Source organism: Vidua chalybeata, chromosome 3 (assembly GCF_026979565.1).
Source record: "Vidua chalybeata isolate OUT-0048 chromosome 3, bVidCha1 merged haplotype, whole genome shotgun sequence".
NCBI lineage: Eukaryota > Metazoa > Chordata > Aves > Passeriformes > Viduidae > Vidua > Vidua chalybeata.
Genome location: NC_071532.1, coordinates 81,586,524 through 81,730,702, shown reverse-complemented (window position 1 = coordinate 81,730,702; position 144,179 = coordinate 81,586,524). Strand labels below are relative to the sequence as shown.

General features: G+C 37.0%; 2 protein-coding genes and 1 long non-coding RNA gene across 4 annotated transcripts; 1 reads left to right on the top strand and 2 right to left on the bottom strand.

The window, feature by feature from the left end:
• Positions 1-26,773: 26,773 nt before the first annotated feature.
• LOC128785795 (uncharacterized) lies at positions 26,774-37,892 on the bottom strand. Its single transcript, XR_008430037.1, has 3 exons — positions 37,844-37,892; positions 28,686-28,765; positions 26,774-26,920 (listed from the first exon to the last, which is right to left on the bottom strand). It is a non-coding gene; the product is annotated as an uncharacterized LOC128785795 (long non-coding RNA).
• A 404-nt stretch (positions 37,893-38,296) lies between these two features.
• On the top strand, positions 38,297-107,870 carry MEI4 (meiotic double-stranded break formation protein 4). Of its 2 annotated transcripts, XM_053938605.1 has the most exons (5): positions 38,297-38,377; positions 47,303-47,551; positions 58,739-59,298; positions 69,925-70,056; positions 107,117-107,870. In XM_053938605.1, exons 1-5 carry the CDS (start codon positions 38,326-38,328, stop codon positions 107,366-107,368), a joined length of 1,245 nt encoding a protein of 414 aa, XP_053794580.1. In that variant the 5' UTR covers positions 38,297-38,325; the 3' UTR covers positions 107,369-107,870. The 2 variants fall into 2 exon arrangements, with proteins under 2 accessions (XP_053794580.1, XP_053794581.1); XM_053938606.1 differs by lacking the exon at positions 69,925-70,056.
• A 19,702-nt stretch (positions 107,871-127,572) lies between these two features.
• LOC128786338 (uncharacterized) lies at positions 127,573-131,391 on the bottom strand. Its single transcript, XM_053939547.1, has 2 exons — positions 128,566-131,391; positions 127,573-128,300 (listed from the first exon to the last, which is right to left on the bottom strand). Exons 1-2 carry the CDS (start codon positions 130,866-130,868, stop codon positions 128,276-128,278), a joined length of 2,328 nt encoding a protein of 775 aa, XP_053795522.1. The 5' UTR covers positions 130,869-131,391; the 3' UTR covers positions 127,573-128,275.
• Between the last annotated feature and the right edge of the window lie 12,788 nt (positions 131,392-144,179).

Sequence of the window (144,179 nt, the reverse complement as noted above, 5' to 3'; positions counted from 1 at the left end):
GCTGTGATTAGTAATTTACAGCTGCATCCAGAGTTCTTGTTGCATTGATTTTCTTATTGCTACCTGACTACACTGCCTATTTCCCCATATTGGTCCTAGTTTGGCCTGGGTTTTCTTGACCTATCTAATTTTGCTATCTTGTTGTTTATCACCCACCCCCCCCCCCCAAGACCTGCTACACACAGACAACCATAAAAACTTTATGGATATATTTGTTGTATCTCAGCAGTCACCTTTTCTAGACAGTTTTCAGTGCATATCAACAAACTGCCTCTCGCCTTGATCCTTCTAAATTTCATTATCAATGTGAGGAATATTATGAAAGACAATTTCAACATCTAAATAAATAACGTCAATTATTTTCCTTCTCTTATAAATATTTTCCTGGCTTTTTGAAAGACTGTAAAATATGTAAGAGGATCACCCTTCTAGCATAACTGCCCTTACTGAGCCATGTGGCCATGAAGGTTCAAAGGACATATATTATCTCCATAACCAATTCACAAAGTACAAATTCATAGAATCATAGAAAGACTTCACTTGGAAGGAACCTTAAAAATCATGTAGGTCCAACCCCCCACTAGATCAGGTGAAATTATTCTAACAGAAATATGTATTTATGAGGCACTAACATTGCATTTGAATAAGAATAAATGCTTTTGAAAATTTAATGCTTTTGGTTTATTTCTCATTAGAAAGCAGCATAAAATATAGGCATTGTGGAAACTTACTGCATTCAGTGGATAAGTTTCCTCTCTGCAAGCCGTTTGTGCAGTCATTAAAAGGGATGCCACATGGTGTTGTATTGATCTTTTAGAACACGGTAGCCATACAGGGGAACTCAGTACTACTAATGCTTTCAGTTACAGCAACCTTTTAAGAGAAATACTTTTAACATTTAGCCAAGATTTTCTTTGGGACCCCTCAGTTGTGACATGGGCCTTTTATTTTTCTTCACTTACTGAAGAACATGTTAAAGCACACTGGCATGTATAAAATGCTTGACTCTCTGCTTTAGTGTTGATTTAGAAAAAGTTTCATTAATGACTATAAACCATCAGTTTGAACAGTCTTAAAGACTGGCAGAATGGCTTGTCAGACTAAAGAAAAATCAAATTGCTAAGTAGGAAATTAAAACATTAGATCACACTTTGCCTACAGTTTGCCTCTATAATAATAGGCCATTTTTATAAGGGGAAACAAATGCTCATATTCTTTGTTTTAACTGGTCAAGACGTGTCACCCCAATATGCTGATCTCTACAGATCCCTGCTGTGTTCTTGTCCAATTAAAATTTTTCCATGTTTTGAATTGCCAGAACATCTTATTACAAAGAGCTCTACTCCATCTCATTCTAAGCAATGAATAATTTTTCTGCACATGGTTTCCTTTTCTTTCAAATGGGACAAGCTTTCCTAAGCTTTGGAAAAGTCCTGGAGGACCCAAAGTGAAGCACAATCTTTGAGAGGATGATTCAACCCATCTTGAGATAAGCATGAAGACAGATAATGTGCATTGCTTTTGGAAAGCACCTCTCTCCTCACTGACTGTGGAAAGTAAACAAAACTTTAGAGATTGTGCAGTGCTGCACAGATATGTCAGCTTGGTCTTAAAACCAGAAGCATAATGGCCATTCCACCCTCATGGGACAGTCATTCTGAAAATGCACCAATGTGTCTGACCACAGGATCTCAGTTTGCACCTCTCCTTGACATTGCTATTCGGAACAGCCTGGAGAATTTTCTGTGGCAATACACTGCAAAGGCTCAGGAGGATGTCAGATGCAGATGGCAAATCCAGGCTCAGAAGCAGCCAGGAATGTGACTGTATTTTGTCTTTGACACTACCCACAGAAACATGAGGGTGTCATATAAAGGCTGAGATGATAAGGTAATGCTAGAAAGCCTAAAGAAAACCTTCTGACTTTATTAAAATGAAATCAAAGAGAGAATAAAATTTCTCTAGCAATTTAAGGATTTTGAGGTTTTAACTGATTATAAAGACATTTTTAAAATGTGTGGCTTCGTTTCCCTCTTTTATTATTGAAATCCTTTCTATTACAAAGTGTAGATTTTCTTTGTGTATATAGAATGACAATTTAAATCAACTTCCATTTTTCATTCTAACAGAGAAAACCAGATTTGCACGGTGGAACAACACTAGAAGAAAAATCTAGTAAAGAATATGACTTTTACTAAGCTAAAACTGCTACTTATTTATTAATTCTATTGTCATAATGGATTTCTTGACAGAATTAGGTGCAACAAAAGTGGAAGCTCCTCTAATCTATCTCCATGTGCTATTTTACTCAATCACAACATGCTTGCCTGGAGCACAGGTTAGCTGTTCGCTCAAGCTGATCATAGATACTGGATTTATTCTAAACATGACTAATTCTTTTAACCAGATGGCTGTACAGATAGCTCTTTCTCAATTATTTTTTTTTTTTTTCAGTATTTGTTTCCTAGGTCTCTTGTTTATATTTATTATGGGATTTTATCACCATATGTTCATTTTTTATATCTTTTAATTACTTAGACTTGGCACACAACATTTTTTTTTTAATGACTTCACAAAACAGTGAAATAACCAAATTGTTACAATTCATGGTCATTTTCATACTCTAATGTCTTTTTTCATAATCTCTTTTAAAGTAATTCTGATACCTTATTCAACTAATGCAGCATCCTCTGAGAAATTCCAGAGATATTCTCAGAAAACACAAAAGGTTTGTCCATTCACTGAGCAAAATATTAATGAGATTGAGTTCTCCATCTATCACATTCCTGATTTTATGTATGCAAATCTCATCATCAGATGGCAAAAGTAAGTGATCTTGTCCCCATGCAGAAATAATTTTCCTTTATAATGGAAATATGTGCGAATGAACACTAGATTTTGCAAATAATTTTTGGTGACTGCATAAATATGTTCCCAGTTTGGAACTCTATTTTCAACTCAGATATTTAATTTTATTTATGTGAATGATATCACAGAAACTTTTTTTTTTTTTTTAATTTAAACACACTGCATGCAGAATGTCTCACTAAGGATGTCTATACACAATAGTAACGGCTCTAGTCTGTGCTCTGAACAAGAGTTACAAATAATTGCTGAGTTAATCTACAATAGAAAGAAAATATTTTTAACATATGTAACCAGTTTTTTCAGGAAAAAAAATGCAGCTTTTATTGTAATTGACTATTTGTAGTTAAGTGGCCTGAACTGAACCTAGATGTTATTGATCCAAGATATCTTCCTGGATGTTGCAAGTCTTTACTGCAGGGAGACCTCTTTGTGTCTGAGCCTTTAGTTGAGTGCCTCCTTCCATGAACAGAATATTGGTGCTCATCAATGCTGTCATCACCTCCAAGCTGCCAGTATGAACATCTGATGCATCTACATTATTTTTCTTGGTTCAGGCAATTTTCTTTGGGCTGTTTTGAATAAAATTAAAATTTCTTCCCCTTTGGAGTGGAAAGCTCTTAAACCTTTCTCTTAATTTTTTGCTATAAAAAGTAGTACCCATCAAAAAGTCAAAAGGTATTGTGCTCATGTAAAAGATGTTCAATATTAAACACAGCTTAAATAAAGTCTTCAGATTTCTAAAAGACTTTATCTGAAGAGCTTCTTAGAGGGAAAAACACTTGTATGCATTAAAAACTAATTAATATTGGAATGGAGTCACAAAGAGGAAACAAAATTTCTCTCTTATAGTAAAAAAAAAAGATACTTTTCTACTCATTAAATCAGAAAGCTGTCATCTTCCCAAGCAGTATAGTTGTGTGGTCCAAACACCAGATTCTAAAACTAAATAGAAACAGATTGTGGGGCACATTCTGGACAGCTTGTTCTCAGATAACCTGTAATGTGATGTACCTTTCAACTGAATGGTGGACTCAGGTTGTCCCTCCAGAGGCTTGGAAGATGGTCACTGGCCCCAGGGCAAGGGAAAAAGTACCTCTGGGTGACAGAGACATGGCAAAAAGGGAGGAACTGTAGCCCACAGAGATAGTATTGGAATGAGTAGAGAGACCTGGGTCACCCATAGCCCAAGCCCTGCTGTGGCAGACAGAAAGGCTTTAGGGATGAGAATGAGTTGGCTGTAACTCAAACCATACTGGGATTGCAGCAGCCAAGCAGAGAAACAAGAATTTGCCTGTGAGTATATGATAGATGGAACAGATTTGCTTATACAGAATTTTATTTCTGTTCTGTCTTATTTAATTATTCTTAGTATTCTCTCTTTAAAAGGCTTCTTATTTTAGTTTATATTTTAATAAAATCTGGCTTTGAGTTGAAAGAGCTTTTTGGTCTTCTGGTCTCCATGATGAGGCAGGGATCTCAGAGACATGCATCTCAGAGATTCACCTGTCTCTCCTCTCACTCCACTGCACACGCATCCTTTGCTTAACAGTGTGCAGCATTTGAATTTATCATAATTGACTGCAAATTAGTACTTACATCCTGTGAAAATGCCAAGGTTTCAAAATTTGTGCTGTTAGGCAGAAGAAACATTGACACTTTTTTTACACAGCTTGTCATTCTTTTTGTATTGTCATTCTAAGCTAAACAACAATTCTTGACATTTTCATGTACGGGGTTCACTGTGAGTTTAAGTGAAGCCTTTAGTTTCATCTTCCTCTAATTTACTCTGGATTTTGGCGGCTGCACTGACTCCTGAAGAGCTGGTCTTTGTGCCACTTTAACTCAACTCTAAGTTTTTTAAGTGAAATTTAACTGTCTCAGTGTTGTGTAATGCTGCCCCATAGTAATTATTTAATCACCCAGTGGTAAGCTGAAATATTTCAACATCTGCTTTTGGGTTTGAGTTTGTCTTTTCATTGGGTCTTAGTTTTGAAAAACTCCCAATAAAGTCTATATGTCATTTAAAAAAATATTTAGCTTAGTTTAAGAAATTCCAAATGAAGAAATTCCTCAAATTATTTAATAGTTATTATATTTCTTTAATCCTGACACTATGGAGCACTCTTGTTAGGATTTATTTATGTTTTCTCCCAATAGGTTGCTTTTCTAATTTGGATTTAGTCTTAGATCATCCAGGAACTTGGGAAAAATCTCCAAACATTCTAAGTGATTTTTGCTTACAGAAATACTCCCCTCCCTTCTCTCTCTCTCTCGACCCCTCCTTCCCCCATCCCGGACAGCTGTAATATTATTGAGTTTGTAAAGTATTTTGTTACAAACATGGGAATGTTATTAGGTAACTTATGAAGTCCATGCATTTCAAAATCTACACTATTAGCTTCAGTAGTCTTCTCAAACCAGAGATCTACTTCAATTTCTGGAAAAACTGTGCTGGTTTTGGACTCTGACCCCCTGCTTCTCTGTTGGAGTTCTCCCACCTTATCTCCTCCTTCACAGCATTTCCTCTCTTCTCCACTAGGTTTGTGTGGTTGTTTCCACTTCCTCCACAAGTACCACAAATATGAATTCTTGAGGACTGGGCAGGGTCATCCAGAAAGGCTCCTTGTGGGAAAGGCACAGATAATTGTGGGTCATCACATTTTGTTACTTGTTTGTTTATTTATTTGTAGGTTGAGATCCTGATCATGTAGTTTGAATTGATTCAAAGTGAGCTAAAGGTCAAACTCATTTTGGCCAGGCAGTTGAGATGATTTGTAATTCATGTTTCTCCAGTTTTAGGCAGGGTCAAAGACTTAAGGGAGAAATGACTGGAATGTTAACAGGTTCCTAACCTAAAGTACATGAGAATATCTTTACCATCCATTCTTTTTTGTTCCCCCTTCCCTTCCCTTCCCTTCCCTTCCCTTCCCTTCCCTTCCCTTCCCTTCCCTTCCCTTCCCTTCCCTTCCCTTCCCTTCCCTTCCCTTCCCTTCCCTTCCCTTCCCTTCCCTTCCCTTCCCTTCCCTTCCCTTCCCTTCCCTTCCCTTCCCTTCCCTTCCCTTCCCTTCCCTCCCCTCCCCTTCCCCCTCCCCCTCCCCCTCCCCTTCCCCCTCCCCCTCCCCCTCCCCCTCCCCCTCCCCCTCCCCCTCCCCTCCCCCTCCCCCTCCCCCTCCCCCTCCCCCTTCCCCCTCCCCCTCCCCCTCCCCCTCCCCCTCCCCCTCCCCCTTCCCCTTTGCCTTCCCCTTCCATGATATAAAATTGAATATAAAACTATTTTTTTTTGAACTTCTGCTACCAAGGTCTCATACTGAAAAATGTTCAATATTTCTATGGGGAAGAAATAGTATTTTTCACAATGTGCCAGTCTGGAAAATATCCTAATGCATGAAGTGCCTTTATGTGGACAGACACTTCAATTGAAATAATATCTATTTGCATTATGACTGGTTGAAGTAACTGGATTACTTGTCTAGTAGTCTAATTTGAAACCCCAGAGGTAACCACTGAAATCCACAGGAAACAAAGCTTAATTTGTCTATGTGACCTTGTGCATTGATCTAGATTAGTTGTTTGATGGTTTCCAAAACCCTAATCAGTTTAACAGCCACCCTGTAATAAGCTCCCAGTAAACAATTCTTCTTCCTCCATCTACCTATTTTTATTTTGAAGACAACAAAAATTGGGGAGATACATAATGAAAGCTAAAAAATAGTGAATCAAATATACAACTAGATAGGAAATAGCAAACTGTCACACTACCCAGACCCCTTATTCTATTTTGATTGCAACTCCTAACTGCTACATACATCTAATTTAAATGCAGAATAACACTGCAGAGCTATACTATGTATTGCTAGTTTAGAACTGTTTTCACAGTTTTAAATGAAGATTTCTTCATATTTCTTATTCCAAAGAAATAGATCTGTTCTCTTGCAAATAAGTTTGGTTTGGTTGTTTTTATGTTCTTTGCCTGATCGAATGCTAAGAATTTTAATGTACTTAATCTTCACTTGATTTATTCATCTGCTTGATTGGTTAAACAGTGATTACACATGCAGATCTTCCTAGGATGTGCTTTCTCTTCTTTTCTTTTTGAGCTTGAAGTCCTGTGTGCTGAATACTTATCAGTAGTCATCTTGGTTATGTCTGTATTCAATTACAGGACTTTGTATTTCACTTCCCTATATGAGTTAGGTGATTCCATCCAGAAGGTTATTTGACTTGTCCATTATCATGCAAAACAGTGTTTCCAAATAATTTTCTTCATTTCTTATCTATAATTTGCTTTCTCATGGCCCTTTCTGGCTGCTTCAAAATTTTCTTATTCGAATTCCCATGGTCTGACTCTTCCTTCAGCATTAAGAACAGAACAACCTGGACAATATTACTAAGTATTTTGAAGTTCCTGGAATTGTAGTTCCTGGTTTTCTTTCCCCCGCAAGCCTGACTTTCCTATACCTCCCCGTGTCATTACTTCAGCAAACTTGTCTTTGGATATTTTTCAGAGCCAGCATCCTGTGAGTAATATGGGGTTTTGTGGTTCTTTAATGCCATTTCTCTTATCCTGTTTCTTATCCTATTTCTGCACCCTGGAAGACTTCCAGTACAGCTCTGCCTCTAGCAATGCAGTTGTCAAGATGTTTAAAGAGCAGAGAAGTTACTTTTTAGCTCTTTACACTTTTAAATGAGGCTATCTTTCTTGTACTTTTTTGTAGAATTTTTGAAATACAAGGAAACTTTCCAGCATCTGGAAATCATTACACAAAGGGGTAAATGCTGCAGCAGCCTCTGCACCATGAGTAGGTTGTCTGTATGCCAGTGAAAGGTCTGGGGACACAAAAATGCTAACTGCTTGACATAAATCTCTGTGCTTCAGGAGCTATAATATTAGAAGTTCTTGAACTCCCAGACCTTCTGATAGCAGCAAATAAAGATTTTGGCACTACTTCTAATATCCAACCGTGAGAAGGGGTAATTCTCAGGAGTGCAAAGGAAAATATATGCATATGGGTGGGACCGGTATGTTTAGTGGTATAGAACCATTGTGTCTACTGAGCACCTGAGTATGCCTCACAGAACTGCAGCTGGACAAAATCCCCAGGGAGGACAGGGCAGTGGGGTCTGACCATCGCATTTGACAACCTCAGCAACTGCAACTTAACCGTTTCATGGTAGAAGTCACCCTGAAATGGGCATGAGAGGGTTGAGCCGAAAATCCAGGCTTTCTGCAATATGCAGGTAGCAACTAGAATTTGCATGAAAGGGCAAGGAGCGGACTTTATAGAGAGACATTGTATTTGGGAAGTGAGCTTTAGGAACCTCTGGCACAAACCACCACAGATGCTCCAGAGAACATCTGCTGTTCTACCCAGAGAGGGAGCTCTTGGGGTTACTGCTGGCTGGTAACAGGCCTAGCACTGTAAATTTTCTTGCTCCATAAGATTTTTGCATTCTTTCAGAGGAAAAGAAACATATTTATGGACCACTGTAAACATACATCTGATTCAACCAGATTTACCTGTGAACAGAGAAAAGGAGACAACAAAGACAGTTAATAAGGTGTGTCATACCGACTAACTATACAAGGTGTGTCATACTGACTAACTACAAAAGGGAAAGCAGTATCTTTTGGATGTTAGACCTTCTACATAGTTTTTCACATCTGCAACACTTGGGACCTGTGCAGAACAGGATTTGCTTTCAGACCTCATGGCCATGATCACCCATTGTCTTTCATTTCTTGTATCCTCCTTCATTCTTGGAAATGTGCCTAAAATACTGCTGATCAGTCTGGATCTTTTTTAATCAACTGATTCTTTCCTGTGCAACAACCAGAAGCATATTGAAAATACAGTCATTAATGGGTAATAGGTTTGTGCTCTCCAGGAAAGACAAGATTAAAGTGTGGGACTGACAATCATTGTGGTAATAACCAACAGTGAAATAAAGATTATATGGATGAAAACAGAAAGGATTTTGGTCAGTTGTATTGTGGAAGGATTGCAAAAGCGATTTCACTGAGGAAATCTCTGAAATACTGCACAGGCAGGTGAATAGATACCTCTATATTTCCAGTAAATTCTTATCACTGTGATTACTATTTTTCTGGTGTTTACTGGAGGACATGTATAAATAATAATGATAAAGCTCAGTTATTACAACATAGCCACATGTAGACAAATAAAAGACAATGGAATGCCAACCATAGGTGGGATAGAGGTTTTTGCACCCTGATGAGTTGAGTTGATGATTGAGTTAATAGAAATGGGACAACATTCTGTGGAGTAGTATCTAGAGTTTCTGCATCAAATCAAGTCACCTTTTGGAACAATACAAAAAAAAAAAAAAAAAAGTCTGGTAGAGATCCTGATGTGATGCAGCCATATGAAAACATCTTCTCGTGAATAGAAATGTAATAAACAGTATTCAAGCAAGAGTTTACCTGGAGTATAGTGTACAATTACAGCTGCTCACACAAGAAAAAAAAACATGCTGAAAAGCAGAGAAAGTCATCTAAGATGCTTAGAGGGAAGAAAGTTTTCACATGATCAGAGGCTTAATCATACCTCTCCTATGAAGACAGGCTTAGAGAGCTGGGGTTGTTCAGCCTGGAAAAAAATAAAGCTCTCAGAAAATCTTATTCCAGCCTTTCAATACATAGAGGAGTGGTTCATAAGAAAGAAGAGAGAGACTTTTTACCAGAGTCAGTTGTTGGGGAACATGAAACAAGAAGGCCTTATAGGTACAATTGCCTAGCGGGGGATTGGGAAAGTGCAGAGAATGCGAGCCAGATTGAGATGAAAACGAGCTTTGAGATGACAGACCTTGGTTGCTAAGTAGCTGGTGGGCAGTGGTGTAGCTGGTGGAAGATAACTCCCTTTTTTGGCCCACAGACAAAGCAAAGGGTCAGATAAAGTGTTCTGTTTCATTCCTCAAAAATGTAGAGTTTATCTTGCACTTGTAACCTTCCCCTGAAGTAAGATGTATCTGTAATCCCATTGGCCCAAAGTCCTTTTCTGCACCCACCTTCAAGCCCCCTCGATAAGGTGTACCCGAGTAGCCGGGGCTGCCATCATCATTATCATCATCATCATCATCATCATCATCATCATCATCATCATCATCATCATCATCATCATCATCATCTTCTTCTTCTTCTTCTTCTTCTTCTTCTTCTTCTTCTTCTTCTTCTCCATCTTCTCCATCTTCTTCTTCTTCCTCTCCATCTTCTTCTTCTTTCTCTTTTGCCTCCCTCTGTCTCTGCTCTCTTGGACCCTCCCTTGGAACTCTCTCGCTATCTCAGCTTGCCCCCACTCCTTGGGGCCTGCTTTGGGCTGTGCCTGGCAGCTCCGAGCAGGGCCCCACAATAAACCAGATATCCTAAGACCGGGCTCTAGAGATCTCTCGTCTCCGTCTGTCCTGACCGTCCTGGACCAGCGCTTGCCACAGTCAGTAGCAATAGGACAAGAGGGAATGGGTTTAAACTAGAAGAGGAGAGATTTAGTTTAAATGTTAGGGAAGATGGTTTTTACTGTGAGGGTGGTGAGGCACTGGCACAGGTTGCCCAGAGAAGTTGTGGATGTGCCTTCCATGGAAGTATTCAAAGCCAAGTTGGATGCAGCTTAAAGCAATCTGATGTTGTAAAAGACATCCCTGCCTATGGCAGGGCGGTTGGACTAGATGACCTTTAAAGCCCCTTTCCAACACAAACCATTCTGTGGTTCCATCTTTCAAAAGGAACTTGGCTTTCACTGCCTAACAAAATGTTGCATGTCTATAATATTGCATGTTAATACACCAGAGAAAATTTGAACCAATAGCCACTGCTGGCACAAGAACAAATGGGTATAATCTGGCTATTTATAAATTTATCCTGAAAAGAAGGTTTCTAAGCATCAGAGCAACAACATTTTGGAACAGCTTTTCTAGTTGCAGCACAAAATTTAATGTGGTTAAACAGCACAATCACAACCTGGATTAAATTATCTGATTGACCAACTAAGCAGAACTATGCTCTCCTATGGCCTTTATTATTAGAGGGAAACATAATACAAGGTTTTGGGCAATAGATGTATAGCTCCTATATCCTAGGGTTCAGTTCTGAGTTCAGTTCTGCGTTCAAAACACATTTGCTACTGCTGACTTTTTGCACTTCACTTAATGCTTAGTTTCTATGTCTGTTGTGCATTAACAACACTTGTGAACTTGATTATGCTTTGGCTTTACTAATGTTTAGGTACTTAATAACATTTCCATCATTAAATATGTACTAAATATTTTGGTAGAAATTTTTTGAAAAATATTTTTTCAGTAGGTTATATCTTTCCAATATATTGTTGGAATACAACAACAATAACAACAATCTTGTTGTTATAGTATTACATTTCAGCTTGGCACGCTGATGTGTAATGTCCATTCCCCTCTCCTGTTAGGGTTTTATTGGTTGCTATAGTTACTGACCATTGCTCCATTCATGTCATTTATAGAGGCTAAATTCTTAGTGACCCTAAATCTGTTATCATACACACCTTGTTGTTTCTATATTGTGAGATGTCAAGGCACCCAACATGTTATGAGGAAGACTTCCAAAGAAATTAGTAGAGCTTGTCTGCATGACAGTCTGGATTCACAGGGCTGAATCCCTCCATGCATTGCCATATTTTTACATCCACCTTAAGAGTAAATCAGCCAGGTCTTGTACATGCTGTAACACAGTCTATCTTGATATTTATTATTTAATCTATTAAAACATTTGGCTGTCTCCGCACACAGTTGGGGGACCAATTAAAAGTCCACAAAAACTGTACAAAGTTTCTCATGTAATTAGATGTTTCAGGGCATGCTATTAAGGGCCATCTGTTCTCCTGGATGACTGAGTATGACTGAGAAATAAGATGTTTCCTTCTGTGCTTGAGGTTCCGTCTGTCTTGATTCTATATTTGATTAACTCTGTATGGGGGTGGGGACTGAATTTATTTATAATGGTCTTAATCAGTATAGCAGATTAAGTATGATTAGGGTAGGATATTGAACTGTTTTGCATTTGAGATACCCTTTGTTGTTTCAGTGCATATAACTCTCTTGAACATTTTCCTAGGAGAATCTCCACTGCTTTTCTGTTGTTTATATTTCCCCACCTGTTTTTTTCTTTTGCTATCAGTGATCCAATTTTGCCATAGAATAAATGGTTACAACTAGAGAAAAATCATACCATTTTATGCAATTTGAATTTGGCTAGTAAAGCCAAACAGATCTGAGCAGTGCAGCAAAACATATGCTGTAAACTTATGAGAACTGGCTTGCTTTCCCCTCGGTAACATCTGTGCAGGCTCACCAAAGGTAACGTAGAACATGCCAGACTGCCACAAAACGTGGAGATACCCAAATTAACTTTTAATTTAGGTATTTCTGCTGTTCTGCCAGCTGTGATGTGCCAATACCCTTAAGAGCAGATTTCAGTCACTTTTTATCAGTGCAGCTGGCTGCCTACACTTTTCCCTCTAAGTGCCTCTAAATCCTAACAGAGCAATGATATGCAGCAATACTTTTGTTTGACAATTCTAACAACAAGTGATGGCTTTAGCTAGTTTTGCATTAGCACACACCCATTTAAAACTTAAATCTGGCTCTAAATAGTGCTTCCACTTCTTTGTATAAATTTATGCAAATAAGATCAAAGGTCTCTTATGCTCTGCATATAGCAAAGTATTTACAAATCTGTGCCAAGCCAAGACATCTGGTCATTGTGTTTTGGTTATAGCAATGCGGGTTTTTCTATCTACCGTGCTTTCTTTGACATTTCACCCACTCTACAACTATACTTTACAGTACAGCTATATCAATATTCAAACAACACGCTCACTTACTCACTTAAATGCAATATTGTTTGAAAAATTAAACAAGAAATAACAGTTTATGACACCCTGTTGCACACTTAGCACTGCTAATGTCACTGCCCTAGCATCACTCTTAGGCATATAAACCCTGGCAGTTTCCAGGCTTCTGGTTGATTTTAGGAATGGTTATCATAAACAGTTTAAAACTAGTATTTGATGATAATTGTAGGCACTTAGAATAGAAACGTATCACCAAAATTTAGATACAAAGAGTTAGTTATCAAGGAGTGAGTTGCCTTTCACTCCCTTTAGTGTCAGCAAATAATACCAAGGAATTTCCAATTTGAATTTCCAATTTGTAGTAATTTTTTGTGTAATTGGGTACCTCATTTGGAGTGAGGTATATCACCTAGGAGCCCACCTTCCTCATCTCTATGAAGAGCTACATCTTAACTTCTCTTTTAATTCCTTGAAGTTAACTTCACTGCTCCCCCATGTTTCCTTGGCCTGCAATGTGATCAACTCAGTATTTTTCAGCAATTAGTATTTGACTCTAGAGACTACTTTGTTTTCTCTCTTGAGGAGAAAGTGCATGGATCATTCTACATAGAAAATATAAGTGCAGCTATCGTGACCATGCAGCTACAGCTGTTAATGATGCACACCATAGTGAATGTGATTCATACAGTCATCTGGTATTTATTATCCACTGTGAAGGAGATGTGGACTTTTTTGTGTAATCAGAAAGAGAATATAAATTCCATTTTAAAGAATTTTCCTGAAATGAAAAGCCTAATTTCTCTTATTATTATTCAAAGTGAGTAAAGTTGTTTAAAGAACACCACAAAAGCCATTAAAACTTTGACAGATGTTCTGGTGAAATGTGAAACTGGTTTTTTTTTTTTTTTACCTTCAGGAATAACATTATTTCATTATTGTGATAATTCTATGATCAGAAAACTGGAAAAAATAACTCTGATGGATTTTCTTTTTTCCTGGAATGTTTCTTTCATAAGAGAATGGCACGAGAAATCTGGAAGCATCAAGATTTGGCAAGTAATTAAATGATTCAGAAAGAGGAATTTTAATCCTTATAGGAGCTCTACTTAAAGTGTCATCTCACAAATGTGTTTTCATCTTGGGAATGGTCATGTTGGCTGTCTGCTCCCTTGACAATAATAATGTGCATCTGTTCTCACAGTTTTCATAAAATGGAGGATAGTATAAATCACTGCAGATTATATAATTACTGCCTAGTAAAAACACTGGGTTTATAGATTTTTTTATATAGTTTTCTATGTATTTTAATATGTGTATTGCTCATGTGCTACAGTAATGGATTTGCTTTCTCAAAATTCAATAATAATCAGAAATCCTTAACATGTTCCTTATCATTTTTCTCTGTTTTCATTATAAGAATACATGTTATGTTACAGAGAACTAAAAGAAAGGTATGCACATGAAAGTCAAGGTTTGGAAAGTATATATATATGTAATTTTCCTGCTACACTACGAGCAGGATGGAAAAAGGTGAGTTTTCTGGCCCTCTTGGCTTTCTGAGCCCTGGCAAAAGTATCTAGATTTCTCAGGCTCCTCCCCTGTCTCAGCAAAAAACATGGGAAATGTTTTCTTATAATTGAGACAGTAAAGCCTCTGCTATTCAGTGGTATAATTTTCCATTACAATACTTCACCTATAGACACAGCAGATAATTTTTCTCTCAGGATCTAAATTAATTACAGGTTTTTATCCTATGTAAAAATGCCTTTGTGATAATCTGTTGTTTTGCATGCTAGAGAGGACATCACAGGAGATCACTACAGCCTGATCTGGCTGCAAGAACCTGTGAAAAGTTCAGAGCCGTTACCAGTGACAATCCTGTTTATGGGGGAATTGCAGGTGAAGTCATTTGTCCCCCAGTGATCCTTGAAGCTTGTGTCCCATCAGCCTCATCCTGTGGAGCCCCAAAGAGCCTGGTGCATTTCTCCATGAGGATGAAGCCCCAGTGGCACAAAAGGGGTGCTCCTTTGAGGAGCAGTTGTCAAAAGATACCTGGGGAGCTTCTGCATCAGTGGGGTTAGTAGCTTTTGGGGGTTTAAAGCTTGTTTTTGTTGAAGAACAAATGAGAATGGATATGTGAAAGCTCTCCTGTTGGGCAGAATAATATAGACTCTGTGTTCAAGCTGTATTTTAATTAAGGGTATCAAAAATAGAGTGTCATACAGACTGAATGCTAGGGATGATTTAACAGGCAGAAAGAATGACGAGTGAGAGCTTAGCAAACTAATATAGGCTTGGAAAACAAGATTTGATAACCTTTTAATCACTGACTTTCTCAGTATGTAGAGGAAGATCACTTATTTTCGCAATGCTTCAGTTTTTTTTCTGTATGGTGGGGATAATGAAACTGCTTCAAATAAGCCTTTTAGGCAGAAATGTTAAATATTGGCAATTGCTTACAGCTTTGATAGAAGAATCACACTGGCTATTTACTTTGGGCAAGTAAATGCTATGTGTAGATACAGAATTTCAAAGTATAATAGGTCATGAAACCATGATATGGTAAGGCATTCTTCTTGGACTTGTGAACTAAAAAAGCCAACTGGACATGAAAGGGCATTTGACAATCTTCAGAGGAGAGAACAAGTTAGCACCTTTAAATCTGAAATTATAGATAAACATTTTCCTTCCTTAAACCCCCTGTAGTTCCAATTAGGGATTCTACTTCTCAATTGCCTCCCAAAGTGTGGCACAATGCTGCTATGCATTATTGAACATGCTGCTGTGCCTTACTTGACCCTAGAGGTGATTGCTTTTGGCACTGGATGAAACAAGTCAGTGAAGTGCTTGAGTACTTCACTGAGAGATTGTGACTAACTTAATTAGAGAATGCTCAAGAAGTGTTGTGAGATACTTGGATTGCATGCATTATGTAAGGCCAAATTAATTATGAGCATCAATACAATCTTGATCTAAAGAGTAATTTGAATAAGGGATGAAATAATAACAAGATCCTTTTGAGTTCCATACAGCATGCTTTGCTTTTCCATATAAGATGTCTCCCACATCATTTAAAATGTTTTTGTGGAGCAGAGCAAGGCAGTGCCACTCAGAAGTGCCAGGAAAATGCACTGCCAGATGAGTCATTGCTGAACTCCAGCACTTGTTTCTTTGTTCACCTTTCAAGCACAAGACAACCTGTTCCCTACCACAGAGTTGCCTGCAGGTGCCTTGATGGAACATGCAATGAGGAGCCTGCCAGACAAGGAGGGGGTTGTTTGATTTTTTCCTGAAATTTGAGGAATTATCTTCATTTCATGTGAACACTTGGGGTGATGTGGCACAACCATCCTTGTCCTTGGGCGAAATCCTGGCATTTGTGAAGTCAAAGATATCAAAGAAATCTTCCCTTTTCTCTTTCAGTGGAACCAGGATTTCCACCACATAGATATTTCAATGCCATGTTCTTTCAGGTAAGGAAATAGTGAAGTGCTGGATATGACATGAATCTCTGAAGCCATGTAGTCAATTTCCCTACCAAACTAGAAGAATCAGACTGAATGTAACTGACTGATCTCCAAATCTGTCTTGGAAGTTGGATGGCCAGCATGGGTTTCCACTGCAGCTTTTTGCATGGTAAGCTTTTTACTTTTTGTGAATACCTAGAAAGTTTGGTAGCAGGTTTACTTTAATGAAATCTGAACACAAGGAGATCAGATTTCTAAGTCTAAACTTTGTATATTTCTAGGTTAGATTCTTTTGGTTAAATACACATATCCACAGTGTATTTAAGATATCTATTCTAGGATGAATTGAGTTATTCCCTAGATCTGCATTGTCTCTTAGGAGTAACTGACTACAATTAGTCACATGAATATCATACTTTTATACTTATTCTTTGTAAGTACTCTAGGGTTTTAATGAAATGGGACTGGAATACTAAATTATTTAGTGTTACTGAGCCAGTTACCACAGAAACATGAGCAGAGAATTGTATTTTAACTTTACAAGCAGGGTATCTCTGCAAAATTTTCCCTTTGATTTCTACCAAATAAAATATTTCAGTTGAATAACCATTTTCTTTTCATGTATTGAACAAACATCTCTAACAAATACTCCTCACACAAGCTGCACTTATAAGACCAGAATTCCACAGGCAAATTTCCTCTGAATGTAAAACCTGGGGTGACTGTCTAAAGCCAAGCATATAAATGGTTTCCTGAACATTTAGTTCTAGTCCATTTATTTTTGTTTACTTCTGTGCTTCATTATAATGAGACACACGTTTTTGTGTATCGAGGACTATAATTACTCGTGTCCATAGAGCAGCTCAGCAGAGAGTATAATTATTGCTCACATGTCAGCTCAAGGCAAGAATTAGACTCAAAAGTCTGACACGGTCATTACTCCTACATTTTAATTTGTTCACCTCCTGGTAGCACCTAACAGATCACCTATGCCTGTCCTAATTTTTCAATAGAAAGAGATTAAACTCCTGCCTCTGTATCCTTTTTGTGAGGGAGATAGTCATACCTGAGAATGAAGCTGGCTATACTTACAAAGACACAGAGCTGGTTCCGGGACAGGAGCACAGGGCAGCACTGCGCAGCACAGGGCAGCTGGCCACGTGGGCAGCACTGCCAACATCACAAACATGTCTGAGGCTGCAGAGATGTGACAGATGGTCCTGGGTGCACAGGGCTGGAGGACGTTCTCTTTCTTTGGAAAAATCAAGCAAGGTCTTGGGGCAAGCTAGGCATTTGCCACAGCTGGAGAGATTTATTCAGTCTAGAAGTGACATAGCCATTGCTCATGAGCTACGTGTACCAAAAACTAGTTTGATGTGGCTGCCAAAGACCTCTTCAAGACAGGGGCTACAGCAGGGATGAACAGAGAGCCTGCACTGTATGGTCTCTGTAGGCACTACTCATGCTCATCTACCTCCAAGGGCAACTTGCTCCAGAATTCAAAAGCACTTTTAGCACAGGAGGACACTGGGCAGTCACTTACTCAGCTGAGGAATGGGAGTAGAGAAGGGCTGCTGCCTAGCACAGGTGCCCATCCACTGCTGTTACACTGGCCTGTGCACTGCTGACTGATTTCTTCTGTTTTCTGTCTGGGGCACCATTAAATTTCCTGAGAACTCTCACAGTTCAGTACAACAAAAACCTTCAGGCTTTAACGCAGTGTATTGAGTTTGTGGTTTGTGCTATTATGTTGGGCAAAACAAAACAAGTTATAAAGCCACAAAAAACTTCAAACATCCCTCCTTTGCCTATTACCAGTGAATCCTGGGTCTCTAAATAATTTAAAAATGTCTGGTACCTAGGCTTTTTGGCTGGCTTTCTCTGAGTTTGTGTGAAGACTTTCCTCCACAGCAGGGAGCCTTGACCATCTCAGTGCTATATTGCAGGGCATGTATGCATACTTCCCATTGTTTTTGGGAACCACAGACAGAGCTACAATGCTACAGTTGTGCAAGATTTCTCCATAAGGCCCTGGTAAAGGTACATGAGCCTACATAAAGATGACTACCCTGCTCTCCATCCTATGACTGAATGAATAAAGCAACCATATTTTTCCTCTATATTCAGACAACTAATCACAAAACAGTAATATTTTTTCAGAAAATTGTCTCCATTACAGCAATGTTGGAAATGGTAGGATGAGAGTGAGTCAGTTGCAAAAATTAAAAATTCTGTTTTAATATCTTTTAGTAATAAATGTTCACAAACAAGCAGAAATTAAGTTTATTCTCTATATTTTAAATTAATTTTTACTCTTCAGTTTATAAGACTCATGTCTCACTATATGATTTTAAGTGGTTTCACAAAATTGTTTCAAAAGAAATGATTCTGTAGAGTTTGCACATATTTGATATATATCTTTGAAATTATTTGTTCTTGTGCATGTTTTTAGTTACAGAATAAAGACTGCTTAAAGTTTTATTGAGAAAATTCAAGTAATTTCCTTATAACTAAATGAAAAGTACATCATTAAAAGATCTAAAGGCAAGAAAAAATCCTTTTATGAGAGCACAACTCTTGAATAATTACTTCAGCTCTGGCAGTGAACACTTCGTTATTTAATGAAATCTTAGTATGCAGTACTTTATCCCAAATGTGTCACGAATTTTCAGTGAGAGAAAATGAACTTTGGTCCTAATGTGTACTCTGGGAGTGAGAGGCACATGGCAAATATTATAGCAGGTCACTTTGAATGTTATTTGCTCAGGTATCGGTAGTATCTGGGGTATCAATAATAGCAATTTCAGATTCCCTGTCAGGCCACGCAGGAAAAATGCGTCATTGTCCTTTCTTTCCTCACCCAGCGGCTGTGGATCTCTCATGATGATACACAATCCAGGTCTCCCCCCAGCATCCCTCACTGTGACTCAGTTGCAGCTCTTCACCCACCTGTGATGTTCACCCGAGCCCTTCTGTGCCCATTCTGTGCGGTGCTCAGAGGTACCACCATGCTGCTGGCCATGCCTGAACCCCAGAGTGCAGCGCAGTGTCTGCACTGGGGCTGCAATTCCTCTCACCTAACCTCAGCTTTCTGAAGGTTAGAAATATAGATCCTACTCTATTCCCTTCCCAACTAATGGAAGGAGACAGGAACAGCTGGCCAAGTTTTCTCTGGGTGGACCTCACCGCTCTCCAGAGATGTCTGTCCTGCACCTACAGGGACATCAGCTGGCTAACGCTAACTGCATGTGGCATTGCCTGGTCTCAAGAGTTTGCAGAGACACAGCTTGACCTTAACGTGCACCAAAATGATTTTAGCATTAACGGAACCATTTTTGGCAAGCACGTTGCTCTACATAAGGAAAGATCTGCACATGGTCCTCCCAGTACTTAGGCCTAATATTTCAAATGTTGCAGATTATAAGATGCAAGAGCAATACAAATAGTTTTCTCAGTGATGAAGAAACATCATTAGAAGCTAGTGAAATACTTTTCTAAACCATTTAAAACCATTTTGCCAATAGGTCAGGTGCAAACTAAGTTAACTCAAAAGGACTACAAATGTTGATTTTTGAAAATTAATAACATAAATAAAACAATACTAAGATTACCTGAGCAAAATTACAGTTTGGAACCAAGAAATGTAGAAGAAAATTATGTATATTTCTCAAAGATAATTGGTGGAAGTATATTTATGTCTCTAAGTACAAAGGGGAAATTGAAAATCACATTATTTATATCTCAGTACTTTTAAAGTAAAATTACATATATAATTCCAATGAGTATAAGTTCAATTAAAAGCCATATAGCATAGAAGATCTGTGCTCTCATTATGTGAAGTGCTTCCTAATAAGTAAGTGAACCACTGAACAAATTCTTCTTATTCATAACCTGCACAGAAGAAGACAGGGGTAATCAGTGGGACAAAAAAAATATGTCAGTGTCCAATATGAAGTTCTTGTTTAGTGCCAAATTAAACTTTATCAGTTTTTGTCTGTCAGTATTCTTTGATTTTTTTTATGTTAAAGATATATTTGAATAGAAAGCCATTTGTAAATATGAAATAATCTAAAATTTGATTAAATACATTTATCAGGAGGCAATTTTAAAAACCTTGCAGTTTATTGAATAGATTTTAAGCTCTTTTTGGAGAAAAAAGTTACTTGCTTTCTTTCTAGCACTACCAGTTACTTTTTTACAAATACACCTTCTGTACCTTATTTTTTCATGATGGAGCTGTTTTGACTAGTGTCACAATTTTAAAAGTCAGTGAAAAATCTGTTTCACTGAAGTGGAAGCCATGATTAGGCATTGCTTTTTCTTCTTAAACCTGAAACAGGTATAAAAGATTGTCTCTTAGAACATTTAGATGAACCCTTTTTTTCCTGTTCATGAGCAAAGAATTTAGGAGTGAAGGAAAAAAAAAAAGGCTTTCTCTGTGACAGAAGATAAAGGCAGGGGGAAAAAAACCAAGAAAAAACAATAAAAAAGCCTCACCATTTCTCCTTAAAATCATTAGGAGACCAACTCTCCCTCTCACTTTGTGTTTTGTGGATGGAGAGGCTTGAGCCGATTGATGACAGAGTTGGGTTAGCATAGGGACCATTTACTGAAGAGAGGAAAAATAGCTCTTCAGTCAAATACTTCCATATCTTTTGCTTTTTCCGGTGGCTCCTCCGTACTGTTTTCTGAAACAACATGACTATGTTGATTACTGGTGCAAGAAGATTATTACTGTAAAAATGTTCAACTGACAAAGATTTCAGAGTGTGTATTATCAATTTGTATGAGTCAGACCTTTGTTGGCAAAATCTCAATGGAATTGCAAAATACAGTTTTCCAGCTCAGCAGACTTGTACCAGACATGCACAACTCTACGCAGAATGCCAGTTCCAGGCATCAGAGTAAAGGTTTTCAGCATGATACAAAACAAACAAACAAACAAAACCCCCCCCAAAAAAACCAAAAAAAACCAACCAAACAAAAAAACCAACAACCCCCCCCAAAAAGAAACCAAAAAAAAAAAAACCCCAACAATTGTGTTCATCTCAGAAGATGCAAAACAAATGTCTGAATGTGAATGTACACACACACACACACACACACACACACACACACCCTTATCTACACACATGCTCTAGCACATATGTGCAACATCAGTCAGGCTCCTAATATCCACACCCAAAACTGCAAAGAGGAACTGTTTAACACAAGACTATACAAATGCCTATACTGAACTGAAAAGGTGGGGAGATATTTTTTAAACTGTTCCTCTTACTGTCACCACTGATATAACTGACAGAGCTGTCCTATCTATCATCAATTAATTTTTTAATTGCTGTAGGTGAAAGCTAGATTTAAACAAAAGCTTTGGAGGCCTGAAGTTTCATATAATACTTCAGTAAACAGGCAGTTTTGTCAGTTTGGATTTCATTCACTTGTGAGGAAAGTATCAAAGAATCTGGAGGTCTTATTTGGGCTGTTTACAAAAATTTAGAGATCAATGGTAAAAATCAAATTATAAAAGTATTACTGATTGATTTAAAAAATTAGAATTAGTGAAGAAATTTAAATTTAAATGTCCAAAACTTCCAAAATTTTTAGAAGACTGGATTTCTTCTAAAAGCCTTTTTTTTCTCAATTTAGCAGTGCTCAATAAAATTGAAAAGCTATTAAGCTAAGTGAATAAACTATCAGAAGCTATCCACTTTTTGGTGAGTCAGCATATCCAGTTGTAACAACAGCCCTGGTGTCAGATTAGGAAAACTCATCAGTCTAGATAGGATCTTAGAGGAGATATTTCAATGTCAAAATAACAAATGGTTTCTATGCAGCTTTAAATTTTTATTTTGCTTCCTTAAACTATATAAGGAAATGAAATTTTATTCTCTCATATACCAAGAAGGAACTAGGCAAGTTTAGCAACAATATTCTGGATAGATGATTACACATAATATACTGAGTATTGCAATAGGATGTGACATGCTGCACATTGCAAATGACAGAAATCATTAAATGTTTCAATGTTGAAGGCCTTAAAGTAATTTATGCTGATTAGTCCACAAGTCAATGTTTCAAGATTAATCTTATACTTCTATGGGTTGTTGAACAATGTCAGTGGTCAGTTCCCTTCTTTTCCCTCTTCTTTATTTTGTGGATGTCATTAGCAATATTGCTTAATGCTGTATTGAACCTCCATTTGCCTGTTTACTCACTATGCAGATATATTTCTGTTCCCTATAGCCAAGTACCCACAGAATAATATGAATCCTATTAATTTAAAAATGTAGTGTCATTATGAATACTTGCTTAAGCACACAAAAATTGCTTGGGTTCAGAGGCCAGTTAATAAGGAGTCAAGCCAATCTCTGGTGCTATTGTCAAAGTCTCCTTATTTTTTTACTTAGGTTTGTACGTATACAGAATCATATGATTGCATTATTCAAAAGAATACTGGGATCACATTCATAATTTCTGTTGGTTTGGTAACAGTATACACTCCACTTTACCATCTTAAAAAATTAAGAAAAGAGAATTGTGGGTTTTGTTCATCACTGTTCAGCATACAAAATGTTACTCCAACCTATTTGAAGTTCTACCTGAAAATTTTAGCACTGAGTGATTATTGAAATACACACAGAACAGAAAGGAGAATTGTATAAGCTCAATTAAAATGGAAACACAAATGTCAAGCACAAAAAAAATCCCACAAATTGTCAATTATTCCTTTAACATCATCCTGTTCTATTCGGCAGCTGTGAAAGTAAATTACCTCCTTGTTGGAGGAAATACCAAGCCAAATACTATTGCTCTACCCTCTGATTTTAAAGAAGATGCACAATGTCAAAATGTTTTATTCCCAAAATGTAGCTGACATTTTATTTTTCATCATGCCTGTTTGTATGTATTACAAGATTTATGCTGATGAAATGAATGGAAAAAATGAGGACAGTAGAAATAAAAATTGAAGTCAAGGCAAAAATAAACTATCTATAGTTTATTCATTATTATAGTATATCAGCATCTCTCTGTAAAAATACCAAATATCCCTGGCACTGGGATAATTAGCTGCTTTTTGTGACAAAGGATATATAGGAGGCACTACCTCACCACAAACTGTATGGACTTTCATTGGGCTTTCATTCCAGCCTTCTCAGGTCCATGCAGCCCAAAGTCCACCTGGAGAGAAGTTCCAGTTCCAGCTGCAAATCCACATCTCTGTCCCCTGACCTGGTCACTCTTGTCACAGGAAATCTTCAAGGTCAGCATGAAGTAACTTGTGCTTTTTTAGAGAGGTAGGACAGGAACAGTAAGTCCTACCTGGGGCTGGTGCAAGCAGATGTTCGTCTCATTTTTTTTGTATCATGATTTCCTTTTGCCATCCATTCATTCAAATAATGTAATTAGACTAATACTAAATATGAAACCACTTCACATTACATCCATGAGCAGTGTTATTGTAGTGTAAATTCCTGCCAGTGAATGGAGGATGGATAAACAGAGATATTTTTCTCCTGTGTCTTTGTCTTATTAATAATACCAATGAGCAACATCAGTTGTCTTCTTAGGCAGGTTGAGGAACAGTTGAGGAACAGAGTTGAGGAATACAAGCAACTGTGGCTGTTCATTATCTCATTTACCCAAATAGTCTTTGCTAAATAGGCACATATTCTTGTATCCTCACTGCACAGAAAAGACAAGATTGATGGAGATCAAAAAAACCAAAGACAAACCTAGAGGGACTGCAGGTATTTATTTAATCACAGGACCATTTATCTGATTTTTGTAAGGTATTTGCTCACTTGAATTGAAACCATTCACAATAAGGAATAAGCAATTCACTGAAATTTGAGAATCAGACATCAAAACAAGTCTGTTTTATCTGCTGAAGTAAACTGAAAAGAAAATGTCACAGTGTCTGGCACAGTCAAAGGCAGAAATCCTTCCTCTTCATTACCTTCCCCCAGATGCTTACACCTTGTCTCCAGGAATACATCATGTGAGAAAGAAACTTGTCAATTATCAAAACTTTTAACTCTAAGACTGCGATTAGACAGAAAATAGAAATATGTTTCAAAATTAATGTAGTAAAGAACTATGGCAGTAATAAAAGAAGCCTTATGCTTCATTTCAATATTTCTTCATTTTAGCTATTGGTTTGCAATATCAGCATCCCATTAGAGTCTAAGCTACAAAGACTTCAGGATAATAGATCTTCCTTCAGGCAGCAGCGTTTGAAAGGAAAAGGACAATTTAATATTCTAAAATCAGTGGAACTGTGTGGGCAGTAAGGAAGAGGGGCTTATCTGTAGATTTACTGTGAGACAATTATGCTCCTGCAAGCTCTAAATCCCTCTCCTACTCACAATTAAAGGCATAGATAACTTCCTAATGTACAGCAGCTGACAGATCAGATGATGGAAAGCCAATATCTATCACTCTCTGTTTACTTCTTACTTTGTATGGGGAAAATCAGCCATATGCAGAATCCATTTGGGATAAAAAGAGCTTGGGTAGCAGTGCGTAGTAGGAAACAGTTTCATCCATCAACTCTCCCCAGAAAGACAGGACTGGATGTTTCATTTGCAGGGTAGAGGAGCAGATACCAAAGGAGGAAGCAATCAGTACAATAACAAAGGGAAAACTCTCAAGCAGAATTTGAAGCTCCTAAATGACTTCCTGAAAGGGTCTTGCACAGCTCCTTATTGGTTCTTTTGTTTGTCCTCAGAAAGGCAATTGCCAGAAACTTGATTTCAATTTGAAAGCTTTCATTTATAAAGAATGTAGTACCAAAGGAACTGATGTGGCATATTAACTGGTACAGTGAATCAAATCTTGAAGACTTTTTTCAGAGTTTGTCTTTTACAGCCTATAAAAAACTCTAAACCAAACCTGGCAGAATCTTTAGCACTTCAGGAACCCCAGAATTTGGCTCCAGAGTTTACCTTTGAAGCTCAAACTTTTAAACAGTTTGTACGTCTAAATTCAGTTTATGTCACTAGTAAAATTAATCCAATCCACCAACAAAGCTTACATTTAATGCATACTACTGTTCTCTTATGTCAGAGAAAGCTATGAAAGTGATCCTGCTGAATCCAAAGCATCCTATGACTCTCCTAAAGCTCTTTGGAGGCAGAGAGACTTGCCCACTGCAGGGGGAGGGATTTACTGCCTGCAAACTCAACATCTATGATACTTGGATTGTCAGCTTAAGTACTTTAAAACTTTCTTCTGTGTCCTTATTTTTCCCATTAATCTCTTATGCAATATAAAAAGAAGATTGACAAAATAAATTGTGCAAGTAGGAATCCAAATGAGTAATTTGGCTTGCCTCCAAACTATCAGTAAAAACATTCCCATTTTCACATTACTTTTCAAATTTCTGTATTCTTCCTTCTCCCCTTCTTTTAAATTCACAGGAGATTCCTGGCTGATCCTTACTTGTCATAAAGATTTTGCAAGGAATTTATGAAGGGGGATTTAATTAAGATGGCTAGTAATAGCTCACTTTTGTTAACTCAAGCACAGCATCACCAGCTGGGCAAGGGAGGGCTCTGGGGCAGCCTCACCTCGAGTGCTGGGGGCAGCTTTGGGCACCACAATGTAAGAGAGACATTGAACTGTTAGAGAGTGACCAAAGAGGGCAACAGGGATGGTGAAGGGCCTTGAGGGGAAGCTGTGTGAGGAGCAGCTGAGGGCACTGGGTCTGTTCAGCCTGGAGGAGACTGAGGGGAGACCTCACTGCAGTTACAGCTTCCTCGTGAGGGGAAGAGGAGGGGCAGACACTTTTTATTCACTGACCCATAGCTGAAGTGACTGGAAATAACCCTCCCAGAAAATGGTATCAAAAAAGCAGATTCAGCTGTTTTTCATCCAACTGGCTGTTTACATTTAAGTCTTTGCAGTAATCTTTTTATTTTTTAAAAGAAAGGATGCTTGCTTTGATCTTACAAATGCGTATCACTATTTTTTAATCAGTTCAATTGTATGTGAGTAGCATGTTTTTGGGCTTAAACATATTGCGCAGAGACTTGGCATAAAGGAAAACAATGAAAGGAATTGTAACAATTCTTGTTTCCAGTTCCTATAGAAGAAGTTTCTACAGTTACTTCTATACAGTTTCAGAGTCTTGATGGTAATTTCAGTTGTTATTATTAGTGACTATTTAAACAAGAAAACACTTTTTTATGAGGCCTTGGGGGCTTATTTTAATATTAGACATCAGAAGACAATGACCTGTTTCAACAGAATAAAAAACATACTTTAAAATGAGATGCTACTGTATTGGGTGTGTCTGAGACAGGGCTAGCTTTCCCCACTGCAGCCCTCATAGTGCTGTGCACTGTAGGGGATCTAGAGAGGTGTTGATAACACAGCACCGGTGTTGTCCCTCTAAGACTCCCTTACTGCACCCAATAGATTGAGGGTGGGCAAGGTCTTGGGAGGGGACATATCCAGGACAGCTAACCCAAAGTAGCCAAAGGGATATCCATACCATAGGACATCTGCTCAGCAAAAAGGCTGAAAGAAGGAGGGAGGGAACTTCATTAGTACAGCATTTGCAAAGCAACTGCTATTCATACTAAAGCCCTACCTGTGAAGTGGTTGGATATCACCAGCTGATGGGAAGTACAGAAGAAATCTTTTGGTCTTCCTTCGCATCCATGTACAACCTTTGGTTTTGCTTTATTAAAGTGCCTTTACCTTGAATCATGAGTTTTCCTGCTTCTTATTTTCTCCACCTGCATCCTGCCAAGGAGGGAAGAAAATAGGGTGTCTTGGAAGGCACTGGCACCCAGCCCAGGTCAACCATCACAACTATCAAATATTTTTAGCATCTTTCACAATCAAAGGTGCATTTACCCTTATAATTTCTGTCACATGTTTTTTGGCAGTATTTATAACTAAGACATTAAAGAACTCGCTACCAAAAGCATGAGTTCTTACTTTATTTTTCTTTCTTTGAAATATTCAGCAGATTGTTCTATGTGCTAATCATCCTGCAAGAAAATTTAGCTTCTAGGTAATCCCAGAAATCAAGAATCAAACTAGGGGAAAATAATGAACAGGATGTGAAAATTTCCAATGCACAGATTTACCCTGTAGGTTTTGTGGAGGCTCAAAACTATTTTATAATCTTATTGTTTCTTTGTTTTAAAATGAAAATACAAACACATTCTTTATATTTTTTTCATTTTAGTTTGAACTGTTTTAGTCACCTAGCAATCCAATGTTCATGATTTTCTGATATTAATAACTCAATATTTCCTTTAAATTATTTCCTTTGAAATCTCACTGTCTAAGCCCTTATAAAAGTCCAATTTGAGTGGCATTTGTAGTGAAGGACTTGTCAGTTTTTTAATTATAAAGTTTTATTTTCAAGAAAATTTACATAATCTTTTATTTCGTTCAGAGAAAATCAAATTATTTTTTTAGAGTTTCCCATATTTGGCAGGATTTTGCAAGGTTTCTGTGAGCTACTTAGATATTTCACAGGGGCTTTCTTAGCCTTGTGGTGCGAACTAACTGCATTAAAGTCATGCAACTGTAATTTAAGCATAGAAAATCTGTATGGGATGACATTTGACACAGTACTCAATAGCAATTCTTTCAATTACAAATGGTGTAGTATCTTGTGAGTTCTGTTAGAAAAATATAAATCTCCTGGAAACATGCAAAGAATTTAGGTTTGAGGAATAGTGATTTGGACACATGTAAAAACCTACTCAATTTATAACCAATTTATCTAAGCACACAGTTTTCAAAACTGAATTAACATCTCTGATGCATAAATATACATATTTTTGGAAAATATAAATAGTGATATTGTATATGGCTGCAGCCTGACTTACAGCTGTCATTTCACCAAAGAAGGAGAAAAAAAAAATTGCATAATTTCAACCAATCAAAATAAGTCCTCTATCAAAAAAGTGAAGTAAGGCTCTGTAAAATTTAGTTGATGAGCTTTGAGGGTAATAAAAATGGAAAGCAGCCACTTTTGAGAAAGGCAAATTAACAAAAACCAACTCCTCTTTGATGTCTCCAAATTCTTTGTTGCTTCAAATTCTCTGTCAGCCCTATTGAACTCCTCTCTTTTTCTTTATTGAAGACAGTTTCATCTTACTATCTTTCTTACTCTTACAATCTAAATTTAAAAGGGTTTGGTATTTTCTGCTAATGGAGTGTCCAATGGCTATCAGGTGACTTATCTCCTGTGGACAATTAGCTGAAATCATCTTGACTATGATCAGTAACACTTGGAAGGAGATATGGTTAAAAAACATTACTTATATTAGTAAAGACTATGTGTATAAACTGCATTTTTCTTTGAACATAACCGACAAGAAAACCTAGTGGATGATCTTGGAAACAAATATTACCACACGGAAGAAGGCTAAATAAATGAACACCTATGAAAGCAACTAGCAATTTAAAAAAATTGGCAAAACTTAAGACCAAGTAAGTTGCTAATCAGTATTTTTCTTAATCACATGGGTAAAACAGGGTAACTGACCTCATTAGATAGGGTGCTAGTAGAGAAGCTGGAGACAAAAGTTTAGTTCCCTCACTCTGTGGTTGATCTCCTGTCTCACTCTGTTCAATAAAATTGAAGCAATGGCACATGCTTACCAAAAAGATACAAGCAAAACAGAAGGATCATAGAATCATAAGATTGTAGAATAGTTTGGATAGGAAGGGGCCTTAAAGATCATCTAGTTCCAATCCCCCAACCGCATCCAGGCACAGCAGGGAGGTTGGAACTCACTAGACCAGGTTGCTCAGAGCCCCATCCAACTTGACTTTGATGGAGCATCTTCAACTTCACTGGGCAACCTGTACCAGTGCCTCACCACCCTCACAGTAAAGAACTTCCTCCTGATATCTAATCTAAACCTACTGTCTTTTAGTTTGAATCCATTCCCCCTTGTCCAATTAACACATGCTGTTATAAGAAGTCCCTCTCTGTCTTTCTTGTAGGCTCTCTTTGAGTACTGGAAGGCTGCAATTAGGTCGCCTCAAAGTGTTCACTTTTCCAGGCTGAATAAACCCAATTCTTTCAGCCTTTCCTCATGGGAGAGGTGCTCCATCCCTCTAATCATCTTTAGAGGCGGCTTCCTCTGGACTTGCTTCAATAGGTCCATGTATTTCTTATGCTGAGGACCCCAGAGCTGGATGCAGTACAGGAAAAAAATACTGACCAGGAATGAAGGATGATCATTACAGCAGCAATGAAGAGCTCAACAGTGTCTACAAGCTGAAACAGCACACAATGGAGAAAATACATGCCAGCAAATAAACTCTAAAAAACATTCTAACAGGCCTTTCCCACTGCACTATATGAGAGACAAAATTGGGATAGATAGACCCTTGGTCTCACTTACTGAGATGTTCATTATGTTTCCAATGTGTGCTTCCCTCCTTGGTGTTACTTGCTACTTGACTTACTAGTTAGAGAGACCCAGGTGAAACATATTGATTGACAGTCTAAGGAATGATCTGTGGGACATTGGGACCATCTCTTTGGCTCCGTATTGACTTTAAACGGAACGAACTCTCAGAGCATTCAGGCAGTCTATCTAATCCGCTTTCCACAAATAAAATGTAAGTAGCAAGGACAAGTTCATCTTCATGAATATTGGCAGAACAACTTTTAGCCCTGAAAACAAGTGTAGAAGTAATTCCTTATGAGGAAGAGAGGGTTTCTTAGCACATGAAGAAATGCCAGCGGCAGCACAGGTTTCTTCAAATTTTGACAGTACTTCAAAAACTCTGGACAGTCTGAAGCATTTAAAAGCTGAAGCATTTTAAATGAAGACATTTAATAGCAAGGAATAGTGTTCTGAGGTCTACATAGATGAATATTTCAAATGAGGAAACAAAGAGGAAAACATTTTTTTTTAATGGAATCTCACCTGCAATGGCCACAATTCTGGTTGAGAAGGTATTTAATTTCTATTATGACACACAGAGGTTTAAGAACATGATCTGTTGTGCTAATATTGTTCATGTTTGTTCATTACCCAACTATAAATTATTATCAAAGTGTAGTAAAAATCCAGTCTGGCTAGTTCTGAGGTATGGAATACAAACAAACAGATTTCTGAATACTTTGAAAAATGTTTAGGTTGCCCTTTTACACTCTAACTCATGTAGCTTTTATCTTGACATATATCTGCCTTTGGTATGTTTGAAGGAATCTGGTTTTGAAATAATCAAGTCATGCATCTTAAAACTGCCTGCCCTGGTCACAAATGTGCCACATTGCATACTTATTTGACATACATTTTCTCTTGAGAGAATGATATTCATATGTGCATGGCTCTCAATGTATTCCTGCACATTATCTGTGTGTCAGATATGGGAATAAAGCATAAATAAAATATTAGAGTAGAAGAAGAAATAAAAATTATGCAATTGGAAAACAACTCCTCTCCAAATACAAGATGCATGGGAATGCAAGAGGATCATCTCCATAAATACATTTCTTCATCCAATTTCACCTTACGTTCTCACAGATCAGTCTGGAGCAAAACTTCTGATTAAACTTCAATTTAATTTTCTTACAGACCTTAAGGAAATTATATATAAAGCACATATATCAAGTATCACATGTACTCCACAGAACTCGTATTTCTTTATTCTCAGATATGAATTATCCAAGTAGCCTACATAAGAATTTCACTCTGCTGCTTTCATTGTTTCCTAAATCCTTGAGACAAGAAGTTATAGAGTCAATCAAGCTTAGAGAGCAAATGAATGTCACAGCTGAAATGAAGAACTGTGCATATATTTTACATAACTGAAAGATCAGTGAATTATTTTAACAAAAGTCTAGAATTTCGTTAGAACTAAACTCAATAGAACTTAGTTAGAATTGAATTTAGTTCATTTTATAAACTACACTTATACAGTAGTTTCTATGGATTTAAATGAAGTGTCCTTCCCTTTAAAAGGGGTTTTATGTTGTTGTAAGTCATGACAGCTATGTCTAGTCCCAAAATTACACATGTAATAAAATTTAGGTTTACTTTTATTGCAGCCAATTCCTTTTAATTGCTTGTTTTCCTCATAATTATATGGCTTAGCAATCCTGGTTTTGGTTTGGTTTTGTGGGGTTTTTGGGGGGAGGGGGGATGTTTGTTTGTTTTTTTTTTTTAATACTTTTTTTTTATGTTTTCTACTCATTCAGCAGAAACATGATTAAATACACTACAGATATTTTAGCAGATGGGTGATTACCTCTTAAAACCTCCTATGGAATGGCTATTTGTAGCAACTTATGGGCACATGCAATTTTCTCCCCTTAAAATATGCACAGCCCAATCTTTCTAGTTCTAATGTGCAACCTGAGTCCCACATATGGACTTTCAGATTTCTGGACAGCTGCATGAGGACATAACTGGTACAGACTGATTTGAATTTTAAATTGTATCACTTGAGTCACATCATGCAACTTTTAAATGGCATCTTCATTTGTACCTACTGGTGCATTTGTATATCACCACTATTTTATATCGAGCATGGGAACCATGGTAATGTGACCCTCTCATGCTGCAAGCAGATGCTCTTCTTCTCTGAAGCAACAGCCCAGCGGCTGGGAGAAAGGATTTATGTCAGTCCGTGGCCCTTCCCTGATAAATGCCTGGAGCCATGGAGCACAGGTTAAGAGTTTCGAAGCAGATACAATATTGATTACAGCTACCTCGATCTGTTAGAATTATCTACAGCCCTTCAGCTGTAAAGTTGAGTAACCACTGACCCAGGATATGTGTAGGGATTTTTCTGAGGGAAGGAAAGTTTCATGTAAAGGAAATCTTAGGAAGCCTGTTGTTACAGTTGAAACATATTCATCAGATAAATAAAAATACTTTCTTTGCCTCTTAACCACAACCTGGCTACCTTGTCACTTCTGTACCTATCTATCCATCTGTCTAAAAGCATGTATGTTTATATATATTTGTACATGGATATATCTATCAATGACCTATTCTATTTATACAGCACTTACATCAGAAATTCCTTTTACTAGTCTAAAATATTTAAGTTTTTCTGAAGAGTGTTTTTTCCTTCTCCAATCTTCTTTACACAGTTGCCAGATACAAGGAATTCTGGGCTTCAAGAATCTACATTTTTAAAATTAACCTGAAGCCTACATTTTGCACTTGGAAAAATGAATGAATTAATGGTTTAAGCTTGTTAAATTCAGTTGGACCTATTTACAATTAGAACAAACGGACAAAACTCATTTTAAGTGAATGAAATGGTAACAATTTGCATGGCTGAGCAGATGGCACTCCCTCTCTTCGCCTACAAGAGCAGTACAACATGGTCGTTTTGAAGAAACACATTAACATAACTTTGAATACTAAACTGGACTGCTCAGTCTATAAGAATAGATTTATTACGCACTACTTATGTGTGCACCTAGCCTAACATGCCAGCGCATGACCATGACAGTGCCACAATATGGCACAGGTCCTTAAAACAGCTTCCATGTTGCTATGCAGTGCAAAGATTGTGGATTTTTTTAGTAGGGGACTTCTCAGCACTGCAGCTGAGGGAGTTTCATCCTGGGAGGGATGAAACTGGCAAAGGCAGGTGCCATGGGGGAGATTCTTGCATTAATCAAAAGTCTTACCTGTGTGTAAGACTGCCAGACCATATGCTTGCTATTTCCTCCAGTGTAGATCAGACGTATGTCCATATATAGCTAACAACCTCTAAAAACTCTCCTGTGGTTTTACATCTGGAATACTAAAATTATTACAAAATATAGATAATAGCTACGTTAACCAGTTTCTGTCCAATAACTCAGTAGGTCAGAGGGCTGGCACACACAAAGGCCTTTCACTTTGGTGTCGAAAGTGTTAAAGCCCACCTCTTTCACCTTACAACCCAATTCACCAGGTTACAATCTGTCTTCGGGTGGTCAGGTAGAATGTCAGAGCAGAATACTGAGTTTGGTTTGGTTTGGTTTGGTTTGAAAGAACTTCTAGAAGGCATCTAGTCAATCCTATGTCCCACTTAACTAAGACTATCACTAAGACAATACTGCTATTACAGTTCTTCCATCGAAGGAATGACTCTTTGGATGAGACAGCACAGGATCATAGAATCATTTGGAATCATTGGAAAAGATCTCTAAGATCATTGAGTCCAACCATTCACCCAACACTGCCAAGCCCAACACTAAACCATGTCTTGAAGTACCACATTTGCATGTCATATGGAATCATATATAACCCCTCAAATGAAGGTAATTTGATTTCTTATCTGAAAGCAGGGCAAAATTCAGTTGTCTCTAACGAAAAATAAATGCTATCTGGACCAGGGAATCAAAATCGGAGACCTCATCTTCCTGCCTGCTAATTACTCTTTCACCATATTAACTATTTAATTTCACCCAAAGCAGAGCATTTTTGGCAAAAGGTATTGAGATAAATCTCTTCCATAACGCCACCGTGATTGCTGGGTGCAACGCTCCTTTGGGAAAAAAGGTGCAAACTACCTGAAGAAAAATATTTACTCTGTATCCTTTAAGCTCTAAGCTGGTTACACAGGCAAGGTGCTAGAAGCAATAGCACAACCACTGTGTCTTAAGTGGGCACCTGGCTTTTCTAGTGTGTGAAGTGTGATTAAGTCAGTACGCTCCAGGAAATGAAACTCACTTCATCAAAACTTATGCCTGATCCAGCTGAGTCAACAGAAAAAAATGGACATTGTAACCCATGATTCAGCTGACACCTCATGCTTGCACAGAGGAATACTTATCAAAATGTCTCAGGATTCAATTACAATAATGTGGATATTTTAATGCATTTAATTTTCTATATTATGAGGCAGTTAGCAAGGACTGCTCATATGTTGTTTGGTTAAAGTTCTGTGTATAGAAGTGTAACCAGTATGTTTTATATCCTAGGACAGCTATATCATAGCAATTACTCGTTTACCTCTGCCTTTTTAAGAACTTCATGAAGAAAACCTTGTGGAACTACAATAAAAAGTACTAAATTAAATGAAAACTCTTTATATGTTTTTCCTTCTCAGACATCTCTTGATGTATACAAGGAAGGTCTCACAACACTGTTTTGTTACCCTTAGATAAATGATGAAATTTAAATGCAGAAAATTATCTGCTATATTGTCACATTAATTTTTAAGTATCATTCTGACTACTTGCTAACATGCTTTTATTGTTTTTAACACCTAGTGGAGTGAGAATCTTTCAGTACTGATTCCCAGAAAGTGAAATTCTTTGAGATAAAGGTTTTATTTTTTTCTCAGGATATACTGTATAGAAAGGAATGGAATCTGTTGTCATTAATTTTATGTAAGTGATGACAAAGCACTATAAAGTATTTATTCATAAGTGGTATGATGCTTATTAGTGGTAACAAGTTTTTTAGTTTCCTTGTTCTTCTTGTATCATGTCTAACTTTTTATATTGTTTTTATAGAACAAGGTTTTCATTGCGTCAGACTCTGAAATGTGATCCTTTTTTTTCCTGATGATAATGCTTTGTTTCTGAACAGAAAAAAAGATGTCATTGCATAACTCACTGAACATCCTGGATCAGATGATTTGTTTAGAATTGCAGATGATGCTCAAAGGGACTGCTTGAGCCATATTGGTCCCATCAGAATTACATAGAAAATAGAGCCATCAAAAACACATTATAATCTGTTTTGAAAACAGCTTGATGCTGAGTAATGAAGAGTCATGCTGCCAATTTTTTTTATTTTTAATTAAATATAGCACTGAAAAACTGGAAAAAAAGGGTCAGATGAGAAGATTTTGATGCTTTTGCTCATGATTTTCACATGCTTTTTAAAAACACTGTATCTCTTGCCCCATCTAAGTTAAACACAATTGCAGCAATGATAGTTAAGACAGCATGTTTCATATGTTTTCAGACACTTCTAGTTCTCAGGCAAGAAGACATGCATTAAAATATAAAGATGTCTTATAAATTCTAACAGCCTGTAGTTCTCCAAATGAAAATATATTCTTCCATGCTCAAATTGTTGCTGATACTGTAACCATCCACTAAGAGCAGGGCATGCCTGTTTGACAGAAATGTAATCCACTTACTTTTAAAACTGATTGAAGCCTGTATTGTGTGGCTTTGCTCTTAGTCGACCACTCAGTTGTTTGAAATCATTCAGCATGTGGATTGGTTAAATACTGAGAACTCGTGACCTCTAGTGTGATTAAACACCTCACTGCTTTTATGTTTAATTAACAACAAAAGCAGCTAATTATTTTGTATGACCTTTTGGCACAAAGATATCCTTTGACTGTTCTTGAGACCAAAAGAAATATTCATAAAAAGATCAAAATAATTTATTGCAACTAGTAAAATCATCTTTTTTCACAAACTACAAACTGCTTATTTCAAACTGAAGCTTCATTTCACTGTTTTCTCACTTGAGGTTACGTAAGTGCTAATCATCCCATGTCTGGATAGCTTATTTTTAATTTATTTGATATAACATGAATTTGCACCATACACCAATGCATGTGCACACAGACATTGTTCATTTATAAAAAAGTATGTTAGATTATGCTGCCTGGATGTCACAAAGAAACTCTTCACTGAAAAGTTGGTCAGGCATTGGAATGGGCTGCCTAGGGAAGTGGTGGAGTCACTGTCCCTAGAGGTGTTCAAGAAATAACTGGATGTGGCACTTAGTGCCATGGTCTAATTAACAAGGTGCTGGTTGGTCAAAGATTGGACTTGATGATCTTGAAGGTCTTTTCCAACCTTAATGATTCTATGATTCTATGTAATTACTGGGAATACTCACTGAATAAAGTTAATGTAAGTTCTACACATTATTTTTGAAAAGTGTTCTTCAGTAGAACAGGAACACACATCTCAGTGATTCTGCAGTTGATTTTACCTAAATTTTGCTGCTTTCAGATGAAATATGAATAAAAAAGTTTGTTAGAGGTGCTCTGTTAATGGTGGGGGTACACCAGCTTTCTTCCACCTTGAAGATATTGGGATGCTTCAACTTATTTTAAAAGCAAACCTAAAAACTGTAGTAAGTTGTACTTTGGTTGGTATTCTCAAAGTGGTGCACAGTAACTTTGCAAGTTACTTAAACTTGCAAGTTTAAGAAACATTCCTTCTAACTACTACTAGCTCCAAATTAAAAAGATATAAAAATGGGAACTGTGCATCTGAAACTGAATTTATACAGCTCTTCTCTTTTTTTTAATGTAGTTTAAGTACAAAACAATAAAGTGAAAAACATCTCTCCAGGCAGCTGCCTAACGGTTGAAGGCCTCAGTAGTTTTAGGCGCCTCTCAATAAGTCTATAATTGCAAGCAGAACTGGTACTCTCAGAAAAAGCAAAGCCACTTTCTTTTCCAGAACAGTAATAATGTTGCCCCTGCCTAATTCTACTTTTTAGATTCAGCTCTCTGCATACAGGTGACAGGCTTGCAGGTAAAAGCACTGATGTCTCTGAATCTTTTATTTCAGTCTTAGCTGAAAAGATTAAATGAAAACATGGATGTTCCAATATACATAATGAGTGTCCAGTTTGCAAAGCATCTGCATTACTTACGTGCACAAAAGATGCACAGAAAATGACAGGGTAGCTGCTGCTATGACAGTTATAGAAGATTGGAGAATAGTTTGTTTTTTTTTTCTCCTTGAGTTTCACTGAGAAATAAGTAGTGCTCTCAGAATAAAAATGCTCTCTAACTTATTCCATCTAATTCATTTTTATCATTTGAAGACTAAAATGAAAGTTCCAGTGTGTTAACAGTTTTCTGTAGTTCAGAAGGCAAATCTTTCAAAACAAAAACCAAAAAAACAACAACAAAAAAAAAAACCCAACCCCCCCCAAAAAAAAGAATATGTGTAGTAGCTCAGAAATTTTCCACTATGTATACTGATCTTCAAAAAAAAGTTTTTTGAAGAGCATTATCAAAATAATGCTGCTTAGATTATCCAAGAAATGGGGATGAGGGTTATAAAAGCGTATTTTGTCACATCTGAATACTTCTGTGTTCAGAAAGATTGACCACCCTCTACTTAAAAACCGGATGTATTGTGATAAGCCTAACTGCACCTAATGCATCTGACTTCATTACGCATTTTTATCTCTCCTGTCCCCCCTCCTCAGACTTCTCAACCAAGTTAAAATTTCTTCAGGCTGTCAAGCATTAGAACAGGCTGCCCAAGGAAGTGGTGGAGTCACCATCCCAGAAAGTATTTACAAGACGTGTAGATGTGGCACTGAACGACATGACTGAGTGGTGGACTTGGAAGTGCTGAGTTAATGGTCGGAATCAATGATCTTAAAGGTCTTTTCCAGCCAAAATTATTCTGATTCTATGCCTCTATATACTCCATTTCTGGCCAAGAAGGCTTATCACAGCCTTTTCAGCACAGTTGTGTAGAGAATGTAATTTTTCATATAAGGATAATTTATTAACTGGTGAGCTTGGCTCACGGAGTTTCCACTAAAAGGCAGATTCTATTTCCAATGCACTGTTAAAAGAAGTTTCATGATCCCATTTCCTCTTAAGATATTGTACTGGTTTTGGCTGGGATAGAGTTAATTTTCTGCACAGTGGCTAGTATGGGGCTATGTTTTAGGTAAGAAAAGTTTAAAGAGGCATAAGTTAAACAGCAAAACACTTTGAGAGACCTACATGGAATTCATAGCAATAGGAAGTGTAAAAGCGTGGGCGGTGGTTTCGGGTGACCCAGGTGATGGTGAGCTCTGCCACCCGGACCCTGAGCTCAGCGTGCGGCCGGACTCCAGGGCTGAGACAGGCAGGCCACGCTCCCTAAAAACCTGCCCACAGCTCCGCTCCCTTCCTTCTCTGGCAGGGGCCTTCAGATGTCTCCTGCGGGGTTCCACGGCTTCCCCCTTCCAGCACCTTCCCGACTGAGACGGCCTTTGCAGCCAGCCGGCCTTCGCGCTTCCCTCTCATCCAGCCGCGGCAGCGGGAAGCGAGGCCCGCGCGTCCGCGGGCTCTGCCTACTCCCTTAGGGAACAGCCGTGTTCGGTCCAGATCAACACGAGTGGGAGCGCAGGGCCCGCAGCGAGGAGCTGCCCCCACTGCGCCGCGGGGCCGGGGCTGTGCCCGACCGCAGCGGGGGCGGAGGGGTCGCGTTCCGGCCCCGGGCCATGGAGCCACGGGCCGTGGAGCTGGGGCGCGGCCCCCGCGGCGCTGCTGCAGGTGGGTCGGGGCGCGCGGCCGGCAGGGCTTCCGGGGAGGCTCTGAGGGAGGCTGCGAGGGGGCTCCGAGAGGGGAGCACGGCCCGGGAAATGCCGCCAGCCCGCGGCGTCAGTGGCCTTTGGGGACATCCCTCATGTGCAAAGGCTTCCTCGGACAGCCCCCTGGTTCTCCTGGTTCCCCTGGGACAACCACCTAGTTCCCCTGGGACACCTGCCTTGTCTCCGTGGGGAGGCCTTATGTGGGCAGCCTCAGGTTATCAGAGTGGTTTCCTGAGGAAGCGTTGAATTTATGAGGAAATGGGAGCCTTCTCATGAAAGTTCCACTGCTTTGGTTATTAATAATAATGAATCGGTTATTAATTACTTGGCTCTATTAGTTACAAATCTGAAGTTTTTTCCTGTCCATTTCACCTAAGTCACAAAGAAAAACACTGTTGTGAAGTTTTGTTGGATGGATGCTGAGATTCAATTGATGTTATTAGTGCTCTCGTTAAAAAAAAAGGTTGTGTGAATATGTAGATATAATAGAGTATCAAAGAATTATTAAAGTTACCAATATTTTTACCTGATTATTTCCAATGTCAGTGAATTGAAATGATAGCTTCTGATCACTCTGACCTTAGGAATTCAGAAATCATATGGCTTGAAACTTGCATTTCTCTCATTGACTGACAGAAGAAAGTAATGATTAATTTTGTATTAATCGTTGAATGGCCTGGAGTTCTCGGTCCTTAAAGATCATCTAGTTCCAACCCTCCTGCCATGGACAAGGACAGCTTCCACTAGACCAGGTTGCTCAAAAGTTCATCCATCCTGGTCTTGAACAGTTCCAGGGATGGAATTTAACCCCAGCTGGCAACTAAATACCACACAGCCTTTTGTTCAGTCCCCCCACCCCAGCAGTGATAATCATAGAGAAAAGGTGAACCTAATGGGTTGAGATAAAAATAATCTAATAATTGAAATAAAAATATTATAATTCTGATACTAAGAATGTTAATAACATGAGTAATAATAAGAATTGTCAAAAGGAAAGGAAGAGAGAGTAAAAGAACCCAAGAGAATCAAGTGATGAACATGGTTGCTCAGCTCCTGATAACCAACGCGCAGCCCATTTCTGAACAGAGGTCCCAGTATTCCTTTGGCCAGGCTGGGTCACCTGTCCTGGCCTTGCTCACCTCCCAGCTTCCAGTGCAGCTCCTCAGTAGCAGGGCACGAGATATTATAAAGTCTTTGACTTAGGGTAAACACTACATAGCATCATCAAAACTTCAGTATGTTGTTAACATCATTCTCAAACTAAATCCAAAACCCACAGCTTTGTACCAGCTGCTAAGAAGAAAATGTCCCAGCTAAAACCAAGACTTGCGTCCACAGCTTCTCCAGGCAATCTGTTCCAATGTCTCATCACCCACACAGTAAAGAATTTCTTCCTCATATCTAATCTAAATCTGCCCTCTTTTTTAAACTCATTTCCCCTTGTCTTGCCCTTGTAAGAGTCCCTCTCCAGCTTTCTTGTAATACCCTTTAGGTGCTGAGAGGAACCCTGGAGCATTCTCTTCTCCAGGCTTAGCAACCTCAAATCTCTCAACCTGTTCAGAGGAGAGAGGTGCTCTAGCTTTCTGATCATCTTTGGGGCTTAGATGTTGTCTTAATTTGAATAAACTAATAATTGAGCCAAATTAATGTGTAAAAAAGTACTTGTCTATGGACTTGGCTGTGAATCCTTGGCAAGTCTCTTCAGTGGTTTGCTATCTTTTACAACTTCCAGTGCTTCATAAGTTAATATTTAGACACTACATATTTAAATGTGGTTATAATTACGTCAGTGTCTATAGTACATGTAGGGATTCATTCTTTATCACATGATGTATGCTTTTTAGAGTACTGGATTCCTAGCAGTAGTCCCTCTTTTCCTTGTCCTCTATTACAGACATTTCCTTCTGAACAATCTCATCTTTCTTTCTGCCCATATTAAATTCTGTAAGAAACCCAAACCCAAGGTTTTTAAAATACAGTGGGTGCATTCTGGAAGGCTACCTGAATGAATCAGTATCACTGAAAGATATAGATCTTGTAGATTTAAAAACTTGTGGAAACTGAACTGTTCAGGTAAAGGCTGAAAGTGTGAAACTGAAATTATGGTGATATTTTAGTCACTATATTTTAACATGGGAAGAGGAGATATGCAAAAGAGTCTTCATATAAAACTCCAAACTCTTGATGATTGCCTTTTTTTGAACTCTGCTTTGAAATTCTGCATTCAAAAGCTAATACAGTCACTGCAATAGGTAAAACTGGGGAGATAAGGGCTGCTTTCTTTTTGTAACTTGGTGGTGTATAAAGGCTGGGATTGTTTTCCACAGTCTCTAATGCCAATGGTAAATTTATTCTTCATGTAATTATTGTTAGCATATGTGAAACTTTGTAAAAGAATAAAGGTTTGAATTGCATGGTTTCATAAATTTCGTCTCATAAAGCTATAATGAAAAGTACATCCTCAGTTCCCAAACCAAATGGATTTACACCCAGCTGATTAAGTGAGCACAGTTCTGTTTTGGTAGCGGAAGAAATCTGTGCTGACATAAGAATAGATAAATTTACACCACTGAGTTATACTTTAATTTCTGAACAGCAGGTTTTATAGAATAAATTCCCTCTTCTGGAAACATATTTGTGTCTTTAGTAGTCAGAATAGTAAAGAGAAAGATGGTAATGGTACTGTGTGCCAGATTCACTATATATTGTTGTGAGTGACACATAAAAATTTTTTCTTCTCCTGTTGGAGGAGAAAAAGGAGTGCAAAAGGAAGAACTCTCAGCTTGTAGGGAGAACATATGCACAATTTTAAACTACCATAAAACTCAGGCATAAATTACTATTTTCAAATGATCTTGCTGAAGAGTGAGGCCAAGAAACTTCGAGGAGCCAAACCAATTTTTTATGCTCATATAATTCCAGGCATACTTGATGTTTCTTATGTCTTTAATTTGCACCTGTCTGCTATTTTATGCATTGTAATATGTTCACAAAGTTATTCTCACAAACATTTTTCCATTACTTCTGGGTTTTTTTCTAGAAAGCCTTTTTTTTTTATTTATTTCTCCCCCAGAGGTATCAAAAAGATCTAGACTTACAAACTTCTTTTAAGAGGTGATGCTCTCAGCCTTGCAAAATTTCTCTTATTAGTTAGGTACCTTAAATAGGTATTTGAAGGTCTTTGCTTTAGCTGCCTGTGGTGCATCAGCTCATCTCAGTGCAGTTGGCTGTCCACAAGATATATGTGTGCATCTCATGTAGTCATCTTAACACTCCTTGTAGTCCGTGGGGGGAAACAAATGTTTCTGGGTCATGACTTTACCATAAAATGTACAAATGACTTGGTTTATTTTTAACATTAGAAATCTCTGTTTCTGCCCATTGATAATAAAAGAAGTCCAGACAGCTAGCTCAGTTGTAGCCATCTAAACTGTAGGTTTCTGTAGTTAAGAGGAGATAAATCCTACGTCAGAAATGTTACTGAAATCCTGAGGGATTATGCTTGCTTATGTTCTTAAATTCTCTGAAATGGTTATAATTGGGGAACATTAGTAAGTTCTAAAATGTTTTTTTCAACTCATTCATGTTATTTGGATTTGGAGAATTTATAAAATTTGATTTTAGAAGCTAAAATTATTTAGAAATTAGAGTTTGAAGGAATAAATAATGCTACATTTGAGTTTCCTTGTGCTTTTGACGTAAAGTATTTTAAATATTTATTATTTTCAGTATTGTTTTACCATTTTGAGTTCATTTGCTGGAGTTATTGTTAGGCTTGTTGTAGGAAAAGCAAGTTCTTCCCTCACTGAGTATGTCCACATTACATATCTTCGGGTGTTTGAGCACAGGTTGTTTAAAGATGACACCATGGAGTAGCCTTGGTTTAATACACATTTTTACAATAAAAGCTGAGTAATTGGAGGCATACTTCAGTTGATCTTGATTGTGTATCTGTCGCATTATCATTGTTTATAATATACACAAATGACATTTTGTTAGGCATACCAATTAAATCAAGTTTACTTTATTGTTGCTTAATGTTGTGGCCATATGTCTCTTGAGTTCAGCCCAGTTCCACTACAGCAATTGCAGCATTTTGTGCTCCATCATAATGAGTCAATATCTTGGTTTCTATTGTATAAAGCAAATGAGGTTGCAAAGATGTGGGTAATTTTTTCACCTTTATTTGCACTGTGTAATTGACAGACTAGTTAAAGTAAAAATCATGGCAACAAAACAGTTTTTCCTTGAATGTTTGTACCTTTAAGGACAGACCATACTCTTAAATTTTGAAGGAAAAGCATTTTTTTGTATATTTAGGGCTGTCTGAAGATTCTTAGCTCTGTAGTAGTGGTGAATGGTGATTTGTTTCTGTCCTGACAGATCCTCTTATTTTTAAATAAAAATTTCACATGTGGAGAAAACCGAGCCCTGGAATGGCCTGTAAGTTAAATGAATTACAGTCTGTTTTGTATCTTATGCTATGAATTTTTGAAATTATTTTTTAAATTCATATGATAGTGGTCTAGTAAATAACAAATGAGTGTCCTTATGAAATCAATAAGGTTTTGTCTATGACATTTGCAGCAGTTTCCTCCATTATTAGCCATGAGTTTCTTGGCCAAACTTGGAAATCACACCTAAGGTCTGAGTATTACTGCAGTGTTGAATTATTCCAAGTGATTTTGGTTTTGGGTTTGGGTTTTTGGGTTTGGTTTGAGGTACCCTGTAATTTTAAATCATACCGTAACTTAGCTACCTCCCCCCCATTTCTCTATGATTTACCTGTTTCCATGATCAGTGAGAAAACTGTATGTACCACTCAGAAGAGTAAATATATAAAGTTCATCTCCTTTACTTATAAACATTCCTTAAAGACTTCTTAAAACCTCTAGAGCTGAGAATTCACCTTCTGTAAATGTCTGATTCTTTGAGTCATTAACTCTTAACATTTCAATCTCTCCATATGAGCTGCTGCATCAAATGCACCTGCAAAACTGCACTGGCAGAATGGTGGATTAGGGTAGTGCTTATGGATCAGATTTATCCTGGTTCTTCCTGTTACCCTGTTTCCTGCTTATATCAAAGGTCTTCAGTGGATCTTGCACCACATCTCAGTTCCCCTTGATTATGTTACACCAAGCTGTACGGGACAGTTCATCACTTCTTTTGTAATTATTTCAGCAGGTGAATAATTGCTCAGCAGCCTTCCATGGCCAGGATCTCATCAGGTCTGTACTCTCAGTACCCTCTCTCTGCATGAGAGCTGGAAGCATGGAATGTCATTCTTGTGTTGGAAATCTGTAGACTTAGCCCTGTTCAACACTGTTGTTAACCCATCATGTCCTCTGGGTGCTCTTCCAATATCAGTTTGTGGATTGAGGTGTTTGCATAGGGAACCTGTCACCAGGTGGTATCTGTTGTTAGGGTGCTGAGCCCTGCTTCCAGCAGAGTTTGCAAGGGATTACTGGTTCTCTCCTTAACACTAAGTAATCACAGGAATGGAGCTTTGGATAATTCTTGAACCTTTCTCTTTCTCTTTATGTCAGACATATTTTGGCATTAGCAGCTAGAATTAGAATGGTGACTCCTTTTTGCTCTTGGTTGGGTACTATTCTCAATCAAGGAAAATTTTTGGTTTGGTTCTAAAACTTTTTTCTGCCCAACCAGTGGTGTAATTTCTGTGCTGATAGCAAAAATATTATTCATAAAACTCTGTAGCTGCCAATATGCTTTCAGTGGAATATATTTGGTGGTTCAGCACTTCCTGAGACCAACAGATTGCTGTGCAATTTTTACTAATGCACAGTTGGCCAGCATCACCATATTTCTAATAGTGTCATCCGGTGTGTTTTTTTCTAGAAGACTTACATAGTAATTTCTGAGAGAGCAGTTGTCCCTTTAGGGGGATGGTGAAAAGCCTCAATCAGCTCTTAGAACTTCTGCTTTTTTGATACATAGACTTCTCTTTTCCTAATCAGAAAAGAAATAAAGAGAGATGGTGATAGTGTCAGTAAGAAAAAGCAGGTGAAAGAGCTGTTTATTCTCCATAAAATCTTTAAGAAATCCATTCTTTCTGGAAATGCATCCAGGAATCCAGTGATTTTTTTCCTCCAGAATAAGAATATCTCCCTAAACTCATTCAGTGTAAGGCACTCCTACTGTAGAAGTGAGTCTGTATAAAATGTTAAAGAGGAAAAGGCATCCCTCAAACTCCAAATTGCATTAATTCATTTATTAAATATATGTCTTAAGTGTCAAGCTGGAATGCTATTTAAGATTCTCAAAACAAAATGAGGTAATGATTTATGTGGTTTAAGTGACTTACTAGGGATACATCTACTTTAGAAAATAGCATTTTGGAATGTTGCAGTTGAAAGATCCTTTTACTTGTCTCCATTGTACTGTTACCTTGTGCACTAAGGTTTTTGTTATGCTTGAAACACAATAGTCCCTTTCAAAATAAAATGAAAAAGTGACTCTCCTTATTTTGGTAATGGTTGGTCAAAAAATGATACCAAAGTAGCATTTCATACTGGTAGCATAGTGGTAATATGTCAGTGGTCAGACAGCAAACTCTGTATTTTCTTTGTAATAGTATGTCCTGTAAGGAGAAATAGAATACAATGAATAAGGTGTTGTTGGTGACTCTGATGATAAAAGGAAATGCTGGCATAAATACCACTCCCTGGCCCATACTGGAATGTTGGTCGTTTTGCAACTTCTATGAATATAGTTTAAAGGAAAATACTAAAACTGACAAAGGATGTTATGAAGCAGATAGTAAATATGTGTTTGTCCTTAAAAGGAAGATGAATCAGAAAGCTTTGGCAGAGTGGTCTCTAGAGGTACCACAATGTTAAACAAACAGTGTAAGACATTTTTCTGCCTGCCCTAATTTATCGTTCTGCTCTGTGCAGAGACTTTGTAAGAATGGAGCTTGACAGACCCTGTTTGAGTAATATCTGGGTGAAATTTCTATTGATGAGATAATCTGGAAAGCACCTTTCATATTCAAAGCCAAATATTTTGGATACCTTACTGTTACTAGTTAATCTTCTTTCAGTGTGGTCCCACATATTTCATGTTATTCCCAGCTTTGAAGGCAGTTCAATTATTTGCATGCTTTGTATTTGTAAACATTTCCTTTGATGTTTAAGGCAAGCAAGAGTCTTACACCAGTTAGCCATCCCACAGAGGTGCTAATCCTTTGAGATTGAGAGAAACAACTTCTGCTCTTCACTGAAATTCTAGATATGAATTGAAAAGTTGTGTGAGATAGATTTTCTTTATCAGAAATTTTGCAAAAGTACCATTTAATGTATAAATGCTTTAAGTAAAGGATATATATAGTTCAGTTTCTAAAGGCTTACTGTTTAATTAATTTAAGAATGCACTGGTGGCTTAGATTAGGTGATTTTGCCCTGACACATGACAGAAATTGAGTGTTTCAAGTGGAGAAGAGTAGCTTAAAATATAACTGTGGGTAAATAGATCCCAAGGAATTTTTGCACTCTTGTCCTTCTAGATCCCAAGGAATTTTTGCACTCTTGTCCTTTGTGCTCTGTTCTACATAAAGTGTTAACTGGCTGCTGTGTTTGAATTGACAGAGTGCAAGGAGTGCACAGGGATTGTTTGTGTTTTTCAGAAGTATTTGAAAGATGAAAGAAATACATAAAAACCAGTGCCTTCTGTAAGTGTCCCTGATGGATAAATGAATATATGATGATTTATGACTTACTATCTAATGTCAAGTAGAGCCAGAGGAAGAAATCAGCTTAGTGATAGCAGATGATCTGGTGAAAGGATGACCTAAAATACGTTTTTCAAACCTGTGTTGTGACTATTTCAGAGATGCTCAACACAACTTATTAGTGCTTAACCTGCAGCTTTGATGGATAACAAGAAAAAAACAACATTGTGAAAAAATTGTAGATGTCAAGCTCAGGGCAAAAGTGTAGAAAGTGATTTTTTTTTTCTTAAATTACTATTTTGGGAGTGATATTTTTTCAGGAAAAGAATACATCAAACAACTGAATGAAAATGGTGTGGAATTAGGAAAAAAATGTAACTTTGCTAATTAGATAGACTGGTTAATATTAGTTGGGTTTAATTTAATTTTTCCTTCTCTGCTCCTAGGCCCTGTGCTGTTGCACATGATGTAATCATCTATTTTAATAGATTTTATTTCTCTGACTCTTTTAATGCCTTTTGCCCCATTCTCACTGTTTGTAACAAAGTTTATAAAACTGTCTTCTTCACTTACCTTGCTAGCCACTTGCATCCCTTTGATGCTGTCTGCTTAGCTTTCTGCAGGCTTGAGGCTTAATATAGACTTAAAACTACAAGGGCATCAAAACCAGGTGTCCAAAACCAGACACAACCTCAAAGTTTTATCTTTTGAGCACTGAGACCTTATGGTATCAAGAAATTATATGCATTGTATTTAAGTATAAATAACTCGAAATTAATTATTGTTATGGGTTCTTCTGTCATGTCAGAATTCTTTTGAGGGGGAGAGAGTGTCAGGGTGGGTTTTTTGAGGTTAGTATTTTTACTTTCTTCACCCTTGCTTTAGTGGAGATTACATTTGCATTAAAAATTTTGCTAGGATAAGGCTATTTGAAGTGCTTACTATTTCCACAGTTATTCTCAGACACTGGCTGAATTTTATTTTTATAGCTGAGTGCAGCTCATGTATGTTCTGTTCTCACATTGTGCACAGATGCTTGTATTTCTGTTCTTGATGATTTAGGAATGCACTAGAAATTAAAGAATTGGTCTCACTGTTGAACAGTCTTCAAAGCCAAGAAAATATTTTGTGTCATTTCCTTATGGAATCATAGTGAAGTAACCTTTTTGTTTTCTGTTTTTTCTAATGCAATAGAAATCAAAGGCGGAAGAGAAAAACAGATTTCATATTTGAAAATATCAAAACTAGCATTGGCTTTTGCAATTATCCACTCAAAACCACCAGGGAAGAGTTCCAAAGAATACACAGAGGACCTTGCCAGAACTGTATCTGAACAAGATTTAGGATGGAAATGGAGAGTGCAAGTGCTGGAAGCTGAAGTTCTTCGATTACGACAGGAACTTCTTTTAAACAGGATCTCTCCAAGATTCTGCTTGGAAAATAGTAAGTTCCTCAAATAATTTCTGTCTATGTTGCAATAGCAAGGACCCAAACAGCTTTCATGTTGTCTGTACCATTTCTTGTACCTAGATGTGAAAGCCTTCAATGTACAGTTTTTTGTTTTCCCAGAGTTCTGAGGTAGTGGAACACTTAATTCATTTGTAATGGGATTGTGCTTGAGAATTTGATGCTTATGCAGAATTTATATATTTAACCTCAGAATCAATGTACACATTGATTATACATATTAAACAAAATAATTGCAGACAAAACGTGTCAATACACAATGTTACTCTATAACCTTGGAAATACTAGTTTGTAAGAACTAGTTTGCATTTACAGTTGGAACATGTCTTAAAGACATATTGTATATTAAAAAATATGCATATTTTTTAACCACCCTACAGATTTTAAAATCAGAATTTAAGCCTAATGTGTTGGAAGCACTAATCCGTAATATGTGTAACAGGAAGGTAGGGTAGGCAAAGGACTGTACATCTGTAGTTTCTGAGAGTGTATTGAGACAGTGGATGCTGTGAATGTTTTTTATGACATATAATAAAATATTGTGAGTCTTATACTATTAGATTCAGGAAAGCTTTTAGTCAAAGTAGAGTAAAAAAAAAAAAAGATAGTCTCAAACAGCACTGTTTCTCTGACTTGTGCATGTGTAGTAAGTCATGCTCAGTTTAAGATATCAGTGGCACTGTGTGAGCTTGGAAATCAGGCAGTGGAGGATTTCTCTAGTCTCTGGGGAGATACTTTCCTGGAAGATGTGGTCAAAATACTGTGGGCTGAAGGAGAGAATCTAAAATGATCTCTAAAATCAAGATGTATAGCTAATTGCTTTATGACTTGAGATTTTTAGAAGGTTCCCTGGTGGAAAACTTGATGAGGCTTTACCACACTGCTTTTGTACTGAAACAGCGTCTTTATTGCCATGCCTAAAGATTTCTAATTTGTAATGTTGACTGATGGGGAGAGCATTAGACTTCAGCTAGAAGCTCTAATGGTTTATGTATTTAATTAGTATAATAGACCTTTCTCTACAGAGAAGTGATTTAATGACTATTCTTGCTTTTTTATTGTCTGTGTGTCTTATTTTCTGCAACCTATAGCAAGCATGATATTTAAGACTAAAAGTAACTTTTCAGATTCAGTTTCCAACAGTTTTGAAGAACTGGCTGCATACTATCAGGAGAATTTTATAAACATCTAATGTCTGGAGAGGATATTCTAATTTTACATTAAGCAGAACACAGAAAACACTACCAATTAGCAAAATATAGCAAACAAGATCAATTCACTTGCAACTTCTATATTCTAAGTCTAATTTTTGAAAGATTGTCTAAACTCTAAATTTTAATTGTGAGATAGGCAGAGAAAACTGTCCCTGGCAGATAACACCTCTTGCAAAGGATGTTAATTTTCATTACCCTAGTCACACTGAAGTTTGTTCACAGACTTAAAATGTGATAATATTTTCTAATTTTAGAAAATTAGAAAATATTCTAATTTTTCTGCTGAGTGTGCATTCATGATTACAGTTCCACTGGAGACAAATGCTCATTCTTGCTTTGAGTAAAGAAAGGTTGTTGCTGGTACCTGATAGAATATCTGTTGGTGAGATCTATGCACTCCTTGGGATAGCAAGTTGATGATGTATGTTAGTAGTAGAGCATCTGTGGTTGACATGAATGGGAAGATGGTTGTAGAAGCAAGGCCTACCTGAAATAGGAGCCACTACACCACTGACATCTTCTGCCCCAAGATAAAAAAAAAAACACCTTTCTTGTGTGTTGTGTGCCAGTTTTGAGATTTTTCAAGCCCATGGAGAATAGAAGCTAAAGGGTGGCTATTGCTGAGATACAAAGGCACACGGAGCTTGAATCTAAGTAAGGAGAAAAAGTGGTAATAAGTGCTGTTTTATCCTTTCAAGTGAAACTACTATAGATCCATCAAGCCATCATTAGGATTTCCCAGGTTTACCACCTAATATCATACCAGAGGTATGCTCTTTAGGGCTGAGGATGATTACTAGGATTGCTCTTAGCACCAAGTAATCTGCAGATATGGATCCTTTTCCTCCTCCACTCATTTCTACAGCCTCATTTCTAGAGTTGGTGTTCTGCTTAAAATAATGTAGCCTCATAAAAATATTTCAAACCCCCAGCCTTTCGATGGCTTTCTTCTGTTTTGATTAACAACTTTAGATACAGGAATATTTGGGTTTCACAAAATCCACCACCAGAAAATCTCATGCAGTAAGAATAAGATTGCATTTGTTCCTGCTGGTGCCTCTTGAGAACTCAAGAGTTTGAGTTCTCCAGATAAGATTCACTTTGCAGTTGTATATTCTGTGCTTTGCATCCTGAATGTGAGAGCTTTCCTCTCCCACATGCTGTTTGTAATAATAGTAGGAGCTCTTTCAGAGACTTCAGGAATGATTAGAAACTGCCCATGGAGTTTTATTTCCTTGATGTGAGAAATTTGTGAGCTCTTTGAAGCTGTGGTACCTGTTTTCCCCCTCCACATACAGTTGAACACAGTACGGACGTGCAAATACATGAAGCATAAAGAACAGAGAATCCATTTTTAAAAGAAATGATGCCTAAATTTCTTTGTTCCACCTGAATAGTTCTTTGTCCTCAGAGACACTAAAAAAGTTGTGGGTTCCTAACTTAGGGGGAGAAGTATGCTTTGCTGCAGGTAAACTACTTGGTGGTATGAGTTCTTACAAATGAATGTGTTTTTTATGAAAGTGCAGTGGTTAATATTCACTGACTGTGCTGTGTCTGGAAGGTCCTTATTTGACTTACTGTTCAGTTGTCTTTCTGAATATAAGGACTCTGTTCCTTGGTGGTGCTTTTGGCTGTATGTCCATAATATGTGGAGGAGGAGAAGCAAACCTTTTTGCAATTATCTGTTATTTTTCACCTTGATGGTATTGTCCTGACAACTAAGTCCATGGGTAGAAAAAAAAAAGTCAAATCTCATGTTAAATCAAAATTTCATGCCTTTCTTTGATTCAGATTAAAATTTCACAGAAAGGAGGATAGAAACTTCTTGGTGTAATTTCAAGAATAAGCATTTAAAGTATTTGAGCATTCTGTTGTCACTTTGCTTTGGAGCAACAAGAAAAGAGAAAAGTTCTTACAAAGCATTGATGAATTGATAGATTCATTGATTGAAGCACCTGTCCTCCAAGACAAATTCCTTCACTCTTATCAGTTCATAAAATCAGTGATCATATTGTTTCTTGGCAGGCTGTGTTAAAGAGCTCTGAAAAGCCTGCAGCTGTTACTCCAGCCCAGGAAGGCATAAATGCAGTATTCTACCCTTTTTTTGCCAAGTGTGTATTTTAGGAATGACAATTTGGAGGATAGGTGTTTATTACCTTGGTTGCTTCCAGCTGATACTCTTGAAGGTTCTAGATAGATTATCCAGGCTTTATGTTTAGCAAAACTTGTCTCAAGTATCTGTTCCCTCTTCCTTAGCTTCACCTTCAAACTTGGTTCAAGTTCCTCCCTTCTTATGCAGTGGGTAGGAATTTACTGAACTGCTTGCTCCTCTAATTAAAATAAAAACCAGATTCTCTTTATCCTGTACCTTTTTAGAATTACGTTACTTTTCCTTTTATAGGTCATTTACAGTGCAATGTCTTCTGCCATGCCCTGGAGTTCCCTCCTGTTTTTAGCCTCCACAGTAGCACATGTGCCAGCCACCCTACCACAGTGTGTCTGTGTGTTTAGGGAAATGCTGACCTCTGAGTCACAATGTGATTAACCTGAGTGTCTCATTTTTAACTTTATCCTGGGTCTGTGTTTCACCTTTCAGGATACTGTCCTCTAAATTGTATTCTGTGTCAAAGAAGCAACTTGTATCTCTTTTGGGAATAATACCCAGAGAAAACAAGAATTTTTTATCTCCTGCTTCACTCCTTAACTTGGTGTTTCTTGAGGCATTTAGTTGTACGTGTGGAAAAAAGGGAGCAACTTCCTTTGTAGATTAGTATGAATGAAGACACTTCAGTCTCATTTATTCTCACTGGGAGCTTTATAGAACTGGAACTAGCCAGTTCAACAGCTGAAGTAAAACTGATTATAAACATTACACAGCTACAGTTTACCAGCAGCCTTGCTTTGGGCCACAGAATTCAACTTCCTCTTCCCTTTCCACTTCCCTGTAAGTCATGGCTTGGGAATTTCTTGCTCAAAAGGGAGAGACAGAAACTCTGGGTGCTCATCGTACACCCCAGGATTTCCCTGGTAGGCAGAGACAGGATATCAGGTACGTCCTGCTTTGATTATAGCTGGAAAAATGATGGCCAGTCAAAATATTTTCTGAATAATTGTATTTCAAACTTCTGAAAGGGCAAAGCTCTCCATCATGACTTAAGTAATATAGCTTGTGATGTTTCCTCTGCCTCCTTATATTAAAAAGCGTGGTGGGAAAACATAATTGATAATAGATTTTTTTAAGCTCATTTTCAAAGAGAAACCAATCAGATGAATTCAGAAAGGTCAGGCCAAAACCTGAAGATTTCCTCAGTGAATATGTTATCTGCAGCCTCATAAAAGAGTCTTCCTTGTTAGTGGGGTTAACAGCAGTCCACATCTGACTGAATAATAATCATACAAACACATTAGTCTATTAGGGGAAATTATTTCCCTCCCCAGAAGCTAGATGATATAGTGTGAAATGTTTACATATGTTGTAAATAGCACTTAGCAACAATCCTAGTTCATATGACATGAAACTAAGGTAGAGGACTACAGACTAGAATTTCTAAGTTATCATGGTATGTTTAAGGAAAGGCTATTTTTTCAGGTTGGTGTGTTCAAATGAGCTGCTGTTACAGATTGCTGTGTCCTGTCATCACTTTCCTCCACTGGTATTTGGAAGGAATATAAAAGCATGACAATTGCAGAGGAACTGTCAGCCTCTGAGGGGTATCTTTCAATTCTTGCTTTTTCTAAGGTCAGAGGATTCTCCATTGGGCAGCAGTCAGCTCTTAATTTGATGTTGCCATGGAAGACAGTTCTGATTATTTTTTCAAGTGCTTAGGAATCTGATGTTTCTTCATAAAGACATTCTACCTCCCTACTTCTTGCTTCCCCATCCTCCCAAATAAAAATAGGTGTCTTTCTCTCCATTCAGATCCGTAAGGGCAACCCAGTGTGTCATCTCAACATTTTTTCTCTAAGACTTAGGGGTGTCAGACACATAATACTTCAGAAATGTAATTTGACATCTTAAGTGTACTGGTGTACTCCCGTGCATCTGCCAGTGGTAATAATGCAAGTAGGCAGCATGGCAAGGAATGTCTCACAACCAAAGAAGTATTTTATGTTTTTATGAGGAGAACAGAGAAATGAGAGCAGATCTGTGAGATGGCAAAAATGAAGTTAAATTGTGTTTAGTACAGATTTATAGGAATATGGCTCTTGGAATATGATGATGATATAAATCTGTTCTCCATAATTGTATTGACACAATGGGGAACTTTATGAAAGCTGAGGCCTTTTCAGGATAATTAAATAAGTTAATTTGCAATCTGTAAAAAGCACCAGCTGGAGTGTAATGATTCATTGAAATCTCAGAGAGCTGCTCCTCCCATGGATAACAGGTCTGTTTTGATTGTGGAAACTTTCTCCCTTGGAAAACAGGTGCTGCCTGTCTTATCTGATGGCATTGCTACAGCTGTTCTAAGCACATACTTGGGGCAAAAGGACCCAAGAAACATCCTTTACTTTCCAGATTTCTGTGTAAGGAACCCATTCAGAGGCAAAAGCAACCCAATTTTTCCAGCAAGAGATAGGGTTTGTTATTATTTTATTAATTTCTTATAAAATATGTAGTGATTATTAGGAATAAGATTCATAAAAGCAAGTGGGATTCATAGTTTAGTGTAGATTAATTTATTTTCTTCTGGGTAACAGAATGATAGTTCTGGGGAAAACTGAATGTATATGGTAAAAACAGGTTAAGAAGTGGCAATTAGGATCCTTTTGTCTTTAAGTCTACTGTGGGAAGCTAAGAATCAGTCAATTCAATTTTTTTTCCTGGAAATACAGAATCACAGAATGGTGGAGGTTGGAAGGGACTACTGAAGACCCATCTTGTCCAAGCCTCTTGTCAAGCATGGTCATCTAGAACCAGTTGTGCAGGACTGTGTCCAGACATTTTCTAAGTATCTCTGAGAATGGAGGTTTCACAACCCTTTTGGACAACCTTATCCCAACTGAAATTTATAATCTAGTTCCTCAAGATCTTTGTTTGCGTCCTTCTGGATATATAGACAGAAAAGCCAAGTATTTATACCATGTTGTATTCAAGAAAAGTGATGTTAGGAAGGTACACTTTAACTGACTTCTTAATGAGTCCACCTCACTTTAGCCTTCATCTCACTAAGTTGAATCCAGATCATTGCAGTCTTCATTGGCTGCTATTTCCTGTCTCTTAGCAAAGCTCAGTTTGTTTCATAATGCAGAGCATTTTTAATAAGACATAATGCTTACAGTTTTGCACTACCAGTTCAGTCAGGTTGTCTTTAGAGATAACATTTATTCATTTAGTATTTTGAAATATCCCCTATCTGGTTTAGAACTTAAATTTCAGTCACATCATTGAGATGGTCAATATTGTAAAGCTTGTCAGATCTTTTGTTGTCAAAGCTTCTTGGTGAGCATTAACCAATCCAAATCTTTATGTTTGTCACCTGATTATGTATCCTTTCATATCTTTACTGCAAGTTTGCTTTGTTTGACTGGAACTGCAGAAGATTTGTGCTGTCATCTATAGAGATCCCTTAAAAATGAATGTTTGTATCCTCAAAATCCTTCTCTGTTCTTACTGTGAATTCTAAACATTTCGGTGCTTTATGTAAGCAAAATCCCTAACAAGTTGAAGTATATGCTTCTAAGCCTTTAGAGAAGCACTTAAATCCTAGCATTGAACAATTTGAGAATTTTACATACTCAGTCCTATATTCATTTCTGTGAAATTATCCCTAAATTGGATAAAATATGTCAGCATGCACCTTTAGCATTAAAAAGCATAAAAAAGCACCTTGCATTCAAACAAAGGACCTTTCTTTTCCAAGCCACTTACAAAAAAAAAACCCATGGAAATGCAGAAGCAAAGTGTGGGATACAAGGCTTCTTATTTGGAGAATTCTAATAATATTCTAATAATATTTTGGAATTATTATTATGGAATAATAACAATAGAAGTTTGGCTTGGTTCCAGGTCTGGACAACAGTGGGGTAAACACATAAGTGTTCATGAAGAGGGAAGAGTTGTTTTTTCCTCAACCAGTCAGTTTGGTTAGTAATGAAAACAGCAGCATAGAGGCAGAGTTACACATGAAAGAAAGGCAAAGAAAATGTATGAGTTTTTAAATAAGAGAATAAACTTGATTTATTGTTCATGGAAAGTGCACTTCAAACAAACCAATCAATGAAAATTAAATGAAGAATAACAGCCCTGAAAAATGTAGACCTGGACATAATTTCACTTATGCTTTCATTTCCTTTTAGAGGTTATTGACGGAACACCTACTTGGAAAGCGGAATGCTATGAATGTCTCATTTTTAGTTGTCTCTTGTTTTTTCTTTTAGAAGTGGAACTGAGAGTATCAACTGTACCTGAGTTTTAAGAGAACTTTACGTGTCTGATGTCAGTGGTTTTGATTTTCAAGTGATAATCCATGTGTCTGCCCATGAAATGAGAGAATATAAACAATGTTTAGTGCTTGAAACTGAAATAATTTTTTCTTTGCAGAATTCAGATCATGTCTTCATTTTCCTTCTTACCTCTGCCACCTTCAAGCCTGTTTTCTGTTCTGCAGTCCCTGTTGGTGGTGAAACTGCAGGTAGATTAAGTTTTTCAAAAGACTTGAAGATCATTTTACCATTTCACAGCAGTTTCATCAGTTGAGGACCCTTCTTCCAGTTTTTAAATGTAGAACTATATGTAGCATTTGGCCTTTCTTATTCAAAAGTTCTCCAGTCTGAGGTAGCCACCAGCAGAGTTTCTTAAGAAAGCATCTTCCACCACGCCAGCTCCTACTACACAGAGCTCATACAAGCTGCCTCTTCTGCTCTGCACTGGGTAGTGCGAGAACGAATGTGGGAGATGGGACTGTCCTTGGTGTTTCCTAGAGCTTTGCTTCCTTAGGACTAGCTGAAGGCTCCCTATTCTCTAATCATGGGCCTGGTTGGCGTCTCACTGCTCAGATGAAAGCCTCTTTTGTGGTCCCACAGCAATATGTAAGTTCTGAGTTCTAGTGCCTGCACACCTTGCTGACACACTGTGCCGTGTGTAAGTCACTCCCTCATCCCTGGAGTGGCTTCTGATTTTCAGTCCATACTCTTTCTGCAGCAGTGGATATGTGTAGAGGGATGTAAGTTCTTCAGTCTTCGCACCCCAAGGCTCTCTGTGGGACCACATCTTGCTTTGTTTAGGGCTCAGGATCTTGCTTTGTTTTTTAGCTCAGGATCTTAGTTTAGTAAGGAACTAAAGTACTAAATAGGAATTAAGAACTTAAATATTTCCTGAATTTGATGTGACAAATTTAAGGAGACTGTAAAATTGTTCATGACCAGATATTTCATTGCATATGGTGTTGTAAAATTTGTGGTCACTTTATCACACACACTAAATTTTCATATTTCTTGTTCCAATACACTTATAGTAAAATGTTCTTGAAATTAGTATTTAAAGATTCTTGTTAGTCTGAGGCAGGCTTAATGCCATTTCTGTTTTTTTGGTGTTTTTTTTTTACTTGATAACCACATGGTGTGAACATGAAGACTGCAAGACTGCTTTCTTATTTGAATAGTAGGTAAGTACAAAGTGATGAGTTTAGCTTCTTTCAAGAAAAAAATTACAGGCTATTTCTAGACATTTTGAGGGAAATGTTATTTGTTTTTTTGGGTTTTTTTGGTTTTTTTTACAACATAACTGCTACCTCATTCCCAAATGACTGGAACATGTAAATGACTTAACAATTTTAAGCATTTTGTATTATTCGTTTAGCTGGAAATACACTGATATTGGAGACTTACTGTAACAGGGTTTTCTGGAAGCTCATCATGGAAAAGGAGTTTGATATTGCAGTGGCTAGGAACCTAACCATAAATGCAGTATTGTCTCCTAGTAGACGGAGTGTTTCATTGAATACCCTACCTCTTTTATTTGAGAATATCTTAAGTTTGGTTTCTATGGATATTGCTGCACTATTCTTCCCTTTTTCTTCTCATTACTTCACCTTTCTTTCACCTCTTCAGTGTTTGTTTTTTTCTTTTTTTCCCTTTACACTTCCACAAGAGAATCAGAAAACATACATATAGGGGTTTTGTACATAGTTCTTGCTTTGTTACTTCTGACATTAAATCCTCATATGCAATTTTCCATGTTGTCCCATGGGATTGAGAACAGGAACGAAATAACAACATAGTGGAACTCACAGTAGATGGATTCCCTGGAAGGGCTTATTTTCCTTAAATGGCACCAAAAACCACTTTTCAATTTTTTTTCTTCTGAAATGGGTTTTGCTCAAAACCTTAGGGAGAGAAGACATGAAAGATGGATTCCTGATCTTGTTAGTCAGACCATGGGAAGTGTGCTTTGCTTCTTTGCTTGCTTTCCCAGTTGGGTATGCAGGACGTTTGGAAACAGTGTTAATCTATAAAATGCTAAGCTGGCCTTAAAAGGCCTTCCAGGCCTTTTCCTACCTCCTGGAAATGGCAGTTGATTTCCCTACAGTTAGCCTTTTCATTTTGAGTCAGTTGTGTGCCAATACCGTGCAATTTCAATTAAGTCTGAATGTTAAAGACATGAAACTCAACGATAAATAATAAACCATGTTTCCAGTTTTGATCTTGATAATAGTGCTTTCATTGGTACTGGTATGTTTTCAGAGACTGAATTGATGGTCAGAATTTAATTAGAAATGGTGAATTTAATGAAGTCCATATTAAAATTTTTGAGTAGTGTTTTATTAACATACAGAATACTGTAGGTTGCTGCTTAGGGATGTTTTCTGTGTTAAGAATGTTTTTTTGCTTTTTTTAACTTGCTATGAAATATAGCATCTATTTCCTGTACAACCAAACCATCTGTAATTTGTTTTAATTAATTTAAGAGGAGGATGGTACTGCATGGGATCCTTGTGGAAAATGAGCGGTATAGGCAAGTTTTCCAAGAGTGAGAGGGGAAGCAGTTTGTGACTCTGCCCCAGTAAGCAGGGCTGACCCAGGAGTTGGGCAGATGTGGGGGTTCTAGCTTGGCCTTGTGGCACTGAGATGTTTATTGGTGTTGGACTACCACTTCACCTCTCTGGCTTGTTTTGACTGTGATCTTTTGGCATAGGTAGCATGTAGAACAGGTGTTTTTTGTCACCTAGAGCTGAGTTTATGTCAAGAGGCATTGTCTTAAATGTATTTAATGTGTGAAATGGGATGAAAGAGATTCTACAGTAGCACACGAAAGTAATTTATTGGTGTGAATGTACTGTATAGTCTTGTAATGTAGTTTGTGTGTCTTTGAAGGAGATGGTATAAGATATGTGATGACTGAAGAAGCTTTTGATTCTGAATGTTCCTCTTTGTTAAATAATGAAAAAATCAAACCTAATGTTCTGTTCAACTTTGACTGTTGTTAGAATTTCCTACCTGACTGGGGAGAGAAAGTATACATAAAGAAGAATATTTTATTTGATGCAGTTATAGTAACAGACTTTCACTGCCTTTTAAAAGCAGTCTGAGTTTTTGAAAATAAAAGCAGTGAAAATGTTTGGGGGACCAGAAATTTACATGCATTTTCTTCCGTGGAAATTAATGGAGTATAGATATTCACTTAGATTGTTTGGTTTATGTCTACTTAAATTATATATAGGAATACTTAAAATTTCTGACAGTTTTAAACTCAGAATTACTGTTCATATTACTATGAGCATAAAACATATTGTTCACAAATAGACATTAACTATTGAAATTTTTTACTTTTATTTAAAAATATCTTCTTCCACAGCTAAATTCGAGTCATGAGAAGTTCTTGGGAGCTAACATACACATATATAACATGAATTTTGCGTGGAAGTAAAAAGGAGAAAGTATATATGGCACTTTCAATAAGCATGTATTTAAGCATTGCACAAATGTAATTTTTGTGTTTGCATTTCAGGAAATCAGGATACCTCTGCTGAACCTGTTCTGGGTCAGGAATCTATAAACCCTACAAGTTACTCAAGCCAGCTAGAAGACTCTGGATGTGATGTCTGTAATGACTCTGCATTTGATTCTTTAGGCACAGCTTCAGTTTTTCACCAATCTGAGCATAATGTCAACACTTCTAAACATTGGTTGGAAAGAGTTCCCCCACTGAATCTTTGCCATACTAGCAAGGAGCAATGTCTGACTGCTCCCATGCATTTTTTGCAATGTTTGCTTGAAATAAGAAAACTGTCAGAAAGAGGAATTCTTCAAGCAGACTTCTCAGAGCTTGAGAATGATTCCTTCACCATATGCAATTCAGTGTCTCAGTTGCTTGACGGACTGACTGTTTTTTACAACAGTCCTAAATTCCCAGCTCCAAGTTTCCTTACTGAAGGAGTTGGTGTTTTGATCAGTTTAATAACCGATACTAAATTATCAAATCATGTTTTGAAGAAGTGTTTCAAGAAGATAGAAGAATTTAAGAAAAATCTAATTCAAATTATTTTAAGAAATAGGAGTGTCAATAGGGTAAGTTTAAAACTTTCTTTCATATCCCATTTCCATATACTGTAATATTCTCCTCATTTTATGCACTTTAAAATACCCGTTTGTCTTATATTTTGAAGAGTACCAGAGATTTTTGTGATTGTTCTTTTCTGCAATATGGATAATAAATGTTCTGAAGCACTTGAAAACGTTCTTGCTCATGCATGCAAGAACTTCTAGCCTATTGCCAAGTACAGGACTTCTAAATAACTGATAAAAATGCAGTTTAAAACAACTTTATAGAAAATATGCAGGAAAGACACATTGTTTCTCTTGCTATGTGGAGATAGACTATGGATATTCATTCATATGTAATGAACTTTTATTCTTTCTTGAGCATCTAAATAAAATAATTTGTTTGGTTCAGATATCCATCATTCTCTAGCTGCTTGCAAATTTGTATTTTAAAAATATATAAGCAAATGAGTGAAGAGTTCAAAAATAATGTCCCCAGCACAAACAACAAGCAGGACTGAATTGCATTTTGTTTGTATTCATCGGTGTGTGTTGTTCCATGTATCATCTTGTTAATTTCCTCATTCAGCTGAAATATCCCTGGTCTTTCTTCACAAGATGCACTACAGGTAGTGAATTTCATTGCCTGTCTTAGGATTTTTGCTTTTTATTCTGGATTTTAGAGTATCTTGGAACAGACACAGTGGTGGTATTTTTTGACACTTAGATGTACCAATTTAGTGTCCCCATGTAGGTAACTATGCTACCATAAGAGAAAATTATTTTATCCCTGTAATCCTTGGAGCCTAAAGAATGTTTACTGGGTACTAGGTCCCTATTTTAGGATATATTCTAAAGCTGCCTCACTGAAAATGAGAGCCTGGACACCTGGTATGCCTATGGATGGATATACCCATTTGTCTTAATTTAAAATGAATCCAACTCACTGTGTATTGAGTGTTTACCCCAGAACATGAGCATCAAACAGATATTGTCACCAAATTAAGAGGGCATTGGGTGAAAAGGATGTACCTGTATTTCGGTTAGGAAGCATTCAGACTGAAATCTTTCCAGGAGTAGAGCCTTGTGTTTCTAGTACCAGAAACATTTCCACTTTAGTGTCAGCATGGTGCAAGACTCAGTTTTTAATTAGAGGTGTCCCTGGTCATTGTTTTGAAAGGATGTGACCGTACACTCCATTTGTATGGCATCAGGAATGGAGTAATACAGGTGTGACTCCTTTTGTGTGTGTGTGTGTGATCACTGGATACAAAATAAAAAACAGTCCTTCATTAAAGATTTCTTTATAATTGATGATGTCCACTGTTTCCATCATTTCCCATCTTGAATGGGAAGTCAGTAAATAATTGAAATAAGGTTGTTAAGTGTGGAAGAGCAATCCAGAGATTATCTGGAGGCGGATTTTCTGTTGATTGCAGAAATCTGGCAAAGTCTAAGTGAGAGGTATCACATCTTAAATGGGAGAAAATACTCTGATAGATCAGAGGTGTTTCAGACTGCAAAATATTTTTATGAATCATTCAGGAGAGATGGAGTACATCCACATAATTTGAAAGTGGCATATTTTCTCTGAATAACTTCACTAAAACAGATGGCTTTTTATGAGATGTGTTCTATCTTGCTTCCACCAAAATATTGATGTAAGAGTCATTACTACTGCCAGCCATTACTTCAGTCAAACAGATCCAAAGAGTTTAAAAATTGTATAAACCAATTACTAAGGGATAATTTTGGAGGTTCCCAGATTAGAGGTTTGGTTTTCTTTAAACTGAATTGCAAATGGAAGTAAACGTGTAGCATTCAGAATTAGTAGTGTAAATTGTATAACTAATTCTTCATGTGCTGTGTACCAGATATCTCCCAGGAACACTTTATACAGGTGGTGATTGAAATATCACAATTACAGGTCTTAAAAAAATTTACCATTATTTACAAGGCTATCTTCTAGAAAGAGTTGCAAACTATATGAATTTCAGTTCCAGGAAAATACTTAAATCCCTCCAGCATAAAAATATTAAGAATTTTGTTGTATCTAACCTTACTGTCAGAAAGCGTTTTTATAGACAGCCATGCAGCAATGTAGTATTTGACATGGCTTTCCCTTTATCATCCTCATCATTAAAACTGTTAAGATCTTGCAAGAAGGACAAAGGTCTGTGAGAAACACCTTCAAAAACCTCACAGAGAGAAGTGGCTGTGGGTTACACTTAATTAATTAATTACATCTTCAAGCGCAATCTCAGCTTTTTTCAGAACAAGTTAAATAACTTTAAATAATCTTTGAGAACTGGAAAAGGAATCATTATCTCTGCCTTAGATGTAAAGGAAGAAAAACAGCAGCAGAATTACTTGCTGTAACTGTAGAGTCTTATTGTTTTAAATGTTTCTAATTATAAAGCACTGGAAGCTGTAAGAACCAGCAAAGATGTGTATTCAGAAATTTTTTCCTGGATTCAGCTGCCTAAAGCTGCCTAAACTCTTGGATAGAGTCTGACCTGAAACTCCAAACTGAGATAGGCATCAAAAGAAAAAAAAAAAAGTCAGTCAATTAAGATATGTAGCAGAAAATAAAAGGTAATTTTATCTAGAATATTAAATTATTTATGTCAAAATACTAAAAAATAGCCTCTTTGATTTTCCATTTTTAAATTTTCTCTTTTCCCTCCACGTTTGGAGAGCAGCTCAGAAATATGCACACAGTTGTTAGACACACAATCTTTTGGAATAAACCTTGTGGAAATATCTCAAAAAAGGAGCCTCAAGTCACAGCTGCTCAGGGTGAAGTATGAATGTTCAGAGGTTCAACCGTCTGTGCAAGGCCTAACTTTGCACTTTCTGCTGGCATGGTTTTGCATCCCTGTATGGCTGCCACAGAAAAGTTTTTGAGGATTCTGTGTCTAACTCTGGTACAGATGAGCTGTTGCTTTAATGCAGCAAAATGTATGACAGTCATTGCTGATCTGTGGTACAAGTGCTTTGTTCATCACCAATTTTTGAGTCCTCAGCTCTGAGACCTTTGTAATTTGTAGGGGTGTGTATTGCCTTTCAGTTTGCAAGTTGTTTATCTGTGTTGAGTCACTCCACTGACACACTGCTATGTCAGCAGAAGCACTGTTGTATTTATGTAGGTTCCTTGCAAGTCCTGCTTTCAAGCAGACCAAAGTGTACTATAAAACTCTGTGAGATTGTATTCAGCTGGCAGAGCTGCTGGCTCTGGCTTTCAAAGGGACTCTACTACCTGACAAAACATGGGAAAACATTTTGCATGGAAAACTCTGGTAGGAACTATGGTACCTAATTACAGCCCCAGTGGAGTAGAAACTTCAGAAAGGAAGAACTGGAACATTGTTTTTGCTTAATCTACCTGCTTGGGATTTGACAATGTCTGTCTTCATCCACCTCCACAGAGGCAAATGTACATTTCTCCTGCTCCTAGTTGCATCACTCACTCACTGGCACTGCAGTGTGCCTGTTCTGTTGACATTTGTATCTGTCGTCCAGAATGTGTCCAAACAGGAGATCATTTCTCCTATATCAGAAAATACAACAGTTGGAAGCACTGGGGATTCCCAACTGCCTGGGCTGTTTAGGGTAGCATATGTGTTTTGTATTTCTAGTGGAGGTTTTGGTTATGGTAGTAGAGCACTTAAGAGATGACATCCTGGAGCTTGCCTGAAAGCCTTCTGTGATGAATCTAGGCTTGCTGTAGGTTCATAATATATGGAATTAGCTTTAAAAGTCAAATATGTCTAACAGAAATTAAGACACTTTGTATGTGTCATATTTACATCTCTTGTCTATACAACTGTGTGAAACTTCAAAACAGTTATTGTGAGGGAATGCAGAGTGTCATTTATTACTTTGGAGATAAAAGAAAAATAGGTTTATCTTTAGCCTCTTTCAGTGGTGTTCAGTTGTGTTCAAAGCTGTCATGGCCAAGTACGTCACAGGGTGCTGCATTACATGGGATTTCTGTGGTGTGATCCTTAGTGGTGTCACACCAGTTTGTCAGCACTGTAGACAATTCAGTTCACTGGTTGTACTTCTTTTAGGTGCAGTTGATACTGTAATTCAGAGCCTGGCTAATGCATCTGCTACAGGCCACAAGATCCTGGCCTTCACCCTGGGTTTTTTACAGAGATCTGTGTGTGTTTCTTGGACCTCATATTTTACGGAGTTAACCAAAACACAAAGGCACTACTTTTGGGATTCTAACATTGAGCTCCTGTTCAACAAGGACCTCATCTCTTTGGCCCATCTCACTCATAATCTCTTTCAAGCAAGACCTAGAAAGAAGAGAGATGTGTTTTAGTGGTTTGTTGTTGTTTACTTCTTCTCATGCTATGTTTAAATCATCAGTGCTGACTTTGAAGATGATGTTAAGTCATGAATTGCTGCTCCAGTCAAGCAACACACACACAAAGGTTATGTGATATTTCCTTCCTTTTTTTTAACCTTTTTATTTTCCAGAAATTGGCTACCTTTAGGGTAGTTGTTTTGAAGTTACTAGCATTAACAGCATCTGGAGGGACACTGAGACATCAACATAGTTTTAGGAAATTCTCTTATCCTGTTTGGGACTTTACTACTCATTTTAATTTTTCTCTCATTTCATCTAAAAGCCTTTATGTAAAATTTTTCCACTGCTCAAAATACTACTATTGATTGATAACATTGAACAGAAAAGCAAATGCAGGAGTTCTGAAGTAGTATTTTACTGCCTTTACTGGGTATTTGTGTGAGAAAGAATTCACAATTCTTCATGAAAATAACAAGTTGAAAAGCAATACATTGAAAAGCAGAAAGAGAAATGTTTAAATCTCAGTGGCAATTATATAATGAAATGTATATGTGTGCTTTATGCAGTTAAAACAGCACACATTCATCAGAACCATGGTTTTGAATCTTTTCTTATCTAGGATACAGTTCGTATGATTTATTAATGACTGAATTTTCCTGGAAGAGAGTAGTCATAAACTTACTCTGATGCTTGAATACATGCAACAGTATGCATTTAATACATGCTGCAGCTGGTTGTGGTTGACAATAAATTTCCCCAACTGTGTATAGGTTTGCAGTATTTTTTGTCAGCCACAGCCAAGACAGGACTTAATTCACTGGTTTGCAAGAGTCTTTCCTGCTTAGGGACAAGTAAGATTTAAAAATAGTTATTCATGTCACTGGTGGTTTTCAAGTGTAAAATGAGCAGGCTTCAGTTTTCCTAATTGAGTCCCAAGGGAAATACTATGGGTGCATTTTCATCAGCCAAAAGATTTTGCTTTTATAGGGGAAGAGCACTTCATTTGTATGTATATTAAAACATGTTGTCTGGATTTTGAGGTCTAGTAAGAGTCAATGTTTGAATCTCTTGATTATTGAATTAAATTTTCTCAGCAATCTGTTGTCCTTATGTAGAGAGTTAAGTCAAATGGTAATCAGAATCCATTGTCTTGAAAATTGCTACTGTCTAAAGCAATCACCAAACTGACTGACCCCCATTTGCTTCAGTAAAGTGGATCATAGAAGTAACTAGGAAAGAATGAATGAAAGAAAATGTTGTCCATCTTCCCCTTTCAGCCAGCCTCAGCTGATGCAGATCATACACTAAAGCTACAATTATGGAAGGAATATAGGACAAAGTTAGCTTGTCCGGCAGATGCTGAGTGGGCTGAAGCTCCCCATCAGGACAAGCGCCTGTGAGCTTAATGCCTCTTGCAAAAAGACTTTGTTGATAGACTCCCCTTGATCAGGGGTGTGTAGTAAACCCACAAAGTTCCCTTTGTTGCCTCAGTCTCTGATTCTGGCCCACAGGCTTTCAAGCAGCTCATGGATGTTCTTCTAAGACAACTCTCCACACTCAATCTAGCTCTTGAGGCAGAGAGCAATCTTCTCCTTTCTCCCCTGTCTATTCTGAACACTCTTTAGCTTTCAATAATCATGCTCCAGCCATGGAATTTTTCCCCCTGACCTTCAGTAATGGCAACAAGGTTGTAGCTTTCTAGCAGCACAGTGGCTTCCAGCTCCTCCAGTTTTTGCTCATGCTGTGTGGATTGGTGTAAAGGCACTTCAGCTGAGTTCTCAGTTATGTCACCTTTCTAGAGGAGCACCCATGAATTCCTTTGAGACATTTGCCTCCCTGGTGTTTCCCTGTTGGCTTCTGTTACCTCAGGAGTCCCTGGCTCATCTCCCTAAGACTGCAAGTGTGCTTCAGTAAGGCTAGTACATTTCAGAATCAGTGGCAGAGGATCCTCACTAGCACCCTATGGCTCTAATCTTTGCATATCACCCCACAGCTTGCCAGGGACAAGCTTGACACTGACAGCCACAGCAGTGAAGCCAACTCATAGTTCTACTGGAGAACATTAGGTTAAGAAGAGTGGAGAAAAGCATGAACAAGATTACGAAAGAGGGGAGATTTAGCCTGGGTATTAAGAAGAAATTCTCTACTGTGAGGGCAGTAAGAAGCTGAAATAGGTTGCCCTTAGAAGTTGTGGATGTGCCAGGCCTGCCACTGTTCAAGGTCAGGATGGATAAGGCCTTGAGCAACCTGGTCTGATGGGAAATGTCTCTGCCCATGGCAGAGAGGGTTGGGAGTAGATGATCTTTAAGGTCCCTTCCAACCTTTACATTTCATGATTGTATGATTCTATGAAGGGGTAAGGGCAGAGTAAGGGCTGGAGATGTGGCCTACAGAGCAAAGAGTTGAAATAATATGTATCAGTTTTTGAGACTGATAGAAGAAATATTGGCATGTAAACAGGAAGAGAGAGTTACATGAGAACCATCAATTAACAAAGGAAGCAATGTGAAGATAAGAAAAGGGGTGCTAATGTTCTCTGTATAAAAGTGAGCTTTTCAACTGGCATTGATGATTAGGGTTGGACTAAATGGGCAAGGGTAATGTGAAATGAAAGGTGAAAATAAGTTTTGTTTGTAATACTTCATAATTTGAGGATTCCTGCAATAATTATTTGTGTGTTCTGTATTGCCAAATATGTCAGTTTATTGGGAAAGAGAGCTGTTAGGACAAAAAGGTGCAGTGGTCCCAGCTGCATGGTGTAATGAATCACGCAACTCACAAAGGAATTAAACTGAGAAATTTTAGATATCCACTATTAAATAAAATATAACATGCGGATAAATGAGTTCTAAAAAAACTAATTCCTGAAGTTTTTTATGCTGTTTCCTGGGAAACAGTGTGTGTGTGTGCTGTCTGCTTTGGTTATCAGTCATTTCCTCTGCAAGTAACTTTTGATAGCCAGCTTGAAATCACTTGGAAAGAAGCGAAAGGTCAATAATACCTTCAAGTGGGCTTTAAAATCTGTAGCTAGGTGAAGGAGAGACCAAGTTAGTATGCTTGAGATAAGCTGAATGTTGACATTATATTTCATTTTGGCAACAGCCAGGTTGATAATGCACACATCCTTCCCAGCTGCTGTCACAGCATTGCCCTCTCTTGCTCTGCATCCTGAGTAACATGGGAAGACAGTAGAACCTGGGCTGTAGGAGGAGGGCTAGGGAGAGGTGATGCAGGACCTGAACAGTGAAGCAGGCTCCATTATTTCCTGTTTCTAATGGTATATTTTTTACAATCTAATTTTGTGACTCCGTTTACCTGAGGATTCCTGAAATGCATTGATTTTATTTAATCTACAACATTAAAAAAGCCCAAGGGATTAAAGATTTCTGTTCCTTTTTAACATTGGATAGAGAGTTGAACATATGCTTTTATCTTTAATAAAACTATATACTATTAGATTTTTTTTTTGTTTGAATGTTTCCAGAGTATAATTAGCAATGCGTGAGCATTACTGTACAACAAGATCTTACTTCTGTTTGCTATTTGCAGATTCATTGCTTATATGCTATAAATTTGTTCTGGATGCATTTAATGCATATAGTCTATGAGCATTATTTTAACCTTCTTTGTTGTCTCTTATTTTCTTAAAATATTGTTATAGGAACATAAGAGATTCCCCAAGATACAATGTAAAACCAGTGCTTTTTAATAAATCAGCAGGATTTTAAAAATCAGTATTAATATTTATTAAATATAATTACAATACATTTTTTATAATATGTTACTGGGAAGTATTTTTATTCTAAGGATACATTTAATAACAATGTTTATTAAATATTAGTAAATTCACCAGTGGCATTTTTCGGTGCCATTGATACTCATATCTCAAGTACCCTAAGTGGCATCATTACAAAATACAAAATACCTATTTGCTTCTCTTAGTAGAGGCTGATTCTTTAAATTTCAAGGTCCCCTGTTATCTAGTCCTCAAAAAATCCAAATAGAAAATGACAACTCTTGCCAAACCATAAAAGATATGGAAAATTTGTGAAGATTCTATGTAGTTAAATCTCAGCTGCTAGCATTAATAATTGCACCAAAAAATTTCATTGCTTTATTATCTATCAAAAAATTATGTAAGCAAATAGAAGAGAGCTTAAACAAGAACAACAATATTCATATTTTACTGTGACCTTTGGGAGAGGTTACCTTGAAAAACTGCTCTGGATTGCCTAGTTTACTTGCTCGCCAAAGGCAAATTAGCAAGTATACTCAATGTTACGCTCTGAAAATACGGAACTATAAAATTTGTATCCCTCCTTAATTTATTAAAAGAAATAAAAATGAATGGCAACTTTATTGAAAAATGTGCTATTTTTTAAGCATTTTTTAAACCTTGAGTTGAAGCAGTTGTACCCTTGGGAACATGGGTGCTGTCAAGGCAGAACTGCCCAGCTGCTGCAAACTTGTTTCTAGTAGATACTGTGGAAGACACTTTCAAAATGGTAATTTCTACTTTATTTTTAGAAAGAGAAGTCATTGTTTTGTTTGGAAGGGTATATATTTCCAGTATATGAAAGTCTCATTTTAATTCATATATCCTCAAAGCATAGGTAGGTGCGTGCATTACATTATCCCTTCATATAATTTTAATTGTTCAGAAACCTATTTTTATCACATCTTCATTCACATTTCATATTTATAGAGTCTGTGGTGTATATGTTGATGAATGATTTTAATTACACAGGTTTTCAAAGCTGTATGTGTACAATTTATGAATTCTTTTTAATAGGAGGAGTTTGTATCTCTGTATGCAGATTTGATTCTGAACGTGAGACTTGTGTGTCTTTTGTAGATTTCTTTTGATACTTGTTTTGGGATTACATGCAGAAGTTCGATGATTGATAGCAAAGTTTTATTAAAGTTGAATTGTTCTGACTGTGCATAGGAGTCTCATGTTGGACAGATGATAAGCAAGCTGGTTCAACTCCTCAGCTGGAAGAGGCTGGTAAATAGACATTGCATCAACTGCTGATCAGGCAGTAAAGCAAGAACTCTAAATGGGTGAAGCTGCCTAATTAATGAGTTTTACATCAAAAGATTTCAGTCCACCTCGCTGTCCACTTACCTAGCCCAAAATTTGGTCAGTGACAATTTTACAGGAGACAGTGTTGAAAACCATGGTAAAGTCGAGGTAAATGCTTCCCCTAAATAAAATCATGCTGACTGCTCCTGGAACATCTTTCTGCCTTTTGTGTGTTTGGAAAAGATTTCCAGCAGGATTCATCCAATGCAAACTTGTAAATGGTGGGCAAGTATTTTTATTCATATATAGCATGTATATATCTATATATCTATATCTATATCTATCTATCTATCTATCTCTCTATATATATATAAGTATGCATGTGATACACGTGTGAGTTGGCTGGAGGTATAATCTAGATTGTTAATAGGATGCAGTGATCTGTTTTGAGTGATTAAGACATCATAGTTATTCTTAGGCATACAGATTTGTGTAAGAATATCCTTTTGTCAGTCAAAAATACTCATTTACAAAGAGTTGCTGAATATTAATGTTGTAGGGGATACACATTTATATAAAAACACAAATTCTAGTAATGGTAATTAATGTGTCTTACTTCTTTTTCCTTTGAAATAACTCCAGTATATTTCCATATAGAAAAATCTTGTGTACTTTGTAGAGAAGTATGCTTCATTACATAATAGATATTTATTTCAATTTCAGGGAACAAAGAAAACAGGTTTTTTTTTTTTTTTTTAGTAGAAGAAACTGTGGCAAAAAATTACTAACATATTTCTTATGTAAGTCTACATTACTCCTCTTGTGGTTCAGGAGAAATGCATTATTAAAGAACAATATGAAAGTGAATTGTTTGAATTTGAAAATACATACAGATACTATATTGACAGAACACCCTAGTACAGTTCTCAGCTTACATGCGTTTATTTGTCTAGCTGTGAAAAGCAGAAGAATTGTATGTGCAGAGTAGTCACAAATTTGCTATGTGAGGAGATGGGTATGATGACATCTAATCCTGAAAAGTGGTGTCCTGGGGAGTTCATACTTTTGGAGGAGTTTGTTCCCATGACAGTTTCCTGTAGTGTTACTCTTGTGAGGATGGAGGTCGATTTCTCATAGATCTCATATGTCTGTATTCAATAGAATTCTAAACACTAAAATTTTGAATTGGACTTTTTCCTTTAACATTTTAATATGTAAATCCCATTTCTACTTAAAGTAATCGTTTGGGATAAAAAAAGACTGAGATGCATTTTGAAAGAGTAAATTTGCTGTTATTTCTCTTTAGTTTCAGGCACTGCATTCTGTATCACAAACGCTGCGTTTGCTAGGAAGGAACAGCATACTAAGAAATTCTTTAATATCCCTTCTCCTGTCGGGAGTCCGTCAGTTTGCTGAGCAGTTGTTGCAGGCTCACCAGGTACTGTCACCCTTTCTTTTTGAGAGAGGCCAATGAGTGGTGTTGGGGAGTGTTTTGGCTGTATTTATTTGTTTCTTAAAATGTAAAAAAAAGCATCATTGTATATTCAGAATATTCAGATTTAAGAAGCCAGAAAATGCTAGGAGCTACCTTAAACAGCAAATCCAAAAAGAGAGGCATAAAGTAAGAGAAAATTCCATACAGAAAGGTAAAATTATCGGACTGGATAATAAATAGACTGTACAGGTTTTTAGATCATACCATATAATTTGCAAAATACTTGAAATAATGAATTAGAAGACTTAGTGCAATGTATAAATTGTTGACTATGCAGGCAATGCAACTTTGGTATTCAGCTAAACAGATAATACAGTTTTGGTCTTCTCTCTCTAGCTCATGTAAAACTGGAAAGTCAGCTACTTTATTTTATTTCAGAATTAGATTTCATGTTTCACATTATTTCAAATTATTAATTTTCATGATGCAAAAGTCATCCAGCACATAGTATTGTGCTTAGTTTTTTTACAAAGAGTAGGAGCTAAAGAGCAGAATAGAACTTCTGGTAAAATTTATTATTAAATTCAATTTTTTCCAGTAAAGTATAGAGGAAAGAGAGAGAGAGAGAGAATGGATGTTTGAAAAAGAGATATATGAAATAAATAGGGGTTTCATAGACTTTTCATATATTTGTATGTGTTGATATGTATTTTATGCAAAATGTTCGGCTTCACTTGGGATTGTGACTTGATTTTACACTATCCTAAAAACGTTTTATTTGGTGGGAAATAAATTTATTGATACATATCAAAAACTCACCATAGATTTATTTTGCAGTGGTTTAATTTAACAAAAGGCTTAAGTGTTGCTCAAGCAGTCTTTTTCTTTTACTCTCTAGGATATGATGTAGTAGTAAGTTTGGACTGTTGGAGAGGGAGTATGTAATTGCCCACCCAAATTTCTAGGATGTTTGAATCATAGTCTGAAAATGCCAGTTTTGAAAGAATTAGACAATGAGTTATGCCTTATTTTAGGTCAGTGTTAGCATACAAGATTTATTGATGGCAACCAAAAGTCAACAGACTTTTAACAACTGTAAGGATAGGGAAGTGTGTAATTAAAAACAATAATTGTTTTTTTAAGTTTAAAGCAGTTGTTCATTTTTAACATTATTAAATCTCACCTATTTAACAGAATCAGTCCTCTTTCTTTTCAGAGTTTTGCCAGTGGCAGCACAGAACCTTTCGGTTCTCCACAGTGATGTCAAGCTCATACTGAGCACTGTGCTTTGCTGAGTTAGTTACTATGGAACTGCTTAACCTTGCCCTACTGTAATTATTTTTATTGCTCTCATATTTGGTGAAGCCTCAGGAGCTGGGCATCTGTCAATCTGTAGCTGACACTCTAGGACTTTGAAAAACTGCAGTACCTGTATGGAAAGTAACTGAAGTCCTGGTTTGCTTAGCTTGTGGTGAAGTCAATGTTTTTAAAGTTCCTGCATTCTTGCATTTAGTCCTAATGGTTGTATTGTGTTCATTTACAAACCCTCATATATTAAGTATGCGATAATATTCTGGAAATATATCACAATAGGGCTCAATTCTGATGGCCTGATTTATGATTCTGTTTTATGGACCTGTTCCAAATGTTTCTGAATTTGTGCAGCATGGCTTCTGGTAGATATGATTCTAAAAGTAATTAAAGTATTTTTTCTTGTTTTATAATTATATCTAATTGTACAATATCAATTTGAAATTAAAAAAAAACACTCTTCATAAATATTTAAATTAGAGTTTGGAGAAAGATAATACTTCATATAATCATTAGCTGACAAGTATTCTAATTGTGTTTTGTTACTTAAGCAAAACCACTGTTAATTGCAACGAGTATCTCCCATTTAAAACAATCAAATTAGAGATTCTTAATTTCAGTTATGATTAGAGGTGTGGAAATACATGAAGTTTGCTTTGCTTCACTGTTAGTTAGTTTTATTGTTGTTGGCACATAGGAGAAATAAAGAATTATCTAAGGCATGTATCCAGGTTAGTTTGCAATTAATGTTTGAACATTTGATGGAAAACAGAAATTGAAAAAAAATAGCTTACTCATCCAAGCAAATTTCTGTTTTATTTTTTATAGTAATAATTTTTTAAATTGAAGATGGTTTCCAACACTGACTTGGAATAAAAGCAAGATTCCTTCTAATTTTTCTAAATGAATCATCTAGATAGCTCAACACTTCTGTTTTAATTTCCTCATTAAGACTTAAGTTCCAAGTAGTTTGTCAAATGCATGAATTCAAGAATATGCAACTTGATATTCCATCATGTCTTGAGTAGGAAGTGTGCTCAGCTCAACCCCTTGCAGGTTTGTGTATACATCTTTGATAAATACTGCAAATATTTTGCATTAGAATTCTGACTGATTTTAGAGAGTTTGTGTTCTCTTGGAACGAGCTTGTCAGTCTATGACCCACAGTTCCAAAGCACTATCTGTGTCCCATGCTTTACAAATTAAAAAATTAGGTTGTCTGCTGGAGAGTGTTTCTAATAAACTACAACAGAAAAGTACAGAGATTACTCTGAATATTTTTATGTTGTTGCCTAATTGGTTAAATCCTTTAATCTTACAATAGGCAAATTAATGTCAAATACATGAATCATAAAATTTTGTATACAGTATTTCCACATATTAATATGGAAAGTAAAAGTAATTAAGGAGCATGTAAAACAGTATAGTTATCCTGATTTTCCACACAGTTAAGATGAATTTTATGTTACTAAACTCTTAAGCAAGTTAGTAGTTTGCTTTAATTCATTTAAGTACTTTATCATGGGATCCAAGTAAAGCTCATACTTAAGTGCTTTGATGACACCAGTATGCTGAATTCTAGGCAAAAGCATATTAATATAGACTCAGTTGGATCTCTTTATTTTTACAGATGTTGTATACGGTCTTTTTAGTTTTATCTATAATAAGAAGTTTTCATGCTTCATAAATAAAATTTACAAGAATACTGTAATTGAATCTTAACTTACTATGAAATAGAAATTTTCTGATCCCCAGTTGGATTTCTACTGCAGAACAGATAGAACTGTAAGGTACTAAGATTTCAGAATCAAAGATTTCAGATACTGTGGAAGATGGATTAAATTTCAAATTGAGCTCTTCTCATGATAGCAGATCTTCCTTTATGATAACTTTCAAAGACAGAAGCTCAGAAGTGGAAGGTACATAGTAGTTTACTGCTCATTGCTAGGCCCCCAGTATTAATTCCAATAATTCTGTAAAAGAAAATTAGAAACCAGAAAATAGATTTTGAAATAGGAAAGAAAGACATACTATGAGGTTTTGGAAAGCTCTGTTATTCAGTAGTTGCTGATGCAATTGGGTAGCTTGGGTAGCATTACCCAAGTTTTATATCACATTACTTTCTATATACCATTTTTATTTTTTAACACTTTAAAATAGTTTTATCACAAAAGCTGTACACTATATAGCTGTTTGTTTGGGGTTTTGTAATCAAAGCACCAAATTATATGTAATTCTCAATATTATATGTAAGCATTAAGTCCAAAATCAGATGTGGGTGCTGACTTGTCACCTGAAGTGAATGACAGAGGATATAAAGGATGAGATTAATCCTCTTTAGTTTAGGTATATGTAATAGTCCTTGCTGTCTGCTTCTGGTAAAAGTCAACCAAGCAGCTACGATTAACTAAAAATTTGCCAACATGAAGATAGAAAGTCAATGCAAAGCTTTGTTGAATGTTACGCAAATTCTTAAGAATCGGGCTCATTACAGCAAAACAGCTTTGACTCAAAAGAGCTAAAGGAGTTAGACATAAAGAGGGATTTGGCTCACTTGAATTCAGATTTCTGTGATATTTCCATCTGACTTTCTTACTTTAACTTTCCATTGTAGTCAAGGGAGGGGAAAAGTAATTTCTTGTCCAACCTGTGTTCTCATATATAATTATGATAATTGGTCCTAGAGTTGATTGCTTCTTTCTTCTGGCTATGAGAAAGGACATGTAAGTTGACAACCTGAAATGAAGATATTTATGTTAAAAAATTCCAAAGTTAAGGGACAAAAATCCCATAATATCTCTGCAAAAAATGCCTTTTTGGATGATCTGGGCAAGAGATGTTACTTGAGCGAAGACCTGATCCTGCAGACCATTGTAACAGGTCGTCATGCAAAGCATACATCTGTCTGTACACTGACAAACTTATGTAACATTATTAAATGTTTGGAACAAGTTATATTTTAGTTACTGTAATTAATAAGTTAAGTTAGTTATCATTTATTCGAATTTAATTAGTGTCCACAAGAGGCTGGTGACTGATGATGGTGGATTGTACAGGATATGTGGATTGGAGCTTCTTGTAAGATGCTTTCAGCCATGGTGTGTCTGATGCATGTGCCCCTAAACCTGTAAAACCAGCAGTCTATGCAGGCCACTGCAGAAGAAGAACCAAGAGGAGCACAGAATCATTATGATTTTGAGTATTTCCCGAGATTTTCATTGCTATTCAGCACTGTATAGCTAACAGGCATGTCACTGGAATGTCAAACTGCACAGGAACAGCTCCGTATGGAAGCAAATGAAGGGCTGAAATATTCCTGTGACTGGAGAGCCTTTTTTTTTTCCTTAGCTGGCCTGCAAATTAGAGACTTTGTGAATGTCAGGTTGGACTAGCTCAGTTGGTAATCAGTTCATCAGGGAAAATGGAGTTTTCCTGTAGCTGGGTTTAGCTAGATGATCAAAAGGTTTAAAGTACTGAGAGCTGAGCTATTAATGTCAGAGCTTGTCTTCATAAGCCTTTCTCCATGTATCCATTCTGTATCCAACGGTTGCTCTGGGCAGGTGTGGTACACACCACATGCTTTATTCCGAAGGCAAGTGTGTCTGATGTGATGTAGAGAATTCTTCAGACAAGCTCCTCTTTGCAAGTTTACTTCATTTATGCAGTATGTCTAATCTCTTCAAACATGAGTTTATATACATTGCAATAAAGGTTTTCTATGGGTTAGGAAAAAAAGCTATACTATTTTTTTCCAACTATGATAGAAAATGGCTGAAATAATTAATAAGAAAAAACGACTGAGAATATTATGCTGCTAAAGAAGCTAAATACCTTTGGCAGTCTACTGTTGTTTGAGGTACTAAAATGACTATCAAGTATATTTGGCTTTTTAAAATTTCTACTATTGACTTTTGCTGATGCATCAGATTAATAATACTTTACTAGGTAAAAAAAAGAGATTGGAGTTATGTAGACCTTATGAAAATAATTTAACTTGCATCTGGACATCTGTTCATCCTTTTTAAGTTGTATTTTTTTTCCTTGTTATGCTTGTAAGCAGAGAATGTAGTGTATTTCAAATTGTAAATTGTTAAAGATGCTGCAAAATAGTGCTCTCAGTAAATGTAATGTAATTTTTGTTCCATGCAACTGATAATGCTACTGATAACAGAGGAAATAATGGATGGATAGAATAATTAGTGGATCTGCATTTTTTTCTTATATACCTAGTGTGGAGATACAGTTTTGGGAATATGTAAATCTCTTCCCTGAAAGGCAGGAATGAGAGAATCAGTCAAGACTTGGTATATGCCAGAAGAGTGCCATACACCTTTGAAGTGTATGCCTGCTTTTGCTGCATATGTCATCCCCTATTACAGATTAAATTTTAAGATGCTTACATGTCAGACAGAACTGGAAAATGACAAATGGTTCATGCAGTTTTCTCTTCCCTCTCATATTATCTTGAAATGATACCATTAAGGAGAAAGGAGTTTAAAAGTGTTCCTACAGAACTAAAAGGTAGCAGGGCTTTGACTACACTTAGGTGCGTGGCAAAACTGAGGATGACATGTAATCAGAAAACCTCAGATGTGTTTGGGAACAGAAGCAGCAAATATCGATTACATGAGGAGAACTCTGTCAACTAGGGTATTATTACTCTTAATATTGGTGAATCATGTAATTCATGGAAAAATAATACTGGAAAAAGAAAAAAAGCTTAATTAAAGACACCAAAATATATTATATATCAAAAAGTTACTAAGTAATATCTCTGGAAATCTTTTTTCAAACTGTGCACAAAATTCAGGCTTTAAAAAAAGAAAAAGAACCACCAAAACTAAAAAATCCCATCAGCCAAAACCCAACAAAACCAAAAATAACGTGATTATAAAATAATGGAATTGCCTATTTGAATTTCTGGTGCAGTTAAGCTTTCATTACACCTCTTTTTAAATGTGGGTTGTTCCTGCTTTTGCTTCCTTATTCTCAGTGTTAATACTGTCCCTTTCCTATTGCTTTCTTTACAGCTCATTTAGTTCTTTTGCATGCCTGAAAGCAGAACATGAATAAGGACAAAGCGTTAGATTTTTGTGGCATGTGTGGTATACCTGCTGGTCTGGAAGACCGTTTGAGTTTTACTTAAACCTGTGCCTTCAAATAGATAGTTTCAATGTTCCTTTTAAGCTCCCTTCCTCATTGAGCATTCCTGCTTACAGACAATGATTTGCAAAATGGAATGATGTTCGTGAAAATTGAGCATTGCTTCCTTAATGCTTTTTGAGTATTGCAGTTGTCTAAATGTGAACAGCACATATACCATATGTGCTCTTAAAAGTTCCCTTTCCAGGAAAGGTAACAGATTTTGTTACAGATTTACCTTTGGCTTTTGATTTTGGAGACTTGTTTAACGTCTTCATTATGCATGCTTTTAACACAGTTTCACTAAAAGCTTTTTTGGGATACATTATAAATGCACACTTCCTGTGTCAGTGGCTTTGCGGTCTGTTTGCTGCTTTAGTATTCCACATCTTCATAAAATGGAAAAATAAAGAGTTGTAGTCCTAGATTTCTAACTGGGAATCACTGATAAAATGATTTTTTGTTTGAAGAGTAATTACAGCTTATAATTAAAACTCTTTTTAAAACCCTAGATAAATATAGTAAAATGTAAATGGAAACTATGGAATTATAGAGGATACTAGTGTAAAATTATAACTTCATCTTTCTTTCAAAACATTCTTTTCATTTTACAGGACACATCAATATCTTGGATTTCTTAGCTTTGCATACTCTTTTCTCTCTAAACACGTTGTGGCAGATCTGTACATAATGACTTAGAACATCAGCTTGCCCCATTGGAACCTCTTTTGCTGGTTTCATTTGGTTTTGCTAAAGATACATTTAAAGCAGTGTTTATCTACCTATAGAGCTTATGCACAGCCATCACTACTTTAAAGACCAGGAAGTTTAACTGATGTTTGTTTGGTGCTTTCTAAAATGTTCATGTGCTGCTGCCACAGTCGGAAGGAGCTGCTGTTCCAAGTTTGGCTCTGAAACAAGCAGAATTTGTCTCTCATGGATTTAACTGATGCGGAAGTTCTTAACAGAGTAGGTTTATATCAGGGATGAAGGGTATTAGCTGCATAGAGTTTGCTTTGTAGCTAAGATTGAAATTATGGTTTGCATGGCTGAGACATGTGGAAGATGAAATCTGGTTCCATAACATATTTTAAACTTAGTATATATTTTGGGTGACCACACTCTGTCTGGCTGGTTAAGGCTTGATCTGGCAAGACAGCAAACCACTATTCATTCTGTGCCCAGAGGGGAAAGTGGGTTCCACAACTGGCATCAGCAGCAACTCCTATTCATTGCTACATTGACAGTATTTCTGGTGTAGATTTAATTTATAGGATAATTTAATTTATAGGATAGGTTTAATTTATAGGATAGGTTTAGAGATAGGTTGGGATGACCTAGAGCTGAACATCTTTATACAAGGTATCAGAGATAGATTTAAGGTTGTTGTGCTGAGGACTTAGGGATCTGAGGGTTCAGTTTTAGGTAGGCACTGATGATGTAGCCTCAGTCCACAACTGATTCAGTGCAGCTAATGTGGTGGACCTGAGTGTCAGAGTAAGAGTGAGTTTATTGGGACTCATAGGGACTTTGGAGATATGGGAATGGGATACTGGACTAGGTTTGTGGTGAGGTAGAAAGAGAGCAGCAGCTAAGTGTGTTTAGATCTGTGTATTAGTTATGTGAGCTGCTGGATTCGTGTAAGGCTTGGGTGTCCAGGATTTGCCCAGCAGAGGACATTTTGCTGAAGTTGGAAGTGTTCCTAAAAGAGAAGCTGAAGTGTTCTCAGGCAGGATATATGATTTATATGGCTTGATTAGATTGAAGATTAAGACATTGCTGGTTGCAGTCTTGAACTTGCATGAAAGGCAGATAACCAGATACCTCTGCTGAGTTGAACCACAGTTGTCAATGCACGCTTGTACACATATACTATTACAGAAGAATTTATGGCAGAACAATTTGTGTTGCATGTCCTGTAGAATTATTTCTTTTCTGCTAAAGTATCCATTTGAAATGCACGTAGCACCAATGTTACAGAATTAAAAGTAGTTTTAGAAAATAACTTTCTTGAATCCACTCTAGTTTAGCTTCCTATTATATAAGAAAGGATTATTTTTCACTTGGTTGCAATAGTAATTCACATAGGGAGAAGTCAAATGCATAGAGCAGAAAAATGAGAAAAGTAGAAGAAAAATATATGTTTATTTCTCCTTTCTCGTAGACAATGACACCCCAGGTTGCATGATTATAGTGCAGATTTTGAAGATGTAACTTGTATGTTTAGAATTTCATGGCATCTGTCATTCCTAGAATTGAGTTGGCAAAGCCCAATTAAACCTCTGTGTGTGTTGTCTTGAAACAAGATCGTTTGGGCTCTGTTTCATCTTTATAATTAATTCTTTCATTAAAAGTTAGTACTAGTGCCTCTTGAGTTTTCAGATTATTAAACTTCTAGCTGAACTTTGCAGTTTTCAAGAATGCTTTATAGAGCCTTATAATTTAATCAAAGATCTTTTACTAAGCCTAGCTACAACATTTTATACAGAATACTGTAGTGAATTGTGTATGATAAATATGAGAGAGTGGAGTAATAGAGTTAAAAATTTAAGTAGCATTTCTGCCTATTAACATAAATTATAAAAAAACTTAGTTTAGAGTAACTGAATAAGTTAACCATTTTGAGTTCTTCCTACACAACTTGAACTACACAGCTATTGTTTTAACTAGGATTCAGTCCTATTGATTAACTTAAACAGAGTAAATTCATTGAATGATCGTCAAAGGATGGAATGGAAAAAGTTGGAAACAACATCTGGAAATTATCTAGTATAACAACCTGCTCAAAGCGTTTTTTGCACTTCTATTTGCAACAACTTAGGATTTCTTTTTGCCAGTTTCTCCAGTCTTTTAAGATCATTCTGAATGGTAGCACAATCCTCTGGTGTGTCCATCACTTCTGCTGTTGTGTCATCTCTAAACCTACTGTTTGATAAATTTTCTAGAAGTGAGATTATAGTTGCAAATTAGTTACTTCCTAAAAGAAAAGATGTTAAGTCATGTAGAGAGAGAGAAGTCATTTTTCTACCTACGAAGGAGTAATTCTGCAGGAAAGCTTATGGGAGATTCAGTAACACTAGGAGTTACAAACTAGTGAAGGTATAATTATCAGTTTATGGAAACATAAGGTGAATATTGAGACATGCTCTGAAACTCCTAATTTTTCTCAAACATCCTGTAGAAAACCTTTCATACACCTAAGAAACCTAGAGGATAGCACATAACCCACTAAATTAGCCCTTAGCCTTCCAGGGCTGAAAGATATTTCAGAGGGACTTTGAATAACCACTAGAACTAATTATATTTAAGTATGTTCCATATCTTTTTTCTTGTTATTTTTAAATTATTTTAATGAAGGAAGAAGTTTCAAGGAAAGCAACACATTAGCTTCTCTCTCTGTTTAATTTAGAAATTGCCTGATTTAAGAAGGGTCTTGAAAAACTTGAGCAAGCTAGCAAAAATATTTATCTAGAAACTGTAATACTTAGATCTTTTAGGAGCTGTTTTGTTTTTCACCTGGATATGTAGTTTAGTTGTGAAGCGTGCAGCTTATATTATAAGCTTGATGAACCTTTCTTTGTGTTCACTCATGGCAGAGAATATACTTTTTTTTTTTTTTTTTTTTTTTTTGCTTCTGTGGGATGTAAAGTGCTGCTGTTTAGGCCATGCAGAGGGAACAGGTAAATCACCAGGGATTACTGAGAACTCAAATTATATCTAGAGCACTGTTTGCCAGGAGCAGGAGTCATCAACATGGTGATCCTTCACTGTGATTAACCTCCCTTCTGTATCCATCTAGATATTCTCATTGTCTGCTACTATTGTGCTACTGCTTGGTCTTTCATGTCATCACACCTCCCTTTCAGCCACCTAAACCCCATCACAATTGCCTTCCTTTTACTCCTCAAACCTGATTACATATCAAACCTTGTATATCTTTCACAGACTCTTAGCTCCAGAGTAGCCAGGATAAGGTAACACCAGAAGTTTGGGGCTGAAGAGGGCAAGGCATTTTTAAGCTTGAAAACTCTTTCTCACTTAAAATAAGAAGTAATTCTAGATAATTGGTATGTTTTTATCAAAAGTAAATGGTTGTATAATTCCAGTTTGTATTTCCAATATTGATAGCAAGATTAGTCTAGTGGGTTGTGCTTCTGTCAGATAAATGTTGTATTGTTGAAAGACATTATTGTACCATCTGCTGGAAACAGAATAAATTTTCAGGTATAATGTGAAAAGAATACTTTTCTCTCTTAGAAGCAAGGCAAAATAATCAATTCTCGCATGGTAAAATTCGCCCACATTGTAGATCAGGTAAATGATAGTGGGTTTTTATCATTAGAGCTATTTTTCAGTTTGTAAATTTTGGAAAATGTTTACCATTCAGACTGAAACTTTTTTTCTGTAGATTTCTTTCTCAGACCATTTTTGTATGTGAAAAGAAAGACATAAGTGTCCACAGTTTTCACAGAAGCCAGCATGGGCTTTGAATTTATGCATTTCTGTGCAATAGCGGGCATTGTAAAATCATGTCCTAGACAGCCATGAATGCATTAGCAGCTACACTGAAAATATTCTTTCTTAAAAGTAGGAAAGCATTACCTCACTCTAAAAGCATTTATGAAGTTAAAGTAATATTTGTAGTATGTGTGGTATTATAAAAATTATTGTCATAAAAAAGTATTAATTCTGTATTCAGAGCAGAGACTGCTACACATTTCATGCCCATGCATATAACAAGAACAGAAAAAAACACTGAACAGTATTTCTTCTAATTGATCATCATCCATTCTCTATAGGAACAGAAGCAAGAACCCTTTTCAAAAAGAAAAACAAACCAAAAAAGCCAAATCACAGCTGAACACCTGTAGGCATAAAGAAACAAATTAGGATTGTAGTGCCATTATATGGATTTAAAATTGCCATTCTTAGTAAACACAGGGAGCTAGTAGTACATTAAGGAACTATATAAAATAAATAACATCATTATTTGCATATTAAAGAACATTGTCTGAATCATAGACCTTTATTTCCTCTACATTTCATGATTCTGCGAGTGAATGCTTTGGCCAACCTTTGGAATGTGTCCCACTGCTTTATTCTGCATGGTGATTGCTCAAGAACTGCTCAACTCTGCTTAGCTTGGAAGAAGAATCTACTTAAATTTGAGTGTCTGGATTTCATTAATTAGAAGTTCGTACCTATGTTTTTGTAATGTAGGAACCAATTGCAGTCTGTGGGTTATTCAAGATACAGTCTTTCATGGTCATGGGTTCTTAAAAATTAATTATCATGCAAAAGATATCAGCTCTTTCTAGACCTGTCAGTTTCTCTAGGGTGTAGATACCACTGTAGAAAAAGTAGAGGAAGTTAACTTTCCAGGAAAGCATAAAGCTGCTAAGATTCTCCTTATACATGATCTAAGATTAACAAAAAGGAAGACAGTTTCTGCTCCCCTAATGACTTTAGAGAGTCACATGGGAATTAAACTACTTATAGAATTATCTTTTTTATGGAATAATATTTTTATTTGCTATACAGCATAACTAATTACCTTTAAAGTGTAACTTTTGAAACAATGGAAAGATTATTAATATTATTCTCAAAATTCAGCTGTTTTCTACAGAAAGTGTTGCTAAATAGGCCAAGTAGTAAAAGGTGTTTTGTGATGAGGATTGTGAAATCTTGCCCAATAGTCATTATAATCGTAATGTAGTATTCTTTATAATTGTGCTAGTATATAACTAGGCAACATATGATGTGTGATCAAGAGTTGATCAAAATGTCAAAAATAAATTATGGTTACTAAAACCAATTATTACTGGTTTGTGGTTTGGGTTTGTTTTTAAAGTTTTGTACCTATTTAAAAATACAATAAATCATAGAATAGGGCATTTCCATATTTTATAAGTAATCTTCATGGGATTCTTTGTGTGCATGTTCGATGTGTTTAGAGATATTGCTAACAAAATGTTAGTTTCTATAAAATAATGTGGAAGAAGAGAGGACTAAGGGGGAAGAGAACTTGTAATTGCCTCCCAGAACATGAAAAGTTATTAAACAAGGAGTAATCCTTTTGTGTACTGGTGTGAGCAAGAAGAAACTTACTTGGTGATTAAGCTTAGATGTCAAACTTATTGAAGTACTGGAATACATTAATTATGAGTAGCTTTTGGAGGTGACATAAGTATACTTGAACCTATCTCAGGGTGAGAGGTGGGATTAAACACTTCAGCACCCTTTCAGCCATATATCTGAGCTCTTAAATGCTGTTTTATATATTACATTAACATTAATAATTATGGTCAAAATTTTCACAAAGGGGGAAAAAGGAGGCAGAACTACACTGAAGATTTCCCCTACTTCTGAGTTCTAGAAGAAATTGCAATACTGTTCTAAGAGTGTGAATGCTAGTTTTGGGGAGATTGGTATAATAAGGGTGTAATAACTAATGCTAGTAGGTCAGGAAAGAGGCTTTACAAGAAATGTACAAAATTTGACTCATTTTAGAAAACTACTAACACATCCCACTCTCAGGATTTCAAATTGCAGGAGGTTAAAACTCTCTTCTTCAGGCAGTAATAAAAATTCAGGATGTAGATTAGATGTTAACATGCCTGGCAGGCATGTTAAAGGTAATTTTTGCATGAAAGTGACTGGTTTGCATCAGAGGAAGCCTTTTGGGGATTTCATATTAGGAGTCCCGTGAATTCTGTGTTTCTCCAACAGATTACTTCTGATGTCCCTGCTAATATTCAGTATTCACTGTAACACCTGTGTATACTATAATTTATCTCTAAAGATGAAGGAAATGGTAATCTTAAGAGAGGGCTTGGAAACTGGGGGAAAAAAAAGGAGCTGAAGACTGGCCTGCACCACTGATCGAGACCTTAGAGTTGTGCACAGTTACACATAAGGATCTGAGTAATGAGGAGATTACAGCTGTGTTCACTGAATAGCATTTCAAAGAATTTCAACTCTTCTGGCTTGTTTTATGCTAATGACAAAATAATACTCAAGAACCTTTTTTCTCATGTTTGAATATGTCTATTTATCATAAGAGCTGTTCTTCAAAATGTATTTTAGCATACATTTCAATTTCAGGACCTACTTTTTAACTTCTTTGCAAGATATTTTAAATTCATTTGAAAGTTAAATTATGCTATTGATTCATGGATTCTGAGGTCAGAGGGACGGATGGTCCAAACACCGTTCTGCACAGATTTTTCCAGATGCTGAATTTAAGAATGTGTTAATACATCAAATCTGAAAGCTGTTATTTATTCTGTTTATTGTTTACAATTATTAGTTTACAATTATTATTTGCCTCATTCTTTAATAATAGCTTATGAGTTTTAGCTTTCTCTATCTGAATTTTATTGCCTAAAATTAAGTAACAGCTAATAAAAAACCAAAACAAAGCAAAACCTAAGAAAAATCCCTAATCAAGATTGATAGAATATGCTAAAATAGTATTATAGCTGCATGAAGTTATATAGGGCAATATATAAAATAGAATTGTATAGTAAATTAGAGAAATTATGAATGAACTGTAAGCAATTGTCCAACCAGGTTTATGTTGAATCAACTCAAATCAGTAGTACTTTTATATAACAAAAATATTCTTTTGTTTTGCTATGTATTATCTATTTGTTAAAATATTTATTTGAGGAAGAAATCTATCTGCAGGAAACTATTTTTTTTTCCTAGAGCTCATGGTCTAATAGTAATTCTGAATACTACTAAATTCAAAATTTAAAGACCAGATCCAGAGCCTGTTGCAATCACTAGAGGACATTTTACAGTCAAATTACATTGAATGTTTGGATTTATACTGTGATAACATTATATAGTTGCTGAGTTTGGGTACTCTTGAAATAATAGAATTAACTTAGAATTAATAATATTTAAGACAAGAATTAAGAATTTGTTCATGTAAGTATAATTGAGTTTCCTTTTCTTCTATTTAGAATCTATATAGAATCCTTCTACACAGAAGGATTCTATAAATCCTTCCTAGTGATTTATAATTCTTGCCTCTTCTTCACATAGCCCTTAATTTGTATCACTGATTTTTACTATGGCTCTATGTAAGGCATGGCTTCATCATTTTTTGTTATTTATGAAACAAACTCTTACCTAATGTTACCTGTACTTAGCAGTGATGTCTGCCCTTGTTGTCTCTTCTACCTGATGCTCTGAAACACAATTCTCTCCTCTGTCTCCTCATTCATGAAGTGTACCACATTTAGCAAACCTGAAGTATTCTAACTGCACTTTCAAACTTTGTATCCTCCACTTTTGTTATGATTCCTGTAAGAAAGCATCAGTTACAGTAATATGTATTCAGTATCCAACACAAATGTCTGGTTTAAAGAGAAAAGAAATCTTAGTAGTGTAAGATACCTGTACTACTTTATGATTGTTTTCATGCCATCCACATTTTCCTTCTCTTACTGCTGTTGTTTGAACAGTTTTAAACTGCAGTGTAAGATATTCAAAGAAGAAATTAAGTAGAGATTTTGAGGGGCTACCAGGATACAAAGAAAAGGGTATTTGAGATTGCTCCAGCAATTCAGTCTTATTGATTCTTAACACTGTTGGAATGGGGAAGAAATTTTTTTGTTTTAGCCCGATACCCAGGAAGATATATCCAAATTAAGATGTACTAAACATAGAAAAGTTCATAGGACAGTTGTCATGGCAAAGCTATTCTTTCTGTGACAGGGGAAGTAACTGGGAGGGCTCCTGCTTTTCCATGTGACCCTGGTAGTCCATCAGTCTCTGGTCCTGTGGGACAGCACCCTGGTAAGCTGCTGCCAAGCCAGAGAGCAGCATTCTCCCTTTGGAGCCAGAAGATCATTTGCTGACTTGGCCCCCTGGCACATCTTTCGTCATCCTGAGCTGCTTCCTGATTGATTCTCCTGCCTGAAAAGTGAAGGCAGAGGAACCAATGTAGGGCATTTTAAATATCTTTTCTTTGCTGGCAGCTTTAGACACTTTACCGTGACTGTTGCAAGTATGAGAAATTCTGTCAGAATAGCAGCATGCAACATTGCTTTAAACTCTACATACAGAACCACCACCTCTCCAGCCAAAAGATCTCAAGTTTCTGCTGGTTCTATTGTCTTTAAAGATGCATTCCTCACGACTGCTATTTCTTCAAATAAGCACTTCAGTGTTAGGAAAGAGTGTGACTTTATTTTTCCACCTTAATCAGTATCCATTTGCAGATTTCACAGATTTCTCTGTGAGCAACTGAGTGCCGTTCATGTGTGCAGAAGTGATGGCTCCCAATGAATTTCTGCACATACAGGAATTGGAATAAAATAAACATGGCAAATTTTGTTGTAATCTGTGCGCAAGGTACCAATTTATTTTTTTTTATTGCAATTGACTCAGCAGGAGACAGACTTCTGGAATTTCACTGACAAAGATGCCTGTAGCCATTTGATCAGTAATATCTTACTTGTAAATTACCTCCCTATGCTAAGTTCCAAATTCCAAAGAAGACTTTAAAAAAGTAATTTAAAAAATCTAAATCCAAGAGTCTAAAATACCAACTTATTCATAAGGAACCTGTTTCTCCGGTAGGAATTTAAAAGACAGATGATTTGCAGTAAAATGCATCATGTGAAATACAAAGAATTTCAGAAATTTTGTAGCTATCGGTGTAGTTATGGAACTAAGTTGACAGTGCAGTCTGTGGGTTTTTTATGGATTCAATTATGTTGAAATTGAAGCATATTGATTTACTTGCCCTTATGGTATATTGAGGGTCATGCTGGAGCAGCAATGGACAATTCTCTTATCCAATCATAATTGTTTCTATCATTGGCAAAAGATTTTTTTTCCCCCAAGGTCTGAATATTTAAGTGTGAAAGCATTTGCATGTAAAAAACAAACTCAGAAACAGATCTCCACTTTCAGTTGACATATTTCTAACAAGGCCTTCAGGGCTTTGTTGCTATAGGGAAATATTAGCAATTAACGTGAAATGCAGTCGGTGCACATCTGTCTGCTAAGCTAATAAATAAAACATAGATGTGTTATATTAGTTGCCAGTTGTATCCAGGAGCATAAGCAGTGAACTGTGATACTTAAAATAAATTGGCATCTTACAAATACTGTTTGAAAAATAATTATGGTCCCTGAAATGATTAGCCATAATAATAAATTTTATTTTTCCATTTCTTCATGCTATTCTAAAATTAATTAACTATGCAGCAGTAAAAATATGTTTTTGTAATTTAATGAAATATCTGTTAGTGCCAAGAACTTTCTGGGGTTGAAGAAAGGTCTGCTTCCTTTGATATTTTTTATTTGAAGTCCAAACCATGAAATACTATGTTTGTATTGAACATAACACTTTTTACACTAGAAAATTTATATTTTCATAACATTCAATGTGAACATGGAGCCAGAATTCTGTTCCAATCGATTCAGAACTGTACTAGAATAAAGGAAATTCACTAGCAAACAGGACCCACTGCCTTTTTGGCAAATGCCTGTTATTCTGTAGAAACAGATCTTCCAAACAGTTAATCTAGAATTAATATACAAATTTGATGTTATCATATGGGTTTTGACATATATTCATTGTGAGAAATACTGCAAAGGTGCTCTGGGAGGAATTTGAGAGCATCTCCTAATGTAGTCTTGTGTGGTTGCAGATGACTTTTCATATCTACAGTTTTTTAGTTCCATCCACACTATCATATGGAATAGAAATATTGTTTTCTTCTTCCACTTCAGATTGGAGCAGAAACCATTCTGGACTATTTCTGGGTTGGATTTTTCATAACTACTTATTTTCCTGCTTAGGTTTAGTAGGATATCTTTCTTTTTATCTGTATCTTTACTTTTACTCCTAATATCTTTTAAAGATCTTTCTTTCTTTTGGGTTTTTTTTTTGGTGGGGGTCTTTGTTTTGGGACTTTTTTGGTTTGGTTTAGTTTTTCTGGTTTGTGGTTGTTTTGTTTGGTTAGTTGTTCAGTTGAACATGGTGTTTTACTCTAGCACTTAATGATATTCTATTATCCTTTTAGCTCCTCTCATCAATTACTTGCATGACAATATTTACCTTACCTTCAGTGCCATTCATTGCCACCTGTTCTACTTCCTACATATAGATTTTTTAACATTTTAGCAGTGCTTTCGCATTTTCTTTCAATAGATTCACTTTTACATGGACATAATTTTCCATTTCCAGTGTTGGTATTTGGAAAATTCAGCCTTTGTACCAGCAACATACATGGAAAAAAAAAAAAAGCAGCTTCTCTAGTTTGTCATCTTTAAGATAAAATTATGTATATTTCTGAAAGGCAATTCAATTCACTTTCTGTGAATTTCAAGCAGTGTGGTCTTTGTGGTCCTTTCTTGACTTAAAAGTCATACTATGTAAAAACTTTGTAATGCATTATTTAATACTTTCAGATACTTTCTGGTTCTTTCTTTCATTAAGAACTTGGAATTCTTTTTTTAATAGAGGTAGAATTACTTCTCTGGTTTGTTTTTGTATTTCTTTGCTGTAAGAACTTTAAGTAAAAATATTTGTTTGGAAAAATCAGAATTTGTTAATTTAGTTTGGTTTTACCTGCTCTTTCCAACCCTTTAAGGGCAGTTGTGCTGTAGAAATACCAATGAATGGGTATTAATTTCAAATTAGGAAGGTTATGTCTTATGTCATAAGATAAGAGTACAGCAAAAAGAAAGCCTTTGAGAATTGATTTTTAAGTAAGCAAGGAAGTTTTTCTACTTTTTTTTTTATTTTATGGACTGTGTAAAATTTCAGCCTTCTGCAGCCTGATATACACACAAAAATAGAAACAATAACAAAATTAAGGAGATGCTACAGATAATACACAACCAATCTCTGTCTGTTGTAAATTCTAAAAGTAACTGATTTCTTACCACCTAATTATTTCTGGTGCTTAATTTGTGGGCCTGCTTGTACATAATATTTAAGACTGAGCAGTAGATGTGTTTTCCTAGCTCAGAGTAGGCTTGTGAGTCACTGTCATTGCTTGGCTTTTTGCTGTCAGCCAGTTTTTGCTGTCTTTCTCAAATCTTTTTGAAACTCCATCAGCTTTGGATTATTAATAATTTTCCCCTACTATTCCACTATACAGTTTGCTTTAAGACTGTTGATTTTTCTAGTTTTAGAACTTCATACTTTTGATTGACTGCTTTTGGAAGCTAAACAGCTATTCATTTAATTTTTAGTAAATATTCATATTTGTGTCTTGATTTAAAAACCCCAACAGGTATTCTTTGAACTGTTAGTTAAAGAAAAGAGGGTGCATCTTAGATTTTGTTTTTCTGTGCACCTCACCTGCAGTATTGCAGTTTGCAAACCCTAAGTGGTTTCCATAGTGAAGCACCTAAACCATTTATTTCAAGTTGGAAATGAGAAGGAGATTTGTATATATCCTTTTAAATGAAGTCAGTACATAAAAGTGCTCCTGATGTCTCATTTTCTTACAAAGAATTACATTTTTTTGTACAGCCTACTTGCTGACTTAGACTAACAGATTGTGCTGTTCTTCACAGTTTACTATATTCTTTACCATACCACTTGACATACCCCTTACATAACATACACATTTGATAAATAAGAACAGTAAAACCAGTCTGGGAATAAACAGGAAAAACACTTGTGTCGTTGTGTTGCCTTCCACAGCACTTGGACAACATGAAAGGGTTAGCAGCACAGGATGTCACCTGTTAGACACATTACATTTCCCAGTGTCCTGATCCCAGCCAGGACAGGATTGATTTTTACAGTAGCCAGGAGGGGACATGGCCAGGAGTAGGAGGTTATTCTATACCACCTCAAGTCATTGCCAGAGGCAAGAGGAAGGGTGTCTCTTCTGAGGACAAAGGGGTTCCTTTCCTATAGCCATGGTGTGGGGAGGGAGCAGTTATGGGAGCAGTGGTGGTGTTTTTCTGTGAATCATTCCACTCTTTCTTGTCCACCCTGTGATTAGTATTTTTGCTGTTACTGTTCACTTTCATATCTCCTTGCTATTTCCAGTAAATTGCTCTTATCTCGACCCATGATCTTCAGCTTTTGTGCCTCCAGTTCGCCTCTCCAGCCCTCCAAAGGGAGGGGGCAGAGGGGGAGCAAGTGGCAGCGTGGTTTCAGTGGGAGCACTAAATTGGAGAATACCATTCTGAACCAGGAGACTCAATCTTGCTATCTCAGTTTCTCACCAAAACTATCCTTAAGTATTGTGTTATGGTAATTTTCTTATAGATAATTTGTGTTTGTATCACATTTTCTCCTCTTTCATTTGCCTTCAAACCATGTTAACATCCAGAGTTCATTATTAAAAGAGGTTATGAATTTGCATGAGTCTCTTAATCATCTGTGTCAGTATGCTCTAATCATGTTACTATCATGCTATATCTTTCTAAAACAATTTTGAGCTTGATTGTCTCTGCAGTGAATACAGCAGTTACTGGAGTAATCACTGTACATTAATTAGTTAACTTCTCTTTAAAAACAAATACCAAAGAAATACTTTCAGACATACACAAAGTCAAAATAAATCTAAAAATGTTCCTGTGTTCCTGCAAAATTATTCCCACCACTCAATGACTGTCTTCTCAAATGCTTTTAATATAAATGCAAGGAGAGCATTTCAAAACACAAGTATTATAAAAGCAGTAGAAGGGCAATTACAGTCTGTGTAGAATACTAATGTGCTACTTAGTGTGAAGTAGGCCTGTGTTGCAAGTTCAATTTATAGGTGAGCCAATGTAGATTGTTTTCAATATGAAGTATGACAGGCAGTGATATTAATAAAAACTTGTTGCACATATTGCCATCACTTATTATGCAATTAAGCACAGTTTTAAATCCTGAGATAAATCATACTGCATGCAAGAGCAGCAAATTAAAAACCACTCCAAGTATTTTATCATTATTCTTAAATCAATTAAGGTAGCAAGGTGGTACTAGCTATTGTAAATTTAAATTTTGAAGATTGTGGTTACTGTAATTTTTATTCATTGATGTAATGAATTATTATTTTGTTTAACTCTCAAGAGTTAATTCTTCAATGTCATTAACCAAGTACCGAAAATAAGGTTATAGCTATTGTTCCAATGCAGAGCAACTGTTCTGAAATATTTATTAAGGTTGTAAGAGAAACAAGTAAAGATATAAATGAGAGTGGCAGCAAAATTGGTCACATGATAATGTCTTCTCAGAAACTATGTAACAGACTAGAGAGAGTTTTGGATAAACACAACATATTTAGAGACTTGTAAAATCCTTGATTCTGAGAGAACAAAAGATTATGACTTAAAGAGCAAACAAGTGAGAGTTACAACAGAAGTATATAAATCAGTGTATGATATAAAGAAGAGAAACTGAGTATTTTTTCCTGCCCTTTATCATTGTGCAAGAACTAAATTGAAATTTGAAGGTAAGAAAAATCCTTGCATCTGAGAAAGAGACACCTTTGTTCAAAGATAATATCTAGTATATTTTCTTTCCTGATCTTCAGATCCTGCACAAGAACATTCTATCTCCATTCACTGTGTGAATATTCCATAAAAATTCTTGTCATATGAGCTAATTCTCTGTAATCTTTCTTCCTAATTCACCTCTTATCTGTTGATAGAAGCCACATTTTGGCTGTTGATACCACTGCAGATGTGCTTCTCTCTAAGGCAGAATTTTCAGTCAATACTTTGTGCTTCTCTGAGGATCCACATCTAATGGATCCTAAAGACTGAGTTAGAAGAGTAAATTCTGGCAGTACTGAGATTCCAACATATATCTTGTTCTCAGAAACTGTTAGGGGTTGCTGCCATTTAAAAAAGGAGTCATAGATGTACTAAAGAATTAAAAAACATGAATTTTTTTGGGGAAAAAAAAAAGGTGTTTCTGAATGTTTCCAAAACTGTTTTGGTTTTTCAGAAGGAGAATGTGGTACCTGTTGGCAAGGATGAGATGATCATATAATTTCCATCATCACAATAGTCTCCCACCTTTGAAAGAAGCAATGCAAGTGGATTACCCACCTGATCTGTTAAACTATTTTTTCTTTTTTTTTGATAGAAATGTGATGAGAAAACATTGGTTTGAGAAGAATGTTCTATTGACTGTCTGAATCTCCCAATTCTTACAGTCCCACTAATCACCAAATATAGTTTACCTTGTTTGCTGTTGGGCATTTCTGCTTGACAAAAAGGCAGTGTCTTAAGTCAAGCAGCATGAACTTAATGTTCAAACAGAGCTGTGAAATGAAAGATGTTTGTCCCAAACAATGATGATTTCCAACTGATGAGTGAAGGCAGAAAGCTGACTTTTCAGGCTCTACTACCTTTTTTCAGTGTTAAGGAAAAAAATTTGTGAAGCTTTGCACAATTTCTGCTGTTAGTAGCAACTCTGTCATTCACCTCCAATGAAGCCAAAGAAAGGCAGCAAAAGGCATTGACTTTATCAAGAAGGAGGTCTTCAGTTTCATGTTTCAACACCAGCAGGAGATGCATATTCTGTGTCTGGCATCACTTCATTATTACTATTTAAAGATTGTGGTATATCAGAAGAGCTACATCCATGTCTAGAATGCTTCCTTTTTCACCAGATGTTGGCCAGAATATCTCTCTGTTAACAAGGGCTACTTTAAATCTGGCAAAGTCATAAAAATCTCCAGTTTCAATCTGTGTAATTAATAGATAAATTAAACAAAAACAAAGCAAAACCAAGAAAAAACCCCATACCAACCAGCCAAAACCAAAAAAAAAAAATCAACATATGTTGATTTACTTTTCATTTCATTTGGGTGAAGGAGGTTGGTTGATACTTCTGTGCCTGCATGGGAGCAAGTGGAATATAAATGTGAATGAAAGTTAAGTTCTAGGCAGAAGAGCAGAAGCATGACATTGGAATTGGGAAGAAGTTGCAGTGATTTGCATCATCACCTTCTTTAGCTAGTTATTAAGGTACTTACACAAATTTAAAGTTCTGCCTAAACTGCCCTCCCTCAATGGGCAGACCAATGTTTTTGTAATGTCTTCAAGAGTTTCTCTTCCAAGGTTTATTCATTTGTCATATGGATGTTATAGGCAGCCACAGTGGTTGTGTTGATATTCCCTGTCAAGCAAGGTGTTGTACAGTTTTCATAAGGAGTACCTTCAAGTTTGAGTCTCTGTGCTTACCTAGAAAAATGCCTTTCCCTATGGTCATCTACCTGTAGGTAATTCATTCTTCCAAATGATAGAGTAGATGAGGTATTTTTTTCACTAAAGATTTTAGAACCATATTAAGATCCCTTGCTTTAATGACAGTTACTTTTCAGAGGAATCCAGTTCTGTGCATCGCACATAGTGGGGCTATACTTCTTCACTGTCCCACAAGTACAGCCAGAGTTGGGTCCACTTAAATAATGGTGCTACCATCACCCACATGACAGCATAATTTGAGAAAAGTTTTATAAGATACCTACTCTCACATTGTAGTAAACCCAAGAGGCCTAATACATTCCTCTTATTTATTACTATTTCCAGTTTTGACTATAATCCCTTATTTTGAGAATTGCATTTACTCTACATCTTTGTGGGTACATTTGTATTATCACAGCCAGAAGTGGTTCCATTTCTCATTAAGATCTTTCACAACAGGTTAAGTTTTCTTCTGATCCTAAAAACAAGTGCAAGTTCCTATAAATGGAAAGAAGGTTCTTCAGCTAAGATTTTTGCCTTTTTATTTTTTCTAAAAGACAGTGGAATTAAAATTAAGATACTAAGTTCCTTCATCTGCACATGAGTATTTGTACACATGAGTATATACAATCTCAGACATTCAAAAATTGGGTTGGAAAAAAACCCCAAAATAGATTTCCTTCTTGTTGCTAAATCCTGTGTCACTTGGGGACAGAAGTGTTTGGAACAAATGATAGGTCATATTTTATTCTGGAAAGAGAATATAGTAGTTGAGGAAGTTTCATGGGAAAGTAAAGTAACAGACAGAGTAGTAATAATGGTTCAATGTTGACCTTGCTGAACACTAGACTAAGATCCCTCTGAGGGAACAGTAGGTGGAAGGAGTCTAAATAACCCTTTAGAGTGAAGAAAGTCAAAGTCTTTAAATTCTTATTGTCCAGATGATTGAGAACCAAAAAGAACATTTAATGAGCTATAGTTCTGTATGGTGATAATCCTATCTCCTCCCTCTCTGGTAGGAACTATAAAATACAGAGTATTAAGGAAGAGAGGTGGAACTGGGACAAAACCAAATGAGAAATTTTTACATTTCAGACTGGAATCTTAAAAGCTTTACTAAATAAATGACTATGTGTCTGTATGGCATAGAAGAACCTTAATTAAATTTAAATGAGTTAAATTCGGTAGCAGAAACAGTCGGAGCATGAGTTCCCTATTGGTTATTTTGCTGTCATTGGGGAATCTTGAAGGAATTAATTGCATGGCTACCTTAGAGCCATAAAAATCCAGCAGTATTCTCTTTCTTATTTGTTCACTCTGCAAGTTGCTGTATTATCCCAGAAGTTTTCCCTATGTATAGATATTCTCCACAAAAGCACAAGCACAAGAATAGTGACATTTTTTTTATAAAACAAGTTTGAGCATTAAAATAGGAGGGTTTCTTTATACTGCAGCTGATGGCTTTCACTCATTTGTAATGCTACAATTGTTATACCGGATAGTCCCGACCTTCTAAAAACTAGAAATTTGCTAGGAGTCAGTTACAGCATACCAAAGATGATCTATTTACCTCAGTTCTGATAGGATTTGATTTTGTTTCTTCTCTCCTCTTTAAATGAGTCAGTCTCTAATGATTTTCTGTCATGTTATTGTTAATATATTCCTGCAGTCATCTGAAATAATTTTGAAGAGCTATGTGGCCTGTGTGTTTAGTATGATTTGTTAATATGATATTTTAATATCTTTAACAGTGATTTAAATCTTTTTTGATAAATTAAGCAATTATATTAAATTGCATTAAAATTACAGCAAAAAGGAAAGAATTGTATTCCTAGAGGCACTTAAAAAGCTGAACTAAATTCTTGTATGTATTGCCTACTGGTAATTATTACCTGATTGTAAATAATGTGGTACATAAAATAACTAGAGGTATTTTGAATTCTTCCATCTAGTCCACAGTTAGAAACATGCTTTATTTCTTTTTCCAGATCATATAATTAAAAAAACCCAAATCTGTCCCAGTCTGAAACTTAGCTATCTCTTTGAAAGGCTAGTCATCCTCTGAAATGTTAAAATTTTTCTAATCTTTTCAGGCCAATTTTTTAATCAATACCATGCTATATCTAACATTGCATTCTGATGCACAGTAAACCTGACAAGTGTGCTGGCAGCTGCAGAAAGACCAGAGTTCTCTCTGAGAATCTTTACTGAATGTAGATTATCTTAATTGTGGTAGGATGATGCTATTTGTTGTGTTACACAAAAGGTCATGTCTTAATGGTAGTGAGGATTAGGGACTGTTTTCTGTAACCTTCTTGAAACTCTATTAAGCCTTGAAATTGTTCAGGTAAATACCATATCCTAATTGCATTTTCAAACTCAGCTTCCCATAGAAGCAGCTTGCAGAGTTTTACATAATGCTAATTATTTTGCTAGTCCAGTCTGCTTCAAAATATTCATGGTTTTATAGTGAATGTAAAGAGATTTGTGTCTTTTTCTTCAGGTTGAAGACTTGCTTATTTTCCACTCTTCCATTTTTCTCCCCAATACCATTTTCTTGTGGGAAGTTCAGATTAAAAAAAAAAAAAAAATGTATTTTGTCCAGATTTCGAAATCAGAGACATGGCCCAGTCTCATGGTCATGCCAGTGGGACATTTGTCTTCTATTTTCTAGAGATGGGGAATGGAAAAAACAGAGAAAAGCCAAAAGGATGGTGATGGGAGTACAAAATGGAAAGGAATGGCAGAGCAGTTTGTAACTGCTAAGAAAGACAGGAGAGGTTTACAGATGCAGTTCATGTAATATTATCATTGGTTCAGGCCATCAGAGGAAATTACAGCCTTAGCTGAAAAGTGGATTTCAGCTCCTTTTTTTTGACAAATAACTAGAACTAGGTTATCTTTAAGGTCCCTTCCAAACCAAGCCATTCTAAAATTCAGTTCCAACAAGTGCAAGTATGTTCTTGACTTCCAGTGGCATCCCTGACATGCCGTTCTTTTGCTGCCATCGTTTATGTTATTCTCTGGTTTTATTCTGGTTTTCTTCAGTGCTGTGACATTTCTTTTATGCAGCTGTCATACCACATTCACATGAATGACAGTGTGTTTCTGCAAACGTTGGCTTACTATTATCAGGGTCCCATAAGTACAGGGTCCCTACAGGTACATTTGTGTCAGCTTTCTGTAACAGATTCACCAGACACCTCAGTCATTTACCTAAAACACTATCTGCTGGGTTTCTCAAGTCAAGTGTTGTTTCAGTGTGCTTCTTTCAGATCCTTTTTGACTTTGAATGTACTTTGAGCTCCAGTTCGGGTGGTTTTCCTCTGGTTGTGATTTTTCCCAGAATTAATGCTTCTGATTCAAATTTAATTGCTTTAAACTTCTATAATATTTCTGTCATTTGGTTGTAATAGCCTCCTTTTGGGTGACTCAGTGCAAAAGAGTGGACTTCTGCTCATTTTTAGCTTTTTTTTCTTAAATATTTGTCTTAGCAAAGCCATTTGATAAAGTAATCAGTAATTTTGCTAAGGTATTCAGCTCTAATGTGTCCGATTCAATCTCAGAACATTATCCTTCAAAAATTCTGTGAAGAATAAAAAAGTCTGCAGTTCCCCACAACTTTTCAGTTCTAGTTCGTTTTACTGAACTGTGTTGAAGTTTTGGCATAAGAAATTATACCAGAGCAAAAAATCACATGCTTCTCTTGCCATATGTAAATATTCTTGAATTCTCTTCAGCTTCCCTCTAGGTAATTTCAAGCCCTTCTGTTCCCAGATTCCTTTCTTGATAGTATCCTTCTAGCACAGGGAATGAGGCCTGCTATAAACAACTCTGTGCTTGCTGAAAATAGTGGCATTGTACATCCAAATTTTGGCTTGACTCTGCACTCTTGAAGACATTTTCCTTTAGTCAAGGCCAGTTATACCCTTGTCAACCTACATATCTGAGATATACAGAATCATCCAGGTGACAGGTTTGCCATGTAGAAACTCGTACTTGCATAGCAGACAACTTTCCCCAGACTACTTCGAATGAGAGTCAAACTATTCTGGTTTTATGAAAAGGAACCCTTGGACTTGGTATGACCTAGTAAATTTCACTATTTAATAGTACTCAGAGCATGGAACTTTCTTCAATAATTCTTTCATTATTAGTTTCACCTGATATAATAAATTTTGGAATTATACGCATTTTCCTGTACATAATCCTTCCTGTGTATTTCTTATATTTTCTTCTCCAAAACTAGAAAAACTAGTTGGCTTCTGACGGTCAATTTAGAATTTAATCCCTTTCAAGTTTACTCTGCTTTTTTTGTGTTCTGTCAGGATGCTGCAATTTTCACACAAGATTTTCAGTTTCAAAAGGATCTTCCTAAATATAACTGTCTTTTGACTTACTGCTGGCGTGCTGAACTTTAGAAGGCCAATCTTGAGCTGCATGTCAGTGCTGTCCAGCACCATGACACTCACACATTCTAAACTGCTATTCTGGAGCTCTTAAAAACCTGTTGTTTTACACTACTGTGCTGCTAAAGCAGTTGAAACAAACAAACAAACAAATTTGAAGAAGTGAAGTTGTCTAGACAACTTTTTGGTTTGGATCTTTCCAGAAGAGTCTACCAGATAATTAATGGAAAAGTAAAATGTGAAAGCAAAACTGTATTTGCTTACAGTCATACCCATCTGGTTTCTGTAAAGCCTAAAAAGATTGTAGAGAGCAATCTGTTCCATTTTCTGTTTTGTTATGTTTTTAGTCAAAAGGTCTAATTCCTTCCAAAATTAATTTTTGATGCATGTATGCAAACTTTTAGATACACTGCGGTGTTCTCATGATTTCATGACATTTTATATTTTATGTGATTTTCAATTAAATACATTGAATCTGTAATTTCTCACATCTTTAAGCTGAATAAGCAATATTTTCATGTTGTTAAATTTGATTAACCCACTCAAGATTTATTCTACATATATATTCCACATAGTTTTAAATACTATAAATAAGAAAAATGACATTACTTGTCAACTATTTATTAAATTATATCTCGAGTCTTCCATGTCTCCCATGTCTCTTGAGTTTTACAGCTAAAGTTTGGAAGACTCTCATGGTATTCTTTGAAAATTCAGAGGTTGTTATGTGATTTGGTAACATAATTGTAGTGGAATATGGGTGTTTAAGACAGATGGTAGAATCACTGAAAACCATTGTTGTCCTGTTTCATTTGTATCTAAGGAAGACATTAATCCATTTTAGGAAAATAGTTTGGGGAAACATATATATGTGAAATATAAACAGTTTCCTAAAGACTTTTTATCTATACAATAAATACAAGATTTTTTCTAAAACAAGAGGAAAGATAAATAGATAGCTAAAACACTTCTTCCTAAATCAAATGCAAAGGTTGGTTCAATATTAAGTTAAATATTGCCTTGAACAGTTATAGAATATTAAGCCTCTAATTATGGAAGAGGAAAAATAACTGCATAAGTAGAAGGAGACCTGTCTTCTTAGCAGTATCATTGTTTATCTACTGAAAGTATACAGAGGCTTTGAATCCTTGGATGAAAGGGATTCAGAAAGTAGATGTCAACATTACAAACATTAAGCTTGTGTTCAAACCAGGTTTGTCCTTCTCCTCACACAGGGACTAGACTCACTCCTCTTGCTCATTCTTAAGTGTTTAGTTTTGTCTTGTTTTTTTCCTAGATTTTCTGTTTTCTTTTTCATCAGATAAATACAAGCATCAAACACACATTTGTTCTCAGTTAGTCCGAAACCACCTAGGTTTGCTTATGAATGGGCTGTTTTTCTTTGTGATTTTGAACCTGGAGTGGTGGATTCTGTCCCTGGCTTTGGAGCAAGGACTGATCTCATTGAAAATGAAGGGGGGTACATGTAGATCCAATGGTTGTAAGCTTCCAGAGCTGCAAACTAAAAAATGGAAGATTTTCTCCGAAGTAACTTACCATTGGTAGATGGTGGGGCAGTAAATTAAACTGAGAGATAGAAAAACATGGGAATGGCCATTCTGCCTCTGACAGTGCTTACAGTAAATGTTCAGAGGAGTTTGGAGATGTTTTCAAGAACATTTTCCCAGTATCCATCTGTTTGTGCTTTTCCAGGTGAAGAGTGATTGATTGATTGATTGATTGAGTACGTGTATCTGTGGATTTCACTGTTGCACAACTGTTTACTTTTCTTTCACTCCATACAAGCTTTCAGCTTTCACAGTGTCCTGTGGCAAGCAATTGAAGGGCACGTTCTGTGATAGCCTTCTGCCTTGGTTTGTTCTTGGACAAGCCATCTGCCACTTGCTAGGTTCAGTTGATTCTTTCCATCCCTAGCATTGGAAGAGATAATTTTAGGAAGTCAAGCTCTATGTGAGGCAAAGTTACAATACTTTTAGGAAAAAAAAAAAAGCCCTGTGAGATGAAAAGCATGTTGAAAAACTTATTTTCAAAAATTAATGAATTATGATTCAGTGCAAATAAATGTGTATTTTGCATTACTGTCAGGGTTGCCTGCCCAGTACTGGAGTCACTAAAGCAATGTGATTGCTATTTATTTTCAGAGCTTCTTGTGCATTTTCTAAAACAGGTAAACTATCAAATCCTTTGAAACTAATGTAGCTGTATTTTTCAGCAATCATTGTTTTCTGATATGATTTAATTAATGGAGGAATTTTAATTATTGTTATTATTCAAAACTTAATCTTATTACCTTGGTGTCCTATTACCTATAAAAATGTTATATATATGATGTTTATTTTAAAGACCTGCTTAGATCACTGGCCTTGCTGTACTTACAACACTTCTTGCAGGATGAGAATTTAATTTCTTACTAATTTCTTTCAACAAACAGCATGTATTATTTCAATTATATGGTTATTTCATGTAGTACTCCTACACTTGTAAGTAGGCAAGTCCTCCAAAAACACAAACCACAAAAAAACCCTTTCTCTAATACTGAAGTAAATAACTGGGAAATTTTATTAGATTGTTTTGTTGATTGCTTTCTCCTGGTAGAGACTTTACATGTGATTGTCTGATCTTTAACTTCATTTTCAAGTTAGAAATACTCTTAAGTAGCCCATTTGATTTGGAAGGACCCACACTATAATAGATATATTCGCAATCTTTATTTCAGATCCTTTTCTGAAAAAAAAATCAAAACCAAAATCAAACATATTTCATGTTTCAACTTATGAAAAATTAATTTTTATAATTTTAGAATAAATTTCAAAAATAACATATATGTGAGAAGTCAGATTTGAAGTGTATGCCTTGTAGATTGGAATAAAATGTGTTTATAAATTCCCATTATCCTAAGAAAGTTCACAGATTCATACTTTTTGGCTGTTCTTTCCAACTGAGATAGCTTTGTGACTTATATTTTAGCTTTCTTTAATTGGATAAAGGGGATTAAAATTTGGGTTTTAAAGCTTTCTGTGTCTGCGTTATGTTGCTTGCAAGGCAATTGTGATTCTTACTCCAAAATGGAAAACATCAGTGCTCTGCTACTGACATATTTAATGTTTTACAATATGTTGTAGAAATTGTATTACTAGATAAGAATAATACTGCTTAAGATGCCTTGGGAATTTCTTGTAATTCAGTGTGTCACACTAAGGGCTAGTAACAGATGACCTTGCTAAGAGGCACAATGCATAGATGCCTCAGGGATATAAGTCTCTTCCCCTTGGGAGACAGCAAAGAGAATAAACACTTTAAACTGTCTCAAAAGTATTTTCCAGGTATGCCAAATAATTATGTCTGGACATATACTATTTTTGCAAGATTCTTACTGTTGCTTCTGAAACCTCTCTAGCATGGGGCAGTCCAGGACTTCTAAAGTGCTGGCACTATCTTACCCAGGACTAATGATTGCACATGCTGTAGATTAAATTGTTCTAAGAGTTTAGCTGATGGTCTCTCCTCTGGAATTTAGCTGTTACAAATGTTGGTAATTCCTTGACCCTTTCTGCAGTCACAATTGATCCTGATCTGCAAGCAGAATAGTTGAAACTTAGGGATCTACTTTTGAATAAATTGATACTCAGCATGAGTAAAGACAGAATTTCAGAACCTATGGAATAAAATATGAAAATATTTTGAAAATCTGGGCTGTGAGAGTAGAAATTTATATAAGGTATTTCACATGATATGAATTTTGTTTGAGATACTCAAAGAGTTTATATATTGGTTTGAATTTACTTGGCATGTGAATAATTGACATGGTTATGAGGATTATGATTTTTGGGAGGGTTGTTCAGGAAATAGGCATTTCAGATCACAAAACAAAAAGCTCCTAAAGAGACATGCTAATCAGCTAAAAAATTGAACCCTGCATCATGATAATTTGTAATTACCCTTTATCTTAACACAGTAGTACTAGAAACAGAACAAAAATCTTTCTAGTAAAGACTTTCATACATACCTGCCTTAAATATTTTAGAGACTCATATCTGCATGTTATTTAAGCATTAAACAACAATTATAGATAATCTCGTTTGTCCTACTGTGATGTTGTATACTGTGGATATTGTTGGGTTTGTAAATTTTAATGATCAGAAGTTATTTACATGTTTGAAGAATATCCACTTAAGATGATTTCTGTCTTGTTTTGAAATAAAATGCCTACTATCCAAATGTTCTTAACTGTACTCTGAAAAATGTTTCTCTTGTATTTAGCACTTGAACACAGCAATAAGTAACCTGGATAGGGATATCTCAAAGGAAAACTGAAGGGTCAAGAATAGAATTCACTGTGAGAATTAATTTTCTTTATTCATAAAATGAGAGTGTATTGACTTGAGGAAACAATTCAGTGATTCTTGAAACGTATTTCCATTAACCTCTGACCTAGATGGGATGAGTAGACTAAAACAGTGTTGATCCTACTGAAAACTTAGGTTTTCAGCATTCCCTTCATAAACACAAAATTTACCAAATGGTGACCTTTGTTGATAGTTTCCAGTCAGTCACTTTTTTTCTTGTTTTTCATTATGCTGATTTAGAAACATTTTTCTTAGAAGGTGATGCTGTCAAATATTGCTCCATTTAGGAACTTGTTGTTATAATTATGTACTCGTTAGAAGTGTAGTTTTAAAATGCCAAAAAACATTTCAGTCTCCCTCCTATATGCAGGCGTAGTGAGCACAGAAATGTTTTTCATTTATGTGAGCATCAGTGACTACATTTAGTATGTCACTTCCTTTTCGTTTAGTCTCGGTCACCTTCCTCTTAGCTCTAGATGGAGCATCCCCTCTTACCAGAAAGCCAAGGCAGCAAATTAAGTTAACCATCAACAAAAAAATAAGAGTTGGGGTAATTGTCTATTAAACTGCATACCCAGGATTGTGTGTCTCTAGAAACATGTAAATCAAGCTCAGACATTTTCTATCAGGCTTGCTCTTCTTCAGACATTTTCAAGTGGTTTGGGTAAGTCCTCTGTACCTGTGGGACATCAGCTTCCACTTGCTCTGTGGCCTGCTGGCCCATGAACTTTAATTTTCTTGCCCAGAATTCAGTCTGCATGTGTACTTGCCTGTAGTAGCCACCTGCAAGGAAGCAAGGGCACTGGGGCTGTTTGCTGAGATGGTGTTCATTGGTATAGGCTGTGTCAAGAGAAATGTATGCTCTTGTTTCTACCTTCTCTGGTGGCTACGTTTTCTTGCCAGAGGAGGGGACAGACAGGCCATGGGGGATTTTTCCTGGAAATGACTTGATGGCAGATTTGGTTCTGTTCTATCCTTCATGCTCCTTAACTAAGTAGTCACAGCCCAGGAGCTGCTGCTGCAATTCCTGCCCCCTGTGCTTCCATTGGAAGGCAAAACTAGCCAAGCTGTAGCAGTTCTTACTGTGTATTTTGTTCTACCCTTTATGCTTCTTGGAAAAATACACACGTAAAAGAGGAGAAGTACTACCTTTTACCACTTGATGTTTCAGTGAAATTTTACTTAGAATTTCTTGAAACATAAAAAGATACTTTGCTATCATAAGTTATAACCCCGGTGAATAGTAGAGGTTTGCCAAGAAATGGAAGAGGCAAAACTTGCAAGATAAAAATTACAAGAAGCAAAACTGTAAGGATATAATGGATTGGGGAGATCTGGGCAGAATACTTTTCTGCTAAAATAACTATCTAGAAGTGTCAATTTATGACTTTCTAAACACTCATCTTTCCAGTTTGATTAAAGTTTATATTGGTACGTCAGTGTTCTATGTAGGATTTTGTTGTGTAGAACTACTTATTTAAACTTGGTATTGCCATGGGACTTAAAAAGCCTAAATAGATGTTAGTTAATTGTAGAGATAGAAAAGGAGGGAAGCTTTTTGTCTCTAATCAAATGCAATGGTGCTTCAAAATTAATTTTAATTGTTTTCATTTTGCCAGAAGTTTCAGCATTTAAATCTTCTGTTCTAAACCAAAAAAGTAGTTTTCCCAAGGTAGTACCATTCCTCCTATATTCCAGAAAGCATGCAGGTGTTGCTGACACTTCTACATAAGCATCTGAGCTGCATGGAAGCAGTTGCCATGAACATACTCTCATCTAAGTTTTGTTTGCACTGGTAAAGTATTGTCTCTGTTCTGTACATACTTTGAGATGTAAAAGGAATAAAACTTACTTGCTTCTACTCAGAAAGTGTCATCAGCCTTCTACATGTGAAAATCCCAGCCCCAACAGACTGCATCATTGGAAATAGGACTTGTGGCTGGTGACATGGCTTAAGAACTGTAGAGAATTCCTTCAATTTCTTTTCTTGTTTTATATTGCTGTTACTAATGGCATTTGAATACATTGTATAAATGCACATAAACCATTAAGACAAGAAAGCAAAAATATTCTAAGAACAATTAGGAAACAGTTTCCTAATCTGTTTACCAAAACTCCAGATCTGTCCAGGAAGACAGCAGCAGCTTGGAATTTGATCTGGGGCCCCCTGATCTGTTGTTTTGCAAAGAGGAGGTATAGTAAAGGGCCAGGGACCTGGAACATAGCAGTTTCTTTTAACATAGTAGTACTGACTGTGGTAGCATTATAATGAAAACAGGTAAGAGAACTTGTCCCCTGTTTTCAAATTACGTAGTAAATGTGTGTCCATTTCCAGGTAGTCACCATGTAATGTAGAAGAAGCTTGGAGAATTAATTTCAACCAAACATTTTGACACTTCTTGCATTCTGAACTTGGTGATGTAAATACAATTAATTTTGATTAGCAGATAATCAGTTCCAGCTAGAAGATCCTTGTAATCCTTGTTTCCATCTTACATAAAGCTCAATTTTATATAAACAATATATTTTTAAATTATTTAACCCTAAAATGTTTATCTATATAAATTGAAGAGGACTGATCTCATAAAGTATAGTGTCCAAAATCCATATTGCTTACCTGTCTGATTATCTTAAAATTGATTCTGAAAAACAGAGTTAGTGTTAAAGTTACTTAAAATTGGTATTAATATATTCTGGAATAGCAGTATGTATATATATATGTACACACATATGTATATATGCATATATATATATACATGAGACTTGCTTTATAGATGCACCCTCTGAACTTTCTGGTGTGTACACACACACGCACAGCTACCCACACACACACATTGGTGGGTAAGATTAACAGGCCTATTATGTGACTCTGTACCATTAAGGAACAGTAAAGGCATCCCTTTACCAATTATGCAGCATAAATTTGTATTGGTAGTAGTTGCATCAATCAGTGCTACAGAAGGCATCTAACCAAAGAAATAGAGACACATTTTGTTCAGATTATTAAATGGATTAGAAAGGTTATTAATAAGCCTTGAGCTAGAAAATGTTCTAGACTGATTTTTTCCCCCCTTGGTTATATAATGCAATATTTCAAAGCGTGTTTGTCTCTAGAAAAATAATACTCAAAAAATACTTTCTTCTTGCTGTTATACTTACCCTTTCTCTTCAATGTCACTTCTGTGTGATTAAAGCAATTTTCCTTTAATGCAGTAGTATTTGTAGAGGAAACTAATTAGTTAACTTGTGGATTCTATTATCTATAATCAGATCGTTTACTAAGCTGCAATTAGTTGCACCTTTTAAGACCCTCTGAAAGTAACACAATTGCTTAACTGCTTGGAAGAGCCTGAGGTTACAGGAGTAAGTGAAGTGACATCATTTGCCTTTCTAAAGCATTTTATATTGATTACTCATGTAAAAGGAGTGAATTTTCAAGGCCAACACTTGAGAGTCAAACAAAGAATTTTTGCTTATAGTGTTGTACATCTAATTTTCAAATTACAGGAACTAAGAGCATAGAACTTCCTATTATGTTTCTACATAGACATTTTTTTCTGGGTACAGTCACACTTCATCACTGTAGAGTTCCAGGACATGGTATATCTGTGGTTCTGGTTTGGAGTGGGATGAATTGTATGCTGAAGGACCCTGGGAACTACTCAGTAGCAAAAACTCAGGCATCTATAGCAGACCTAAGGTACTCCTCCTGGCTTACAGCTGCCACCCTGGGGCATGTGAAATGTAACAGACATCTACATTCAAACAACTGTGGGCCACCCCTTGCTTCCCTCCATCAGCTGAAACAGGAACTATCTCATCTTGTTGGTTCCTGTGTTTGGTCAGATGACTCCTCCACTGAAAGTCTTAGGAGCAGACTTTCTAGGGCTTCAGAATCATCTATTTCCTAGAAATTCAGTAAATCATTAATAACTCTTACTTTTGCAACTTTGAAAGCTGTAGTTTAGTCTAATAAGTAAAGTAAATATATTAAGCTCCTTGCTATTAGTTAACAGTCAAAACAATCGGTGTAAAGTCATGATTGTCCTAGAGTTGGATGCTTGATATTTGAAGAAACAGACTGTCATATTACCTGTGATTTGGAAGGATGCTTTCCCAGATTAGGCAGTTTGATAGGCAGAACTGAACTTTAGAAACATACAAATACTTAATATACTTTTATTAAATAATATAATACTTTTTCATTTTTCACTGTCTGTTCTGATAAGAATGTCAATACTGAATTCTTGGCTACAGCTTCTGAACTGTACATTTTTCTTAGCAGGGTCCAGAGAGACAGAATAGGAGTATGCAATGCTAGGGATGATATGTTTTGGTAATGAACTTAATTTTCAACATTTCTAGAAAACTCAGCAAAATTCTTTTGCTACATTGAGGCTTTGCAATAGGATGGCTTTGGTGTCTTAATTTTGTCTCTGAGGTGGGAGGCTACCTGAAAACCATTACCCCAGAGTGCTTCAACACAGATCTTAGGTTTAGTAACTACTGTCTCAGAAAGCAAAATGAGCAATCTCTGAGCCAGCATCTTCCTCATTTTTAGCTGGAGAAGGTAAAGTGCTGTCTTTTTCTTAGATTCTAGTGGAATCAAAAATAACTTACATTTTTTGTGAAACCAATGACTGTATAATAGATTTCACACTTTGGAAAGTCTTACAGGATGTAATCTAGACTGAGGAAAATTATTTGATGGTTTTCATAGACCCATGTTGAAGCCGTGACCCATCTGACTTTGTACCACAGGTCTAAACAGTTCTTTAGATTTGCTGAGCTATTGGTCCATTTTCTAAAATATATAATTAATTTTTTAGCAGCTATGATTTTACCTTACAGTTCTGATCATCTACCTACTGTAATTGCAACCTTTTTCAGAACAAGGTAATCTCATATTATTGGTAGATTTTGCTGTTAAGGACACAAAATTTAATTCCAAAGGGACAATTCTTCAGGGTTTTAGTTTGTATCTTACTGGTTATTTCCTATATACAGAAAGCTTCTGTGTAAAATTCCAGTTTCTAGATACAGGACAGGTAAATTTATATTGGATAAAGCTGTAAGACTTCTAAAAATTTTTTAGTTTGGTCAGTGCCCTTGTGTTTGGTCAGTGTCCAGCTTATTTGACAAACTGAATATTCCACTTTAAGTGTCTCAGACCTGGCTTGTGCATTTTCTATTGAGATTGAGATTTGGACTTTTAATTTGTTTTTTGGAGGTGTCACTCGAATAGATGAGTGTCTGTATTTAGGAGTAAAAATTCTTTTTTGCTTGTTATTTTATTTCTCAGAAATCCACCAACTCTAATTATATGCCTAAAACAAACAAAGCTGTTATTGTAGTTGCTTCTCTGTACATCACTATGGTATGTCACAGCCTGTGGATAATTAGGTAAAGCAAACTCTCATGAAGAGGAGGTTATGTTGACTTTTTGTTTGGTAGTGTGATGCAGTCTTAGTTGTTTGACTGTTACCACAAAAAGGAAAACATTTTTTAGAAGTAATCATACTGAATGTATAGGTGTCCTGATTATATAAATAATACTGCAGATTTTAACAGTATACCTTAAACTGTCATCTGAGATGTTAGGCTGCAGAAACGTTTTCACACTCCACTTATGTACTGATTTTTCTTCATTCCCAGGTCCAGTCTGTGTATGACATCACCCAGTATGAGAATATTTTTCTTTTGTGCATGATTCTGGAACAACTTCTTCAAGATGAGACAGAAGAAAGTAATAGTTCGAGCTCAGACTATGGAGGAGAAGAAAAAATCAAATTTCTGAAGAACCTTGATCAAGTTATTCTTTATCTCTCAGATGAATTCCCTTTGTTTTCTTTATATTTGTGGAGAGTGGGTGTTCTTTTGAACTCAGGTCAAATGCAAATTGATTAAAACAAGCAGCCTACTTTTTAACCATGCATTTGTTGTGGGGTTGCACTGGAAAATTTTTGAGCCAGACAGGGATATTTTCCTTATTGAAAAACCTTTACTTCAAACTACTAGTCTATACAGCAATTTCAGAGATAATGCAATTTATTTCCAATTCTGAATATAGAAAAAATGTAATAATCCAGGTGCCATTTGCAATAAATGCTGTTTCTTGTAATAGAAAAGTGTGTTGGTGTTTGTGCACACAGTGAAAATGAAACAAAGAAAGTTGTTTCAGGTGCTGTTTAAAATAAACACTATGAATTTTAAAGTACAGTCATAATATGTGTATAGAGCTTCCAAGCTGGGAGACTAATGCCTCTCCTTTAAGAGTTGTGTAGCTACTCTGTGATTTAGAGACAGTGTCTGGTTGGTTGAAATAAAAATGTTTATTTTAAACTTGATAACTTATCAGTAAAACATCTTACAGGACAGACTTCGTTACTGATAATTAAATGAGTCATTACTTGAGCAAAATAAAATCTGGTGCTCGGTATGTACCTTTCTTACATTCATTGTATACTGCTTCTGTTTACTTGTGTATGCACAATTTTAGGTACAATAGACCTAATTCACTCTGAGTAATGATTTCAGAGATTTAATCTTAAAAAGTGTAACTCATTTAATAGTTGTTTTAAACCTTTCTGTTCAAAATTAATGAATATTGCTAAAATCTCCTTTGGTATATTTACATATCTGATATTGAATGGGGTTTTTTTCTGTGTGATGGTATTATATTCATAGTAATAATTAAAGTAACTTATTTTAACAGAAATTATCTTAAAAGGTCTTTAAAGTGTTAGCTCAACAATATCTTAACTGAACCATAGTCTTTGATAAATCTAAAGACTAACTATTATAATGAATTGCCCTTTTTTCTGTTAGATAAACAAGATCTTAGTTTTATTAGGTCTCCTAGAAATGTATATTCACTATAAAAGCAAAACATTTTGAGCATTAGTCCTTGTCCTTCCCCTTAAACTTGTCAATCAATTTTTATGTCAGGAAAATTCTTTTAAACACCAGTATCATGTTAATTTAAATGCATTCATTTTGTAATAAACCTCTGCTTTATAGATATGTAAAATACATTAGTATTTAAAAAGCATGTGGCTTTGACGGTGAATTGGCTCCCCAGAGAGTGTTTCTTAGTTAAGACACTGGCCCCTGTTCTGTTTCTTAAACTTCCTATTTGATATGTTTGTTTCATGCTTTCTTCTAGCTTTCTTCCATCAGAAATGTTTGATTTGCAAAACAAGTGTTCCTGACTAGTCACATGAGAAAATCAGATACGTTTAGCCAAACTAAAGAAAATAAATCAGTGTGTAAGTTTGGTAGCCACTCAGGAACTACTGTGCCCTTTTTGTTGCTGCTTTACTTGTTTGTTTGTTTCATTCTGGTAGAGGATCAGTTCTTCCTTCTCCCTCCACAGCATGGTTGCAAAAACAAAAAGGAAAGGGATAAACAAAATGAACAATTATTTAATTGATATAATAATTTTCCTTTTAATTTTTTTAAAAAAGCTTCATTCAAATATAGTAAGTAACCAAAAGACACAAAACACAGAAGGATACTGGCATCTTTATAACAGCAAAATGTGTATTGTTTCAAGCCTGTTATTTGGAAGAAAAGTTTCAACCCTAGATTGCATACCATACTTGCTCATTGATTGGCAAAAAATATTTTTGTTGTTAGTAAAGCAACTCAGGCAAAAAGGGACACATATTTTCTTCTTTGCAGATCGTAGCACCTTCTCACAAGTAAGCTCTCTAGGCCACTGAAAAAGCAATGGATATTTTGGGAAATATATTCATCCTTAGTGAATTTTGAAGCAACTGCTCACTTGAGACATGATTTCTGAGGTTTTTTTTTTTTTTTCACAGCATGCAGAAAGACAAGGTTTTGTATCCAGAGATGACAACTACATGGCACTTACACTGTGACAGGGATGTGGAACAGTTGTGCCGCTTTGAAAGTGTTGAGGCAGAGTGAGAGTTCCCCTTGCAATGCCATTGCAGCAGTCTAGGCACGCACTCACCTCTCTGCAAAAGTGCTCTTAGCTGGTCAGCTGGGCTCTCCTTATCTGCTTAGTGCAGAATCAAATAGGGCAGTGCACCACATTAATGAACACCTCAGCTTTGTTGTGGGCAACAACCCCTGTGATCAGAATACTTACCAGATTGTTGTCTGTTGTTTCTGGGAGATTTTTCACTAAGATGGGACTTGCCTCAAGATGAAAATGCGCAAAGGTAGACTTTTTCATTGAGATGTCTCCTTGTGGCTGAGATGCCTAACCTATGAAACAAAGTGTTTTGGTCTGGGTATCCAGCTGCTGCCCCAAAGGACTGCAGATCTTCTCTAAGTCTTGTGTCACATTTTCTCTCTTCATGTAGATGCCTCTGATACCCTGAAGCATATTTAGTGGCACTGTCACTTGAAAGTGTCCGCTTAGACAGCTGAACAGTGATGATGGCATGAGCTTAGGTATGTAACTCACTGCCACAAACATGCATTTGGGTGTCTTAATCTGAAAACTAAACCCTACATTTTTGATACCTTATATGTTTTAGAGTAGGAAATCGTAGGTTTAAATCCCTGCTCTTCAGACAGTTTCTGCTCTTATCCAATGACTATTAGATGTAATTTGAGTAAACATCACTGTCTTTAGTTTTGAAATTACCAGGATGACTGAGATAGTCCCTGGAGGATTTGCAACCAGGTTACAAGAAACCTGCCTGCAGGTTTAAACTAAGTCTTCAAGTACGTACTAAGTAGGTTTGACCATGTCCAAGTTTTACCTGTCTGGCCTCCAGAGAGGAATACCAAATCCAGAGAAAGTGCTCTTTGCTGCGTGTAGACTATTGGATGTCTCAAAAGAACAATCTCAAGGTTGGATGTGCTGAGCATAACATCTCATAGACTTAAATAGGAAGCATGGAAAATAATTTGGTCTGACCTGTCATCGTTCTCTGGAGTGTTTTACATTATTTACCCTTGGAGTTTTAAAATGAACAGTTCAAGGATATTTCTTTTGGCTTGCACGTCTCTTTTTCTGTAAATACATGTACTTTAGATGTTGGCAAAATGTTATTGTTCTGCAAATGCAAATTGTTCAGCCTTATAAAAACAAATGTGTATATATGCACACACAGTAAAATTATATATTTATATGGTTGAATTAGCAATGTTTATTTATTAGTAGCCTAATAACAGTTTATGATTTTATAATTTGTTGTTCTGCCACATTCGTAGCTTTCTGGGTTACTGACTTTCATGCCTGTCTCTATCTGTTTTAAAAAGAATTTTGTGGTAGAGTGTCTTGTTTTATGAAAAAAAATTATGAGACAAAGAAAATAAATTTTTATTCTATTGCTGGACTGTTCTATTCCCTGAAGAGTTTTGGATGCCTACTAAATGGCAGCAGTGGGTGGGATTTTGAAGTAGACTGTGTCATAATGTTATTGTAAACTTAGTTTGGAATCTTTTCATAATGTTTATAATTTATTGATTTTACAAATTATTGCTTTTATATGTTGGTAACAGTGAAAGTGAAGTTGTAGCTTATTTTAATCCTGTAATAATATTTTTTTCATTCAGTTGTCAGCATTACTGTCTGATACAGTTTGTAGTTTACTGCGATGCAACATTAGTTGATGTTCACAGGATCATAGGAAAATTTGGGTTGGAGGAGAGTTCAAGGTCTCTAGTCCAACTCCCTGCTTCAATCAACATTAATTGTGGGATCAAATCAATGCTGGTTAAATCAATGTTGTCTGATGCTATTTCAGCATTCAGTCAGGTATTGAAAACTCTCTGCTAGGAGACGGAGCCTGGATCTGCTCTTTTGCTTGGCCATCTTCATGGTGAAAAAATGTTCCCTTGTGTACAGTCTGAACTGGTATACAGTTACTGGTATACAGCTACTTCATTTATGATCAGTGTTTTAAGTCTTTTTCACCTCCCAGAGCCTGGATCTGTCCACTTGATACCTTTCCCATAGGCACTGGAGGCTGCTGTTGGGTCCCAGCGGATCAGGCCCAGCCCCCTTAACCCCCCCTGGCAGCACAGATGCTCGAGCCCCAGGCGCTTCATAGCCCTGTGCTGAATATTCAGTTTATCCACATCTTTTTACTGGGGGGCCAAAATGGGCAGTAGAATAGCCGCAGATTAACGGGTGCTGATTAGAGGGGGGTAATCCCTTCCCTTAAACTGTGCTCCTGCTGGCACAGCCCACGATGCCCTTGGGGCTCAACACTGCACGGACACTGCAGGCTCACAGTCAGTTTACTGCCCACGCCGGGAGCTTTGCCTGCACAAATGCTGTCCAGCCAGGCACTCCCAAACTGTATCACTGAAAAGGAGACTTCCTTCCCAGGCTGGACACTTTGCATTGGTCCTCCTGAAGTGCAAGTCTCAGTGATCAGCTTGAGAGAGAAGTAGTTAAAAACTACAGTCAGGTAAAATCAGAGGACTACACTAACATTAGCATCTTACTGTATTTCAGTTTAATAATGAAGAGAAGGGTGAGTTTTAAAGTATTTTTAATTATTCATAATGCTATGTACAAACACAGGAAAAGCAAAGGACGTTTGTTGTGTTTGTTTTCGTTCCTGAGCAGCTGTTCATGTATGTAAGTTTCCCTTTAGAACTCAAAGAAGTTTTATTGATTTTTTGTTTCAGTAGCTATATACTTCTAGCTTTCCTGGATTGTGCTTTTTTGTCTGTCACATGCCAGTAAGGGTTTTTTTTCTGTTCTGCAGTTCTTAATTGCCTTGATTTGCAACAATTTCTGCAACTTCATCCAGATGGTCTGTTTCACTTAGGCAGTTATTAAATCAGCTCCCCTTATGTAAATTGTTTCACCTTCTTTATCTTTTAGTTTTTCCTGTTTTGCATATAAGTAAATTTACTTAGTCTGCACCTGCTTCTTTAATTGAACAAACAAAGTTAGTTTACAGTCTTGCTTTAATTAAGCCATTCTTTCATATGGTTTCTTCTAAACTTGCTGATTTCAAATTCATCTTGAATTTTTAGGGGTTATGCCACCCTTACAATAGTTATACTGAAGAAAGGCTCCTCCTTGATAAGAGCACTGTTTGCATATCACCTGCTACCAGACTTGAGTTCATGTTTGGGACAGTCTTCCAAATTATACCTAAGGAAACATTCCCTGCAAACCAGTAACATCCCCCAGTGAACAGAAATATTTTCCAGACAAGATCTTTGTTTGGGGTTCTTTAAAAGAGAACAACCTTTTTTCTTTGTTTATTCTCATAAATGCCAGTGATTCATGTGACATAGGCCAATTCTGGCATCTTTCAGAATTCAGCTGTTCAGTACATGCAGTTTAAAAAGCAGCACCCACACATTCATTAAGAATTTCTCCAGCACATACAGGAGAAACTGTATGCTACAGGTTTTAGCAATGATGCTGGTGACTCCGCTAAGACATCCCAGCAATTTCTTTCTTTCTTTCTTCTGTTAGCTGCTGTTTCTGGTTTTCTTCTATTAAAGTGTAGGGATTTTTTTTTTCAGTTATAATTACTGAATTTAGTGATATTCTTTGAAGACTTTCTTTCCAGCCTTTGGAGACTGAAATTCATTTCTGTCCTCCAGAGTGGCTGACCTCCCCTGACCCCAGCATGATGACCTACGAATTTCATAAGTGTACTCTCTGATGTATTCAGCTGAGCTTGTACAGTCAGAGGAATATTATGAAGTAAAATCTCTGGAGAAAACAACAGACATTTAAACTCCTGTAAATGACTTCTGTGTTCTGAAAGAAGATAAAACATTGAAAGCAAAGGTACTATTATAAGGCAAATACAGAGCCTAATCTGTTTTCTTGCAAAATAAATGTGCTCCATTGCTTTAGTGAAGCATTTACTTTATGTTTCTGCTGAATGCAAGAAAATATTGTGTCAGCCTAATTTTTTATTATCTTTTTGACATAAAGAATTGACCAGAAGGAGAGCTGTAAACTACAGAAGGCTGTGAACATACTTCTATACTACACCTTTTGTTATCTGATGAAGATACCAGGTTATTTCTGACCTTTACAGCTCTTCATTCTGTCTTCCTCTGCAAAGTTGTTACTTTTGTGTATTCTGAGCTTTGTCTTTTGAACCAGAGATCAGGAAATACATCTTGAACCAGAAAAAGAATGAATGGAAGATTAATCTTGCAGCTTACTATTTTTCTTAGAGACTGACTCCTTTGAACTCTTTTCTTTTGGAGGGAATAGGATGAGGGTGGAAAGAAGACAGCACACAGGAATTCTCAATACCTGTTTTCAGGACTTTTACAGGATTTCAAGATACCTCACTGGTACCTCAGTGGTACCTCACTGGTACTCCTCATTCATGTCTAATGAGTCCTATCAAAGGTTCTTCAGACCTTAAAAACAACGGAGTGTTTTTCAGCTGATCTTTCTATTTATTTTAGTAGCCATCCACAAAAACAATCCTAAGGGCTGAGATAATTCCACATTAACTCTACTCTTGAGTCTGTCTTATCCTCGCAATACATGGAAATGAGACAGATGAGAAAAAGAAACAAAAAGATAAACTTTGATGAGACCTCCCAGAAAGTGCAAGTGCCAGTGAAATTTTCTAAAATCCTTCAGCAGTGTGCCATCCTTCTAAGGGTCCAAGCAGCATGAACAAATCATGCCTTTCAGGGTTCTTGCTGTTAGGCTGGAGGGAGCATGGTCAGTAAGAAAAATGTTTCCCCCAGCTGGTTTGGATCACCAGGGCAGACACCTGGACACTTAGCAGGTAATTCACTATAGGTCTTCTTTATAAAATAAGCATAGTCTGTTTCCTAAATAAAGAGTCAGTTGCAGGTTTTTCATGTGTGTTTCGTAAAAAAAATAAAAAAAAAAATTAAAAAAAAAAAAAATCAAGGAACCCCTCATAACTAGGCAATGTAAATTGCTAATGTCCCATTTGATATTATTTTTTTTCTGTTAGCTATCACTTCTTAAGGCAAACATGCTAACTATTTCAAAGGAGACTTTGTTTTTCTCTTTTTGTTTTTATATAAAATGCTCTTGTGAGTAGAGAGAATTTATAAGAAACTATGCAACACTTTAAATGTTAGGCCACCACCATTAGAATGTAATAGATTTTTTGGTAGGTTTTTAGTGCAGCAATTTGTTCTACTTTTCAGAAAACAGATTGTACTCTTTGAGCTGTCAAAAGTCTACTCATATATTGGAAGCTAATAGAAGCACAAAGGAAGCCTGTTCCACGTGGATACTACTACAAATTCCTTGTTGGACTAAGGTATGATTGCAAACACCAGCGTGTGACATTAATGTATACTCCTGAGGAGCATACTCAACTTCACTTTTTTCTTCCTAATGATTATATAAACCAAAAGTGACATCCCAAACTGTAAGAAGTAAACAGACTGAAACTTTAGGATTCTGTTTGGCATTTCTAGTTTTTGCTCCAAAGGAGAAAGAAAATCTACTTAACATTGTTTATGCTGTAGTATTAAAATCACTTAAGGCAGTAAGTGAAACAAATAAGTTAAAGAAATATGTGCCAATCGTGTATCTCCCCAGAATTATTTTTGACACTTTCTGGTTTTTCCACTCATTAGTTTTTAGTAAAGCTGAAAAAGGTAGTGGAGGCAGGTTGTACACAAATCATTTCACTGCTAAGTTAATGATCCTGTTCCACACTAAGTTCCCTTATGGCTATTTTGAAATAAACTAAGGGGTTTCATTTTTAACAAGGGAAAATATTGATGGCTGAAAGGCTTTTTTGTGTTCTGTGTCTAGACTGCACACCAATACCACATCTACCCTTACTGTTAACACCTTCCCTCATGTCTTCAGCCTTCCTTAGGTGGCCCATACAGTGAGAGCTGTTTGGCATTTAATGAGAAGGAAGAAATTCTGAAATTGTGTGATCACCTTTAAAATGAAACAATCCCAAGGTCTTCTTACCTATTTTATTTTTGCAAAATCTTCACTTTTGTTTTGGTGGCTGCAGCCACATAGACCTAACTAAGGGTTAGATTCTACATTCTTTACTCTGGGTAACTTAGAGTGGGTTTTTTTGTTCCTGTTCCTGGTTTATTAATTTTAACTTCAGGATGCACCCATGATGCAGGAATTAATAGAAAAGCAGAAACATGAATCCTAAGCTCCCATAGCTTGTCCCAAAGTGCAGAAAAGACGAAAACCTTATAAATTATGCTGATGAAGAAGCCTGTGTAGTTTTTAGGGGGGCTTTATGTATTTCTTCTGGATGGATTATTTTCAAAAACATTTGAAGAAAAGGGCTTATCATAACCAAACTATCAAATCCACTTTAAAGCTCAGTGACTGAATTCACATCAGTAGCACTTTAAAGGAAGATGAGAAATTATAAGTGAAAAAATATCTTACTGATTTCCAGGCTGATAAATATATCAGAACATTTTACATGTTGTCTTGGTAATGTGCTATGAAGTGTTGATAAACAGGAATACATCCATTTAATATTCCATGTCCCTGACAGATCTTACATTCTTCACTGGCTTTCATTTGACTCTCTATGCTCTCCCCTATTGATTCAGTCTTTCCAGGCAGCATTATTTGTGTTGATATCCTGAACTGATTTGATAATAACTCTCTGATAACATTATTCTGCTTGGTGAGTAGTAATTCTAGCTGAGACTGTACTTGGTCTGCTTTGTGTAATTGCAATCTTCCTTCAGTATGTTGCAGCTGCTTGTACAAAAACACTGTACATCGTGCTAGATACATTAGACACTTAAGTGCACTAACTCTACTGGACAGGTTTGTGCATTAACATTTAGACATGGAGGTTTGTTTGTTTTTTTTTTTTTTTCAGTGGAAGAAGTGGCTAAACTCTTCTAACCAATCTCTGATCACACTGGTATTGGTGTTTGGTTAGGATGGCTCTGTCTGGCACAAATGTGCTGTTCATTTCAACTGAGATGGTTTTGATGTATGAAGAAGATCAGTTCAATAGGCTGCCATGATCCCAGGCAGCAGTCCAGAAGTAATTTTGGGAAGTGGCCTTTTCAGACAGTTCAGCTGCAGTCAGGAAAAAGTAAGTGTGTCTGCAACCTTACTGATTCCTGGGCTCTCCTTTCTTCTTTGCACACTTAACAGTTTTCTCTTTCCCCTTCCTCTTTTTCATTTTCTTCTTGTTATAGATCCTGTACTATTTGCATCACTCACCACACAGATTTATCAAAGAATTATCTTAAGCCAATATGACCTGTAGGGCTTCTCACAAAATGCATTTGCAGTCTCCTGGTTCAAAAGGTGGCCCCAGAAGGCAGCAGTGAGGATATTTGTGTGTTCTTCTAATGCAGTATCTAGGTGGGTCACCCATCCAAGTGTGGAAAATCAGTGATCCCTGTTCAGTCTGACATTTCAGCAATAGGTGATTTAACCTCTCTGTCCTGACACTCTCTAATTCACCAGTACAGACAAAGTCCTCAGGTTTCAAAGGTCATGCAGAAACTGAAATATGTTTTTTGCACAGATGTGACTGTTGCCAGAAATTTGTGTAGATGTGTTATGCTTTTCCTATTATTTACTTATGTGTATTTACCAATTCCACTGCAGTGTTTGTGCCCTTTGCTTTAAATATCACCTTACCCCAAAGGAAATGTCAGCAGAGGTTCTCAGATCTGCAGAGGACGTCAGGAAAAGTCCTAGAGGTAGCAGGGGAGTAGAGCATTAGATGGGTAACAAGCCATGGGGCCTGAACTTCCAGGAAGGAGAACAAAGGGAAGTGAGAGTAAATTGATTCCTGAAAAGTAGAGCTAGTGCCTGTGATTCTGAAGCAGGTAGCATGTGACAGCTAGAGCATAAATCAGCAGCTGGAGACAAGATACTGTCATGGGCTGAAATCACTAGTATATACGAGATTATTTTCTTCCTGGGGACATTGTTTTTTTTCTGTTAATTGAAATTTTCTGTGTTTTATTTATTCCTCTGATTGATTTCTGCAACATTTGTGATTTGCAAGGTCTCTCCTTATGCCCTCCCGATGTTTGAGAGTGTCACTAATAAAATCTCTGCTCCTTCTTGCAGATCACTTCTGACAGTATCGAACACTGTCAGTCCTATCACCATCCTCCACAATACACTCCAGGATAGCTCTCTGCAGAGAGAGATGCTAATGCTGCTTCTGTTGGTTTTTTTGCTCAAGTAGTAGCATATCTGAGCCATGGGCAAGCTTGCAAGGGGAAATTTAAATGACAGTCCACATAAGGTCCCCAAGGTAGAGGACTACAAGCCAGGCTTAAGAAGGGGGGAACATCAACGCTAAGAGTCCTGTTATATATTCAGATTCCATCTCCAGCAGCTGTTTAAATCTTTGATAACACCACTGATCTTACCCATTTATCAACTCCAGTGTTTACCATCCTGAAGGAAATAGTAACTGTAAGTGGGAGCAGCTGACAGTAAAGAAATTAAGACTCAGGGGAGGGTAAATCACTCAGAAAATAAGAGTATCTCGTTTGACCTTCAAAGGGTAGTTTTAGTGGGAATAGAGCCTCAAAGTATATGATGGAAAAAAGAAACTTTTATAAAAATCTGTAACAATTCAAAAAGTTACAATAGGAGGTACCTGTTTTTCAATAAAGGTTTTCTCCTGAAATAGCTGCAGCTGAATTATTACAAAAGAGAGAAGCTGAAAGTGAAGATGGATTCAGCAGTGTGCAAGAAATTAAGAAAGTAAATAAAAAATAAAAAATAAAAAGTCTAATAGTGTAAGTTATATTGACTTCTTCAGCTTTAATTCATTCATTAGGAGTTATGATAAAATTGTGATTGTGATTGTTGTGAAGTTATGTTATGTTATGTTATGTTATGTTATGTTATGTTATGTATGTAGATTTCTCTTCACAGCACTGTCAAGATTAACCTTTACAGTGCTGATATCATCAGGAAAGCAGGAGGGGCAAGTTTTCATTTACAGATGTTGAGATTAAGGTAGATACATTAGAGTTAGTAGTGGATTTCTTGTAATGAAACTAATGTATTCTGGACTTTATTAGAATTATCTAGACTTTATTAGAAGAATTCTGTTTCTATTTTTATCTGGTTTTATAGAATTTTTTTTCAAAACCAATTAACTTCATGAGATTAGGACATGGAAGTAAGCAGATTTTGAAAATTTCATTTTAAATTCTAAAAATTGAGGCCAGCTACACCCAGTAACAACTTTCACATATTGAAGTCTTCAGATTGCCCAAAATTTTAAAGATAATCCTCCTCTAGCACAGAAACTCTGTAAATTACAAAGACAAAAACTGTGAACACACAAACTTGACTTGTGAATGATTTCAAAGAAAAAAGGTTGAGCATAAGATGGATCTGCAATGAATTGAAAGTGCTGATAGAAAAATTTGCTTTAGAGTTGTAAACTTGAGTACTGTTTTTAGTTCTGGGCCTCTCAGTTTGGGAAGGGCATTGAAATGCTTGAGCACGTCCAGAGGAGGCAACGAGGCTGGAGAGGGGCTGGGAACACAAGCCCTGTGAGGAACGGCTGAGGGAGCTGGGGGTGTTTAGCCTGGAGAAAAGGAGGCTCAGGGGTGACCTCAGCACTCTCTGCAACTCCCTGAAAGGTGGCTGCAGTCAGGTGGGGGTCGGTCTCTTTCTCCAGGCAGCAACTGACAGAATGAGAGGACACAGTCTTAAGCTGCACCAAGGGAAATATAGGTTGGACACCAGGAAAAAAAATTTTATGGAAAGAGTAATAAAGTTCTGGAATGGTCTGTCTGGGGAGGTGGTGGAGTCACCATCCCTGGATGTGTTTAAAAAAAGACTGGATGTGGCACTCGGTGCCATGGTTTAGTTGAGGTGTTGGGGCAGGGGTTGGACTGGATGATCTTGAAAGTCTCTTCCAACCCAGTGATTCTGTGATTCTGTGAATTATGAAATTTTGATAGTCCTCACTTTGCATGAAATATAATTTCTGCAATTCACCAGTTTCTCCTTTTTTTTTTTTTTTTTTTTTTTGGTATTGGAATCTTAGATTTGACATTCACTTTTTAATTATAGACTGGATTTATTTCTGGTTTTAAGTGTATATGCATATATACTTATGTTTTATATATATCTTGTATATTTAATTTTATTTTAGACTTATTTCTTTTATGTGCTGTAATTTTGTAATAAATTATGCAAACATATTAATGGCTATTGATATGCCATAGCAACTGAAACTTCTATGATTTGAATTGTTGCTTCATCTTTGGTTTAAACCTTATAAGCAGCTGTTTCTGAGTTCTTCTTAAAATATGTTTGTCATTTTGTCTGTGGTGCCTCCAGTTTGAAACTTGAGATGTTTCTGCAGTCATTGTCTCCTCAGACACGTCTGGGACACAGAAGAAAAGTCTCTAAGTTTGATTTTTTTTTTCAGTAGCAGTTGTTAGAGATTAGAGATCTGCTATCCATAAGTGTTTGTTCTCACATAAAGTTTATGCTCACAAAGTTTGCACAGCTTACTTGAATTTCTAGATTTCCTGTTACCTACTACCTTTCAGGATTGTTTTGTTTTAGCATTTGTATATAATTCCAGCTTAAACTCTGTAGGTGTGTTTCACATCACAGTCGATTTGTCTCATTCAGAAAATAATTATATCCAACGTAAGTATACAGCAAGATTGTTCCAGTACTTTGTGTTTGAAAAGGTTTTAGACTGCAAGTGGCTCAATAAAGTGAGAATAATTAAGGATTTCATTCAGCATATCAGATTGCATTAAGTTCAGCTCAAAGTTGTTTAGACATATCAACAATTAATTCTATAGAAACAAACATTTTTCATTAATGAGCTGGAACCCCTAGTATACACCTCTTTGAAAACATAAGCTGCAATTATAGCAGTATGTAGTCCTCTGATGGAACAGTTAGAAAGTTTGTCTGTTTCTAAAAGCTTTCCTAATGCCTCACTGATTTCCATTTCCTACTCATTAAATTATGGCCTAATTAGTGTAGAGCTTTGTTGTAGAGAAACAGTTTTCACTTTTTAAAATGTTGATCTTTTCATAGTTCTTTCAGCAGTATTTTCTGTCTAAAAATGATGCAGCTCTGTATCAAAGTTGCCACTTCATTTACTGTTATAAAATGCTGAGGTGATGAGAACTGTGGAAATTGCTGTAATTATGCAAGTATTTGTGTTTTCTTATTGTCTCACAGCTGCCTAAGTGTTATTTGAAGATAGGGCTCATCAGCAAACAAAAACTTGATTTACTGATTTTTTTTTCTTTCACATTAAATTCCTTCCAGTACAGTAGAAAAGACAAACCTTCAACCAAGAAAAATCCCTCACCTAGACCAAATTTCAAGCTTTTATCTTCTCTGCAGTCTGGTTGAATAAAGGTCTTGAATCTGTTTCTATCATTTTGTCTGCCTTAGCTTACAAATTTTCTATCTCTGTCTCTTACAACTTGGATATTCTTGGTGTGATTAAAATATCATTTACTTGGTATTTTTAAATCTGATTTAAAATTCTACTTAAATTTAAGAAAACTTACTCAGCAAAAGTTATTTTTTAATTAAAATTGCCTTGAAAAATAGGCTTGTCCGGTGGGTATTTTTCTACAAAAAAAAAAAAAAGTTTTCTTGAAAGTTTCCAGTCAGGTCTATTTAGCTGCTGAAAAGGGGAACGTTTTGCTTTTATAAATCATCCACAGCACTTAAAGATAATTTGTGGAGCAATTAAAGTAGCTACTAAGTTTTTATGGTGTGCAATTATGTTTCTTCCATCAGAACATCATTAGGAGAATACTTGTTTGCCCTTGCAAGTGAGCTTGTTAAATGTAAAGAAAAATGCAACTGGCAAGCAATAAAGGGCAGATTAAGGGACAAATAAGATGTCCAAAGAGTTCTTTATGAGTAGGGCTTTTTTTGTTTACTCAGCTCTTGTTTTTCTAGCCTTCCCTGGAACAAAAATAAGAGCTCAGAAAACCCATTTCATTTCATATAGTTGGCTGACAGTTTAAATGCAACTTCATGCATGAATGGTAAATATACTGGGTTATAGTTAAGTAAAAAAGCACTACATGCTAAACTTGTGAACATCACAAAATAGCATTGGATACACCTGGTTTTTTTCAGAGTTTTAGTGACTCTTCAAAAGGGAGCCTTGTGATTTTTAGGACTGGAGGAAAATTTGGGTTGGAAGGATGTCAAAATGTCTAGCCCTGCCTCCTGCTCAAAGCAGCATCAACTAGAAGGATAAACCAGGTTGGTCAGTGATTTATCCAGTTGAGTTTTGAAAAATTCCAAGGATGCTCAGCTGACCACTCTGGTCAGCACATTCTGCTATTTGTTTGGCCTCATGGTGAGAATGTTGCTCCTTACTCAGTCTTAATGCCTTTTATTTCTATTTTTTCTTTTATTCTTGTTATCTCTCTTCTTTTCTGGAATCACTGTGAAAAGCCTGGCTTTGGCCTCTTGATAATCTCTCTGTAGGCAAAGAATTGGTGGTGGGGTTGTTGTTTTTTTACACTTCATGATTAGACATCTACCATGATGTCTACCATGATGTTCGTGGGAACATTGGAAAAGTAGAATTCTTTAGCCTAATAAGGAGTAAACTTAGGGGAGAAATTAATAGAAGCTTTAAAGTACATAAAAGGTGTACTTAAATATTACATCTGATTCTGAATTTCTGGTTCATATGTACACTGAAACTTATAAAGTGGCTTGCAAGAATCAGCATGGCAGAACAGAGTGGTCAGATGTAGCATACACTAGCTGAACTCCAGCTTAAAAAGGATTGGTTTAAAGTACAGACAGAACTAAGGCATGCATCACTCTCTGTCAGGAACTTGATCTTTCAGCTGAAATTAAAAAAAAAAAAAAGGAAAAAAGCAGAAAGTAGTTTGAGGTATTTGTTCTGTTTGACCCACTGTTTTTAAAAGACATAAAAATTGAATAAGGCCTGTTCAGAGAAAATATCCAAACTTCTAATTTATATTTGGCATCTTCATGTTTTAGTGAGAAAGTGAAGGCTGGAAGAGAAGACCTCTCTGTCTACTGAACAGGCTATTCAAGAATGGTAGCATTTGTGTCATTTTTTTTTCTTGCTGCATTTTTGAGAGAAACAGAAGTAATTCATCTCTGTAGCAGTACACTCGATTCCCAGATGTCCATGTTGAAAGTGTATTTAATTTCTCATTTCAGGCTTCAACTGAGTAGTCTAATATTTTGGCTGACACTGTTTTCCTGTAGGAGTGAAAAACACCACTTCTTCTTTTAACCTTTACAGCTACAATAGAAGTAAAATATGAAAAACCCCAGGTCAGCAGACAATTACTTGGGTAATAGATTTCTACACAGCTTCACTCAGAATTTCCATTTCTTCTTCTCAATTGTATCACCATCTCTTACTAGACTTCACTGCAAGTTAACATTGAATTTACAGAAAAATAAAAATGTACATTTCTGCCATAAATAATTCTGACTTTAAATTAAATTTAATACTGGAAGACCAGTTGTAACAGCAGATGACATAATAAAAAGTGGGGTTTTTTTTTTCAGATTTTTAGAATTAAAAATTGTTTGAAAAATGTCCAGATGGAAGATATGATGTAGTATGTACATGTTCAGAATAAAAAAAAACCCTCAGTTTTGCAATATTAAAATTACTTAAAGTGACATTTTCAATTCTGCAGGGTGGACCTTCTACTCTCATTAAATTTCTGGATAATTATGCCAAATCATGCCTGACTGAAGGATTGTTGACTTCTGTGATATTTTAGTTTATTTCTCAAATATTCCTTTCTCTAATGCTCTTTGTAAGACTGCCATTCAAAAACTGTGTGGTGATTCTCATTTCCTTTTGTCAGCAGTGGCTCAAGACAGATGTAACATTTCCTGTGTAGCACTTCTGTTCTTGTCAGTGTAGTTTCTGTTTCATCACTTACTGGTTTGCCTTGGCCATAAAAGTTTCATTGATTATCTTTTTTTGTTGTGTTGTGTTGTCATCAACCACCAGCCTCCATCTAGAGTGGCTGAACATATGCACTGTGTTATGCGTGTTTTGCCAAAGAAAGAAACATTTTCTCAGGAAAATGAGACTAAACTCAAAAAAAATGCTGCACAAGCAGTTTTTGGAGTTTTCCTCTGACTGAAAGGGCTAGAGGCCATGAGTCTTCAGCTCCTTGTCTGGAATGTGTCATACTTTGAGCACCAGCCAAGTTCCAAGTCCTGAGAGCCCCTGAGAGGCCATTTGCTTAATGACTTTGCATCAGGACCCCCTTCAGTTTCTCTGAGTAACACTCTAGCCAGAGCTTTTTCAGCATAGTCCCATGAATTCACAAATCCCATGGCCTGAGGATGTATTATCTATATTGTTCTTTTGCTGTCTGGCAGCCTTCCCCTTTCTGGGGACTCTTTCAAGACATAGGGGACTCTGAGAGCCCATTTTTCTACCCCTTGGCAAGGTTAACATTGCATCTGATTTTTAAGTGTCTTTCTATTTTTGGTATTATCATCAGGAAGGGAGAAAAGGTTTGGGTTCTGCTGTTCATCATCTCTCTGCAAATACATGGGTTCCCTGCAGTTTCTAAGATTTATCTAATTCAGAGGGCTAATCTACCTGTATTCTATCAAGAACTTCTTATCCCAAAAGTGGACTCATTCTTCAGCACCTCCTTTGTCAAAAGCCCATTGCTTTTCACCACAGAAGTCAGTCCCCAAGATTGTTTCTGCTGGTAATTTGGAGCAGTAAATGTAGGATTATCTCCTGCTAGAGGTTCTTAAACTAGATAAATTAGTTATGTCAAGGTCTGATATAAGAGTAGCAGGAAGAGGGCTATCCTCAGCACTCCCTGGAATTCAATGAAAGCTCTGTTTCCATTAAGAGATAGCCATGGGTATTTATGATACAGGAGGTGTATTACTGACACATACCACGATGTTGCTTCCACCCAAGTGCAGTTTATCAGGCATTATAATCCCTCAGGACCTTGGGTGACCTACTTTGTAGCTGTACTTTGTGCTTTCTTTTGGTTCAACTCTGAGCCTGACACATCAGGGAAGAGTTGCCTACAAGAAATGACTCCAAGTTACAGCAAAAAGATTATTTGGCACATTCAAGATCATATGCCCTTCTGTGCTTTTCCTTACAGACTTTTAAAAAAACTGAATTGTGCTTGAGTGCGTATTAGAGCATTCACAGTGAGGCCACAGTCGTGTGTGTCTCTGTGGACTGCTCCACTGGCAATATATCTCTCAAGTCTGATTTAAGGGAGCAACAATTTTGATAGACAATAAGAAGGCAGTCTGAGTGAGGTTATATTTTGCAGTGTAAATTCCTAAGCAATAATCGCAGTAAATTTCCCATCCACATCTATAAATGTGTCTGATGCTTTTTTAGACAGGGTCTCTCTGGGTTCTGTTCCATTAATCATGTCTGGGGTTTGGCCCACACTCTTTCCTGGTAGAATTTAGACTGGTAGAAAGTTGGCCAATCTTCATCTCAGCCTCTGGATCCTCTCTTGCCTTAGTCTTTAGGCTAGTGCCTTCTTTTCTCATTTTCTTGGCCTAGACTCCTGCTTGATCATGCATCTCCTATGTTCTTTGCCTCTTCTGGCTCCACTCTCATCTTGGCCTCAAGGTCTTCCTCCTATCTGTACCTAAGAACTCCCATGAGCAACAGCACAGGATCCCATGAACCTGCACCTAACAACTCCCATGAACAACAAGAAGTAGGATCTCAGATCTTAAACATCTACTTGTCCTGTTCTTCTATTGGTTTGAGGTTTTTTATAATTTCATGCTGGCTGCTGTCTAAATTCATGTAGTTAAGATGAAAGAATTGTGAAAGTTGTTAATTTTTCAGTAGTTACTTCTATTTTTTAAGACTTCTGTTAATTTCTGTGAAGGAAGCAGGAGGAAAAACTCATTTTAGCTGCAGTGAGATTTTAGCATTTGAATGAAGAGGAAGTGCTTAAATCTCATTATTTCTCTGCAATTAGCTGCCCTTTTGGGTAAACTCCCTGAGTAAAAGAGCTACATTAAGAATGAACATTCAAGTTTTTCTACTATTAAGTCAAGGCCATAGTAGCAGACAAGGCATTAGTTATTGGGCAGAACGGAGACAGATGGACAGGTCTTTAGCTTTCATGTTTTCTGAAGCAAGGGATGTAATACATCTTCCAGCAGTATCTCTATGCATGAATTGTTGGGGGTTTTAAAAAGACATTTTTTCCTTATGTCAGCTTTCTGATTTATTCTCTGTTTTAATTCAGTGACTTGATAATTTCAAAATTCAGGAGCAAATTATTATTGATTCATTGGTTGATTCACTCAGTCTTTGATTTGGTATATTCATTGTTTATTTTTAATTAGCTGAACAATTTACAGTCATTTAACCCCAGTCATTGTTATTGTTATTCACTTCTTCCTTTAATCATAATCCCTACACAGAGAAGAGACTTGGTCTTTCAAATTGCATCATTAACTCCAAGTTTGTCAATAAACTGGCAAATAACTTCAGTTACTTAAGCCATTTTTTCTAAATTAATGCTGTGTCCCCCACAAATGAACTATAAAGTCAGCAATTAAAAGCAAATAAGGAGTATGTTTTGAGGGAAAGATATACCATAGGTGAATACAAAGCTGAGAGACCATGGCTTTCTGTCAGTCAGAGTCTGTTGGTGCCCGCTGAGTGGTGTGAGGTGTCTTGAGGAAGTTATGGAAGTAAGAGACTCCACATTTGGGCCAAATCAAGTCATCATGAATTAATGTCTGGGGCTCCTCTGTGGTTTCCAGCTGGTTTAGCTGCATTTTAGCACAGTATTCCAAGTGTAAGGCTGCCTCTGTTCTTCTAATTTTGGTACATGCCTCTGTTGTGACAATGCTTCCCAACATTGTGTCTGTTGTTGATTTATTTCACCTTTCATAATCTGTGAAAAATACTTCTATTCTTAAATAATCATAGAATGGTTTGGGTTGGAAGGGACTTTTAACAAATCCTTTAACATCTAGTCTAACCCTCAAGGAAGTTTTGTCCAGAAAGCAACCTTCAGAGGAAATCCTCACCTGTCCTTTTAGTCCAACTGCAATGATTTCCTTCTATCCAGCTGTTGATGGCTTATTTGGATTGCACACAACTGTGCTTGTTTTACTACATGTGATTCAAAAAATATGACATTGCTCCTAATTCCCATTTTTCAACAGTCATAATTAGGGAAGAGCAATGGTCAATAGCTGTGGCTTTGCTTTAAAGAAATATCACGGGAACCCAACTTCATTAATACATTAACTACTTTTTTACTGTTATTATGCAAGGACATTTACTTGTTTATGATTTCTGAGAAATGCTGAATTGCTTTTTTTTCTTTCCTCTGAGAAAACAAATAAACCTGGAGATCTGGCCTGACTCAAAAGCACTGAAACAATTCTGTGATATTGTCTAGGCATATTATTCCTGACTTTATATGATAAGTTTATTGGAAACATTCGGGTAAAATGTTTTGACTTATGGCCTTTCCATGGTAGATTTACTGAATGCATAAAATTCAGTGAAATTGAATAGGATTTTCATTAAATTATGCATGCAAAAGCATTTTGGTATTTTATTTTAAGGTGTACTTTTATTTTTTACTATTGTATCAATTGTACAGCCTTTTTCACCTCTGATGTCTTCTTAATATTTCAATCACACTTCAATGTGTTTGAAAAAAACAGGAATTTTAAGCACTGGGATTTTTTGTGTTACATTTGGTGGATTGTAAACCTGTTATAGGAGGGTATGCACCTAAAATTAACAATACACTTCACGTTTTGTGTGAAATAAGAAATGAGAAGTACATCTTGTCTCCTCTTAACATCATCTGGTGATGAGGTATTTTAAGCAAAGCTCTGATTATTAATGTTAAGAAGGGCCAAACCTGTCCTTCTCATTACCAGTCAGCACTATGTGCCTACAGAGAAAATGAGACACTGCAACTCTTCAAGGGCCTCAGAAAATTAAAAAAAAAAAAAAATTAATACTAATTAATTTTTATTAATTAAAATTAATAAATTAATAATTTATTATTTGTCCTGGTTCAGGGCAAGTCTGGGGAAAGAATTCCCCTCCCCCCCACAAAAGGATTCCTTTAGGAAAGCAGAGTCAATTGGCCCCTCCCCCCAGCCGGTTCGGGAGAAAATACCTCTGGAGGAAAAAAAGTGGAAAAAACCTGTTTATTACACAAGAGAACTTAGACAATATTAAACAATAGGACTTCTTGCCACTCCAAGAGAGACAAATTCAGAGCAAATCCCCCCGGGCTGCAGCTCAGCTCACTCAGTCTCTGACCAGTCCTTCCAGCGCTGGCAATGCCGCGGCCCAGGCCCGGCCCGCTGGGCCACAGATGTGAGCTGCTGATGCTCTTCTGGTGTTCAGTCCAGAGCAGGTCCAGAGAAAGGGAAAAAAACCACAGTCCAGGGAAATTCTCTGCCTCAGCTAGCTAAAACTAACTAGGAAAAAAAGCAAAGGAGAGCTCTGTCTCGCTGTCCGTCCGTCCGCAGATAACACCGTCCCGGAGCAGGAATGTGGAGGAGGGAGTGAGTTTTTGAAAACAAACCCTGAGCTTCTTCCCTCCTCCTTTCACTCTTGGAACAAGACTTCAACATAAACAGGGCAGACGATTGGGGATAAAGGCATCATACAGCCACCCTAGGACATTCCACCCCTTATCCCCATATCGTCAGCTTACTACTAAAACATATATATATATTCAAACCCTATAAATAGATACATTATACATCTAATATACAACTATACACAGACAATGGCAGCAGTATTCAGCAAACAGTGATATTTATACATAGTTCTCACCCAACAATCAGATCTCCCTGAGGTACACATCGTGTTCTTCCATCTCTCTGCATTACCCACCATGTACAACCTGGTCCCTGAGCAAAGACAATCCCACGAATGGGTTTGTCTGTACTTGAGGCAGAATTGATCCACACTGTTTTTCCTAACAAACCTCTAACATGCACTACTGGGACTTTGTCTCCATCTACTATATTCAAAAGCTGAGACTGGGCAGGGCCCCATCGACTGGTAGAGCCTCGGGTGTTAACTAACCAGGTGGCTTTTGCCAGATTCTGTTCCCAATTCTTGAGAGATCCCCCACCCAATGCTTTCAGTGTGGTTTTCAACAATCCATTGTACCTCTCTACTTTTCCTGCAGCTGGTGCATGGTAGGGAATATGGTACACCCACTCAATACCATGTTCCCTAGCCCAAGTGTTGATAAGGCTGTTCTTGAAATGAGTTCCATTGTCGGACTCAATCCTCTCAGGGGTACCATGCCTCCAAAGAATTTGCTTTTCAAGGCCTAGGATGGTGTTACGGGCCGTAGCATGAGGCACAGGATAGGTTTCCAACCATCCCGTGGTGGCTTCTACCATTGTGAGCACATAACGCTTGCCGTGGCGTGTCTGGGGCAGTGTGATGTAGTCAATCTGCCAGGCCTCCCCATACTTGTACTTGGACCACCGCCCACCATACCACAGGGGCTTTACCCGCTTGGCCTGTTTGATGGTAGCACATGTCTCACAGTCGTGGATTACCTGAGATATACTGTCCATGGTTAGATCCACCCCTCGATCTCGTGCCCACTTAAAAGTGGCATCTCTACCCTGATCGCCTGAGGCATCATGGGCCCATCGTGCCAAGAACAATTCCCCTTTGTGTTGCCAATCCAAGTCTATCTTTGATACCCCTATCTTTGCAGCCCGATCTACTTGCTGGTTGTTTTGGTGTTCCTCATTGGCTCTGCTCTTGGGGACATGGGCATCTACATGACGAACTTTCACCGGTAGCTTCTCTATCCTGGTGGCAATGTTTTTCCACTCATCAGCAGCCCAAATTGGTTTTCCTCTACGCTGCCAGTTAGCTTTCTTCCACCTCTCCAGCCACCCCCACAGAGCATTGGCTACCATCCATGAATCAGTGTAGAGGTAGAGTTTTGGCCACTTCTCCCTTTCAGCAATGTCCAGGGCCAGTTGAACCGCTTTGAGTTCAGCAAATTGACTCGATCCACCTTCCCCTTCAGTAGCTTCCGCAACTCGTCGTGTGGGACTCCATATGGCTGCTTTCCACTTCCGTTTCATTCCTACAATGCGGCAAGAGCCATCAGTGAAAAGAGCATAGTGTGTTTCTTCTGCTGGCAGTTGGTTATATGGTGGCGCTTCTTCAGCATGTGCCACTTCCTCCTCTTCATCTGCAAGACTAAAGTTTTCACCTTCAGGCCAGTTTGTAATTATCTCCAAAATCCCAGGGCGATTCAATTTTCCAATCCGGGCGCGCTGCGTAATAAGGGCAATCCACTTGCTCCATGTGGCACTGGTGGCATGGTGGGTGGAGGGAATCTTTGCTTTGAACATCCACCCCAGCACCGGTAGTCGGGGTGCCAGGAGGAGTTGCGCTTCTGTACCGATCACCTCCGAGGCGGCCTGAACTCCTTCATAGGCTGCTAAAATTTCCTTCTCTGTTGGAGTATAGTTGGCTTCAGACCCCCTATAGCTTCGACTCCAAAATCCCAGTGGTCGGCCGCGAGTCTCACCAGGCACTTTCTGCCAAAGGCTCCAGGACAAACCATGGTTCCCGGCTGCAGAGTAAAGCACATTCTTCACATCTGGTCCCGTCCTGACTGGGCCAAGGGCTACTGCATGGGCAATCTCCTGCTTGATCTGGGTGAAGGCTTGTTGCTGCTCAGGGCCCCAGTGGAAATCATTCTTCTTGCGAGTGACCAGGTAGAGAGGGCTCACGATCTGGCTATACTCAGGAATGTGCATTCTCCAAAAACCTATGGCGCCTAAGAAAGCTTGTGTTTCCTTCTTGCTGGTTGGTGGAGACATCGCTGTGATCTTGTTAATGATATCTGTAGGAATCTGACGCCGTCCATCTTGCCACTTCACTCCCAGGAACTGGATCTCTCGAGCAGGTCCTTTGACCTTGCTCTTCTTGATGGCAAAACCAGCTTTCAGGAGAATCTGGATGATTTTCTCCCCTTTCTCAAATACCTCTGCTGCTGTTTTCCCCCACACAATGATGTCATCAATGTACTGCAGGTGTTCTGGAGCCTCACCCTTTTCCAGTGCAGCCTGGATCAGTCCATGGCAGATGGTGGGGCTGTGTTTCCACCCCTGGGGCAGTCGGTTCCAGGTGTACTGCACGCCCCTCCAGGTGAAAGCAAACTGAGGCCTGCATTCTGCTGCCAGAGGAATGGAGAAAAACGCATTGGCAATATCAATAGTGGCATACCACTTTGCTGCCTTGGACTCCAGCTCGTACTGGAGTTCCAGCATGTCCGGCACAGCAGCGCTCAGCGGTGGAGTCACCTCATTTAGGGCACGGTAGTCCACTGTCAATCTCCATTCTCCTTCGGATTTACGCACAGGCCAGATGGGGCTGTTGAAAGGTGAATGGGTTCTGCTAACCACCCCTTGGCTCTCCAGCTCACGGATCATTTTGTGGATGGGGATCACGGCATCTCGATTCGTTCGGTACTGCCGGCGATGCACTGTTGAGGTCGCAATTGGCACTCGTTGCTCTTCTACCTTCAAAAGTCCTACTGCAGATGGGTTTTCCGATAGTCCAGGTAAGCTGTTCAATTGCTTGATGCCCCCTGTCTCTACAGCTGCTATTCCAAATGCCCACCTGAGTCCCTTTGGGTCTTTGAAATACCCACTTCGGAGGAAGTCTATGCCTAAAATACATGGGGCCTCTGGGCCAGTTACAATAGACTGTTTCTTCCACTCATTTCCAGTCAGGCTGATCTCAGCTTCCACTGAAGTAAAGTCCCGTGATCCCCCTGTCACACCAGCAATAGAAACAGGTTCTGTCCCCACATAGTTTGATGGGATTAATGTGCACTGCGCACCAGTGTCGACCAAAGCTTTATATTCTTGTGGTTCTGATGTGCCAGGCCAACGAATCCACACCGTCCAGAAAATACGGTTTTCCCTAGCCTCTACCTGGCTAGAGGCAGGGCCCCTCTAAGCCTGGTTATCCTTCTTTCCTGGGGCATATGTCTTGGAGGTTCCTTCAAGGGGATCGAAAATATCGTCATCATCATCATATATGGCAGTTTGGTTATGGGTCACTGGAGCTGCTTCCCTTTTGGTGAAAATTCCTCTCGGAGTCTTGCTTCCCTTCAATTCACGCACCCGCTGTGCCAGATCAGCAGTAGGTTTCGCATCCCATTTCCTCATATTTTCTCCACAATCGCGCAGGAAGAACCACAGCTCAGCTCGTGAGGTGTACCTCCTCTCCCTATCTGAGGGACGTCTGCGTTGGGTACCAGGACCTCTGATCTGTACTGCAGAAATTTTAAGAAGGTCCTCTTTAATCTCCTCTATCTTGTTCTCTATATTTTTTCCTAGTTTCTGCACTTGTGCTTCTACTGCTGCAATTCTCAGGTGTGTTGGGCCATGTACAGCATCTGCATATGCTCGGAGCTTCTTTGTCATATCAAGCACAGTCTCCCCACCGTCATCTTGCTTCATTATTGCTACAGCAGAAGCATATTCATCTGGCCCAAGTCTTACAAGTTTTCGCCACATCACAGATGTACATGGTACCAAGTCTGGATTTACAGTATCTAGATCATCCGAGAAGACAATCTCTACCACTGCCATTTCCCTCAAGCGTTGAATTCCTTGCTCTATAGTCTTCCACTGGGTTTGCTGCATATAAAGATCATCTGCACACAAGTATCTTTGTGCTACACTGTCCAGAACCCGTGCCCAGAGGCTGCGAGGATTAGCCCCCCTCATCATTCCTTGATCAATGGCAGGATCATGTGACAGGGATCCCAAATGTCTCGCTTCGCTACCATCCAGAATTGTAGCCTCCCCTGCAGCATCCCAAAGACGGACCAACCAACTAATTATAGACTCATCAGGTCGTCGAGTGTAATCCTTCCTTAGGCCACGAAGGTCCTTCAGGGAATAGGACTCAGTAGTGGCTTCTGATCCTGCATCAGTTGCCTTAACTTCGGCTTTTGTGTCAGTAATTAGCTTTGAGGGTCCTTCTCCTGGATCATCATCATCAGTCCCTGGCCGGTCAGTTTTGCTTCTCTTCTTTCCCGCAGCAACTGCCAGTGGTTTAGGTTCACTGTCTGGTTTAGCTACAGCCTGAGTAACTGGGGGGTTGGCTGCGGACTGAGTGACTGGGATTGCTGCTGGTTTATCTCCCTGCCCCCCTGCCTCTGTCTGCTGGCCTACAGTATCTAGCAGTGTGCGATAAGCATAAGCCAGAGCCCAGCTTATTGCAATGATCCTTTTCTCCTTAGAGTCATCATGGCACTTCTCTTTCAGGTATTTCCCTACCTCATCTGGGTTCTGAATTTGTTCACTTGGAAAATCCCACTCTACAGGGTCAGAAAATTCCTTCAGGGTCTGGCCTATTTTCTCCCATTCCCCACACCACTTAGGATTTTCCACATCTGGATGAGGGGTTTCATCAGTCCCTCTGGATTTTTCAGCCTTCACTCTAGAGAAACTGCAGGCTGTATAAAGGAAGTTTCCCAGGGAGTTTCCCAGAATAAATACCAGAAAGAGGGTCTCTTTAACATTCAGGGGAGACTGAACATTCCCAAAAAATGACATAACAGATTCAAAAGAGAAGAAGGAAAGGAGGGGTTGGAAAACCTCATCCTCTGCTCCTCCTCTAACAAACCAGGTGCAATTACTAATAAACTCCCAGAACATCCTACTGGAACTAGGATGCAGGGTAGGGTGAAAAAACCATAAAGCATACATATTTCGAACAGAATCCAGTATCTTTACAAGCGCCTTATAAATCACTATTGCCAAGGCCAGCACAATAGCTATTTTAATCTGTGCTCTTCTACTGTAAAAACCACGTGTAAGGGACAATCCTAGTGACCAGAAAAGTACTAAAACCTCAAAAAGGCCTAGTGACCAGAACCACATGAAGGCCTCCACCCCAAGAGACATTATGGATGTAAGCAACATGGCTACTGGGTGCTTTAGCCCACTACAAAACAAACACAACCAGCATGCAATCAGTAGAGGAATAAAGGTTTTTTCCACTTTCTCGAGCCCCACGTTGGGCGCCAAAATAATGTATTTGTCCTGGTTCAGGGCAAGTCTGGGGAAAGAATTCCCCTCCCCCCCACAAAAGGATTCCTTTAGGAAAGCAGAGTCAATTGGCCCCTCCCCCCAGCCGGTTCGGGAGAAAATACCTCTGGAGGAAAAAAAGTGGAAAAAACCTGTTTATTACACAAGAGAACTTAGACAATATTAAACAATAGGACTTCTTGCCACTCCAAGAGAGACAAATTCAGAGCAAATCCCCCCGGGCTGCAGCTCAGCTCACTCAGTCTCTGACCAGTCCTTCCAGCGCTGGCAATGCCGCGGCCCAGGCCCGGCCCGCTGGGCCACAGATGTGAGCTGCTGATGCTCTTCTGGTGTTCAGTCCAGAGCAGGTCCAGAGAAAGGGAAAAAAACCACAGTCCAGGGAAATTCTCTGCCTCAGCTAGCTAAAACTAACTAGGAAAAAAAGCAAAGGAGAGCTCTGTCTCGCTGTCCGTCCGTCCGCAGATAACACCGTCCCGGAGCAGGAATGTGGAGGAGGGAGTGAGTTTTTGAAAACAAACCCTGAGCTTCTTCCCTCCTCCTTTCACTCTTGGAACAAGACTTCAACATAAACAGGGCAGACGATTGGGGATAAAGGCATCATACAGCCACCCTAGGACATTATTATTATTATTAATAATAAATGCCCATATGATTGGAGAATAAGATCTCCAATAGGCTGAAATCAAAAATCTTGCCTTGAGAAAGGAAGGGATGCTCTGGTGCAGGGTGTTCTGTAAAGATAGGTGTGGTTATTTACTTGGAGGGAATAAGGAAATGTTTTCTGGAGACATTGCAGGGCGTTAAGTTTCTCTATTAGTGTGATGGTTGAGGGATTTGGAATAAATTTTACATAAACTAGTGCTTCAAAAGCTTGTAATAGATTATATGGTTTAAACTGTATTTAAATAGCATAAATTTACTCCTACTAGGCTGGGTTTGAAATAACTTTGCATGGTTAAGCTCATGTAACAAAGATAACTCTATTTTTTTTTTTTCCAGTCCCAAAACTAACATCTGAATTTAAAAAACTGGATCTAAATTTAAGTTTGAATGATTTTTGGTTTAGAAGTGGTAATCAAGCCACATGTTCATTTATAAATTCTAATTCCTCTGGGCATTGCTGGGAAACACTAGTTAAGATTTTCTTTTTTCTTGATAATATTGAAATAGGTTCTTGATAAAATTGAAATAGGTTACTTCTGTCTGAAGTAAGAAAAAGTTTCTTTCTCTCAAAAACCTCCTTTCCTTTCAGTCTTAGAAAAATGCACCTGTCAATATCAACTTATTTTTTAATCTTTTATGTGGCAAATCTAGGGCAAATAGTAATCTTCAAAAGGTTTGGATAATTTTTGGTTCTAGGCATTTCTAGCATGTTCCACCTGGGATATGTTGTGATTATTGGAGCAAAACTCATTTGTGTTGGAACACTGACATATTTTATTTAGCAGGCTTTGATAGGAGCAATTTTAATGGCAGAAATCACGAAAGCTTAACCAATTTCCCCTTCTTTCTGCAGTAAAAAGGTTTTGTAGTAGAACAAATAGGCTTTTCTAAGTGTTCTATACAATGTTACGCATGAAGTGCTTTAGAATGGTTGCCAAACCGGTGTATTTTACAGGGAAGCCATTCTATTTCTGAAAGGCATTGAATTAAGAGACAAAAAGAATAAAACCCTTAAATTATGCTTCACGTAAATGTGCACATTAGGAAACATTGCAAAACAAAGGTATTGTTATTTGTGTCCCTTGCAAGAGCCACATGGATTTTGTGACTGATGTCAGAAACTGCAGTGGCGCAGTTCAGAATTGGAAGGACTGGTATCGGATGAGTAGCTTAACAAGCTCTATTACTTCAGAAATTAATTCACAATTAATGATACAACTGTAGGCACTCTTCTAGGGAATGGTATCTAGTATGCTTGTCACCTGGAAAACTGTCTTGTTACTGAGTCAATAGGTTGAATATCATGGGAAGAGGGGGAAAAACTCCAAACACACTCAACTCCCAAACCTTTCTATATAATGCAGAATGTCAACATATATCTGTCTATCTCTTCCAACAGCATATATATACTTTTTTTTTTTAAACCACCATGTTCTTAATTATTTCCACTAAATTAATTATGGGATTTTCAATAGGGAGATTTATTTATTCATTTAACTTCATTTACCCTTTCTTCCTCATCATGGGAAATTGTATAAATTTGCCTTTTTGGTGGAAGTTGAAACATGATCAGGCTTACAAAGAAAAGCAAATAAACATTATGTCTTTTTTTCAAAATTTTTAGTAGAGCTGTTTCAGAATTCCTAATTACTGTAGCCCTACTTCATTAGTCTTAGTTTTCTAGTGACTGCATTTGCAAATTTCAAATGCTATCATTTGAAACAATTTCAAATGCTATCATTTAACTAAGTCTGTGTTTTGCCTGTGACTTAGTGGCACATATCAATAGATACTTCCTTTTCTGTTTGTCTGTTAGCATTAATGCTTCTGTGGAAGCTGTGTTTTAAAAATGGAGAAGAGATGATTTTTTGAGACAGTGGAGATGATAATGCTGCAGCAAATTTGTTGGAAAATTAAAATGGAGGTGTCTTTGGCCTATAATGAACTTGTGGAGGCAGCAGCACCTGCATCTAACTGCAAACTTCTCTTCCAGACCTCTTTAAGCCCCAGAAGCCACAGCAAATCATGGAATCATTTAGACTGGAAAAGACCTTTAAGATCAAGATCAACCATGAGCCTGACACTGCCAAGTCCACCACTAAACCATTCCCTGAGCACCATGGCCTACATGTCTTCTAAATACCTTCAGGGATGGTGCTCAACCACTTCCCTGGGCAGGCTATTGCAGTGCTTGACATCACAGCTAGGTACCGTCTGCTGAGCCAAGAAAAAGATGTAAAGAACCAGCTGTGGATGGATGGTAGAGAAAAAGAGGTCACAGGCTGTCGTGTACTGATTTGCCATGCACCCTTCTGCTGCTTTTGCTGCTGGCTCCTTGCCCCTGGCACAGGAGGGCAGTGGGGGCCCCAGCCCACCAGCCCTCCCTTGAACCTCTGCTGCTGCTCTGCCAGGGCTTGCCCTATGTGGCATCTGATGGGGAGAAAGGGGAAATAGATTTTTCTAAGCTGTGATTATACAGGCTTTGCAATGCATCTGAACAGATACTAAAGTATCTCCAGAGCCCACTAGTGAGTCACAGGAGGGAGCTCAATTGTACATAGCTTAAATGAGTCTAGTGTTTCTCTGACCTGGGGCATTTTGTCCTTACGTGACACATCAGAGAGAGAAACACAACCAGGTAAAAATTCCATACAGGCAAAGCTATTGTTCAGTAATTATGTCTCGCCATTTCTATTTTATCCTTTAAACAGAATCAAAGGAACAACAAAAAAAATTACTTTCATCTCCCACAGGATAAACAAATGTGCTTTTAAAAACGTTACTAAAATCTATTTGTCTTCTTAAAATACAGAGTAAAACTGCAATACGTTCACCAACAGGATTGTTTTACAACTCAGTTTCCTTGGATAGTATTTTTTCTTGTTTTTATTCTAACTGTGTCTGCACAGAAGCCAATGTATGTGATGCTTATTTTGTTTTCTAAATCATAAAAGGCCATTGTTTAATTACAGAAATACTGTCTTATGTGGCAATGGAAACTGAGATTCAATATGAAGCATGCATGCAAATTACAGTGAACTGTGTGTGCATAAGAGCTCACCTAGTTATGTTTGAGAGTTACTGCCAAATTTTGTAGGCAAAAAAAAATTCACTGTGCTTTAGAAGACCCACTTTATGTTTATTGCATGTTCCAAACTCTCACTAAAACTCTCAATAAAGGGGCAAATTGGTTAAGAAATGACCATCAGACCCCAGGGACTTTTGCATTGGCTCTGGTGAATTTTAAAATAATACTGGGTATACCACGTAGTGTATCATGGAAGTCTAGTAAGGTAAAAGAGAACTTGCATTTCTGTAAAATTGAAGAGCTGCTACAGATAAATAGATTTTCCTGTGCTGAAAAAGCTAGTGCTTTATTATTTTTTTTTCATTTCATTTGTTTGGTTGGTTGGGGGTTTTTTGTTTGTTTGCTTTTGTCTGCAGATGTAGAATTCATACAGGCTTTCTATGTGAATGTCACTTGTTACAGCATAATTACTTATGGATATCATTCAGCCATAGTGAGAGGATTTACTATCCCATGCTATGATGTTTCTCTCTGGTTAATGAGAAAGTATGTGTTGTGTTAGTGACATATTGTCCTTGTGTTGTGTGCATACAGCAACATACATTGTGTGTTTAAATGTGTGCTGTGATGGAGCCCTATGCCAGCAGAAAGGTTCTGGCAGTATAGGGACACAGCAAGGAGCAGAACAGTAGGATGGAATTTAACAGCTTCTGAGTCAGTGGTGGAAACTTTCAGGAGCGAGCTAGTGAGAGTGGACTTGCATGATGAGAAACAAAAGGGAAAGTAAAAAGTGTTTCAGTATCAAAGGCTAAATTGTAAAGCAGGTTTCTAATACAAACCAGAGGTTCAGCTAAGGAGAAAAATCTTCAGGATATACAGGATGGTGCAAATAGAGAAGCGGGAGGGGAGGGCAAGATCAGAGGTGTAGAATAAGCATGGAGGAGAGTATAGAAGGAAGGTCAGAAAGTCTACTGGAGATTCTTAAGAGAAGAGGAAAAAGTTTTAATTTGATTTAAAAATACCACAAAGGCTAAGGAAAGCGAGTGACAAAGTGCAGCTTCTGGAATATAAAATATACGCCACCTGACATGACGGGGGTACTTACTGCAAAGACTTAGAGAGATTAAGAGCAACAGTCAAGACAAGAGGACTTGAAATCTGAAAGTGTTCCAGGAGATGGTTAAAGCAGACAGTGGGAATGCAGGAATTAATTGTAGCATGGTTTCAAGGATGAGGATAGGTTTTCTCATAGCAAAAATCACATGAAGGAAGAGCATATATTAGCTGTGAAAGCCTCTCAATGTTTTCCTAATAATTGGGCTTTAAGAAGAAAGTCAGTGCATGAAATTCAGTGCCTAATCAAGGTGCTCAGCAAAGAAAAAGTCATAATAATATCCTGTGACTGACTACCCCTCTAGTTCATCTGGTTGAGATGCATAAACAAGAACAAAAATTTAGTTGGGAAGGAGATATAACAGAGTAAATCAGCTTATAGAAGATAAAATAAGTGCTCTCTTGTTTCTGCAAGTTCCTGCCACTCAAAATAGACCTAGATTTAGATAGTTCACTCCCAAATGTAGTGCAAGAGTAACATAGTTTTAAAATTTAAGCAGGTGAGGTGTGGAGTCACCAAGAGTTAGAGGAAAGCACATCTGAATAAAACAGGGAGATGATGTAAATAAGCTCAGTGCTGCTGACCCATTCATCACTTTGGGATACATGGCTTGAACACTATCTTTATCCTGTATGTCCTTTTTTCAAAGAACTGAGGAGGGATCCCTCAGATGCATGAAAGCTATTCTACACCAACACCAGGCAAACTTTAAACTTTAGCCATGCTGGATAGCTCTGTCTCAACTGTGGAGTTTGAGGTGTCTTTTTTATTATCTTTTAAGTTTCATGCAGAATAATAGGAACAGAACAAGAATTCAGATTTTCCCAAAGGATGTTTAATTTGTCCTTTTACTATCTCTCCCCAGTGTTCTAGTTGCTAAGAGGTTTTCTAGTCTCAGCAGCATGAGTAATTTGTACTATCTTTTGCCTTGCATTTTAAAGAGAGTCTTTTCTCCATGTGTCTGGAGTAGGTGCTAAAGGCAAAGACACACAGCTATCACAGATGTTTCTTCATTCACTATCTGAAATGAGATGACAAAAGGATCTAGGAATTATACAGTTATTTAAGAAAAAGTTGGAGATTACTGGAATAAAATGGAACAGCTGCTCTCTGTGGAAGCCAATAGCACTGTGGCAGAAGTAGAATCAGCTCCCTTTAATCCAGATGTCTCTAATTTAGGAACAGACCAAATAAAATACTTAAATATTGATGTGCTGTATGAAGATACTGTAATCACTTAGTCTGGATTTTGTTTCTGACAAAGCAACCTGCAGCTCACTTCAGTACACAATCATAGTAATCTTTGTGTGAGGACCATCAGGCATGTCAGAATGAGATCCAAATGGGTAAAACACTGGATGAGTGGTTGTTTGAAGCTGGATATCCGGGAAGGTTAAGAAGAAGCCTAAATGTAGTTTGAAGACCCACACTGATATTCCAGAGCAGACAGCTTACAAATACCTATATGGAAGCCCTTCTTTCTAGTCTGGTCACCCCATCTGTAGCCCTCTTCTCAGAGCATGACTATATTAATTATTTATTAATAGGGGGCAAGGCTTACCCTTTTCTTTTAAAGGATAGATATTTGGTGGTACTGCTTACTTCTTATATACATTCAAAAAGATTGATATTCAAAGAATATCAATGTCTTGGGTTCAAAATTCTCCTTAGCCCCTGTATTCCTGGCTGTAGTCCTGAAGATTATCTTAACTACCAATTCAGAGGTTACAGTAGACAGGGTAGAGAGGTACTTCTTTAAAACTGAAAGGAACAGCACAACGGTTGTCATGATAGCCAAGGCAGTCACCCTTTTCTAGGAGAAGCCCCATTCTACAGGGTCCATCAGGTGCAATCACAGCAGAGCAGCTCTGCTGACTCAAACTCACTTTGCTGGGAGTGTATAATAATCAAAATTTAAGCCACAATGGCGAATACAGATTGAAAATACCAAGGTAATTTATGAGATGTTAGTTGGCATATGGTGTACTTCAAAAAGGAGCATTACAAAATAAGTGGAATATCAGCTTTGTGGTTAATACTGATGATGCCAAGCAAGCAGGAGCTGAGCAGGTAACAGCCACAGCTGGGTAACTCCAAAGGAGCACCTGCACTGTGCTGATACAAGGAGTCCTGGCAAATGAAATGCAGTCCATGTTTGCTGTACTGAGTATAATCTGTTGTCACTGTTTAGTCACATAACCCATTATTCTGGTTACTGTTATTCACATAACATCTCTACTAATTCACATTAGTAGAAATGGTACATTCTTTGGACAATACCATTTCTCTAAAAAATAAGATTGTCTAACAGGCAAGCCAGTGCTTGAATGGCAAGAATGGACACTAACAAGAAGATTAAGTTACCTGAGGAATTCAGAATTTTTGTGTTGTGAATACTGGTATAAGTGCTACATAATACCAATGGAAAATACAGGTGCTTCAGTTTTTTGGGAAATAAATCTTGTTTTTGAACTGGAATAGCCACCTCCTTGATTAAAGTTATCACACACCAGCTATAAACTGTCTCTGACAGTTCAATTTAACATACAAGTCAGGATTTTCTGGCAACACATTCTAATCAAGTTAGAAAAATATAAACAGTTTAAAATCTTTTGAAAGATGAATGAAAGAATATTTAATATTAAGAGTCATGTGGTTAGAAGTAGGAACTTCTGGGCAGCAGAGCTATAGATTTTTTTTTTTTACCTTAAATCTCTTTTTCCCTGTAACCTACCATGTTTATTATCAAGTGGAAAAAGCAAATAAAATAGGCAGCAAGGAATGAGTTTAATATTGAATGTCATCCTTTGTCATAGGTACATATAAAAGTATTAGATGTGATTTCTTGTTGTTAGGGTTTTCAGCTGGAGGCACCTAGTGGAAAAGAATTCAGCTTATTGAAAATAATACATGAAAAAGTTACTTTTATGAACTTTATATGTACCCATGCACTGTTTGCTTATTCTGTTGAGGAGACTGGTGCATGGTGTTCTGGGGCTTGTTATCCATGGGCCAGGTGGTACTGCCACTTGCACCAGGTGAGGAGCCAATCCAGGACCCTTCTCAACGAGGCAATCCATGGGTTGGTAGTGTTTGGTAGTGTTTGTCATCCAAATTCATCAGAGGAGATATGGTACAAAGTGCAGATAGTTCTGCCTGTCTGTTTTTAATGAAGAAGGTGCACAGAATTTATACAGGCTACAAAGGATTCTGCCAACCAAAAATCATTGAATAAGACTTGAAAATCTCAAGGCTTATGTAACTAGTTCTCTGACAAAGAGGACTAAAGTAATGATTACAGAGATGGAAAGATAATTTGCCTTACACATGGCAGAAAACATTCAAGAGAGTCTCAATCAGACCAGCTAGTGTTGCTGTGAAGGACTGTCACTGAGATATGTTTCCACTTTCCCTCCCTCATAATCTTTTTTTGTCAGCTTGTTTAGCTTATTTATTATTTTAAAAATGATTGCCAAATACTCATTCTGATCTCAATTTTCTTATCTAAGAACTTAGGGTAAGACTTTTTTTATTCTGATCTTGATCATAGGGACAATGAGACTCTCACTTGAAGTCCCTGTCAACTGGTTGTTGACCTATTTTAAAGCATATTAATACTTTAAAATGTTCATTTGACACATGCAAGAAGGAATAAATGGCAATGAAAGGTATTTTCATGTTCCAAGTTGTGCTCAGATATTGAAAGGTGTCATTGAAGGTGTCACACAGGGGATGTGTCTTTTCTGTCTGTAATCTAAACAAAGTTGGTTTTGTTTGTTCCCAGATTAATGATTAGTGCATCAGCTTTAATCTTGTTCATCAAGAAGCTGTAAAGAAAATTTCAAAAATCATTACCCAAGACTTGTGATTCTGGCCATCTTGGCTTGTAGAAGATTCATAAGACATCTTATGTCACCACTGAGAGACATAGCCAGTGTGTCATTTTTGAAGAAGTAATTTTTTTTCCCTCCAGTAGGAAAGCAAACATTGGAAAAAACTGTAATCAGGATCAGATTTTTTGGTTTCAGTTATCTAGTATCCAAGATCAAAGCTCTGACTCCTGAACAAGAGAAGGTGCCCAAAGGTTAATTCATAATTCATCTAATTGAAACTTGTATGATAAATGTGATCAGAATACAGACCAGAAGACATGAGTTGTATGGTAGTTTTGACTGAAAACCTGAGATGAGGTTGAAAAGATCTGGCAGGGATCCAGGGAAGTGAACTAAGGTACACTGAGTCCTTCTTGCAGGGATGGATCCACAAATGTGAATTAAAACACAACTGAAAAGAAACTTAGTATGACAAGTTGTGTACATTTAGATGATAAAGGTTTTAGGAGCTCCCTAAAATATCTGTAGGGCTTGTTTCTCCTCTTGCTTTTTGACACATTTATGGAATTTCTCACTGTCTCATCATTCTGGTCTTGCTGGAATATAAAGCAAAATAGTTTTATTAATTCAAGTCTCTTCCTGTGCTGTTAGTCCAATTTTTTCTCTTTTTTTTAAATAAACCATGTTCCTGGGTTTCATTCTCTTGTAATATTCTGCCCAGCATCGCTAGAATATAGTGTTATTGATTAGAGTCATCTTACTACCTCCTTTGTAAGGGCTAGAAGAATTTCTTATGGTGTGCCAAATTTCTAAGTACATTCATAAAGAGATGGAGTATTGAAAAGATTCCCCAAGAGTCATCTCATCCCACTTGTGCAAGCTCAGCAGATACTTTATGATGATTATTTCTCTAACCTGTTCCTAAAAATTTTCTGAGATTTGCTATTTGTGAACCCATTCTTTCTACAATAAATAAATAAATAAATAAATAAATAAATAAGTAAAAACTGCAGTGTACTAAAAAAGCAGCATTGAATTAGTGAGGATTTTTCACTGTAATTTTTAGTAGATAATTCAGCTTCAAAAGCATGTTTAAGTCCCTTCACTTTAGTATTATTAGATAAAAATTGTATTCTGTCATCTTTGTTCACCATTAACAAGTGCTTTACTTCTATATAATGAATTAATAAATCAAATGGATTAAATCCCTGGAGAAAGAAAGAAAGAAAATTTTAGCAGATATTTTAGGAAATTATCTCCTCAACAATGAATGACTTCCTAGATGACAGCAACTACTTTGAGCTGAAAAACTGACAACTATTCTCTATTCTTGAGAAGAAATACAAATCATTGCTTGCTCACAATTCTGGCCCTCAAAGCTGATCTATTTTGTACTGAAGTCACTTGACTGCACAGCAGCCAAGCTGAACAGCCCCATTTTAGTGTGCATACCAGCTGAACCCCACTGAGACAGTGTGTATGTACCCCTAAGCCTCAGGTCTGCATGGCCCTTTGGGTGCACAAGCACCCCAGGCTAAATTCTGTTTGCAGGGACCTCATGAGCACAGCTTGAGGTAGGATATGTGACGGGCTTCTTGGCTGGAGAGAAATTGCCTGGTATTTCCTGAAATTGCATTACACTGCAGTTGCTGGGATTGATAATAATCTCGACTTGGAGCTGAGCTCCTGCATCAAAGTTGTGCTAAATGGCCAATAGAATTTGTGTGCTGGAGTGGAACTGCAGCAGTTCAGTATTCTTATTATTCAAAATGGTTTACAGTTTTGTTTTAGATTTTGGATTGTGATCTAAGTATTAATTGCCTTAGAAACTAGGGAAAAAATCCTTTCCTGCTGTTTTTGAGGCAGCACCAGTGGGTTTCTTCACATTTAGTTAAAATATCTAAGTAACAATCTGGAAATGCTCAACATTTTTAATAGAAAGCAAAGGATTAGTAGAAAATGTGATTTCTGCAAAATAGAGTTAAACAATCAAGCCTTATAATTTCTGATGGAAACTTAAACTTTTGGACACTTTT

Excerpts from the sequence above, each read along its gene's own strand:
- LOC128786338 (XM_053939547.1), bottom strand. The coding sequence starts at position 130,868 with ATGATCCGTGAGCTGGAGAGCCAAGGGGTGGTTAGCAGAACCCATTCA. Across the intron at positions 128,301-128,565 it reads GCTGCAGGAAAAGTAGAGAG|GGACCAGGTTGTACATGGTG; the intron begins GTACAATGGATT and ends GTCTTTGCTCAG.
- MEI4 (XM_053938605.1), top strand. The coding sequence starts at position 38,326 with ATGGAGCCACGGGCCGTGGAGCTGGGGCGCGGCCCCCGCGGCGCTGCT. Across the intron at positions 38,378-47,302 it reads CCCCCGCGGCGCTGCTGCAG|AAATCAAAGGCGGAAGAGAA; the intron begins GTGGGTCGGGGC and ends CTAATGCAATAG. Across the intron at positions 70,057-107,116 it reads AGTTGTTGCAGGCTCACCAG|GTCCAGTCTGTGTATGACAT; the intron begins GTACTGTCACCC and ends CTTCATTCCCAG.